The following is a 139,437-nucleotide window of genomic DNA, read 5'->3' on the forward strand; positions in this document are numbered from 1 at the left end:
GGGCGACCTGAGCCCCGCCGGTGGCCAATCTTAGCACCCCGAGCGGAGACGCCGGGTTGGGATGCCTGAGACCCACAGTCCTCGCAGGCATTCTCGGCATCCCGGAGGAAGGAGGAGGGCGCATCACCCCCTGGTGGCGGTCGAGCAGGCATTAGCGGGGCGAGTCGGCGCAGCGCGCCGGGGGGTCTCTTCTTCCTCTAGTGGAGGCGGGCTGCGCTGCTGCGGGGACATGTTGGTCGTGGCGGGGACCAGCTCTGAACCTTCTCTTTGCTTCTCAGAGACAGCTGCTCTGGGGCCATGCCCAGCGCCGCCGTGCCCCGCAGAAAGATTCCTCCGCCCAAAGCCACCTACCCGCCCCTACCCGCGCCTCTTTCCTGCAGGAGGCGGGACTTGAAGGCCGAGGGACGTGCGCGCCGCGCCGGGACCCGCGAGCTTGTCAGGACCCGCCCCGGGAGCTGGGCGACAGCACGGGAAGTTCTTTCCCCGAGACAAGTTCTTGAACTTCAGGGAGCCCAGGTGGCACCTGGGTCGCCGCCCGCGAGATTCAACCTAGGCCAAGGGTGCCAGGGCCGAAACCAGCAGGCGGGCTGGCGGGGGTGAAAGGCGGCGCGCCGCTCGCAGCTCCCGAAACCTGCGCGAAGGCGCTTCCCGCCCGCCGACCCGCTGGTCGCCACTGTCAGACCTCCTCGGGGAGAGGCGTGGCCGCCCCGGCCCCGGGATGGGGGGTCCGCTTTAGAGGCGCAGGAATTATTTGGGGCTGCTCTAGAGCGGCCTTGGCGGAGTACACTTTGGTGGGACTGAACTTTCCAGGCCGGCGACAGGCCAAAGGAGACCGGGCACCCAAACTGGGTTCGCAAATGCAAGAACCTAAACTGCCTCTTTAAAAAGAAGTGGTGGAAAAGCCGGGACCCAAAATTAGAGAACCCACAATCCGGCCATTCATCACGTGACCCTCCTGAGTTTCTTTGCAATAAAGTCGCTGCAAATTAGGCCAGAGGTGGAGGCCATAGTAAGTGTATCTTGTGTCCACAGGTATGCAAAGAAGGGTGGTGGAGTTAATCAAGAGGATACCCATCCACCTACTGGAGCCCATGCTGACTCCAGCAAAATAAGCAGGGGTCAACACTGAGCTTCTTTGAGGTTAGAGGAAATGCAAAAGTATATAGAAAAACACATCAATTAAGAAAAATAACTCAAGGAAAAACAAGAAACCCAAATAACCAGGGAATTGAATTGGAAAATTTAAAAAACCTATCCTCTTCTCCACCAGAGCAGGCTCTTATGGTTTCATGGGGTATTTTCTCAAATGTTCAAAGAACAGAGAAGCCCCACTCCCTTTTTTAAAAAACACGTTGTTTAAGAGAATAGAAAAAGTGGGAAAATTCCCCAACTCATTTCATGATGTAATCAATGTTTATACCCCGACAAGGACAGTACTCAAAAGTTTTAGATTAATACTACTTATGACCATAGATGCAAAAATCCTAAACAAAATTTTATCAAGTCAAATACAGCAGTGTACTTTATTTTTTGTGTGAGGAAGATCAGCTCTGAGCTAACATCCATGCCAATCCTCCTCTTTTTGCTAAGGAAGACTGGCCCTGGGCTAACAAGCATGCCCACGTTCCTCTACTTTATGTGGGACACTGCCACAGCATAGCATGACAAGCAGTGCATCAGTGCGCACCCGGGATCCAAACCCAGGCTGCCAGAAGCGGAGCACGCGCACTTAACCACTATGCCATGGGGCCGGCACCAGCAGTGTACTTTAAAAATGCATGTGAGTCAAGGAGGATTTATCCCAGAAAAACACGAGTGGTTTAACATCAGAAAAAAAAACCTATCAATGTAATTCACCACACCAAAAAAGTAAAGGAGAAAAACTATAAAATTCCCTCAACAGATGCAGAAATGCATTTATGAATTCAGTGATAATTCATGGTAAAACTCTCAGCAAACTAAGAATAAAGCCACAGCAAAAATCATACTTACTGGTGAAATGTGACAAGGAGTGCCACGAAAGCCAGGTGCCAGGCAAAGATGCCCACTATTAGCATCACTGCTCCACACTGTAATGCAGGGTCTGGCCTTGAGCTGTTCACAGGTGGTTTTTCAAATTTAAATTTAATTAAAAATTCAGTTCCTGGGTCTCACTAGCCATATTTCAAGCGCTAAACAGCCATATATGGCTACCACATTGGACAACTCAGCTACAGAACATTTCCATCACTGTAGAAAGTTCTACTGGATAGTGCTAGTCTAGCTAATATGAAAAAACGACAACAACAAGAAAATGGAATGAGGCCCAAGGATTGGAAAGAAAAATGTTTCCCCTATCTGCAGACAATATGATTGTCTACATAGAACATCTAAGAAAATCTGCAGATAAACTATTAGAATTAATGAGTTCAGCAATGTTGCTATACACAAGATCAGTGGAACAATAATAGCTATCACATATTGACTTTTACTACATGTCTGGCACTGTGCCAAGGGCTTTCATATACTCTTACATGTTACAATTTAATTCTTACAGCAACCAATGGGTATTGGTTGGGTATTATTATGCCCACACTGCAGATGTGGAAACTGAGGCAGAGTGATTAAGTAACTTGCTCAGAGATATAAAGCTAGACTAGGAAAAGTCAGGATTCAAACCTCAGGCTCTAGAGCAAACACTATGCTATTTTGCCTCTACTGCATTCCAATGCACCAACAAAACAAATTAGGTAACATAATAGGGGGAAACAGTAACAGACAAAAAGAGATGTCTTTATAAGAGCATCCAAATTTTTTAAAGAAATTAGGTGTAAACCTAACAAAAGATATGCATGACTGAGCTCCTTACTTTGAAGGAAGTCCTGGCTCCCAGCAGACTTGCTGCTTCTGACAAGGGTAGAGAGTGGACTCAGGACTCCAGCAGGTGGATGGGGTGCTGTGTTTGGTACAACTGCAGCTCCAACTCCAGGCAGCAAATCACCTCCTGGATTTCAAACAATGAGCCTGGCCAAATCTTCTAAAATTCACTTTTCAAGTTCCTTCCCTGGGGTCCTTCTTTTCAGGACGACAGCAGACAGCAAGTTACCTTTCTGGATCCTCACTGTGGCTTTCCCTCCTTCCAGAGGGTGAGGTTTGTAGCCTAGTCTCCATCCAGCATAGTCTCCCTGTGTCATTAGTAACTCCAGTGACAGGGCATCAGTTTGGAATCTCCACCTGCCCCAAGTGCCAAAGATCTCTCCAGCGCTTGACCTCTATCACTACACAAAAATATTTTTTAGCACCTTGAGGAAGCTTGTACCCACATTCTGAGTAGCTGCCAAAGGCTTCTGCAAGTTTTGCAAATTTCAGTTTGGCTAGCTGCTTATGGAGATTTGCAATGTGTGAGTTTATTAACTCGTGTTTTGAAAAGCTTACAGAATGGTCCCATAAATACCTCTGATATTATGTCCAGGACTAACTTCATCCTTAATAGGAGCTCTTTAAGCCATCTGCTGTGTCTCATTAGCTGTCTGTAGTCTTCTTACTACCATCATACAACCAAGGGGATCTTTGCTGTCACACTCCCAGAGAGAGAAGAGGCAATAGAATGAAGAGCTGCTCCTGAGATTCACTTCAAGGGACAGAAATATCCTGGGGAGACCTAAGGGGCTATGCCCATAGTGGCTGCCTCTTCGTGTCTTCAGAAGCTAATTAGTGGTCCAGCTCTGCCTGTCCATATTCTGTCCTCTTAGTGGAATAGTAAACTCTTCTCTACCTCTCTTCTCAGATGATTGTCCTAATTCTAAACCTTCTTTTATTTGTAACAAATTTATACTTTTACTCGTATTCCTCTGAGGAAAGGAAAATTGTTATAGGATAATTTTTTTTAATTTATTGATGTTTTAATAGTTTATAATATTGTGAAATTTTGGGTTGTACATTTTTGTTTGTCCATCACCATATATATGACTCCCTTCACCCCCTGTGCCCACCCCCCACCCCCATTGCCCCTGGTAACCACAATGCAGTTTTCTCTGTCCATGTGTTGGTTTATATTCCACATATGAGTGAGTTCATACAGTGTTTGTCTTTCTCTTTCTGGCTTATTTCACTTAACATAATACCCTCCAGGCCCATCCATGTTGTTGCAAATGAGACGATTTTGTCTTTTTTTATGGCTGAGTAGTATTCCATTGTATATATATACCATATCTTCTTGATCCAATCATCAGTCGAGGGACACTTAGGTTGCTTCCACTTCTTGGCTATAGTGAATAATGCTGCAGTGAACATAGGGGTGCATAAGCCTCTCTGGATTGTTGATTTCAGGTTTGTTGGATAGATTCCCAGTAATGGGATAGCTGGATCATAGGGTATTTCTATTTTTAATTCTTTGAGGAATCTCCATACCGTTTTCCATAGAGGTTGCACCAGTTTGCATTCCCACCAGCTGTGTATGAGGGTTCCTGTTTCTCTACATCCTCTCCAACATTTGTTGTTTTTTGTCTTGGTGATGATAGCCATTCTAATGGGCGTGAGGTGATACCTTAGTGTTGCTTTGATTTGCATTTCCCTGATGATTAGTGATGTTGAACATCTTTTCATGTGCCTATTGGCCATTTGCATATCTTCTTTGGAGAAGTGTCTGTTCATTTCCTCTGCCCATTTTTTGATTGGGTTGTTTTTTTGTTGTTCAGTTGTGTGAGTTCTTTATATATTATGGAGATTAACCCCTTGTCAGATATATGTTTTACAAATATTTTCTCCCACCTGGTGGGTTGTCTGTTCATCTTGATTCTGGTTGCGTTTGTCTTGTAGAAGCTCTTTAATCTGATAAAGTCCCACTTGCTTATTTTTTCTTTAGTTTCCCTAGTCTGGGTAGTCATGTCAATAGGATAATTTTTAAAAATAGATTTCAAAACTAGACAAAGCTAACATTTGTGGAGTTATTTACATTTTATAATGTTCAAGTATTATACAGTTGACTGGTTTCTAATTATTTTCCATCTACGTTACAGATCATGCCTTTTCCTTCTATTCCTTAAATGTTTGTTCCTCTATTCTCAGACTCATTAACTCCAGGAAAAATACTTCGATCAAGTTAATTACAACCATGATAGTATCAAAACACACTGTAAAAACAGTGCTCACTTTTCAGTATTGTTGGGGTTGCTTAGGTGTTTTTCATGCACTAGAATTCCTAGATGCCTTCCGTTTCTCAGAGTCTTAGAACTTGAATCTCCAACAGCTTCTGAGAAAGGGAAAGGGAAACTATAGTAACTCTCTGTAGTACTGTTACAGACTGAAAGTTTGCATCCTCCCAAAATTGGTAGGTTGAAGCCCTAACCCCTAGTGTGGCTGTATTTGGCGATGGGGCCTCTAAGGAAGTAATTAAGGTTAAATGAAATGAGGTCATAAGGGTGGGGCCCTGATCCAACAGGATTAGTGTCCTTACAAGCAGAGACACCCTCCCAACACCCACTGAGGAAAGGCCAGGTGAAGACACAGAGAGATGGTGGCCCTCTACAAGCCAGAAAGAGAGTCCTCAACAGATATCAAATTTGCTAGCACCTTAATCATGGACTTCTAGTGTTCAGAATTGTAAGAAAATAAATTTCTGTTGTTTAAGCCACCCAGTCTGTGATATTTTGTTATAGCAGCCTGAGCAAACTAAGTCTAGTCAGTTCTCTGTATCTGCGGGTTTCTAATCCCCAGATATGGAGGGCTGACTCTATTCAGTGCACTACACCGTTTCATAAAAGGGACTTGAGCATCCTCGGATGGCATCCATGGGTGTTCCTGGAACCAATCGCCCTCAGATACCAAGGGATGACTGTACCTTAAATCTTCAGAGTTTTAAGCTGGGGCCCATTGATAGAATTGTTTCAAAAAAACTGTTTTAAATGTAATCCCGTATAGTTTATGCATTTAGAAACATTATTCTGAGAATGGCTGCAAAGCCTTTACCAGACTGCCAATGAGGTCCGCAGCACAAAAAAAAGACTAAGAACCTCTTTACCTCCTTCTGGCAGACATAAAATAAATATATGTGGTGACATGCCTCTCCAATTGTTTTCAATTGTTTTAATTTCAATAAATTTTATTACGATCTAATTCATTCTAGTCAATAACCTTTAACTACATTAAAATCTGTAGATCAATATAGATACAGATGAGGAAGAACATTATACAGAATTTTCTAAAAGATTTAATTCTAGCAGACATACATGTTGAGTGTGAGCCACTCAATACCATAGTATAACCACATATATATGTACCATATGTATAGGTACCACACGTGTGTACCATATGTACCATAGTATACCATATAATAAGTACTACAAATTACAGTGAACATTATAATGGTAAGTTCAACAGGGCAACTAAAAATATTATCCATAATATTTTAAACCTGAACTGTAAGAATCCTTCCAGTAAAGCAGAGCTGCTGATGTCTGAAACGGAAACAATCACATTTGCTGACAGTGCTTAGAGAAGAAGGTTAATGAGTCAATGCTAATGAATGGAGTAAGAAAGTCAGCCAACAAATATTTCTGCTGTACTAGGCACTAGCCAGTGTAAAGAAGGAGTCAGTGGTTTATAAATAGGTCTAAAGAACCTAAATATCTTATCCGGAAGAAAGAATAATAATAATGACATAATCTCCAGACATCTCACAACTCCATCAACGTCAGTCCTAAGGCCCAAAAAACCAGTGCCTCATAAAATACAGATTTGGGAGGAATTAAGCAAGCAGAAGCCAAGCTTTCATGGAAATGTAAGTAAAATAACTATGAAAATAAATTTTTTGGGGTGCTTTCCTTTGTATTGTATTTGTACCCACTTATATTTACAATTTATATAACTATATATTTAAAAGTACAGGCAATATATAAATAATACAATCAACCTTCAACTGTTCATCCTAATGAAATGGAAAAAAAGAAATGGATAATGGAAACTCTTGTTTTATATTGTCTGTTCCCAATATCCTAGTGAGGTGACTTGACTAGCTACTCTCAAACTAGCCTGCAACTGAGGAAGAGAACATTGCTGTAGGATAATCCAAAAAGTAGATTTAAAAAAACTAGATTAAAGTAACATTTGTAGAATTCTTTACATTTTATAAACCACTTTCACACACATTCTCTGAAGCTATTTAATAGTTGTCTGCACGTGGTATACATTGTACAAGTATTGCTATAACTAAAAAGAAGATTTAGAATTAGTTCTTTAACTACCAAATTGCAAATGGTTTTGGTATTCATTTCTATTAAGTACACTGTTTGGTCAGATGTCTGTGTATGTTATATTGTCTAACACGACAGTTTAAAATGGACATTTAACTGAATAACTATACTGAAATTATACTAATAGGTGTACAAAGTGATGAGAGAGAAAGGAATATTTATTTATTTTGTGAGGAAGATCGGCCCTGAGCTAACATCTGCCAATCCTTCTTTTTGCTGAGGAAGATTGGCCCTGGGCTAACATCCGTGCTCATCTTCCTCTACTTTACATGGGACGCCACCACAGCATGGCTTGACAAGCAGTGTGTCGGTGTGCGCCCGGGATCCAAACCTTCGAACCCCGGGCCACCGCAGCGGAGCGCGCGCACTCAACCGCTTGTGCCACGGGGAGGCCCCGAGAACGGAATATTTAAATGAGGTAGATGTATAGTGGTATGGGTGTTGTCAAGCATGAATTCAAAGAGATAAAGAGTCATATTCCCTTAGTGGATAGGTAGTGACAGAGATGGGAAGGAGGGACTGTTCTGGAAGATACACCCAAACCTCTGTGCCCTTTCCTTATCCTGTGAATTGGCCCATTAATAGGTTCTGTGTATGTTTGAATCTGATGGCAAAACATGTAGGTAGCCACCCATAGGTCTCAAAATAGCAGCGGGGAGATTTGTGTAAAGGGACTGAGTGATGGTTTGTTATAGAAGGTCAAGTAACTAGAATGAGGAGTGCATTCTAAGGGGTGATGGGGACAGGCCAGGGTGTGTGAGAGGTGGACAGGTAGGCTGAGTCCAGGTCATAGGAAAATGTGAACGCCAGCTAGGAGAGTCTGGAATGTGCTCAGTCGTCAGTGGGGAACCATGGAAAGCTTAAGTGGATAACTACTTTTAAAAAGGCGAAATTTCTTTAGAGTTTTATGACACAGATAGGAAGACTTTACCTGCCTTGTTCATCTGTGTATCCCCAGCACCCAAAAGTGTGCCAGGCACACAGAAGGAGCTCACTGTATATCTGCTGAATAAATGAAGAAGCTTGAAGGGCCTCTGTGGAAAAATGGCACAAGATTTAAAAGCCATTTAAGATTATTTTAGGTCTTTGGAAGGCAATTTGACAATAGTCACCAAGACTCATAAATATTTCTATCATTATTTAAATTCTATTTGTGGGACTCTATCCTAAAGTAATAATCCTAAATGAGGAAAAGCCCTATGCATAAAATTTATTACAGTATTGCCTTTAATAGAGAAAAAAATCAGTCTAACAACTGGGAAACAAGTTATTGTGTATATTCTATCTATGGGGTACGTAATATGCTGTCGTGAAAATTATGATTATAAAGACAATGTAATACCAGAGGAAAATATTTGTATTATTAAGAAAAAAAAAGAAAGCGGAAACACCAAGATGCACAATTGTAGAGTATGATTATAAGTTATGGGGAGCGTCGGGGTGGGGAGGAAATCTCCCTCAGGTAAAAGAGTTTGTCCGGAGGTGGCAGAACACTTGTTTTTTCTTTTCTCTTTATCCTTCTACGTATCTTCCCTACTTTTCATAATTACTTAATTCACTCAGCAAATATTGAGAGCCCATATGCGCCAGGCACTGCGCTAGGAACTGCGGGAACACAAACCTGGCCTCATGAAACTTGCATTCTAGTTGGAAGAAGCAGAAAATTAACAAGATAAATCAATCAAACGGCCTATTAGAAGATTAGTGCTCGGCGAAAAATAAGGCAAAGAGAATAAACCTGATACTGCATTCCCTTTCTGACCCGGACGGGAAGCTCCTCACCCAGCTCAAACGACACCCGCTGCATTCGGCCCGGCAGGCGACGCTGCAGCCGGGCCGGGCGGGCGCATATAGGTTGCGCGCGGGAGCGCCAGGCGAGGTGGCTCACGTGACTCGAGGGGCGGGAGGAGGAGGACGCAGAAAACGCCGAATTTGGCTCCGCACTTTCTCTTCAGAAAGGCGGGCGGAGCCGAAAACCAAACAAACGCTTTCTGAGCGATTAGGGGCGGGACGAACGCGAGCGGACTGGGCCTCCGGAGCCTAGGCCTTGGCCGGGTTGACTTTTCGGTTGTTGGTCGCTGTGGCCGAGCGGTCTGCGGTCGGGCTGAGACGTGGGAGCAATGGCGACCTTCGTGAGCGAGCTGGAGGCGGCCAAGAAGAACTTGAGCGAGGCCCTGGGGGACAACGTGAAACAGTAAGAGCTGTGCGGGCGCAGCCTCCGGCCTCCGCCCGGGCGCGCCCTGGCCTCGGGCTGCCCATTCACCCACCCACCCCTAGACGGTCCACCGCCGCGAGGCCTGTGCAGCCTCGCGTGGCGGGCGGCGGGACCTCCGGGTTTCTCCGGTCGGGGCCGAGCGGGACACCGGGACTGCCCCTACGGAGGGGCCCGGCGCCCCTGGCTCTCGGGACCCGGGCGGGCGCCTTCGCCCGGGACTCTCTGCCCTGGGGGTAGGGGCGTGCGGGGGCGGGAGAAACCCACCTCACGCCCAAGGGTCTATCGAGCGGGTGCGGCCCCGGCGCGGGACGCGGGAGGCCCGAGTGACCCGGAGCCCGCACAGGGAGGCCGCAGGGCTTCCTGGAGGCGGAGGCTTATTGAGCTTGGGTGAAGTGTAGGCACTATCGGTGAGAGCACTGACAGCAATTTCGGAAGGCATCACACCCTCCGGTAAAATAATAGGCACCGAACACCACTGCAGTTACAGTGGTGATAGCAGTAGCGGGCATGTATTGAACACCTTTTAAGCGCTGTAAATGTACTGTCTCATCTTATTCTCACAACAGAGACGTGAGGTAGGTACAGTTATTATTCCCATTTGATGGATGAGAAGACTGAGATCTAGACAGGTTAAGTGACTGTTCAAAAGTCGTTGCAGGGATGGGACCCTCACTTCTGGTTCCTGGCTCTGATACCTTCCAGGAGGTGGCAAAGGACCGCAGAGGCGCCCAGGCAGGGGCCCCAGCGTGCAGTCGGGTCAGATGCTGAATGGCCGAGTGTAGAATCAATAATTCAGCCGAGGCCGAAGCCAAATAATATCATAGAAGGAACGTCTGAGATACAAGGATGCGTTTGGAAATTTTCAAAACATTAATTGTTATTACAGTTTTATTTTTCAAAAATACAGGAAGCAAATTTTAAACGTTTAGAATTATAATACTTGTGTTGTTGCTGCTAGATGGCTTCTGTGATATTCTGCATATTTGCATTACTCAATAGATGCTCACTTTCGGATGATGTTGCTGGAGGAATAAAATATTTGTTCTTTCTTCTTCCCGTCTTCATAGTCTTTATTTTGACTGAATTGAAGTTACTTAACTTGGATGTCATACGTGATTTTTAGAGTTTTTCCTTCTTGTGAAATTTTGGGGTGGCCGAGTCGACCATCTGTATTTCATCCTAACATGATATGCAGAATTCCTGTGTAAGACTTCTTGAAATACCCATGGCCTGATTGGAATAACTGAAAACAAAATATAATTCTTATAAAGATTATGTTAATATTATGAACGTTATTAAATCAAACTTCTACAAACACTAGAATTAAAATCTAATCTATTATTTTGGTATAATTATTATTTTTTTTTGAGCAAGATTGGCCCTGAGCTAACATCTGTTGCCAATCCTCCTCTTTTTTTTCTTTTTTCTCCTCAAAGCCCGAGTACATAGTTGTATATCCTAGTTATAGGTCCTTTAGTTCTTCTTTGTGGGACCCCACCTCAGCGTGGCTTAATGAGCCGTGTGTCTGCGCTGGGATCCGAACCGGTGAACTCCGGGCCCCCGAAGCTGAACCCCAGAACTTAACTGCTTTGCCACTGGGCAGGCCCCTAATTATTTTTTAATGAACATCTATTGACTTCCAAAGATAAAATGTTCTACCTAAAGTTATTTATTTATTTATTTTGTGAGGAAGATCAGCCCTTAGCTAACATCTGTTGCCAATCCTCCTCTTTTTGCTGAGGAAGACTGGCCCTGGGCTGACATCCATGCCCATCTTCCTCCACTTTATGTGGGACGTGGCCACAGCATGGCCTGACACGAGCCCCACCGCCAGCAGCGGAGCGCGTGCACTTAACCGCTATGCCAGGGGCCAGCGCCTAAAGTCATGTTGTAATATTCATGTTTACTGTCAGTCTATTTCTTTGCTTATTTAATTAATTAAAAATTCTTAATTATTTTAATAGGTAAAATTGACAGCTTTCACCTTCATTAACTATAGCTTGTTCACTTTTGTAATACTGACTGCTAAAATTTATATATTTTTTAAGCACAATAGACTTTTCACTCTGTTACATCTAGGATGCTTACAAATATTTGAAAGTGAATGTTTCCATACTACAATGAATCTGAAGGCCCTGGCTTGTGTGTTTAATTGACTGATGAGATGTGATGGTGACCTCTGATCCCACGCTCATCACACAGGTTCAGGGTTGCCAGAAATGTCGAAGTTGGTATTCTCTATTTGGTCTTTAAAGGCCAATGTTGGCTGTCAGACGTTGGTCAGAGACAGATGCTGAAGCTAAATTTGATGCACCTGTAGCATGAATCTCCACTAACAATGCAGTCAGAATGCACTTGTGCCAGGGACAGTTCATGGTACAGTGGTGGTCGGTGTTTCTCCATTCTCTCGTTGTCTTTTTCCCCTTCTGCTCCTTAAAAAGTGCCTCTTGGTTGAACAGTCTATAATACTGCTATACATTGATTTCTCACATTTCTTTCATGCATACTTTGCTTTGGTTTGTACAACCTGACCATTTAAATGTGGTCCTTGGTGGTAGGTAAAACATATGGTGTATAAGGAACTCGGGTGTGAGTTGTTTTCTGTTTATCCAGTGGTCCGAATGTCCCTTGTGTCAGGTGGTATGCCCACATCAGCTTCTAGAGAGACATGGGCTCTGCTAGCTCACTCACTTTGTATAGTATCCAGTAGAGTGTCATGTTCAAATAGGTGCTTAATTTTTCTGATGGCTTGGTCCCATGTCATTTTTCTCCAGGTATCTCCAGTGCTTCCTAGTCTGACCCACTTATACTTGTCAGCCATCACCTCACCTTCCTAGAGGTCGACTAACTTTGTTTTTGGTATTGTTAAGGAAAGCAGTCGTTTGTCCGTGGGTGTCCAGTGAGTCCACACAGGGACCAGGATTGGGGAGCACGTCTTCCAACTCTGGACAGCCACTGCTGGCTCTCTGGGTTGGAAAGTTTGCCACTGGATGAAATAGATGGTATCACGTTGGCAGAGCCTCCTGGTGGAGCCTTGTCTTCATTCTGGAACAAGTTCACACACTCAAATATGGATTTATTTGCATCTTTCTTATAAAATAGTGATACAGGGATTTTCAATAATGCAGTTTTTCTCGTGTTGTTATCCTCTTTTGTTGGATAGAATGGGATAGAAAAGACTTTTGTTTTTCTGTGGAGTTTTATTTCATTAATAAATGTTCGTAATTTTTCCTGTCCTTAAAAAAAAGAGCATTTAAGTGTCCACTGTTGGGAAGTTATTATTGACTAATGAGTGTGTGAATATCAGTAAAAAGTGTGCTGAGCTCTAGAACTAAATGTGTTTTGCTGTTGAGTGAAATGAGTCATGGGCAACCTGAAGACTCCGTTAAAGCTGTGGGTTTTCTTGTGAAAAAAAAAAAAAAGAAAAGCACATGAAGCCAAACCTTTGCATGCAATTACATACATACATAGCCAGTTACATACAGAGATACACGCTAAGACGACTTGAAGTTAGTCTGTGCAGGAGAAGCCTTGCCGTGGGTATAACCAGGCAGTGAGAGCATTTAACCAGCTCGTTAGGAAATGTTTCCTTTTTTTCTGTCAGGAACTCAAATGAGCATTAGAAAGTAGCTAAGTGTGAATTGAAAGTGATGTAAGCTGTGTACTGAGTAATTTTTCATCCAGTTCTGTGAACAAAGAGCAGCTTCCTTAGCACAAGGGGGTGTGGTTGTGAAAAATCATATATTTTATTCCTATTTCTAATAATGTCGTTAAGGTGTAAAAGATTGATTCTTTTTTTTCCTGCCAGTTAACTAGTAATTTTTATGACAAGTGGTTGGTTTTCACTTTAAAAACCACTAAATTTCTCATATCCACGGGTATGTTCTTTGTGGTGAGGTGTTTTAGAAACCCATTACTTCAGCCAGTTAGATTGAAACTTGAGTTCATTTGAAAGGAAAGAGGTCGTTCAGAATCAGCTTTAATGACCACTACCCAACCCCTAACACATAGACATTTTAAAAATATAAATCTTTTTCTTTGTTGAGATATAACTGACACATAACATTATATTAGTTTCAGGTGTACAACATAATGATTTGATATTTGTATACATTGCAAAATGATCAACACAATAAGTCTAGTTAACATCCCTCACCATACATAGTTAAAACAATATTTCTTGTGGTGAGAACTTTTAAGATCTACTCTCGTAGCAACTTTCAAATATGCTATGCAGTATTATTAACTATAGTTAATAATACTTTTAATAATACTTTTAAAATGTAAACCTTAAATGTAGGATTCTAGGGAGTAGGTCCTTTAGAAAGGCGACAGTGAGGAAGGAAAGGGACAGCTGTGGTTTTTGGCTCAGTGACTCATGACTCCAATTCTGTGACTACCTGTCATTCCCTCTTAGGAAGGACTTTCGTTCCTTTTTCTTCCAGTGTTATTCTGATTCCTAGGTGTGTTAGTTTGCTAGGGCTGCCATAACGAAATACCACAGACAGAGTGGCTTAAACAACAGAAACTTGTTTTCTGACAGTTTAGGGAAGCTGGAAGTCTGAGATTCGGGTGTCGGCAGGGGTGTTTTTTTCTGTGGCCTCTCCCCTGGGCTTGTAGATGGCCATTGTCTGGTGTGTCTCTCCCTCTCTCCGTGTGTCCTAATCTCTTCTTGTAAGGACAGCAGGCACATTGGATTAGGGCCCAACCTAACGACTCCATTTTAACTTCATTACCTTTTTTTCTTTTGTGAGGAAGATCAGCCCTGAGCTAACGTCCATGCCAATCCTCCTCTTTTTGCTGAGGAATACTGGCCCTGAGCTAACAACAGTGCCCATCTTCCTCTACTTTTATGTGGGACGCCGCCACAGCATGGCTTGACAAGCAGTGCGTCGGTGTACGCCCGGGATCCGAACCCAGCCCGCCAGCAGTGGAGCGTTTGCATTTAATTGCTCCACCACGGGGCCAGCTCCTTCATTACCTTTTTAAAGGCCTTGTCTCCAAATATAGTCACATTCTAAAGTACTGGGGTTGGGGCTTCAACGTATGAATTTTGTTGGGGGATACAGTTCAGCCCATAACACCAGGGAATGCAAAATTTCCTTCCCTGGGAGTTGGAGCAGGTAAGGTGAACTTGGGAAAGAAGCAAACCCTGTGGTTCTTACTATTGTTTCTGCCTCTGCAGATACTGGGCTAACTTAAAGTTGTGGTTCAAGCAGAAGATCAGCAAAGAAGAGTTTGACCTTGAAGCTCATAGACTTCTCACGCAGGATAATGGTAAAAAAATTATCTGGGGAGTTATTTTACTGTTCCGAAGTTTTCCCAGATTTGCAATAAATTAAAATCTTTTTCACTTAAAAAATAAAATTTTGGTTTTAGTGATGCGTAAGTTCATTTTAATAATGTGGATATTTAAAATTAAGTATAAAGAATGGCAGAGTAGGGGATATCCAAAATCCTTAAAAGCTAGACTAAAATAGTGGTTTCCGTATGTTGTAAATATTTTGTATTTGACATATGACAATCTTCCCTTTTTCAGTCCATTCTCACAACGATTTCCTCCTGGCTATTCTCACGCGTTGTCAGATTTTGGTGTCTACACCAGGTAAGGGGGTGGAAAGATTCCAGGGATGTCAGTCAGGAAGGCCACGGAGCACTGAGCTTTAGCTTCCTTTCACGGATGGCTTGTTTGCAAATGAACTGTTCTTTGAGCTGCTCAGAAGAAAAATTTTATTATGTAGGTACACATTCTTTTATAGAACCTTGTAAAGCAGGCTATTTCCCTGTCCTTACACTGACTTTTGGTCTTTACTCCCCACTCAGCTGGATGTAGATCATGTGAGCAAAGGGGAAGAAATGGGTGGGTGGTTGGGATGAAGAAGTTGAGAGGAATGAAGAGAGGGCGGTTGGTGCTAGGAGAGGGTTTCGTTAGATAGAGGGAAGACGAGGTACTTGGTGGGGAACCACAGCACATGTTGAGAACCTGGACTTGCACTTGCCTTCTGGAATGAGATGTTAGCCCTGGAAGGTTGGAGCTTCAGCGTGTGTGGGCTGATTGTCAGTGCAGAACTAAAGGGAGTGGAGAGCAGCGTGTTGGGGAGGGGTGGAGCTGAATCTGCCGCTTCGACCTGAATAGGCATGGAGAGAAACACCGACCCTCTGCCCCTAATTCTTTGGAGCTTAAGTGATACGAGTAACCTCTTTCAACCATCTTATTTTAATCAGTTAGTCAAAAACAAATACTTAAATATGTTAAAAATTTGCCTCATGATACAATTTATCCTGGGCTCTTGTTAAAAACTTGGGTTCATTGGTACCTCCTGCTATAGATCAAGTTTAATTTTTTTGTTTTTAAAGGGCCTGTGGTGATTCTCATGATCATTTAAAAGCCCATGTTTATCTAGAAATGGCTAGTATTTTGTACCGTCCCTCACTATTGTGTGATAACGAATTTAGAGAGGATCTCCTGAAGCCTAGTTCCTCCACACTCAGATAAGCTGCCCTTGGTATGAAGAGTAGTGAACAGTGAGCGTTGTTTCTGGAGGTTGGTGTTGGAGCAGCGGCTGCCTCTCCTGGCCCTCCCCAGACCCCTCCCTTCAGTCACACTGTGTCAGAGCTCTGATGTTCTGCTTAATTTAGACAGAAGTGGACTTGAGCCAGTTAGATCATAATCTACTTCACTGTATAAAATTTAATGTGATCGGAAGAGCCAACCTTGTGAGGACTAGATCTTACTTTTTAGGTACTTATATTCTAGAGTGCCACACACCCAGAAGATAAGTGGAATTATCAGAAATAAAAACCCTGGTTGATAGGAGTCAGGAGACTTGGGTTCAGGTTTAAATTTTGCAGCTGGCTTAGATAATGTTTTTGGGTGTTCTTAGCTTTCACATTCATAAAATAGAAGCATTTATATCTACCCTACAGGGTTATAAAAAAGCAGATGAAAGAACATGTGAAAAAGTGCTTTTAAAAATAAAAAATGCCAAACAAAATGAAGTGGTATTAGTAAGTGTAGGTGGCTGATTTTAATTAAATAAACCCTTTGATATTCTTGAATGTGTGTCATTGGTTATTTTAAAGTAAATGAAGAGGGCCGGCCCCGTGGCTTAGCGGTTAAGTGCGCGCGCTCCGCTGCTGGCGGCCAGGGTTCGGATCCTGGGCGCGCACCAACACACTGCTTGTCCGGCCATGCTGAGGCTGCGTCCCACATACAGCAACTAGAAGGATGTGCAGCTATGACATACAACTATCTACTGGGGTTTTGGGGGAAAAATAAATAAATAAATAAAATTATAAAAAAATAAAGTAAATGAAGAAACGTTTGGAATTTGAGAGGTTATTTCTCCATCAAACACCCCAGACATATTTCCTCATAATGAAATTAATATTTGCTGGCAACAAAGAGATGATTTCTATTAAAAGTAAAATATAAAAATATAGTTCTCTGTCCTTATAATAATTGTGGGTGAGTTTTCTATTTTTCTAAGCTAGGCAGGAAAGACGATTATAATAATATTATTTATTGAGCACAGTGCGCTAGACACTTTACGTGCATTATCTTTAATCCTCGACAACTCTTCAGGGTAGCTATTATTAGCTGCTTTTTATAGATGAGGAAATAAACTTCAGAGAAGAGAAGACAAAACAAAAGAAAATAAAAACTAACCAGAGGCCCTATCTAACTAGTAGGTGGAAGTGTTGACTCCAAACCAGAATCTAACTGTTGCTGTAAAGCCCTCCTTATTGTCGGAGTCAGCCCTTACCATGCTTTGCTTCCTCACCCGGAGGATTTGGCCACACAACCCAGTTCCATTTATCAGGCATAGATTTCTTTGGGACATATCTAAGATTGGCTGACCCTATCAAGTGAGATGTGGGTGTGCCAAAGACACTTAAAGTGAAGGAGAAGAGGGACTTGACTTCCCAAACTGTTCTTTTTTAACTGAGGAACTTGGAGTATTTTTTTTCAAAGCTTTAAAAACTCATCCTTCCAAAAACATCAAAATGGAAATAATGTTTTGCTAGGATGATGGGTGATTTCTTTTTCTTTCTTAAGTTTTTTAGGGGTGTTTTTTCCCCAAGCGTGCTATAATAAGCTTATATTACTTTGATTTTTTTCTTTAATACTAAACTATATATGTTCATGGTTAAAAAAAATAGTATAGAAGCTCTTATAATGAAAAGCTTCTTCCTACCGCTAGACCTGTTCTCCAAGACAACTACTTTTGTTCTTTCCTCTTCTGGTGGGACCTCCATAGCTCCTCATAGAATGCTTAAATCTCCTTCTGGATTCACTGATTTTCAACATCTGTCTCGTCTTATTGCTCTGTGTTTCGTGAGTTTATCTTTCAGCCTTTCTGTCCAATGCATTCTTTAAGCAATTTTTATAGCATCTTCTTTTTGTTTTATGGATACGCGTCTTCTCAGACTTCTCTGAGGATGCCAGTTAGAAATTTTTCGAAGTCCTTTGTGTTGCCTGAATTCTTTATCTCTAGGACCTTTACTTTTTGTTTAGCTTGGTCTTTTTAGCTTTGTTTAGCTTGGTCTTTCTTGTCATGTTACAGATTGTCGTCAGATGTCTGGTGATCACATTTAAGAATGAAGCGTAAAACTGCCTGGAGATTTTGCTTCAGAGGGAGCTGAGAGGAGGCCAGCTATTACACTGGCCTTCCTCAAATGCTAGTGTGCAGTGAGCTGTGCTCTAGGGTGCCAGCATCCATACCAGCTACCTCAGTAAATCCCAGAAATTGTGTTGTATTTCACTAAAGAAGAGTCCTCCATTCTCTCTCCACCCTCCCCCCAACCTGTTGTAAATGTTGTGCTATGTATGGGAGTGAGCAGAGCTGGCTTCTTGGGCCAGGAACAGCTCATCAACTTAGGAGGGCCCCCCACTTGGTTTAGAGTTCTGCTGTGGTTGTCTTGAAATTCTTAATTTTTGGACAAGGGACCCTGCATTTTTGTTTTTTACTGAGCCCAGTCCTGGGGGTGAGGGACGGGGTTTGTGTGGATGACTTTTGAATACAGACCTTCCGTTAATCTTGTTTTTAGCTTTACTGATCCCTCCTGGTTTCACTTTCTCCGGATGCAGATTCTTTGTGGATTTCTACTAGGCGGGTTGACTTGCTTCCGCCTCATTCACCAACCTTGCCTAGCCTAGGTTGCAGCTTCCATGTGTCTGCTTTGTAAGTCAGCACCTTTTTTGCCCTTCCTTGAAATGTGTTGAGATCTCATCTTGTCTGCCACTCATTTTCTTCCTTATCTCTGTTGTGGCTGTGTGCCCTTTACTTTCCTCTATTGTCCTTCTTAGTGAGGTCTTAGAAGAGAGAGCAGATGAATGCCTGTGCTCAGTTCATCATCTTGAACTAGAAAATTCTGTCCTACTTTTGTAGTACTGCTGCTACTAATAAACAAAACACACAATAAACATTAATTAAAAATATGAAAAACAAATTTGTCTTCTTAAAAGAATAATTTTGGTTACAGCTAGAAAAAATGTGATTTGAGAGAATTTATAGTTTTGTTTACAGAAGTAGAAAGAGAAGATCTGAATTGAAGCATTTATTGTTTATTTTCATTACTTGAGCATTCCATACTTTTTTAGCCCAAAATGAAAACAAACTTAGCAGTTATCAGTTGTCACTGTTTTCTCGCATGGTTGTTATTTTTCTGTCTCATAGAGGGCGCTGGATCTCTGCCCTGGACAGGGGGGTCTGCAGCCAAACCTGGAAAACCAAAGGGAAAGAGGAAGCTTTCTTCTGTTCGTCAGAAATTTGACGTAGGTTGTTCTTCAGTAGATCTTGGTAACGGCTGATTTAAGTACTGGTGTGGTGGCACTGGCTTTAGTTATTAAATGAATATTAAATTGTTGGTAGTAGAGTTGAAATAAAAGGGGGCGTGATTTGGGGAGACAAGGTGTTACTGTACTTGAAGTTGGTGAGGGTTTCAAAGATTGTGAGTCCCAGGTGTCTGAATTTTTATAATTCTAGTTTGTTATTGCATGCATGTTAATGTTATCATCAGTACCTGATGATTTTTCAATGATTCAAAAACTATGCCTGTGTTCTTTCTCCTCTTAAATATTTTTTTGGATTGAATAATGTTTCTCAGATTGAAAAGACTTCTGTTCCAAGGGCCCAGGAGGCCTGGAGGCCTCTGGCAGGATCCTGGTGATACCCAGCTAGGTCCTGAGCCTTCTGGGGATCAGCAGAGAATTTATGAAGGCATTTGGCTATAAAATTTGTAAACATTTTAGAATAGCTTGCTTTTTCCAGTGTGCATCAAGAGAACAAAGTTTCCCAAAATTATCCTTTTTATAGATTTGACTGGGTATTGATAGCTTTATTGATTACCATCAACAAACATTTATTTATTTCTACCTTTGCTTTATGTTTTATATTAATAATATTCAACCTGGAGGGCATCAGTATCTCCAGAGAGGCACACTTAGTTTAAAAAGGCATGTGTGATATAAAATACAGTTTTATACTTGGAAAATGGAAAAAACAACAAGTGTTGCTTTTATGATACAAACTTCAAACAGGGACAAGCCATATTTGCTACAAAAACTTATATGTTGGGCTTAAGCACAAGCTACTAGTGGCATATCTCCCACTGACGATGGACAATATAAATGGGCTGTCAGATCTCCCAGAGGAAGGCTGAGGTTTTATGAGTGGAAAAAGATCGAGAAAAACTATTTTAAATAATTAGTATGACTGTGTCTTAGATTCTCTGCTGAGAATTGTAAGTGGGAGATAATGGTAACTAAATAGTTATATTATGCAACATTATTGTGGAATATTTGTTGTTAGATCTGTTATATTGGTTATCTAGGCTTTTTAGAACTTAATTAAAGCATTAATTATATATTTATACTTTCAGAACCTGCTTACTTACAAGTATATTTAAAATGCTCTGACTTATTTGAAAATAGTTTTATATCTTCATCTTCTCCCTGTTATTTTTAGCACAGAGCCATATAGTCTGTGATTACCAAGGTATTGATTGAATAGAATAAACTGCTATGCATACTGCCATTACTCCCTTTAATTCATGTCTTCATTATTACCATGTAATGGGTGTGAATCTTTGATGTTTGTACATGACTTGCTTTTTTTTTTTTTAGCCCCTGTGGTAGGGTTTTGATGGCATTAATTTGTAGTATCTCAAGTCTAATACATTGGTTACTTTTTTTGTGTCTTATTACTTGCACTGTGATGAGTAATTTTGAAAAGTTTTCTTACCCATAGCATAGATTCCAGCCTCAAAACCCCCTCTCGGGAGCCCAGCAGTTTGTGGCAAAGGATCCCCAAGATGATGATGACTTGAAACTTTGTTCCCATACAATGATGCTGCCCACCCGGGGTCAGCTGGAAGGGAGAATGATAGTGACGGCTTACGAGCACGGGCTGGACAACGTCACCGAGGAGGCTGTCTCAGCTGTGGTCTATGCCGTGGAGGTTGGTTTACTGGTGGCAGAAACAGTTTTACAGATTGGATGTGATGAGCTTGTGTGTGTTGTTGAAAGTTGGTACTGCAAGAAAAGAACCAAAGTGTCACTCTGATCTCAGAATTGTCATCATTGAAGTTGTTTTCTTCTGAGGGGAGAAACACATCACAATCCAGACAGTTGCCTTCAGCTATCAGACCAAGCTTTTCAGAAAGGTTACTTAGGGCATAACACTTCTGCTCCATCTGAGGTTTAATTTGTCAACAAGGGAATAGTTTTTAAGGGAAAAAAATGAGATTGAGAATCCTAAAGATTAAAATCATGGTTTTTGTTGTGGTACAGCATTTGAAGAGCGTTAGACTTGGCGTCTGAACAGTGGGATTCTTGTCTCAGCGCACACTTTCATCCGTCGTTTTATTCATTTAGTTATTTGACAAAACAAATACATTGAGATCTGTGGTGCACAGGTGCTGTCAGGTGACGGCGGGTGACTGCTTTCCCTTCTCTGGGCCTCCGTTTCCTCACCTGTCCCTCCCAGATTCTAACAGCTGCCTCATGAAGTTATAGACATTAAACAGATTCTGTGTGTGGAAACTATGAATTGTACCATGAAGTCCTAGTGTGAGGTGATGTTAGTGGTATAATTGAAGCACCACCATGCCTGGTCTTGGCTCCCCCTAATACAGTGGGCGGGGACTAGTTCTGTCTCTGTTCTCATGACATTCTCCAGCCCTCTCTTATGTACTTGGCTCTCATAAAGGTCAAGAGATATTAAATACCTATTTTTTTGTTTATTTCCTACATATCTGCTGTTTATGTGACTTTTGAGAGAGCCAGGGTTCTTTCCTTGCAAGGATTTTAGTAGATTGGGCGCTATGACCATTAAATCCCAGACCTTGAAACTTTTTGTCTCATTTTAAACCAAGTTTCAAGGTAGTTTGCCTGTTTTAGAAAAATTATATATTTATTTATTTTTGTACTTTTATTTAAAGCTATATGAAAATCATTTTTGAGAGAGAGGAGCCAATTTAGAGTTATAAAAACCTCTTTAATAAATTTTGTGTAGAGTAAGCCCGTCTTAAATAGAACTAAATAAAAATAGTGCGTCTCCCTCTGTCCTGTACCCCTACTCTGGGGTGGCTCTGTGGCTCTTTAGTGAACATTGATTTGGTTCCAGCACATGCTAGACTGTCCCACATCTCCATCCACTAAATGCCAGTAAACATTTTTTGGTCAGTGGAAGTTTTATGATTTGCTTTTAAAGAGGAGTTCATGCTTTTTTTTCTTTTCTTTCTTGTTTTTACAGAATCACCTTAAAGATATATTGACATCGGTTGTATCAAGAAGGAAAGCCTATCGGTTACGTGATGGTCATTTTAAATATGCCTTTGGTAGCAATGTGACCCCACAGCCGTACCTGAAGAATAGTGTAGTAGCTTACAACAGCTTAATAGAAAGGTACAGGAAGTTTCCTGTGATTTTTCGTCCATCCTTTCTAGTTGTTACACCACTGTTCTGTAGTAGACCACTATTCAATAACTGGGTATTGTGTTCAGTAAGTCTGAGGTACCTTTGAGAACAGTACAGTTTTATTTTCTGAAGTTGCATCCTTCCATGATAACTCATGGGTTATTTTGGTACTCTTTATCAGAAGTGAGGTTGCAGAGTTTGGTTGCTGCATGTGGTTTAATGTGAATGCCCCCTACGTTCTGAGGTGGAATGGAGTACTTCCCTCGGGCGGTGCGTCCTGATGGCTTCAGAGGGGCAGCACCTGCCTGGAGGTGGAGGTGGGCCTCTGATTGTTGGGTCGGGGTTGGGTTTCGTGCTGGGGGCGGGGAGTAGTAGATGTTCCTCCAGGTCCTCACCTGGCTTTTGTAGCTGCAGCTCAAGATAGTGGCCTGTGCTGGGTGTCACCCTGTTGTGCATGTCTGGTCTCAGCTCTGGTCTCCGGGCTCCCAGGATCTCTAATGTCCCGAGTCACCCCTTCATGAGATGACCTGGATACTTTCACCCATGTGTTCTCTGTTTCACCCTCTCACCTCCCTCTCTCCCTCCCCCCAAAAAAAATTTAGTCTGAATTTTAAGCCTTTGGGAGAGAGAAAACAATGTAATTTTCCTTGTGGTAACTGAGTGCTGGACTTTGTGTGTCTGGTTAGTTAGGGAGAAGAGGTGAAGAGATGATAGGGAGATACAAGTTCAGAGGGAGAAATGTGATTGGGAAGGCAATAACAAGAAGGGAGGGCAAGAGGTGTGATGGGAAAGGGTGGAGGGTGGGAACACGAAGAGAGTTGGACAGGGCAAAGTGTTGACGCCACATGGAGGGGCTGTCCCAGTGCCTATTTCATAGCTCCAAAGACCTAGACACAGCTCCCAAGGCCCGTTTTGAAGAGCACTGTCTTAAATTGGGTTCACTATTTAGATTGCTGTATGTGAAGATTTACTTTCTCAATCTCATTCAGGCATATATGTTTGGGATTATTTGTTCTCATTTGTAAGTCATTCTTCTCTAGAGAAAAACAAACCAAAAAAGTGTGGCTCCTTGTAGTGGGTGAATGCTGGGAGCAGTGTCTATGACCCTCCAGGCCTCCTGAGCCACCCATTCCTGCTGGCCAGTCCCTGGGAGGACTCCTGCCTCACTGTGGGCTGCTTGTTTCTCAAACAGAGCTGCCTTTGTCTGAGCCGGAACCCACGCTCCTGCCCCACTGTGCTTTCCTCCAAGCCGCCGCCTCAGTGTTGTTTGAGCTTCTCTTTGTTCTTCAGAATTGTATAGGTTATCTCCCACTGTATGGTGATACAAAAAGTGTGCCTGACTTCCCAGCTGATGTTGTTATCTGGGTCCCATTTTGAGAAATTTGCAGGATCTGGATTAGTTTTCGTCACCCCCCGTTTTTGCCTGTTGCTTCTTTTGTGCTGTATCCTGTCTTGCTTGTTATTTTTGATCCTTTTGTCTCCAATACCATTTATTTTCCTCTTCAAGTCAGTTGTTTTCAGTTTGATTTACCTTTAATTAAAGTCTTTTTTTTTTTCCCCCGACTAGAAGCTCTTTAAGGGCAGGAAACAATTTTCGCTCAGTATCCTGAGCTTAGTAAATATTTTAACATTGTGGAGGGGGGGAGGGTAAATGTGTTACTCTTGTATTTTGTTTCCAGCCTGACAAATGGGTGCCTTTAAAAATTAAAATTACAGACTATTCATGTATATGTTAGCTAAAAAATAACTGGGTTTCTAATTCATGTTAAGATATTTTTAATAAGATGTGTTCTAGCAGCCCATTTCTCTCCTAGTTTTCGCTTTTCTCCTTCTTAGTTACTGGGAATGTTTCTAAAATACTTTGTTTTCAGCCCTCCAGCCTTTTCTGCTCCTTGTGCTGGTCAGAATCCAGCGTCTCACCCGCCCCCGGATGACGCTGAGCAGCAGGCTGCGCTCCTGCTGGCCTGCTCCGGGGACGCGCTGCCTGCCCCTTTGCCTCCAGTGAGCATGTATGACCTTTTTGAAGCTTTGCAGGTAACTCTCGGCTCTTTAAGGTTTACCTAGATTTACGGATAGGTTCAAAGTTTCTTCAAGTCTACAAAGATACTCAGTAGCTTTTCCACTTCCAGGCTTTTCATCAGTTTTTATTGTTTGTTATTAAAGCCATTAGTACTAGCCTCATTTTTCGAATCCTGGGTGAAAGAGTCCTTCCTAATTTACCTCTCCCATCCCCCACCTCCTCAACGAAGGAAAGAAAAGGAAAAAAGTCCCCTTGTTCCATTATTCCTACTTCAGAACCTTGTTATTTCCTTGTTTTCTTGTTATCTAGTTTGGAATTCATTAGATTCTGGCTTAAAATTTATAGGTTTGTGCGTCTTTTGTGTGAGTGTTTTGCTGATCTAAACCTTTTATTTTATATGTTGGAAAAATAAGGATATTGAGGTATAATTGGAGACTTGCTAATTTTGTAATCCCAGGTCCACAGGGAAGTCATTCCTACGCACACTGTGTATGCTCTCAACATTGAGAGGGTCATCATGAAACTCTGGCACCCAAACCATGAAGAGCTACAGCAAGACAAGGTCCACCGCCAGCGCTTGGCAGCCAAGGAGGGGCTTTTGCTCTGCTGAGTTAGGATTTGAGGGTGGGACCCTCAGCAAGTTCAGCGATTATTGAGAATCGAATGTTCTTTGGGTCCACATTTCAAGACTGAAGTGTGTGGTGTAAATGTGACCTTTCCTATGGAAACATGACAGAGTATGTTTTGTGTGGCTACTGTGAAGCCATTCATATCAGTCTGACTTGGATAATGCCGTGTGTGTGTGTGTGTGTGTGTGTGTGTGTTGTGTGTGTGTGTGTGTGTGTGTGTGTGTGTGTGTGTCCCGTCCGTCCGTCCGTCCCAATTATGGGAGTTGGCACTGATGAAATTCTGTGCCTGGAATGGAAATGTTCAGGCATCTGAGCCTTAGTATCCTCTAGTCTACATGGGAGGTAGAGGACATCCTAGAACAAACAGGCTGTTACAACTTAGTCCCCAGGATCAGCAGGACATCTGTGTGTTCACTGACATCATATAGTCTGTATCTGGCAAGTCGAAAATTTCTGCCTTTCTCCTCAAGAACTGTGCTCTTGAATTTTGGTTGAAATAAACCTACACAGTGTTAAAAATTAGATACCTCCTTTAGTGACCAGTTTAATTTTTAACAAATATAGGTAGCTCCCTAAAAATTCATTACAACTCCATAGAAAATATGACTTAGAAATGCTGTGCTATTAGACAAAATAAAGTCCTTTGTATTACAAACCTAAATCAAAACAAACAAAACTCTTGGATTGTAATTAATTAACCTTATGTCTTCTCATAACTCAAGTTTCTTTTATAGAGTTAATATGTCTGAAGACTTTGATTGGCAGGTTCACCTGTTCATTACTCCTACAGAATATGCTTTATGAAGTCCATGTAAACATACTGGATCTATACCTGGTAATTCCCCTATTCCTATGAAATACCGTGTTTCTATCCTTTCAAATGATAAAGTGAAAATAACTTATATTTGACAGTGTTACTAATAACCAAGTTAATTTTTTAAGAAAGATGTTGCTTTTTACTCACGAGATAGTGTTGGTGGATCTATTAGAATGTACAGATGGGTTTGTGTAGGTCTAAATAATATATGTATAGATATGTGTATATGGTCTAATATCTGGATCTGTGTATTTGATTTTGTACTTTAAATGTGACAAATAAACCTTTTGGGAGAAAACTGTTTGTTTATTAAAGTAAACATACAAGGATACCGCCTTCTACAGAAATGTGAAAAGCCCTGCTTTATGAGATCTTAGCAGAGACTTCTCAAAAGAAATGCACTAGATGAGAAAGATTAAAAAGCAGATTCCAATTAAGGTATGTCATTTCTTCCTTTTGTGAGGTGTAGATTAAGACCAAAAAGGAAAAATAAACAGCTTACTTTTCAGTTCTTGGTACAAGTCTGAAAAGCCCTTTAGAGTTTTAGATGAGATAATACTCAGCAATTTTTAGGATTTGGAAGAATTTGAAGCGACATCTTAACTGAATGTAGTGGTTTTGTTTTGGACTATCCATATACCTGGGCCTTCATGCTAAGTATGTGTTAAATTTCATGTGTCCATAGATGGCGAGGCAGCCAGGAGCCTCATGCGTGCCCTGCTGCCCTTTGCAATGGCAGGTTCCCTAGAAGTCCAAACAGAAACTCCTCCTCTCTGGGACCTGGCCTGAATCCCCGCAGTCACCTCCTCTGGTGGGATACAGGACACCAGAGGACTCCCTTTGCCGCATGTTTTGGGCCTACACTCTAAGATCTGCTTTCCATGCTGATTTTCCTCAAGAATCATTTTGTGAAGTTGAAGAGACAGGGTTGAGGGCAGGGCAGGAAGGGACAGTGATACTTAGGCGGATTTTTCAAGAGAGCCCCTGAATTCGAGCACCGTTGCCAACTGTGGGATCCGGAGAAAGGTTACTATCAAGCATCATTTAGAAAAAAAACTATTTCAATGAGGAAAAAAGCTGTTAGAAACCCGATAGTTTCAGACTTAGAATAAAGCTTATTTTTCCTACAGAAATTTCAGTAATGACTTTTAGCTACAGATGTATCACTACAAAACCAGGTCTGCTAAGGCCCACCTTACTTTATACCAGGCACCCTGAACACTGGCTCAGCACATTCTTACCCCCTCTGTCACCCATGGCTGTGATCAACCAAGCACACGTCTCCTCCAACTCTTCTCCCCATTGCCTGCATGTTCCTCAACGGATTTCACAATGATTTTCTAAAGAATTATCTGACTTTTACTATAGGTAAATGCCTGTGGTCCATCACATCTGACTTATACTGGATGTAGAATTAGGGTAAGGAAGCTTGGTTTTAGGGGTCAGACTTAGATACTGTGGCCAACAGATTGGTTCAGCATTTAATTCTGATGGCTTAAAAAAGGAAAAATGTCCAGATTATTTCTGGAGAGTAGACTACTACTTATTTAACTGAATCTATGGACATGGTCAGTTGTCAGGACTAATTTTACCAAAAGCATACCATGAAAGGGCATATAGGTTCATCATGCTTTCATTTTTAAAGAAATTTATGAAAACGAGTACTAAGTGTTCTGTTCATCGACTTGCTAGCATGTTACCACTCATTGAAAATGAATATCCCTTTATGGATTTCCTTCATGAGATTTTGGTAACGTACCATTCCTGAGAGCATCTACACACGACAGAGAAAAAAGCTGTTTATGCCAGGCCTCCCCCACCCTTTCAAAAGCCAGTTTAAAACACACATATAATTTTTCTTCCCTTTGTCTTCAAAGACACCAACATTACTTATACTGCCATCCCATGAACAGACACTTTTGATTCAAGGGTGTAATATATTGGTATGAAACTGAATGGAAAATCAGGCATAAATGATAGTTTAAAATGTGACTCTTCACAATGCAAACAGGTAAATAAAACCACCATAGCCAATTGTCTTTATTATCAAAGTTTATTGTTGGGGTCAGTTCCTACCTACTGGGGAGTACAACTATCTCTCAATATGTGCTATAGTAATTCTAGGGTAATAGCCATTCTGCAAAATAGTTGTACTGGGGCTCTGTTAGGCATAGATCATAATTAAGTCAGTGGAACAATGAGCCCAGAAAAACCCTGACAGTAGAGCCATTACTCTAGGAAAGTTCCAGTGCTATGCAACCTGTAAGGCATCACCTATCAGCTGACGATGAGACTTGAGGTGTTGGTGGAAGGAAACAGGAGTTGAACCCATTTTCTCTGCAAGGTAACTATGGCTCCAATGCAGGAACCCAAAATTAGGTCTTAGAGAATCCTTGCTCCCAAAGTAAAATAGGACATAAAGAGGCCAGGAACTAGGACATTGGAGGGAAAATTAAGTGGAACTGGAGGGAATGGAAACTTCTGGAATGGCAAGTAGCTGGGTATAGATGCCATTTGAGATGACAATACAGTACAGGTAAAAGCAAATGGGAAAACAAGTGAAATACTGAAAGTTATTCAGACACCAGAAATTGAGACTTCCCCTCTTGGAAGCAAACTGGTTTAAAAAAATGACAAAGGTGAGTCACTAATAGGAAAATGAGTACCTGAGTAGAAATAGGTGTTTTCAAGATGCCAAGAACAGTATAACATACAAATGAGTTGAGTCTACAGTAAGGAAAAGTGGTTATGGTAGCCTGTTATCCAGAGTTGACATTGGAATGACATTTCTAGCAATGGCTTGTCTGTGAGGTTCTGGCATATATTTTATAGCACAAGTAGCTTTGAAGGAATGTTTTCATAACACGACTTATGTGGGAATGCAAATTACTATAGTGTAAAAATTCAAAGACTCCCACCTACTCCTGTAGGGTAGAAGGAGATGAGGAGTCTGGAAACAGCTGTGGCTAAAGGGCCTGGTGTGATAAAAAATATTAAAGAAATTAACAAATCCAAGTATCAGATGAGTCAATGAGCCTTGTACCATGTAGACAGCAGATAATTTATGGGGACTTCTGCAGGCAGCCTGAGAAACAGAAGAGCTTGTGTATTAAATGCTGCCCTATCATTAAATATAATAATAATGAAAAATAGGGCCATTAAATGAGACCCTAAAAAAGTCTAGCTGCCAACCAGATTGGGAAGATAAAACAGCATAGTTCATGTTAACTTGTATCTTCCACACTGACCTAGTTTGTCTGTAGAAAAGCCATCTGCTGGCGCCCGGCCAGTGTCTGAATGTTGTTATCATTAGTGTCTCATTTTTCCAGAAGAGGAGATGTGTAAGTAGCAGGTGTACATAAATGACATAAAAGCCTTCTATGCGGTCTTGACCTGTGTGAGGACAGGTTCTACCCTTGGAAGCATTTTTAAAGGCAGAAGAAAACATTTACTTGAGGTTTTCTGCACAGAAAGGACATTAGTGGACTTGGGCCCATATGAGTTGTCTCGTTGCTGTGGAACAAATGCTCTCTTCTCCAGTAAACACCTTTGTTCATTCATATTTACAGGTTTCTTCTGATGGACACATGGAATAATCTCTAAAAGAAGAAGAAGGGCAGAAGCAGTTTCTTTTCTAATCATGTCTGATGAAATTAAGGGTCCTAGACTTTTCTGACACCTCAAGGATGTGGGGTGTGGTTGGGCCGTGTCCCGGGAGGGGAGCACAGGCTGTGACCCAGACCTGGGCTGTCCGAGCCGCACGGCCTCTTCCTGCTGTTCCCTGTGTATCCACACTTCAAGGAATCTTCTTGAGGATTTTGCTCCCCAACTGTTTAAAACACAGTTCCATTTGCTGGAAAAGAGAAAGAACCTAAGTGTGAATTAACCTCGGAATTTAGGTACTGTATAACTTTTAACAAACAATTATATCATTAGTCAGATTTTCAAATAGTTGAGAAGAGGCAGTTTTATGCCCACACCTCCTCCTAAATCTCCTGTACACTGAGAATCCTTATCTACTTCTGTCACCTCCTCAGTCAGAAAACGGCAGCTGCCCAGAGAAGTGTGGCAGCAGATGAGCAAAGCTCACGGCTGATGTCGGGCATAAACGCCTACGCTCAGAGCAGCAGCCTGGCATCGTTTTTTTCCCTTTCCTCTTCTGGCCGTTTTTGATCCAGTTCTTTGAGTAGCAAATAGCTTAGAAAATTAAAAATTAAAAATTTAATTAAAAATTAAAAACTAAAAATTAAAAATAAAAACAAGAATGTTATTTAACAAGGAGAGAGAAAAAAACAAAAGGTAAAATGAGAAAAGGATAAAAACTCAGTATAGTTCAGTCTGATATCCAATGGAGGCAGTACAATGGCTAGCAGAAAAGGGAGGCTCAATTCATGAGGTGAAAACGTAGGGGACACGAGAGGAAAAAAAAGCAATTTTGGGGATTTTGAATGTAAGAGTAGGAACTTCTTCGCTCCACTGCACTTCTGGGGGTCCCAGAGTTACAGCAGGTTTAGCGATATGAGTACAATTTGATGTGGGGGCAGGAAGGAGATGTAAGTCACTCTTCAATGTATGCAGCATGAAGTGGGGTGATAGGATTTCTATTAGCACTTCACCTGGAGAAAACAACAAGTCAGGTGGAAACACCTAATTACACTTTAAACAAGAAAAAAATGTCAAGATGGTTTTAGGTCCTCTGTAAAAAAATGAAACACTGTCTGGAGGAACAAATTAAGTGATGATTAAGGAAATGAGAACAAGAAGGTAAAATGAGTTGTTTGTTCCTTTCCTATGTCCCGGTGTGGGGGGCTGTAGGCTCAGGCCACTAGCGTTGACTGTCCCCCACTCCACACATCCTTGTAAAGCTGTTCCCCTCTATACTCAACTCTGAAAATTCCAGGCCTACTGTCCTCGGCCCTCAGACTTTATTCACTGTAGTCCTAGATATGCACCCTGTTTTCTTTTCTTTTTTTGGTGCAAAGATTCAATTTAAAAATCTCTCTCTTCAGACATCTGAGGACTACAAGAAATTACTGTAACTGCTCACTCCATGTGAAGGTCATTATGAGAATAAGATGATGTTTTAAAACACTTTCGAATTCCTAGGGAAAAGCAAGCATAATCTACTACTTTTATTTCAGAGTGGGCTACTGTAGACCCCAGGATGGAGGTCGGAGGCCCAGAGGACACGGTCTGAAGCCATACTTGGGGCCCTCCCTGTGTCATGGCCCCACAGGCCAGTGAAAGTGAGCACAAGTGCCCCAGGGGGACCAGATGCACACACTGGCCCTACCTGTTCAGACAACTCATGAGGGAAAGAGAAAAGCTGGCTTTTCAGACAAAACTTTTGGTTAACTCAGCAATGTCAGACTATGCTCCTTTAGGCCCAAATAATCTTTCAGCACTACAGCTCTCAGATGAAATGTTCTGGCAGCTCACTCCATGTTCATTTTATGTATCGTACCAGTGCTCCTGGGTCCAGGCTGCATAGCAACATACTCACAAAGTAAGCAAGCAAGAAAAGTCTCACATAAAGGAGAAAGTACTGATGGCCTGTTTTCTACAGTACTGCACTGTTGGCTCGAAGAGTTCTTGGAAATAGAGGAAAATAACAGCAAGAGAAAAGGTATCCGTAGACACAAACATGTCACTCAGTGCAGCAGCGAGTACTCGCTCCTGCCTGGTTACCTCGGCTTTCCCTTCAGTTGCTCTCTGTCACGCTCTCAGTGTCACATTCTTTGGGCGGTTCCCCTCCTCCTGGCAACTCGCTCTCGATTTCCCACAGGACGTCGTCTTCGTCTTCCAAGTTGCTGGAGATGTGGCACTTCCTGAAGCCCTGGACAATGGACTCACTGGAGATGCTATTCCATGCCACCATGACCCACTCCAGGAAGAGGCCGAGGGGCGGCTTCTTGGCATTCCCAGTTGGGCTCAGCGCCAGGTTCCCAGCCAGAAGCCAGTTGGAGTACTGGGCCCGCACACTGTCATTCAGCGGTTTGTAGACCACCACGTCCAACACCTGGAGCTGCGAGGTCAGGCCCCCTGGGATGATCACCATGTCTGTGTTCATGCTTTCCATGGAGCTCTTGACAGAGTCAGTGGCGTGGCCCCGGAAGCCATTCAAGATCAGCATCCCTCGCTGCTTGGGCACCGCGCCAGTCCTCCGTCTCCACACCACTTCCAACCAGTCCTGCATCAAGTCCTCGGTCATCCATCCATACCGGTGGCAGCGAATTTCCATCCCACTGGGGAACTTCCCGGGGGGGATGTACGTGCCCCTCAGAATGATGTATGGAGGTAACTTCCTCCCATCAGCCAGTACACCCAGCATTGCTGTGATTTTCAGTTTCTCCCTGCCTGGCGTCTTGACCAAGATGGGCTTTTCCCCCTGGTTGTCAACAGTCACCCGTGATGGCACCTCTAAACAAATGGGCGTCTCGTCGGCATTTCCCATCTGAGCCACCTCATAGTCATGCGCCCTGCGCAGAGCCAGCACACTCCGCTGGTAGGTGACGAGCTTCTCGGTCAGGTCTTCAGGCAGTTGCTGGGGCACGGGCACTTTGTGCCTCAGAGACAAGTCATACCTTCGCATCATTCTTCGACACCAACCCAAGCTTGCCTTGAACCCTTTCTCTGGAATGTTCATTTCCTGGGCGATTTCGAGAGCTTTCAGCTGCATTGCCTCCCTGGTGATAGGGTCCCCTTTGGCCTGCATGTATCTGACATACTCGGCCACGCGCTGGTCCACCAGAGCAAACCGCCCATTCTTGGGGCCTCGGAATGCCCGCCGCATGGCGTGGGCATTCTGGAGCTGCGGCTTCACTTTGCGCCAGTCTCGAACATTTTTCTCCAGCACTCCAAACTGCTTGGCAGCCTGGCAGTTGTTGGTGCTCTCGGCATATTCTACCACCATCAGCTTGAACCCGGCATCGTAACTGCGGCGCATGCCCCGGCTGAACTGAAACTTCCCAGCAATGTCGTCTGCTGAGAGGTCGTACCCTGGGAAGCCCATGGCCATGTAGAAGGGGTACCCCTCACTCCACTCGGGCAGCTCAGTGATGTCCCGTGGCAGACGGAGGCCAAAGCCATCAAGGTGCTGAGGCTGGGGAAACGGTGAGCTGGTGCTCAGTGGGCCTGCCCAGTCTGGAGGCTTCACATCAGATTCTTCATTGTCTGGGAGACAATTGGGGAGGGGCAAAGATAATGCCAGTAAGTAAAACGATTTCTGGCTTATTCCCTGATTTCTTTGGTTGAAATGCCAAGAATACCTTAATTTGAAGTTCACCAAAACTAGTAACTTTAATAACAGATAACATTTCCTAAGTCCTTACCCACTGCAAATTCCTATGGATTACCGCATCCAATTCTCACAGTTAACTGTGTGTAATTAGTCCTCCTTTGCAGATGAGGCCATAGAAGATAAGTAATGCATCAAGGCAGCTGAGCAAGAAAGTGGCAGAGCTGGGAACTGGACGCAGGTGCCAAGCATGGATTGCAAAATTTTGTGGACCATGTTTGGGTCAAAATAATTTTTATGTGGATGAGAAGCCAAATATAGCCCATACTACCACATAATATTACAGAATCTGGATGCACCATGGGGTGAATTGCATCCCTTAAACCAAGAAAATCTACAGCAAAACCACACTTAGCAAAGTTAAGTTTGTAAGGCAAAAAACTGGTTCTTGCACACCAATGTCAGACTGGGTTTCGCTGTATGTGTATATTTAGAAGTGAGTCACAGAAATGGATTATGACTTGGGGTTACCATATCTCACCAAAACTAAGATGCCATCAGTTGCAAGATGCACCATTATGTGCCACCAAGAAAGAAAAAGATGCCACTAATTAAACAATGACATCCCATCAATTTTAAGAGGCATTCTCAATTTCAAAGATGTTAAAGTGGTGGGGGGAATCCATCTTAGAATCCATGAAATATTGCAGTTTTAAACTCTTACCTAAAGAGAGAAGGCCAAATAAAACCACTCTGGCTGTTCAGAAGCTGTATTTATCCAACTGCTACTCTCCTATGTTTCTTCTTAATGGACCACGTGCTTCTTAGCCATATTTGTTCAAATGCATTCTACAGCTGCTATTGCTTTTTCTACCGAAGATGAAATGGACAAGAAGCCAGGGTAAAATAACTCTGAATGTGTGCTCTGTCACACTGTTTTCCTTTATTTCCAGAGGTGAATGGTGCACTACTGAGGTGGCCTCGTTCAGGATGTGTGCTGGACCAAATGCCATACAAGCTTCAATTTGCTTCATCTACATACAAGGTTGCACATGGAGACTTATTAACCCCAGTTAACAGATGAAGAAATGGAGGCTCAGAGAGGCGACTGAAGTTGCCTAAGGTTACACAGCACTGGAAAGGAGAATTTGAAACTCCACAATCTTTCGGTCTCATAACCCTGCCTTACTCTTAAATACCCCACAGAATGTATATGGAGACTTAATCCAGCTTCAGAATGCTCCCATTGGATGGAGGCTGGATTGGTTTAATCGTAGTACCTGCAAAAGTTCCTCCTTGGAGCTGCCATTCGTCAGAATTCTGAGACTCCTCCTCCCCTTCCAACCGAGTGATCATGTCTGGCTTAGGGAATGGGAATTCTGTTTATAGGAAATAAAACAGGTAACAGCTGTGTGTTACTGTCTCAGAGCACTGCCAAAATAAGTACTTTATAATACTTCAGGAACACTGCCCTCTTCCCAGTCTGAGTCTCAATATGGAGATTTATGAAAGACAGGGGGAAAAGGGCTTGGGGATACTTAAAGAAAAAATATGATGGGAAATAGGTCCGTCCAAGCGAATCTATGGATCTCTGCTAATGAGGGCCGGTATGAGCAACAAGAAAGAAGAACTGCATTTAGCAGGGAAGTGGGTGAATGCAGCCACTGACCTAATGAGCATTCTGGTACCTGTATGAGCAGACTGGGAAATCCCTCCAAATGGTTACACTCCAATAATATGGACATCAATGCCGGGAGGGCGCAAGGGTTCTTTAGGGTATGTCCCCAAGCCTCTGAGGCTGACAGGGTAAGAATGAGGCCTGCCTTCCCTCCTGAGGATCACATGAGGCACAGGCCCAGACCCGTGGTGACACTTCTTAGGTTTTGTCTCATTTTTTCTGTCGCAAATGCCTGGGTCGAATGAGGATGGTTCTGAGAGCTGGCACAAGTTGCTAAGTAGAAGGACACAATATTTATATCCTGCCTGAATCAAAAACAGGAAATTAAATGGTCACAGGCATTGAGGGGACAGAGTTCTGTTCAGGAGAGAGGGATCTTGGACACACCAGCAAAGAGAGACATGGAAACAATTCTCTGGGTTCAGGGCTTCTAGGAGACATAGGAAAACAAAGCTTTACCCAGGGACAGGACAGTTTCATAATTCATCCTCATGACTTCCCGGTAGAGGGCCTTTTGTTGCTCCGTCAAAACTTCCCACTCCTCATCGGAAAAATATATGGCCACCTCATCGAATAGGGCTGGCACCTGGAACAGCGAACAGGCCTTTGTCAACGACTAATAGGCACATGCAGACAGACTCACACGCCCTCATCTCACAGGGCGGGGCCTCGACCTGAGGGAAACATCAGTCCACACTCGCACGCCTACCAGAGGCAAAAGGAAGACACGGGCACGAGCCCCCCATGCCCGCTGAGCACTCACCACCCACAGTTCCCAAAGAAGCAGAGCAGCACCTCGAGGAGAAGACTCCCACCCCAGATCACCACGCGGGAGACACCAGACATGGTACCCTCACGCCCTGCAGGGAGGGAGAGCTGCTCACGGCTCACACAGCCCACTGCAGAGCCCGGAACCAACCTCGCACAGGGAAACACCACCAACACAACACACTTCTCCCTACCCTGCTCTCTCCCTCACTCACAGACCCTCAGCCTGTGGGGCGCCAGTGTCCCTGGGCACTATTCTCCATTTCCAGGGGCACTAGCCCCAGCCTTTGACTCAGAACCCAAAGCTGCCCAGGGAGGAGCCAGGGAGAGAAGGGGCCCGATCTGGCCTCTTCCAGTCCACGCCAGCAAGAGCAGGAGGGGAGAGGGGCTAATTAGAGCTTAAATTTATGTAATGAGATACCAGAGCAAACTAGTCTGCTTTGATGCCTTGACCTGCAGCAGAAAGCCCTAAGGTCAGAGAGGACGGCCCTGCTCCGCACCCTCTCCCCACTTCCCCACCCCCAGTGGGAGTGGGAGGGGGCGCCGGGAAAGGCAGCCAAGCCACCCAAGCCAACCACTTCTTGTTTATTCAACTATTTGCTTTTCCTTTTGCTAGGTTTTTCTTTTGGTCATTAAAATCCTACTCCACAACTCATCATCTTCAGTGGTGAGAAATCACCAGGCCATGTGTTTCGGGCTGGTTACTCTGTATTATAGCTTTCAAAGCTATTCCCCAAGGCTCAATCTAGGGCCTGTGTGATTATGACAATGTTTTTCATCAGCTTAGAAAATTAGTGTCTGCACTGCCTGCAGCCTCTTCAGGTGTCTGGCCATCAATCACTGAGATATACTGACCTCCCCTGCTTATTGCTGAAGTCCACCTAATTCCCTCCCCACCTTCACAGCACCTTACATGTAGGAGGCACTTCCTGAGAAAGGCCCTCTAACTGCTTCATTGATTTCCCCCAACAACCCCATTTAATCAAAGAGGAAACAGGCTCAGAGAGGCCTCGTTTCTAGTCCAAAGCCACACAGCCGATAAATGGCAGGGTTGAGATTTGGACCTAGCACTGTCTGACTTCAAGGCTCCAGCCCTTAGAGAACAAAGTGGCCTCCCTGGTGACTAGCCCTCCACTCTCCCCACCTCCACGCTCAGCTATACTCAACTGCTTGCAGCTCCCTGAGCAAACCATCCTCCAACCCTCCATGTCTCAGCACATGCGTCTCTCACTGCTTTGGAGGCTTCTTGGCCTGGCTAACACCCACCCACCTTCCAAGACTTTCCAAGCCATGCTGCTCCCTGGGAAACCTGCCCCGCCGTCGGCTGTGTGTCCCCCACATGCTCCGTGGTGCCCTGGGCTCAACACTATGCAGGCCTTATCACACGGCAGCATTCTCTTGGTTCACTCGTCTGCTTCTCCCACAAGAACACACGCTCGTTGAGGGCAGAACCTCTGCTTGTTCCATTTCCCTAAGTTTAGGACACTTCCTGCAGATAGTAATCACTTAAAAAGTTATTTTTGAATAAAAGATTTAAGCAAATAATCTCTGTATTTCCCTTCTCTTGTTCCACTTGGAATAATTTCAAATAATCTGAATTTCACGTGTCACAAAACTGAGCCTCCTCTTTGGAGTAAGAATGGACAAAAGGCCCTAAGTGAAATACCAGGAGGGACAAACGGGTGGTACTAGCCTTTCCCGACTTCTTCATCAATCTGGAAAGCCAGCCAGCCAGGAATTTTCTACCCCATCGCTTCCCCCTTCCCAGGTTTTTAAACAGCTCTCCCTTTGGCCTTCTCTCTCCCTAGGAAATGCCAGATCTAGGCCATACCTATGTATAGTCCCTTTTCCTTTGCTGATAAAATGGGACACAGGACTGGCTTTGCCTGTCATTTCAGAGGGGCCATCAATACTCGCAGAAGGTGACACGTCCCAGGCCTAGTAAAAATGTCAGGAGCCTTGAAGTTTCGAGAAGGCAGCTGAAGGCTGGTGCTGGGTTCATCTCCTATTAATGCCTGAGCCACGGAGGATCTTCCAAGCCCACATTATGCTCCAGAGGCGCGCAGGGCAGTGGCTTAGAAACCCTCCTCACAGCCAGCCTCTGTGAGAATTGAGCAAGCCTTCAGCCAGGCCCTGCTGTGCGAGCCTCCCCTCTCCACAGAGGCCTTTTATCTGGCCGAGCACAGCAGAAGGTAAACAGGGCCGGCCCTGGGCAAACCTCAAAAGTCGGGCAGCCGGTGTTCAACCCCCAGACACCCTTTCTTGGCCTCGAAGGTGTGGGCCCTCAATCCCTGTCCTCTTCCCTTCCCTCACAAGATCAAGGACTCATCAGAGAAGTGTTCTTCCCTCAGCTGTGTGCACGGCCTGGCCCTGCGGGACAAGCTGGCCTACCAACGCTTATCTCCCAGGGAACCGTCGTCAAGAACTTCTGCGTTGCACTGCCTCACCGACCAGGCCGCACAACCACCCGGCCAGGATGGCAGGCACCTGAGGGCCCAGATAGCGCACCTGCTGTATGCCAGGCACTGTGTGGGGCACTCGCTCTTACACGTTTAAATATATTATCTTATTGACTCCTTCAAATAATATAGAGATATAGGGAGCACTACCCAGCTCTTATGGGGGAGGAAAGAGAGCTGTTAAGTAACATGACCAAGGCCACAGAGTTAGGAACTCTGACTCCAAAGCCCATGCCTTCTCAGCAGGCCACGCGGGCGTTAGCTGAACCCAGGCTTCCCCTAGAACGAGGAGCCAAGGACTTCTCCCAGAGCTCCTAAAGAAAGCGCTCAACTCCTCAGCACCGCACACCTTGCCCTCCCTCAGGGCTAGCTCTGGCCCCTGCCTGTCCTACTTCTCTCGCCATATCCCCTCTCACTCCCTGGCACGCACTTCGGGCTCCGGCTACAGTGCTCCAGCTACGGGAGCTGCTCCTACTCTGCACACAAGCTTTTCTCTCTGGGGCTTTTGCTCCAGCCTTCTTCGAGCCTGCAGTGCAAGCCCCCTCCCCTCCCTGGGTTGGTTCCACTCATGACGAAGACTCAGTTCAAAGTACATTTTTTCTTTTCTCTACTTGAAATTGTTATTTCTACTCCAATTCTCCCACGGAATATTATCCTAATATAGAGCATGGTTCTCACATTTGAAAGGCTTGTATTGATCATCAGAACATAATTCCCTACAACCCAAATACATATTGACGAACCAGTCTCAATTCTTTTCTTCCCCTAGTTTAACGGTCGAGAGCAGGGCTTCTCAACCTTGGCACCACTGACATTTTGGGCCAGATAATCCTTCGTCGTGGGGGCCGTCCTGTGCATTGTAGATGTTGAGCAGCCTCTCTGGCCTCTACCCAGGAGATGCCAGTAGGATCTCCCACTCTCCAACCCCCACCCAAGTCATGACAACCAAAAATGTCTCCACATAATGCCAAATGTCGTGAAGAGGGGCTGGGGCTAGGGGCAAAACTGCCCACTGCTCAAGACCAGGTACATGCTTGCCTTCTCCAGGAAGCCTCTTGAGTATTCCACCACTGCAGCCGAATACCGTACTATTAATTGTTTACTTCCCTGTCTTCCTCACGAGACTAGCAACTCCATCGAGACTAGGGATCTTATCTTAATGACACCCAGCACTGTGGTCAGTAACTGCGGACGGATGACAGACTGCCCGGAGGCCACAAATGCCAGTCCCCCTCCTCCAGCTCCTCTGGTTACTTCCTTCTTTCCCAGCCAAGCATGGTCTTCACCATGCTCTCTTACTGTCCCAACACACTCAGATGTCCAATTACTGCACCCGTTTTCCAAGGTTCACTCATCTAGAGGTTCTGGGTTGGCCACTTTAGCCTCAAAGCCCAGGGTCTTGGTCCGAAGCCCAAGCCTCCTGCCTTGAGGTCTTGGTCCATGCTAGACTCCACTGACTGCTGCCCTCCAAGGTCACCCCAGATGCAAAAGTCAGAACCAGGGAGGAGCAAAGGATGGGCAAAGAAAACTGAAGAGCCGAAGGCAGTGCAGCCCCCACAGCTAGACGGGGAATCCAGAGCCTCATGTTGTGTTTTTATTTTTTTCTATTGAGGTATAACATACATACAACAAAATGCACTACTTTTAAGGATCCAGCTCAGGAGGCATTTTAAAAAATAAACGTTAGCATACATGCGCATCCCCTCTGCACCCCAGTTCCCTCCTGTGGAGGGGAGCTGGACTGGATCATTGGGAAGTACCATGATTCTATGAATACAGATGTCACTGGAAACAAAGGATATTATATATACTGACAAGGTTCATACACAATGGAAAACTAAGCAGAGAAAAGGCATGTCAATTTGTGGCTTATTTACAATGTTTACCATTCATGCCCAATTATCGTGAAGCCAAGTAAGTGATGTGAATAATTATACATCATTATAACTACAATTATTATTGCATTTACATTTTTATAAGTTTACTCTAATTCTATCACACTATTCTGTTTGGACATGCTCCATATCCCCTGCTGCCTACCATCCCAATTCCTCGGTCCAGGCCAGCTGGGAACGCAGCTCTCCTGTGTGAACTATTGGGAGAGGTGTTCCCTCAGGACCAACCGGCCTCGCCTCAGAAAGCCCTCCTCATGTCAATTCAATGCCCCAGGTCTTATTTAAAATGATTCCCTTCAACTAGCAATAGGTGACAAAGACTTGCCCAAACTATAGTCAGTCTTCTCTGAGCCCTCTTCACTAGGCCTCCATCTTGGCTCCCCTCCTGTCCTCAGCCTGCCCAGCCCAGTTTTGGCAAGAATCTTGCTAAGTCAGTATAGAAAAAGTCCCCCACCCTGATATCTGATCACCCTGGCAGGCCTGCAGGAAGAATCCTGTTAAGTCAGTTTAGGAAGAATCCCCCTACCCTTGATGTCCCCTCTTAGTAATTTTCCATCCACTGACCCCTCCACTCTGCTCCTGGGCTATAAATCCCCACTTGTCTTTACTGTATTCGGTGTTGAACCTCATCTCTCTCCCCTATTGGGACACTCTTGACATCTATCTCAATAGTCCTGAAGAGAGTCTTCTTTACCATCTTAACAAGTGTTAGAATAATTTTTACTTTAACATAGGTCAGCAAACACTTAGTTGGTATCCACGACATGTCTGGCTTTCAGCAGGGCGTAGGGGAACAAGTGGTACAGGAGAGAGATGCGATCTTGGCCTCCTGGACTTCCAAACCTGATGATGATAAGCTACACGGCTGAAGGGACTGTTCTTGTAACCAGCTCCTCCATTCTTCACAGTGCCTTTTAAAGCCACAGGACTGTTTTCTCAGGAATGCAAACACACCAGGCTGGGCTGGGCTATTTTTACTTCCTCTGTCTGCCTGAGGAGGAAACTTAAAACAAGCCTGGCTCCCAGGCCTACTCATCACAGCTGTGTGTGGACCCCACCTCTTCTTACTTACCCATCCGCCCTCTGAGCAGATTCGGACTTTCTGCGTATCTGTGGGGCCATCCTCCAGTTCCCGGCTTTGAATCTCTTCCTCCTCCTCCTCTTCTTTCAGGGTCAAATTGAGAGGGTAGGCTGTGGACTCCATCTCTGCAAGCAAGATGCAGTTCAGAAAAATCAGGCAGTGGTGTGAACCCTCCAAAACCTATGACGGGGGCAGCTCAGCCTACACAAACCCAAGCACTGTTCGCCCAGAATGAAGGAAGGGAACAGAATCAGGCCCAAGGAGGAAGGGCTTCATGGAAAGCACCAGGAAGCTGGAAGGTGACATATTTAATTACGATAAGAGGGGCTGTAGGCAGATAGCATACCTAGCTGCCTTCAACTATTTAAAAAGCTATCTGTGGAAGAGAGACCAGACTGGTTCTGTAGCGACCCAAGGGCAGAACAGGGCGGTGGGTAAACATTCCAGAAGAGGTTTTAAAGAGTGCATTGAAAGGCAGAACCTTCTCACAGCCAGTGCCACCCAATCATGTTATCTGCAGTGGGAGAGAGGTGTTGGCTTCCTATCAATGAAGGTGTTTGAACACAGAGAGGACACTTGCTCAACGGGGTTGTTCCTACAGGCCAGTTAAGCATCAGGAGGTTGGCTGGCCCAGAATACCCATCGCCTGGATTTTCCAGATGCAAAGGTTCTGTCCATGAGCTGGTTCAGAAAACAGAGTCATTCTGCCGCCGTAAGCGACTTTCCAAGCCCGGGAGTCAGTGACACATAGTGAGGGGTAACGCCTGGATACCCAAGAAGGCGCAGAAATCTGCTGGGGCCGGGCCCTGGGGCGCGCCCCCAGTGGGAAATGACTCGTTGCCTCTGGGCTGAAGAAAATTCTCTCTCGTGCCGAGCTCGTGGGCCAGTACGTACAAAGAGCCGCGTTCCTGTCCTCTAGGGGCGCGGACAATTCCTAGGTGTGGAGTGAGTGTGCATCTTGCGGGCCGCATCCTTCCGGGCTTCCAAAGAAACGATCCCTCTCGAGTTCAAAGTCGGCTTCTTCATCTTTCCAACAACGACAGGCGACAGGCGAACGCGGCAAGGATGGGGCTGGGGCGGGCGGAGCAGGCTTCGGATCCCGGGAGCTGGAGCCGGAACTTGGGCACGGCCTCCCCGCCGGCCCCGGGACAGGGGGTTGGGGTTGGGGTCGGGGGCCCCCGCCCGGGGCCCCCGCCCCGCCCGCCGCCGCCGCGCCCCCGGGCGCGCTCCGCTTTCTCCAGCCATCTTGTCCCAGTTCCCTTTCTCCGCGGCCCCGCGTCGGGAGCGCGCCCGCCGCCCCCCGCCCCCGCCCCCGCCCCCGCCGGGCCCGCCTCCCCGCCAGGCCCGCTCCCGGCCCAGCGCACCTGCCGAGCGGCGGGAGCCGGCGCCGCCTGCCTCCCCGCCCGGCCCGCAACAAAGGCGGCGGCGGTGGCAACTGCAGGCTCGGCGCCCCCGCCGCGGCCGAGCCGCCCAGGGCCCCGCGGGAGGGGCCGCGCCGCCCCCGCCCCCGCCCCAGCCCCCGGACCCCGCGCCCCGCCGCCGCGCGCTCACCGCCGGGCCGAGCGGCCGGGCCGCCGTGGAGACGCCGAGGGCTCCGGCCCGGCTGTCACGGCGCCATCCTCGCCGTCTCTCCGGCCGCCCGTGCGCGCGGCCCCTCGGGAGGCAGCGGCGAGGACACGTGGTGGGAGGAGGGAGGGTCCGGCCGGAGCTGAGGGTGTTGGGAGGCGAGGGGAGGAGCGCGGCTGATGTCAGCAGGGCTCGGCGGCGCCCGGGGACGGCGCCCGCGCCCGCCCCTCCTCCCCGCGCCGCTTCCGGCCGGTCCGCGCCGCGCGCTCCTCCCGGCGGAGCTACTGACCCGCCTCCCGGCTCCTCGTCGCTGGCCTGGCACTCGTGCCTTCTGCCCGCTCTGCTCTCCCCCGGGGCAGTCAGCTGCCAACGCACTGTGTGCGACCTTGGCGTGCAAGAGGCAGGAAGAACCCGGATTTATTTTTTGACTGAGTGTAACATGAGCGCACACATCCATGTGCTGTTTTGCATTCACCAGTGGTTTGCACTTGCTTGGATGAGCGCTCAAGGCACTCTCGCCATGCTTCAAGGAATGCCTTATGAAGAGTAGACCAGCAAGGGGAGCGGGGGATCAGGAGGGGTCCCGGAGCTTTGGGAAGCATGCTGGTATTCTGGCAGGCATATGTCCAGAACTTCGTTCGCAGTATACATGGAGAAGGAACTTCCTATTTTTTGTGGTTTTGTTGCCTGTTGAATCCCAAGCGCGGAATCTCGGGGACAAAGTAAGTGTATAGAAGGATCTTATCCAAATGTTCAAAGGAGTTGTTTGCTTGCAGCTCTGTGGACAATACAACAAAGATGAGGGAAGAAGCCCTGAAGCCATTCTCATTCTAGAAGATTCAGGGGTTGGCTTTTCCTTGGGAATTGGTTGAAGAAAAGATTATTCTGACAGCTGTTAAAACGGTTAAGAAGACTTTACTCAGGATTATTAAGATAGGTGTCATGACTATGGCAGTAGGGGAAAGAGATCCCACTCAACTCTGAATACAGCAAAGACAAGTTGGGAAATTACAGCTCAGGCACAGAGTGGAGGGGTCAGTGGATGGAAAATTCCTGAGAGGAGACATCAAGGGGAGGGGAATTCTTGCTAAACCCATTTAACAGGATTCTTACTGGCCAGGCGGGCCAGGATGAGCAGATATCAGTGTGGGGGAATTGTCTCTAATCTGACTTAGCAAGATTCTTCCTAAAACTGAGTGTGGCGGGCTGGGGACAGGAGCCGGTGTGCGTGTGCCCAAGACAGAAGCCCAGTGGAGAAGAGGGCTCAGAGGAGCCTGACTAAAGTTTGGTCAAGGAGAGAGTATGGCAGACTTTTCAGACTGTCCCTGAGACCTGAGTACCTGCTGAAAAAGATCTCTCTCCAAGTTTTTGTGGCCACTTCTATTTATTTATGTGTGAATTTTACTTCTCTCTGCCATGGGAGAGGCTACTGTGGAGCCGTGGAGTTCTTAATACATAAAATATAGTATGACAAACACATCTTTGAAGTGTAATTATGGCAGACAACCCAAGACCAGGGAAGGTCTAATCGAAGGATGGAGAAAATTATTCACATATTGGGAGAGAGGAGGATGTTAGAATTTTTTGGTTCTTTTAATAAACAGTTCTTTTTTGTAAATAAAGTTAGCATTTTTAGAGCAGGAGTGACATTTTAACTCAAATTGATTAACATTCTCAACTTTTCTAAGGAAATGGCTGGTTGAAATGGGAAAGTGAGGAAGATGTCAGGAAGGGGAAGGGTACTAGGGGCATTGTTGGCATCTCACCTTGTTGCAAAAAAAGTGATACAGGTTATGAGATGACCCAAGAGGACTATTATGTTAGGGTTTTAGACTCTGAGAGCCCTCATGTTCTCATGAAGCTTCGATTAGGTTTTCCCTGGGAAGAAGCCAACCAGCAGTGACCCACCTGAATTCTTGACTTTGAACCCTCAGCCCCACACTCTCAGTTATTGTCATGGGACCCACCTTTGGACAAGTCCATAATTGCTAACTAGACTTACTCTAGGAACAGAGTGCTGAGGTAGGCACCATGCACCGCAGACATTCATGTTTAGGTGGCTTTGTAAGTCACATCACTTGTCTCCACCTGGGTTTCCTCATCTTCAGAAAGAGGGAGTTAAACCAGATATTGTCCAAGCTTCCCCTCAGCTCTAGCATTCCATGATTCCATTCTCCATAAGACTTCATCTTGGTCTGAATGAGGAGTGACTGAAGCTAGTCTTTGGGACAGCACATGGTTTTGGTAATTCGGTAGGGTGGATTTCTGTTAGTAAGTGGTTAATAATATGAGCAGAACACCTATGAAATCAATATATAATTCTTTAGTGATGCTATTGGTCTGACTTCATCTTTTCTCCTATTGAATTATTGCAGTGCACAAGTCATATGGGTTCTAAAGAGTCTAAATCCCACAAAATACTCATTTTGAACTGTAGTGTCTCCTGGTAAATACATATTTCTGACCTTCAGTAGAGGCTTCACAGCCCTCAGGTCAACATGCTACTGGCCCCTGTTGCTCCAATCCTTGGGGACTGTGGTAGATTGAATTACTAGTCTTGATTCTTTGCATCCCTGTGATAGTGTTATACAACACACCTCGCTGAGTTCTCACATGTGCAGGATGTACTGCAAAGCCCTTTCTCTTGGCCTGGAGATATGACATGCTTTGGCCAATGGAATGTGGGTGGAAGTGATTGTGCAAGTTGTGAGCATAGGTCATAAAAGGTCTCTTATGTGTCCACCTATAGCTCTGGGAGCATTTGTCTCTGCCATGACAACAACATGCCTAGGTAGTCACTGCTCCTCCAGCCTGGGCTCCAGAATGAGACCTGTGTTACACAGCCATCCTGACCGACACGAAGACCAACGCACATGAGAGGAGATCGCTGTTTTGTTTTAAGCTGTTGAACCCTGAGGTGGCTTGTGATGTAGCATTTTTGTGGCTACAACTTGTTGAGACAGTGATCAGAGGCAACCTTGGACTTAGGGCTCCCAACATTGGGCCCCATGGGGTTGCTCTGAGGCAGAGGAAGGGAGAATTGCCCATTTCATGGTGGAAATCCTCAGATATATGGACAAGGAAATCCTAGATTGGGAGAGGGGGAGGACATGTCACTGCTGACTGTATCTTTTTCTTCCCTGGGATTCTGGCACTTCACAGGAAGATCAAGATATGACCCCAACCTTAGATATTTCTCAGTAAAGCCTCAAGATATTCCTGGGAGATCTTGATAAAATGGTAAGGGAGACCCTGCTCTGGACAGTTCTTGGAAGGGCTTAGAAGGTTCCTGGAGAGGAAGCATGTGGTGGTTAGAGCACCTCACACGTTAAGGAATGCTGAGATGTTTCTCTAGAAGAAGAGGAAAGAGAATTGTAACAGTGTTGTACTAGCTGCTGTAAAAAACAGACCCCCAAATGTATAAAGCTTAAACACAACAGAAATTTATTTTTCATTTATGTAACAGTCCTTTGTGGGTGTTTCTGGTCCACAGGTGACTTTCCTCCATGCTGTGACTTAGGGATCCAGGCTTCTTCCATCTTGTGGCTCTGCCATACCCTTGGGCCTGTGGCTTTCTTCATCCACCAGAGTGAAGGGGAAAGAGGAAATGGAGAAGTCACACCCTTTTCTTGGCCCTGAAGTGACACACATCTCTTCTGCTCACATTCCATGGTTAGGATCATTTACCTGGCCACATTCATGAAGGGGCTGGGAAACATAGAGCATGTCTGGGCAGTCCCTCTCCAGAGACGGCTCCACATGTCGAAAAGGGAGCCTGGATTTCTGTCTCTGCCACAAAAAGAAAAGGGAGGCTTTTCTTTCAACACTAAATATTTCATTCCACTCTCCTCTTGCCTGCAAGGTTTCTGAAGAGAAGCCCAATGGACTTCTTATCATCATTTCTCTCTAGGAAAGGTGTTTTTTTCCTTTGGCTTCTTTCAAAATTTTCTCTTTGTTTTTGATCTTCTATGGTTATAATATGATATTCCTAAGTGTAGATTTTTTGGTATTTTCCTGCTTAGTGTTCTCTGAGCTTCCTTGTCTGTGTTTGCTGTCAGTCATTAATTTTGGGAAATTATCAGCTATTATTATTTCTTCTGTTCCTTTCTCTCTCTTTTCCTTCTGGTGTTTCCATTATGTGTATGTTATACCTTGTGTAATTTTCCCATAGTTCAGGGGTTTTCTTCCTGTTTTTTTTCTCTTTGCTTTTCAATTTGGGACATTTCTGTTGACATATCTTCAAGCTCACTGATTCTTTTCTTGGCTGTGTCCAATCTACTGAGGAGCCCATCAAAAACATTCTTCATTTCCGTTGCAGTGTTTTTCATTTCTAGAATTTCCTTTTGATTATTTCTTAGAGTTTCCATCTCTCTGCTGATTTTACCCATCTATTCTTGCATATTGTGCACTTTTTTATTAGAGCTTCTAGCATATTAATCATAGTTATTTTAAATTCCCTGTTCGATAATTCCCAAATCTCTGCCATATCTGAATCTAGTTCTAATGCTTACTTTGTCTCTTCAAACTGTTTTGTGCCTTTTAGCATGCCTGGTATGTTGAATATACGTATCACGTTGTATGTATGTATGACTCTATGTAGCATGTTGAAAGCCAGACTGAGGTATTGGGTAAAAGGAGCTGAGGTAAATAGGCCTTTAGCATGAGGTTTTATGTTTATTGAGCTAGGGGCTAGGCTGTGTTTACTATTTGCTGTAGCTGTAGGTATCAGAGGCTAAAATTTCCTCCAGTGTCTTTGTTTTTGTCTCGCCTGTTGTCTTTATATTTCCCTAGAGACTCTTTCTTAAATAAAGTCTGAGGCTTACAGTTCTTTTATCTGTAAGCCCCTGTTACTGTGCAGGAGCCCCATTGATATGCTGGTAAACTACTAGGGGAGGAGAAGCATTCTATGATCTATGATTATGTCTCAGGGTTTTCATGAACCTGTGTCCCTGGGCTATGACCTTCACAAGTGCTTCTCACCTTCCTCCTTCTTCCCCCTTAAGTGAGGCAGGAAGAGGGGGCTGGAGTTGGGTGTTTCCCTTCCCCTAGGTCAGTTAGGCTCTGGTAAACCCCAATTTGCTTAGGCTCTGGTAAAACAGTTTCCCTTGAAGGCAGGCCTTTGTTGAGGAGAACAGAGCACTCTGGGCTTATTTTAAAATTGTTAATTTGCCCCTTCCCCCTGCAGGATGTATGAGGCGATTTTTCCCCATATTCACCCTGAGAACCTGGTAGAGCTACTGGAGATAAAACTCAGGAAAGTGTGGGGACCTCCAGGAATGTTTCTCTCTCTAGCTGGTCCAGGCTAAGTCTCCAGTAGTTAGTCACTTGTCCCTATGTGTTCCTACCAGGCTCCAGCTGCAGCTGCTGATTCTCTGTATCTGCCTGTCTCTCTAGTTTCTGGGGTGGCAGTTTGTCCTGTAACCTTGATTCCCTGATGTATCTAAGACTTGTTGACTTTCAGTTTGTTCAGAATTTTTTCTTTTTGTGAGAATGGGAGTAACAACTTCCAAGCTCTTGACATGTCAGACCAGCCAGGGTGCTTTAGACAGGGAAGTTACTTAAGCAGAGCTGGAGATAAGGTGATGGCAACTCTCCCACTTTACCTTTCTCCTTAGGGCTGGCCCAGTTCAAGAGCTCATTTTCTTTTACACCAGTGGGGGTGAGCTCAGTATAGCCCATTTATACTGGTTCTTCTAATCTCTTAGCTTATATGTTACGTCCACAACCCTTTACCACTCTCTTCTAAAATATTCATTTATTGCTCTTTGTCTTAGCCTCTGAGATGATGCAAAATGAATCTAACATAACAGCCTTGTCAGTATTTAAAAATTTCTGTTCTATCCCTTCAAGTCTCCTTTAAATATCCCTGTTTTCTTCACTATTTCCTCATACGGCATGGTTTCAAGTTTCTTGTCCATTGAGATTACTTATGATCTATTGTAGTTCAGGGTTTTCCTGAGATATTAGTAATACCATAATCCTCAAAGTAATTTTCCCACATATATTTTTGTATGTATTTATTCCTCTCTTCTTTCTGCAGACAGAGGAGCTTCTTTACTGGAAAGGAAAAAGCAAACTAGATCTTCAGCAGAAAACAAAGTTTCCTCTAGCAATGAGTGCTGGATGAAATTTCTCATGTGTCCTGTGTAAGGAACACTGAATGATATTATACAGAGGAAGAACATTGTTTGAGAAAATGTAGTCTCAAAATTCAAGTAGCGTAGTAATCAGCTTTTGCTGCACAACAATGGAATGTTAGTGGATGTAATGTGAGCAGAGAATTGAGCAGTGCTTGCACAGTGGGACTTGCCTCTGATGCTCCCGTCACTGGCAATGAGGAGTTTCCCCTGGGTAGCTGCTCCTTGAGCCTGGTCTCCAGACAACAGCATGTGGAGCACACCTTAGCCCAACCCACAGCCTGGAACCAAGCCCAACCAATCTGCTGCCTGAAGCAGAGCTGCCAGTGGAGCCCAGCCTAGTCATTTGATCCGCAGTTGACCTAAAGACCAATGAACATAAAAGTAAATGCTTGTTATTATAAACCACTGGGTTTTGGGGATGAGACCAGGCTGAAGAAGCAGTTACCTGGAAAAACCTCTTCACTGCAGATCATTGAAGCATAAGAGGCAAGCTCCATTGTGCAAGGTCATGTCAATCCTCTGCTCATATTATGTTCACTGACATCCCATTGGTCAAAGCAAGTCACACGACCAAGCCCAAAGCCAAGAGCTGGAGAAATACCCTCGGTCCACCATGAGGCTATGGTAAACGTGTCGTCTCAGTCTGCTCAGGTTGTCTTAACCAACAGACATTTATTTCTCACACTTCTAGAGGCTGTTCCGAGATCAAGATGCTGGGAAGGTAGGTTTCATTCTGAGGCCTCTTCTCTTGGCTTGTAGGTGACCGCCATCTCACTGTGTGCTCACATGGACTTTCCCTAGTGCTGCATGTGGAAAGGGAGAGCAAGATCTCTCTCTCTTTTCCTCTTTTTATAATGCCACCAGCCCTATTGGATTAGGGACGCACCCTTATGACCTCATTTAACCTTAATTACCTCCCAGAGACCCTATGTCCAAATACAGTCACACTGGTGCTTAGGACTTCAACATATGAATTTTGAGGAGATGCAATTCAGTCCATAATAGGTGTCAATGTATCATACTACCACAAGGGAGTAAATAATTTGAACCAACAATTCAATCTACAAAATTATTCATGACCTTCCTTCATGAAAAATATACTCACACCCATTCCAAGATCCCCTCAAGTCTCATCTAATCACAACATCTGCTCAAAGTCCAGATTTTCACGACTTACATCAGGTCTGCTTGATCAGGAGACCTATGAACTAAGAAGGCAAGTTATCTCCTCCCCACGCCTGCACACCCTATATAGAGTCGTGGCACAGGGACAGGATAACCACAATAAACACTTTGATTTGAAAAGGGGGAAAATGGGGGGCTGAGCAGTCATATTCATAGGAATTCTGAAAGCCCACTGGGCAAGTGTTGTCAGGTCCCGTGTCCTAGGGGTAGGGAATGTCCCTTGGTTAGGCCTTGGGTCTGCTCCTGGGAGTGGCTCCAAAGTTCATTGTTCTTCATCACTGTGGCTGCACACTCTGGGAGATCCTTCATTTTCCATCATTCTCCTTAGCCTTTTCTGAAGAGGCCATAGGGGAACATGCCCTTCTTGGTAGGAGAGCAGCCTTCTTAGCCTGCTCCGTGCCTTTAAAAGATGGAAGCTCACAGATCCTTTTACATCTTGAACAGACTCAGGGTTTTTGTTTATAGTCCAGGTTTGTGGGGCACTTTTTGCCAATACAGCTCTCTTAAAAACTTTGTGAGTTTTCTAACTAATTGATTACAATCCACATCATGTGCCCAAAGCCACATCTACTACTCTTTTGGGGATATGGCTCTTTCTCTCTAGACATAGTTAAGGACATTTTGGGCAATTCAGGCTTCTAGGCCAAGGCTTTTAATATTTCTTGCAGGGTTGTGCAGCTCAAAAGATCTACTTTACGATACCTCAGTCCTCTCCAAGGTCTTAAGAGAGAGCCATACCATTGATTTGGTCTTTTTCTTGAGGCTGTGTTTTAATGGCTGCTCCTGTGATTTGATGAGAAGTAGTTTCATTTTTCCAACTCTGCAATTTCTGTGATCTCTATATTCCCTCTAAATTCTGCTTGAAAACTGGACAGTTCATTCCTCAGTTCTCATTGCCCTAGCACTTTATCAAAAGTGACTAGGAGCAACTAGTTCACAGCCAACAGTCTGCCTTAGAACTTCATCCCTCAACCATTTCATTAGGTACATTACCTGTCTTTCAAGTAACTACAGGTGACAATCTTACCACTACCTCACAAAGGGCATCATTTTCCAGCTTCTTGTAACAGTTTCTGGGCCACCTGCTTCCCACTCTCAAACATCCCTTTATGTTTTTGTTACAAGAGCAGCCCATTTCCAGATACAAACTTCTGTATTAGTCAGCTTTTGCTGTATAACAAACTACCCCAAAACTCAGTGTCTTACAAAAGTAAGCATTTATTTTTGTGCTCATTTGCCTGCATGTCAACTGTTATTTAGCTGATCTCAGCTGGGCTTTCCTGGGCAGCTGTGCCTCAGGAGGTGGGTTGGCTGCATGTGGTTTCAGCTTGTGGGCTGGGCTCAGGTGTGCTCGTGTGTGTTTGCTTTCGGTTCCAGATTGAAGGGGCAGCAGCTACTAGAAGGAAAATCTTCTCATGGTGGATAACTGGAACATGAGAGGACAAGACCCTCTGTACAAGCACCTTTCAAGTCTTCACTATTTACTAATAGCCCACTGGCCAAGGCAAGTCATGTGGCCAAGCCCAAAGTCAAGGGGCAGAGAAACATACACCCTGCCTACCATGAGGCCCTGGCAAGGCTGTGGGTGTAAAATACTACCACAAGAGCATAAAGAATTGGGACCAATACCTCATAGGAGTTTATCACAAATAGCTATTTTTTTTATTTGCTTTTCTGCTGATTCCCTGTTATCAGGAGCCCGAATGATGTGGTATTACGATATGTGGGAAGGAGAAGCATTCTATAATCCTGTGATGAGGTCTCCGTCTTTTAAAGAGCCTGTGTTCCTGGGCTGTGACCTACAGAAGTGCTTCTCAGCTCCCTCCTTCTTCCCTCTTAAGTGAGACAGGAAGAGGGGGTTAGAGTTGGGTATTTCCCTTCTCCCAGGTGACTTAGGCTCTGGTAAAACCCACGTTGGTTAGGCTTTGGCAAAATAGTTTCTCTTGGCGGAAAGCCTTTGTTAACAAGATGCTATGGGCTCATTTCAAAATGGCTACTTGTCCCCTCCCCTTGCGAGAAACATGAGGGGAATTTTATCTTCATTCTGAGGACCCGGTGGAGCTCCTAAAAGTAAAACTTATGAATGTGTATCGGCTCCACTAAGACTGGCCCCTGGAATTTTTAACTTGTAGGCTGGTCCACGCTTAGCCTCCAGCAAGTGTTTCTACCCATACTGGCTCCAACGGTGGGTTTCTGCTCCCAGTAGGCTGTGATTGTCTGTATTCATCTCTCTTGCTCATTTTCAGTGTGGTGGCTTGCCTTGTAATCTCGATTTCCTGACAGATCTAAGAAGAGTTGTTGATTTTCAGTATGTTAAGCTTTTTTCTTATGAGGATGGGAATGACCACTTCCAAACTCTTTACATGTCAGACTGGAAACTGCTTTTCTTATTAGGAAAAAACCCACTTTTACTCATGGAAAAGAATAAAAATCACTTGAAATTCTCATCACACACATGTAACTGCTGAATATGGTTGTTTCTTAGGGAAGGTTGAGGGAATAACATCAAAATGTAACTCAATGAAGATGATCCAGTAAGGTGATGAGTGGATGATGTTTACTATTTATCCCTTAGGTGTCCAAATCTTGATCTAAGTAGTGAATTTAAAGGTTTTGGAGGAATAGATGGAAGCTTATTTGTTGGTCAGTCTTCTCTAAATATTGTCGTCCCCAGCCTAGCTTTTGCTAGGAGCTGGAAAGGAGACAATTTGCTATTGAGAGACTGAAATGCCAGTGTCTTATATTGCCCACTGGAAGATTCCATACACTTTGGAATCTGCATCAGCCAGGGGAGAGTTGACATCCAATTACAAAATTACAAAAATTAAGTGATCAGGATAGAAGGGCACCTGTAGGCAAGGCCAGACTTCTTTAAGAAGTGACTTTAGGTCAGTTTCAGCACATGCTTGGTGGAATCCTACGTTCTCAACTTCAAACGTGGTAAAGTAATTTTGGCTGTGAAAAATTTTAAAGCACATGTTAACAGTTGTCCTACAGAGGTTATAGAGAAATAATGTTCCCATGAATCATCTAGTGGGTCATTTCTATCAGCATAAAAGCATGTTGCAATAGCTCTCATTTTTAAAAAACCCTCTTTACCTCTGGCCTCCCTCCACGTACCTTCTCTTCGCTGTCCTTCACCACAACACCCTTTGAGTTGTCTGTTCTCACTATCACCTGTGCTCTCTGCCATCTTCCTCATGAACACTCTCCAATTGTGTTTTCTCCCTTAATACTCTTCTACGACAGAACTGGAAGGTCCTCAGGAAATCTTATGTTGCTAAACTGAATGACCAATTCTCAATTGCATCTTACTTGACTATGGTAGATTGTTACATTGTTGTTCCATAAAGAATCATTCCTCTCAGGATCCACCCCTCTGCAGTCTCCTTCCACATCAGCTAAGGACTTGGCAACAGGACTTGTTTTGACCAATGGGACATCAGCAAGTCTTAAGCATGCAGAAGCTTGATAAGCACTTGTGCATTGATACTTGCTCTCTTAGAGCTCAGTGGCCAAGAAAACAAATCTGTGCTATCCTGCTGGAGAGGTCATATGGAGGAGAATCAAGGTGCAGCAGCCCAGACTGGCCACCAGATCTGTGAATTAGGTCATCGGGAAAGAGGCAGCTCCTAGCCAACCTGCTGTCTGACTGTAGCTGCTTAAGTGACCCCAACACGACTATCAGAAATGCTGCTTAGGAGTGGTGTCAACATTGTGGTGGTGTAAACGACATTTCTCCTTTTTATCTCCCCTTTTTAACAATGAAACAGACAGCCATCCATGAACAAAATCACCTTTATAGGTGTTGTTAGATCTAGTACCATGTGCCAAGGGACCCGGGAGGAGTCTTACCCAGCTGTGCATCCAATAATAGGCAGACCTTGGTATGGGCTATGGAACCAGGGAAGCCAGCAAACCTGCCCAGACCCCTCTCAACACAGTCAGGAAAAAACATGGAAAGTGTTGACCTGGGTAGATACCCACACATGGGAGAGAATTCACAGAAGTCTAGCCTTCCTGAAGGGAGATTCCAGCACCCCATTCTAGAAAAAAAATATGTGAGTTTGGTTGCAGAGTAGATGGTGGTAAGAGAAACTTTCCCAGTGCCATCCCCCACACTTCCCCCCGCCCAACCACCCCGTGCCAAGGATACACTGCACAGGGTCTTATCTGTCCAGCAGCCATGACTTCTCCTGTTGGGGAATAGGATAGCGGTGAGTGAGTGCTTGGCTACCCTAGCTGTGCAGGAAGTGACTGGAAAACCCATTTCTCTCCAGCAGCACCCAGAGTACTGAGGTGGGGCCTCCATGACTTGGGGGAGGGAGGAGCTTGGGAGAAAGGCAGATAAGGGACTCCATTCCTGCTGACTGCACTCAGCAGGAAGTCTACTTATGAGCTTCTGGGCACACCACACCCAGGGATCTCTCTATTGGATCCGGGGGCACCCCCAATGCCCCAAGTGCTAAACCCACACCTTGCCCCGCTCTGCTACTGGCTCCTTGTGTGCACTTCCATGTGAGGCAGCAAGAGAGAGCTCCGGTAGACAGGGAGCATTCAGAAACAGGCCACTGTGGGCAAGGGAGAAACCGCAAACTTGAGCTATAGCACCATCCTCTGGAAAATAAAACAGAGGTTTCCAGTAGGCAGCCTAGTGACTTGTAAAAATGAGAGAAGACATAAAAGTTTAAGAATCCTGCCACAGGAGGGAGCAGGAAGAGTGAAGCAGGTGTAGCAATACAAAGACGGAGAAAACCCCAGAGAACAACACCATCGAACAGAATACCCCATCAGAAAACAACTAGCAAAGATTTAAGGAGGCATCAGCTACTTCAAATGCAAAAGCAGCAACACAAAACTACAAGGAACATGAAAAATCAAGGAAACATGCCATCACAAAAAGAAAATACTTCTCCAATAACTGAGCTCAAAGGCACAGAATTTTGTGATCTAGCTGGTAAAGAATGTAAATAGCTCTTTTGAAGAAACTCAATGAGCTATAAGAAAACTCAGAAAGGCAATTCAACAAATTCTCAAAAAAATATATGATCAAAATGAAATTTTTTTCCAAAGAGATAGAAATAATAAAAAAGAACCAAACAGAGATTCTGGAGCTGAAGAACTCAATGAATGAGATGAAAAATGCAATAGACAGCATCTGCAGTAGAATAAGGGAAATGGAAGACAGAATAAGTGAGTTAGAGGACTGGAATTTTGAAATAACCCAGTTAGAGGTGAACAAAGAACAGAGGAATGAAAAAGATCAAGGAAAGCCTGTGTGATCTATGAGATCCATAAAAAGGACAAATATTAGAATAATTGGGATTCCAGGAGGAGAAGAGAGGGAGAAGGAAGCAGAAAATTTATTTAAAGAAGTAAAACTGAGGGCTGGCCTGGTGGCACAGTGGTTAAGTTCGCACATTCTGTTTTGGCAGCAGGGTTCACAGGTTTGGATTCCAGGCACAGACCTATACACCACTCATCAAGCCATGCTGTGGTGGTGTCACATATACAAAATAGAGCAAGTTGGGCACAGATGTTAGCTCGGGGCCACTCTTCTTCACCAAACAAAACAAAACAAAACAAAACAAAAAACAAGGAATAAAACTGAGTTAATGGCAGGACTGAGTTTATTCGTCTTGAGAGATGGTTGTTTTGTTCTTTTTCTTTTATTAAGAATGGTATGTCACTGCTTTTGCTTGGGGTGACTCAACAAAGCAGATGGTCCACAAGTCCTCCCTGTCTCTGGCCCTGTGTCATCACCTTAGGTGCATTTGTACATGTAAAGCTCTTAAACATTGTCTGGCACAGGGTAAGTACTCGGTAAATGGTGAATATCACCTTCATTACCCCCCTGCATGCCCTTCCCTCTATATCCATGTCAGTGGCCCCGGCTTTAACCCCTCAGAGCACTTTCACTCCCATTATCTTAGTATTCGGTCCTTTCAATAATCCTATGAAATTGGCACGGCAGATATTGCTGTCTTACAGTTGAGACAACTGAGGTTCTGGTAGATTAAGTGCCTTTTCCATGATAACATCAGGTGGTAAGAGGCAGATGTGGAAATAGAGTAGGCACCCTGACAGCGCCCAGCCCCACCGCGTGATACTGTTGCCCCTTTGCAGACACTGGTGTTTCCCCCAGGCTGCCTCCCTGCTCCCCACACCAAGCCCAAGTGACGGTGGTGCTTTTCTCTCTGGAGTGTCCAATTACTCTCTGCTACCTCCTCCTTTCTCTCCATCTCCTTAAATATTTTGTATTTGAGGAAGGTGCTTTGGAAGCTGGAAGGAAGGGTGACACCACAATTTGCAGCCACCTGCCTTGCAGAGTGAGGGAGAACTGCCGGCTGACCACTCCCTCTGCTGTCCATTCCGAGTAGGGCAGGGGCTCCGAACAAAGGCAGGGCGTCCCAGGGAAAGGTTGCAGTCGCTCAATTCCTCCAAGAAATGGATACTGCGGTAATATTACAGTAATAAACTGGGAAGCAAGCTCTGAAAGAATTCGTTTTCCCTACTCATTATTTGTAGCATCACTAGACAAAAAACACTGTGAGGATTTTGGAAATTCAGGTAGGATTATTAGAAGTAATAAGAATCTTATTTGTAAAATATATATTATTCGTATTATGAAGAGTTTGGGCTTTGGAATCAGACACTTCAAGAGTATAATCCCAACGCTGCTAGGGGTCAGTTTTTTGACCTCTGGGAAATTATCCCTCACTTCTCTAGCCTCACTTTCTCCTTCCTTAAAAAGCAAATGAGCCCATGTGCGCCAAGTGCCTCTCACAACAGATGCTCGGGGGCAAAATAAAAAAAAGATTAATGAATCATAAAAAGAATCATTAATGCTTAATGATAGACTGCATTAATGGAAAGCTATATTCAATTTATAACAGTTTTATTTCGTTTACTATTTTATGTATCTATTTTGGAATTTTGCTGCTTTTATCTTTTTAGATGCAAATTAATTATGGAAATTAGTGAACTTGTCCTTAAAAGTAGTTGCCTACTCAATTCCATAGCCACCAAGAGAAAAGGCATCCCTCCTACGAAAGAGGAAATGTCCCCATCCCTGGGATATGAGCCCAAACCAAACCAGACCAAGACCAAGAAACTTTCTTTCACCCTTTAGCACCCGCTTCCCATGAATGGCTTAGGACAGAGCTGGGTGATTAGGGGAGACTTCCCAGAACAGGTGGTGCTTGAAACGGACTTGAGTACTGAGTTGAAATTGGTAAAAACAAGGGAAGGAATTAAAAAATATACCTCAGCCTATCCTTCAAAGACCTGGAGATTTACAAAAGGGATCAAAGACGTGTGGACCCAAAGGGTTAAGGATGTTTCAAGAAAAGCCTAGAGAAAGAGGTCATTTGGCGTGATAGTTACGCTTATAATCATGGAAACCTTAGAACATCTGCAATCTGATGAAAGCTTAAAGACAGTTATCGCTAACTAATAAAAATAGCTAAGCAATGATACCACAAATCTGTGATCCATTATTATATCCATTAGAATGACTGGATTAGTAAAAGAAACAAGTGCAGGTTGGGTAGATTGTACCAGAGCTCAGTCTCTCTCAGTGTAAAGGAGAGAACAAGCTGGTAGATAAGCAATTGCTGTCTACAACGGACGAGTCCAGCAGATTCTTAGGGGCTGCATGACGCTATTGCTGTCTTTGGAGGGGGAAATAAAGATAAGGCCAAAATTATAGAATAGAAACTGTCTTTTGGGGGTTCTCAGCCTTTTGTGACTGTACTTTCTTAGGTCGTGGTGTGCAAGATCTACTGGGGTGAACTCTTAGAGGGGCACCAACTGCTAACACCCAGTGTGTAACCTATGGGATACACACTGTGGGGCTCTACGTCTCCCAGTAGCAACAACAGCAACAAGCATAGCCATGTTAGTAGCCAGCAGCAGCACACAGCCTCCTCCCTCCTTCCTCTCTCTCGACGCTCTTCTGACTCTTTCACAGGACTGCTTTCTTCCATTCAATGACCAGGTATAACCTTAAGAGCATAGAAAATAATAAAAGAAGTAAAATAATTAGGAAGGGATAAGTTTGGAGTATTTATCACTTTGTTTTTAATATACTTTAATTTGTATTTTATATAGTATAATTTTTAGTAATGGCTTTGTTTGACAACTGCTTACCAAAATTCTTGAAAATTTAACAGTTGCCTCCCGTGAGCCCGTATGAGCCGGCTCCAGCAGGCCACTGGGAGACAGCTCAGTTGGGTACTGAATATCCATGAAAAATGGGTGTTGGAGTTGTCCAACGTGGATAGGTTTGCTAGACAAGGAAAAATGTGACTTAGTAGTTCAAAATTAAAGAGATAAGAGTAAATTATACAATTTAATTCCCTTAAAACTGTTAGGTGAGGGCCAGCCTGGTGGCTTAGCGGTTAAGTGCGCGGGCCCCGCTTCTGGCGGCCCGGGTTCGGATTCTGGGTCTGCACCGACACACTGCTTCTCCGGCCATGCTGAGGCGGTGTCCCACATACAGCAACTAGAAGGAGGTGCAACTATGACATACAACTATCTACTGGGGCTTTGGGGGAAAAAAAAAGGAGGAGGATTGGCAATAGATGTTAGCTCAGTGCCAGTCTTCCTCAGCAAAAAGAGGAGGATTAGCATGGATGTTAGCTCAGGGCTGATCTTCCTCACAAAAACAAAAACAAAAACAAAAACTGTTAGGTGAGTGGCATTCTAGAGATATTTTTTAAGATCTGTCATTGTCTTCATAGCTCCTCCACACACCCCCAACAAGCTTTCTGAATAGGTTTTTTGAAAAGCAGCTTTAGTGAGATGTAATATGTATACCATAAAATTCACCCATTTTAAGTGTACAACTAAATGGCTTTTCATAGCTCCTTTATTTTATTTTATTATTATTTCTTTTGTGAGGAAGATCAGCACTGAGCTAACATCTGATGCCAATCCTCCTCTTTTAGCTGAGGAAGACTGGCCCTGGGCTAACATCTGTGCCCATCTTCCTCTACTTTATATGGGACGCCGCCACAGTATGGCTCTACAAGCAGTGCGTCAGTGCGCGCCCGGGATCCGAACTGGCGAACCTCGGGCCAGAGAAGCAGAGCGCAAGCACTTAACCGCTTGCACCACTGGGCCCGCCCCTCATACCTCCTTTAACTGACCATCCTCAGAAGCTTTTCTCATCCTTTTCTTTCCTCAGTGAGAACACCGAGCAGAGTGCCATGTTGATTTCCTGTCTGAAAGGTTATAACTATTTGAAAGCTATTTGATTTCATTACATAATCTTATATACAAGGTTTTTTCGGGACAACTAAAACAAACATTTTCAGTAAAGTGGATTCCTCCCAGATTAGCCTCAAGCTGAAAGGAGAGAGCCCTTGAGGGTGGAATGCCAGACATCAGCAGGCGAGCTGTGTTTGGTCTTAGTCTTCATGGAAGTCACAGCCCTAACACAATAGCTAACATTCATTGGGTTTCAGGCTCTGCCCTCTACCACCAGCCCCTCCCCCACAGCTCACGGTAGGGAGACGTAATAAAACATGAAGGTAGGACGTGGATCTAAAATTCACTAGAAATATATTAATGTCTTTATTGCATTATAATCAATAAAGTGACGATTAAATTCCTTGTTTTGTAGATGAGTCAGTTGAGGCTCGGAGAAAGTGAGTAACTTGTCTGAATTCATACAGCTGGTTAGTGGTAATGTAGATTGCTTAGGTTTGCAGTGATGAAAGGCAGGATCCCTTAGTACGTCAGGTATTGTATAAGCCTGTGAGAGGCACTGTGGGCAGGGAAAGCAAATCCCATGCAGTATAGGTTTCAGTTTGGTAAGGACGAATTGCTGCTCCCTATGTGGTGGAAGAGGTCTGATGTAATCAACTTGCCACCAAGTGGCTGGATAGTCTTCTCCAGGGATGGTGCCATTAAATAGCTCAGTGTTGGTCTCTGCTACTGGCACATTGAGCATTCAACAATTGTGGAGCCTCAGTGAGAAAGAGCGCATGCTGTTGGGCTTCTTCATTGCACCCATCCCTGACAGCATGGCCACCATGGACCCACTGCACAAGCATAGGGGGGCCGAGAAAAGAGCCTGGCCGAGGAGAGAGGACCTCTCCCAGGTTATCGAGGGACTCTTCTCTCCTGGGCATCAGTGTGAGAAGCGTAGCTCTACACGCTCCGTGCACACTCCAATAGGTCCATTCTCATGCCTCCACGTATCTCCAATCTTCCAATCTTGCTTCCTCCAGGACCCCATCCGTCAGTGAATCCATTGTCACTGTACAGGAGTCCATGGATCTCTCATTTCTCCCTCTATTCAAGGTAGATTCAAGTGCACTGCTTGTAGTTCTGCCCACTGGGAGGACTTCACTTTACCACTGCCTTCCAGCTCATTCACTTGAAGCTTTCATCAACAGATCAAGGCAGTCAGGCCTGAGATTTTCTTCCCCCATCAGCTGGTTGTAGGGCCCCCTCCCATGAAGTAAGTTGAAGGAGAGATGTCCATGCATCAGAGGTAGATGACATTAGGGTCTGGACCACCTGTTCATGTAACTTATTTGTGCTCTCTTGACCTGCTTAGGCCAGATTCCAAATGTTTTATTTCCGTTGTACGATGGAAAAACATTGCTTCTGTTCTCTGTTAATCTTATGACTCAGTGGATTTGGTAATTCCCAGCTCGTTAAGGGCAGCTTCTGCGGCGTGTCTAGGACGCACTGTTCTCATGGCAGAGGGCAGGAACGCAAGAGGCCAAAAGAACTCTGCATGTGCATTTAGAATTTCTGGGCAGTCACAGTGTATACACATCCACTCACATTCCATTGTCACCTAGCCAAGGGTGACAATGGGGTGTGGAAATATTCTTCACCTGTGAGGAGGTAGGGCAAGGAGGGGCTGTATAATGCTCTTACAAGAGAGGGAGCAGGCAATCAGGAACAAGAATACAATCGGCCTCACTCTTGAGGCTTTCTCTGACCACTCCTCCCCTCGTTCCCTCTCCTTTAGCCTTTCTATAGTACCTGTTGTCTCTTCCTCACAGTTTTCTCCTAAATTATGTAAAGTATTTGTTATTCTTTGGTTTAGGTATATTTTTCTTTCTGGTAAACTTCAGAATAGGAACCAGGAATTATATTTCCCTGAAATCATTCAGCATAGCGCTAGGAGCATCTTAGTTCCTCAATATAATTAACTAAGGAGCTGATAGCCTCTATATGATAAAATCATCAGCACATCAATTTTTATCTGGTAGCTCTATGATCCTTGAGGATGCACTCAGGAGACATTTGCCTGTTATTTTTCTACACATAATGAGAAGCTCTCTCTCTCTTAAAGCTGGCTCAGAGGAGAGCAAATTCAGAGCAGAAAAGAAAGGCTCCAAAAATATTTGTTACATGCTTATAGAAATACCCCTCCTTCATAAAGCTTACAGTGTAGCAGGTACAAATCCTGGGGTGTTTTCTTTTTTTATATAATCTTTATTTAATTAATTTTTGAGGTTACATTGGTTTATAACATTACATAAATTTCAGGTGTAATCATTATATTTCGACTTCCGTGTAGACTACATCGTGTTCGCTACCCAAAGTCTAATGGCCGTCTGTCACCGTACACGTGTCCTTTTATCCCTTTTACCCTCCCCCCCTTCCACTGTGGCAACCACCAATTTATCCTCTGTGTTTGTGTTTGTTTGTTATTGTTGTATCTTCCACACATTAGTGAAATCATACTGTATTTGGCTTTCTCCATCTGACTTTTTTCTCTTAGCATAATGCCCTCAAGGTCCATCCATGTTGTCTCGAATGGCAAGATTTCATCTTTTTTATAGCTTAGTAGTATTCTATTGTTTATATATATACCACATCTTCTTTAGCCATTCATCTGTTGATGGACACTTAGGTTGTTTCCATGTCTTGGCAATTGTGAATAATGCTGCAATGAACATAGCGGTGCATATATCTTTTCGAATTAGTGTTTTTGTGTTCTTTGGGTAAATACCCAGAAGTGGAATAGCCGGATCATATGGTGGTTCTATTTTTAATTTTTTGAGGAACCTCCATACTGTTTTCCACAGTGGCTGCACCAATTTACATTCCCACCAGCAGTGTATGAGAGTTCTTTTTTCTCCACATCCTCTCCAACACTTGTTATTTCTTGTCTTTTTAATAATAGCCTTTCTGATGGGCATGAGGTGATATCTCATTGTGGCTTTGATTTGCATTTCCATAATAATTAATGATGTTGAATATCTTTTCATGTGCCTGTTGGCCGTCTGTATATCTTCTTTGGAAAAATGTCTATTCAGATCCTTTGCCCAATTTTTAACAGGGTTGTTTTTTTTGTTGTTGTTGAGTTGTATGAGTTCTCTACATATTTTGGATATTAATCCCTTGTCAGATATATGATTTGCAAATATCTTCTCCCAGTTGTTAGGTTGTCTTTTCATTTTGTTGTGGTTTCTTTGCCATGCAGAAGCTTTTTAGTTTGATATAGTCTCATTTGTTTATTTTTTCTCTTTTTTTCCTTGCCTGAAGAGACACAATATTCAAAAAGATACCGCTAAGACCAATGTCAAAGAGCATACTGCCTATGTTTTCTTCTAGGAATTCTATGGTTTCAGGTCTTACATTCAAGTCTTTAATCCATTTTGAGTTAATTTTTCTGTATGGTGTAAGATAATGATCTAATTTCATTTTTTTGCATGTGGCTGTCCAGTTTTCTCAGCACCATTTATTGAAGAGACTGTCCTTTCTCCACTGTATGTTCTTTGCTCCTTTGTAGAAAATTAGCTGTCCATAGATATGTGGGTTTGTTTCTGGGTTCTCAATGCTGTTCCATTGCTCTGTGTGTCTCTTTTTGTGCCAGTACCATGCTGTTTTGATTACTATAGCTTTGTAGTTTATTTTGAAATCAGAGAATGTGATACCTCCGGCTTGGTTCTTTATTCTCGGGAGTGCTTTGGCTGTTTGGGGTCTTTTGTTGTTTCATATAAATTTTAGGATTCTTTGTTCTATTTCCATGAAAAATGTGGTTGGGACTTTGATAGGGACTGCATTGAATCTGTAGATTGCTTTAGAAAGTATGGACATTTTAACTATGTTAATTCTTCCAATCCATGAGCATGGAATATCTTTCCATTTCTTTGACTCAACTCAGCGAGGTTATCATTCAGAATGGAAGGAGAGATAAAGGTTTTTCCAAACCAGCAAAAACTAAAGGAGTTCATCACTACTAAACTGGCCTTACAAGAAATGTTAAAGGAACTTATTTAAGTGGAAAAGAAGAGGCTACGAATAAGAATAAGAAAACTATCAAAGAAAAAATGTCACTAGTAAAGGCAAATATATAATAAAAGTAGTGGATCAACCACCTATGAAGGTAGTATGACCACTGAAAGACAAAAATACTAAAATCATCTGTATCTGTGATGAGAGGTTAAGGGATACACAAAAATAAAAGAGGTAAAATATGATACCAGAAACATAAAATGGGGGGTGGGGTGGGGAGTAAAAGTATAGGGCTCGATCCTTCTTGTCCTCTTTAACCGGCTCAGTTTTGGCTTCCTTTCTCTGTCTGCACTAGACCATGTTGCTGAAGTTTTGGCATGTTTCAAACCTGAGCCTCACAAGTGAAGACTAAACTGAACATTACGTAGAGTAGCAGTTCTCAAAGTCCAGTCCCCAGACCCCTGCGGGGCCCTGAGACCCTTACAGAGAAGCTGTGGGGGGAACTTTTCATAATTATATCGACTTCATTTGCCTTTCTCACTGTGTTGACATTTGCACTGATGGCACAGAAACAATGGTAGGTGAAATGGCTGGTACCTCAGAACAAATCCGAACAGCAGCACCAAACCATACTAGTAGTCACTGCATTCCTCATCACCATGCATTTGCAGTAAAAAAAAAAAAAAAGCAAAAAAAAAAAAGCCGTTTTTTATTTAACAATATCCTTGGTGAATTATGAGTTTTATTAAATATCAACCGTGGAGTGTTTGTAATATTCTGTGTAATAGAATGGGAAGTGTGCATAAAGCACTTGTATTGCATTCTGAAATATGATGGTTATCTCTGGGAAAAAACACTTGTGCAATTATTTAAGTTGTGAGCCGAACTAGCAGCTTTTCTCATGGAACAACAGTTTCTTTTAAAAGAATGACTGACATATAAACTACAGTTATTTTGACTTGGGTATTTTGCAGACATTTTCTAAAAAATGGATGAAGTTAGCCTGTCACTTCAAGAAAAACAGCTGACAGCATTTGTTGTCAATGATAACATTAGAGCATTTGAGCAAAAATGCAAATATTGGAAAACTTGTACTCACTACTATAAACTTGATAGTATCCCAATACTTAAGGCTTTTCTGATGAGAAATGTGATTCTTTGATATTGTATAATGACATAATGTCAACATTTAGAAAAATCTGCACAACTCAGGAAACCAATATTTTCTAAATGACCAATACATGATGCTACAAAATCATGCATAGTTAAAAGATGTGTTCAAAATGCAAGAAGACCAAAGGATTTTAATGTAATAAGACTACAAAAAATTCACTGAGACAGTTTCAGATTTCATACTGCAGGTAACCTGTAAGAAACCACCAGCTATAGAGTTTCGTTTTAATATCAATGAGGAATAGCCACAACTATCTGCAAAGGCTATTCAAATATGCTTCCTTTTTCCAGCCATATCTGAATGGGGCTGTATTTCCTTCATGAACTTCAATGAAAACAACATATAGAAACAGATTGAACACAGAAGCAGATATTAGAATCCAGCTGTCTTTTGTCAAGCCAGACATTGAAGAGATTTGCAAAATGAGAAAACAATGCCACTCTTTTCACTATAATTTCTTTATTCTAAAAAAGATAGTTATTTTTCATAAAATATGTTATTTATGTTAAAAGGCATTGGGTTTATTATTATTAAACAAGTAAATATTTTTAAAATGTCAGTTTTAATTTCTAATATGGTAAATATCAATAGATGTAACTCAGATAAAGAATTCTTTTGGAGTCTTCAATGATCTTAAGGTATAAAGAGGGTTGAGAACCACTGACATTATTTAAAACAAGGGAAGAAATGTTGCCATTTACTAGCTGGCTTTTAGTCAGGTTCAGATTTTTCATGTCATTCCAAATAATTTATGCATTTATATCTTCTTTATGCAATAAATAGCTAAGGGATAATTTGTTTTGTAAAAAGTATTATTCATTAGGGATAGCCTGTGAAGAATATATATATATATATATATTTTTTTGTGTGTGTGTGTGTGTGTGTGAGGAAGATCAGCCCTGAGCTAACATCCGATGCCAATCCTCCTCTTTTTTTGCTGAGGAAGATTGACCCTGAGCTAACACCCGTGCCCATCTTCCTCTACTTTATATGGGCCGCCGCCGCAGCGTGGCTTGACAAGTGGTGTGGCAGTGCGTGCCTGGGATCCGAACCTGAGAACCCTGGACCACTGAAGTGGAGCGCACGCACTTAACCGCTTGCGCCACCAGGCCGGCCCCTATTTATATATTAATAGCAAATAATTACACAACAAAACAAATCAAGGCTAGAAAGGAAATGATATCCTAAATCAAAAAGAAAAACAAGAACAAATAGACACAGAGCACTCATTACCAAATTCCCAAGGGCAGAAACTTCGACTTAAACGATAAAAAAGAAGGAAATTCTAAGATGGAATGTCCTTTATACAAAAATAAGCCTCTATTCTCATCTGATAGAAATCTGGGATCATTAACAAGAACGCTTTCACTGATGGTAATTGTTGCAGTGGCAAAAATTGAGAGGGAATTAAACAATTTCTCATTGTAGATATTCATCCTGTAGGGTAGTGCAATCAGCTTGAATTTGTTGAACAGTTCCCATTTTAAGTGTAAAACTCTGGAGTTCAAGTTGTAGATTTATTAAAGTGAGTAGTGGCTAGAACCGGAGCTCAGAGGTCGCCTTTCCCAGCGGTCCACACACTTGGTCATCGTCCTTGCTGGTCACTGAGTAATAACTCTGGATGTCAGGAAGTTTTCGTTCTTTCTTCAGCACTGTGATGACACGAAATACTGACATGTTTACGATGCAAATTTCAAGTTCCACACTTAAAAGATAAGACATTCTTCTCCATTTTTAGATTTTTGAATGGAGCAAAACAGATTTTGGATGAATTGGTGGACGTAATTGATCTAATTTTTCAGAAAGCTTTTGTAAACTTTCCACACAAAAAGTCACTTTAAAACGGAGGTGTGGGATTGAAGCTGCAGTACGGGAGGAGCGCGTTGTGGATGTGCAGTCAACAGGCACCAGAAATAAAGGGTTGAGGTAAAGAAGCACCTCACTGGACGGTGAGGTGTGTTAAGGTGGGTCCTACCTTAAATATTCTTGAAAATTTACCATTTATAGAGGATAGTATGGTATTCCAGGGAAAGAAATGCTGGAATAAACTGTGGGAATGTCTGTCGTCGTAGGGTGAGGGGACAAAAAAACAGTCAATGAATCTTAAAAGGGATTTCTTTTCCCTCTGCACTTTATTAGGCGTTTACAACAGGCCAGGTACGTAGAGTATTAGGCATTTTGAAATGAATTATGTCAAGTTTGTGAAATACCACTTTTCTGTGTTTACAAATGAAGAAACTGGGGCCTATCATGGTCCAGTAACTTATCCAAGGGATCAGAATCTACAGGTGGTGGAGCTGAGAATTCATTTTGGAACCTTATATTCCAAAATTTCTTTCTACTAATATCTTGACTAGTAGAAATCACTTAAATACTCTGTAAAGGAGAGATTTTGAAGCATGAGCTACAATCCAGGGAAGACACTCAGAAATAAGTACAGATGAATTGTTCTCAATCAGTGGCGCAGGAGATTGTTCCGGTCTGCACATTCGTGTGTGCACCAAGCATTGTCTCTAGGCTGAACAATGCAATCTACAAATGGGAGGACTGTTTTTAAAATAAGTATCTAGATGATGCTGTAATTAGTAAGATAGAAATTTATTTAAATCATTGTTGAATTAATAGTAGTTTTTGGAACCTTACTTTCTCAATCAATAGTTACTGGAGGTGTAATTTGTTTCATCTGAGGGTGTTGAAATTTTTAATTTTAAAATGGCATTTTTATACTTACATGGTTAGGAACCACTATTGTAAATTATTCTCTAGCCTTTTCTGACACCTTGTAGGATTGGGTTGAGTGTCCTTCCTTTGTTGTCTCATGTTAATTCCATTTAACAAGCTTATATTATTTATTTATTTAAATATCTTTATTCTATTAAGGGACTGGGCTAGGTGCTGGTAATACAAAGAAGATTAAGATTCATTCCATCTTGCTTGTAATCATCTGACTAATTGCTGTTTCATGGATGTCACAGGGAGGAGCAGACAAGTATGCCCAGGAGCCTACTCTGAAGAAAGGGTTTACAACCCTGGCCTCATCTCTCTCTTCTTTTTTTTTCTTTTGGTGAGGAAGATTAGCCCTGAGCTAACATCTGTTGCCAATCCTCCTCTTTTTGCTGAGGAAGATTGGCCCTGGGCTAACATCCATGCCCATCTTCCTCTACTTTATATATGGGATGCCTGCCACAGCATGGCTTAATACGCAGTGCATAGGTCCATGCCCAGGATCCAAACCCGTGAACCCTGGGCCGCCGAAGCGGAGTGTGCAAACCCAACCACTATGCCACCAGGCTGGCCCCATCTCTCTTCTTTTTAAATTAAAATTATTGAGGTCTAATTTATTTTAAAAATGAATACATCTATTTTAAATGTACAGTTTGATGAGTTTTGACATACATATATATGTTGCCACTACCCTAATCAAGATTTAAAATATTTCCATCAACCCAAAAAGTTCCTTCATGCCCTTTCCCAGTGAATCTTCCCTCCTCCCCCCACCATCCTTTGAGGCCTAGGCAATCACTGCTATGTTTATAACTAAACGCTAGTTTTCCTGCTCTAGAATGCCATGTGAATGAAACATACAGACTTAATTTAAGACTCAAAGAACACTGAAAGAGTCTGGGGAAATTGGAATCTGACATAGCAAGGGCCCAGCGATATAGGAGATTCACTCAAAACTTCTTTCCAGGATGGGGGAGGGGTAGTGAAAGAATGGTGGCTCTGAAAAAAAATAACTGGATGGAAGATCCTTAACCTACATTGTGTTGGATTGAGGAAAGCTAAGGTCAATAGGGCGTTGCACTCTAGTTGTAAAACTGGAAAAGAAATTGCAGGAAAGAGCTGAACTATCAAATTAAGTGGAGTCTTGGGGGCAGATTGCTCTCCATTGGGTTCAAAGGTCAGGTTACCCTAGTTATGTATTTGTTTAATCTTGTGGCAGACTGTATTTTCCAATGATGACTACAACAATATATCCCATTCTACATGATTTTCTAAAATCTTGTTACTCCTCCATCAAGAGGTAGAGTCTAATTCCCTTCTTTCTGAATCTGGATGGGTTTGTACTTGCCTGTTGCTTGTAACCATTAAAATGTAGCAGAAGTGACACTATATGACTTCCAAGACTAGGTCAGAAAAAGCAGTGCAACTTTCATCTTGCTTGCTAGAAACCCTCACCCTGGAGCCTTAAGCTGCTATGTAAACAGTCTGACTGCCATGAGGCTGCCATGTTCTAAGGAAGCCCAAGTTAGCTCATAGGAAGAGACCATGTGGAAAGAGCTTAAAGCTACATGAAGAGAGAAATGCCCAGCCACACCCTGGCCTACTCTAGCTTCAGCCATCATCTGACTGCAACATCACAAGAGACTTAAGCCAGAACCTCCTAACTGAGCCCTTCCTGGGTTCCTGACTCACAGAAATCAAGAGAGATAATACAATTATGGTTGCTGTTTTGTCACTAAGTTTTGGGATGATTTATTATGCAGTAACAGGTAAATAAAACAAGACATTTTTAATCTTGAATTATTTGTTGTGTCTTCTTCATTGGATTAAAAAGCCTTAGAGACCATAATTTCTGGCTTTGATCTTCTCCTTCTCCTCCTTTTCCTCCTTTTATTTTTTCACAGTGCCTGAAGAGGGAGCTCTATACGTAGGGGAAACCTGTGGATGCCCAAATATAGGTTGTTGCTCATGGACTTGCCATTGACATATACAATACTGACTGATGATTAGCTTCCACTCCTGATTTAAAGCTGACATGGTAATTCTCTGATGTTCTAAGAACAGGATCTAAGGTTGTGAGTTCTTAGGCTTAATCCCTACACACAGCTATGAGTCAGCCTGGTTCCTGAGGCCAGCAACTCAACGTATTAGTTTCACTGTTTTTAAGATGATGAAGAGATATTAAAATTTCCTGACATCTGAGGGCTATTATACAGGACAATTACTTGGCATTCATAATTGTTTTATGTATATGAAAATTGAACTTTGGAATAAATTCATTGGCAGAGATAGAAAAACCACAAACCCAAACTAAATCTAATTAAAGGATTGGTTCCTTTAGGCAAAATTAAATCCAGGTAGGACCTTTTTTTGAGATCTCAATATCAGGGTGGAGGAATTTGGTAGTCACTATTGTGCATATCAAAAGGGCAATAAATTCTGAGTGGTTAGCTCACAGAGCGATGGGTAGCAACCTTTTAATGAAATAATCATGGTGAAAGAATCTTATTCTTAGAACTTCCAGATGGAAACCAATGGCTTCCCCCCTCTTAGCTTCTACAAAGAAGAGTCCATGTCTTGAGATTCTTCTCTAGGAAATTTAGGTTGGTCTCAGAACGCACAGCCAGTGTGCAGGCGCCTCTGACTATCCTGTGACTAAAAGGGATTCTAAACTGGCATCCTTGCTGCAGTAAGATTCTGCTCCACATGTCTCTGTTATATTCCTAAAGAAGTCAAAATAGAACCCAAGTATACTAATTCTTGTTTGGAATTACTAAGATTTTGCCTTTCAACTTTTTTGATTCAGCTTATTTAAACATTCAAGTTGTGTTTTTTTCTCTTTAATTTTTTAGATCTTGCATCTAGAGAATTGTTTCAGTTGAAGATTTTTGACCCCCACCCCCACTAACTGACCAAAGGAGTTTGGGATGGGAGGCCTGCCCCCAGAAAAGGCCATTACCATAGACATCTCTGGTTACCTGCGTGGGTCCGTGCTAAGCCCATTCTTAGTTCTAGTTACCCTTTATTAGAGACATTTACATTTGTAAAGAAAATCTCCATTTGTAAAGGTATCTTCTTCCCTGTACCAGGAAGAAGAGGGAGATGGCCTTACCTAGAAACTTATCAGAATGGAAGGCGAAGACTTAAATCTGTATGATAAACTTACTCATTGTTAACTGTGCTGTTTGGGCAATATGCTATCTGACTCCTGCTAGGTTCCTATAGATGACATCTCCCTGGAGCCTGGGTTACCATGGTAATGGGTGTTTGAGCTATTTTTTTCAGGAACTGAACCCCTTGTCCACTTCAGGCCGGATTGAGACCACCAACCCATCAACCGGGCTGTGTCGACGGCAAGAGGTTGGAACTCTACCCTCAGGGCATGCTAATGCCGCCATTCTGTGAACATGTGTCCTACGAAGAGACATGAAGCCTGACTACGCTTTGCAGATCATCAATTACCTCATCTCTCTTCACCTCCAATCATTTCAGACCACTTTGCCCCCTTCTCCATAAATACCCCTGAGTCCCTATTTTTGGGGACGTGGATTTGAGACTTGTTGTCCTGTTTTCCTCACTTGGCTGCCTTGTGATTAAATCTTCTCTCTCTGCAATCTCGTTGTCTCAGAGATTGGCTTTCTGGGCAGCGGGCAAAAATGGACCTGGTGCGGTAACAGAATGCTGTTGTGCATGCCCAACTTTATGGCTTGGTGAGTCAAATAACATCCAGTTCATGATGGGCAGCTCAGATCCCATAGTAACTTGGTGGCCCATGGTTAAGTGTTTGTCTCTACTAAGGCCCAGTAGCAGTCCAAGAGCTGTTTCTCAAAAGGAGAGTAGTTATCTTTGGAGGATGGCAGGGCCTTGCTCCAAAATCCTAAGGGCCTGTGCTGAGATTCACCTATAGGGACCTGCCAAATTTTCCAAATAGCATCCCTATCTGCCACTGACATTTCAAGCACCATTGGCTCTGCTGGATCAGATGGCCCAAGAGGCAGAGCAGCTTGCACAGCAGCCTGGACCTGTTGCAGAGCCTTCTCTTGTTCTGGGCTCCACTCAAAACTAGCAGCTTTTTGGGTCACTTGGGAAGTGTGCTAGAGAAACACACCTAAATGAGGGATATGTGCTTTCAAAATCCAAAGAAGCCCACTAGGTGTTGTGCTTCTTTTTGTTTGTAGGAAGGGCCAGTGGCAACAACTTATCCTTCACCTTAGAAGGCATATCTCTACAAGCCCCACACCACTGGACCCCTAGAAATTTCACTGAGCTAGAAGAACCCTGAATTTTGGTAGGATTCATTTCCTACTCTTTGACAGGCAAATGTCTTACCAATAAGTCCAGAACAGTTCCTACTTCTCGCTCACTAGGTTTAACCAGCATAATCTCATCAACATAATCGACCAGTGTGATAGACTGTGGAAAGGAAAGACAATCGAGATCTCTACAAACTAAATTATGACATAGCACTGGAGTTGATATACCCCTGAGGTAGGACAGTAAAGGTGTATGGCTGGCCCTGCCAGCTGAAAGCAAACTGCTTCTGCTGCGTCTAATTGATAGAGACGGAGAAAAAGGCATTTGGTACATCAATAGATGAATACCAGGTACAAGGCAATGTTTTAGTTTGCTCTAGTAATGAAACCACATCTGGTACAGCAGCTGCAATTGGAGTTACCACCTAGTTAAGCTTACGATAATCCACTGTCATTCTCCAAGATCCATCTGTCTTCTGTACAGGCCAAATAGGTAAATTAATTGCGGATGTGGTGGGAATCACTACTCCTGCATTCTTTAAATCTTTGATGGTGGAACTGATTTTTGCCATCCCTCCAGGAATGTGACAGTGCTTTTCATTTTCTATTTTTGTAGGTAGAGGGAGTTCTAGTGGCATCCGTTTGGCCTTTCCCACTATAATAATAGCCCACACTTAACAGATCAGGATATCAATGTGGGGATTCTGCTAGCTGCTGGTTATATGTATTCCAATTATGCATTCTGAAAATGGAGGAAAAAACATAGGATGGGTTCAAGGACCCACTGGGCCCACTGTGAGATGGACTTGAGCTAAAACTCCATTGATCACCTGACCTCCATAGGTCCCTGATTGGTAGATCACAGTGACATTTTGGGTTTCCTGGAGTTAGTGTCAATTCTGAGCCAGTGCGCAGTAGTTCCTCAAGGTCTGATTATTTTCTTTTCTCCAATGCAGTTACCTTGGTAAAAAGGTCCCTTTGGGGAAGATTGGGAGAAAGATTAATCACACACACTTTTGGTAGTGTACTGGCATTCTTCCTCAAGGGGACCTGGTGTCCTCTTCATTCAAGGGGTTCTGGGTCTGTCCACTGGCTCAGGCCTGGGAATTAAATGAGAGGCCATGACTTGCTGTTTTTATAGTTCAGGTTAGACTTGTTCACTTGACCTAGAACTTTTCTGCTTATATAGATCAAAGATTTTAGTAGGCTTCCTATCTCACTTCTAGGAGCACCTTGATCAACTAGCCAGTGCCATAGGTCTGTGCAAGACTGTTCTGATTCCTGCTTTGACTCTACTGTCTATTATGGTGTGGGAGCTCAGAACTGGCCACCCCAAAATGTGTCTCTTTGGCATGAGGATTATTTTAGGCTGGTTACTTTTAAGAAACTGCAGAAGGGAAAGAAACTCTGAAAAGTAGAAGTAACCCTTTGTAAGAGGCATTTACTTTTTTTTTTTTTTTTTGTGGGGAAGATCAGTGCTGAGCTAACATCCATGCCAATCCTCCTCTTTTTGCTGAGGAAGACCGGCCCTGAGCTAACATCTATTGCCAATCTTCCTCCTTTTTTCCCCTTCGTCTCCCCAAAGCCCCAGTAGATAGTTGCATGTCTTAGTTGCACATCCTTCTAGTTGCTGTATGTAGGACGCAGCCTCAGCATGGCCGGAGAAGCGGTGAGTCGGTGCGCGCCCGGGATCTGAACCCGGGCTGCCAGTAGCGGAGCATGCGCACCCAACTGCTAAGCCATGGGACCGGTCCCGAGACATTTACTTTTGTAAGGGAAATCTCCATTTGTAAAGGTATCTCCTTCTCTGTACCAGGAAGAAGGGGGGATGACCGTATCTCTAGAAACTCTTATCAGTGAAGGCAAGACTTAAATCTGCATACTCTTGTTTACTGCGCTTTCTAGTAATCTCTCATAGCTGACTCCCCACCCCCAACATCCTCCTTTGACTTTAGCTGAAGGTAGCATTTAAGGTGAGAACCTCCGCCATCTTGTCGAGATACTCAGTTCCTCAGTGGGTCTCTCCCATGTATACATGTTATAAAGTTTTGTTTGATTTTCTCCTGCTATTTGGTCTCATGTCAACTTAATTTGTAGCCCAGCCAGAAAGGACCCAGAATGCAGAGGATAAGTCTTCCTCCCCTTCAATAGTAACTATGCTCACTTTGCTTTTGGTGATTGAGTGCTGCCACTTGGCCCCTGCCACAGTGGGATCCAGTTACTACTATTGCCTCTAGGTTTCCCCTTTCCAGTGACTGCAGTTCCCACTGTAAAGTCTGGCCTACAGAGAAGAGTGATCACTGAACTCTTCATGGATGCCAGAGCTCCCCTCACATACTTATTTCTCATAGTACTGGTGAAAGGTATGTCTTTGGACTCTCCCTGGGTGGGTGAGTAGGTCTTAAATGACAAATCCACTCTAACATTCCAATCTCACCAAGCCTTTGAATCCCTTCCTCTACATTAAACCAAGGTGGCCCAACATTTCTAACTCACTCACTGTGGGCCACCTTTTGGTCTGTGGGTTAGCCAACCAAACAAACAAACTGTTAGAGCCCTTCCTAACTCCCCAAGCTGCAACATTAAATGTAGAATCTCTGCCTATAAGCTCATATCAATAAATTTGGCCTGATCCAACTTTATGTTCCTTCCGCCATTATCCTGCACCCTCAATATCCATTCACACACATGTTATCCAGATTTCTGTCTGTATCCATTAGAAAACTCAAGTAGTTCTTTTGGAGTGAAGCACACCTCCTAGGGGGTCACCTCACCTTTAGAAACCTGCTGGAACATGAGTGTAGTTATAAGTCTAGAAGCAAACAGGGGTGGTGGGGATGAATCCTGAGGAGAAACAGCATTTTCTTGCATCGCAACTGCTTCAGAGGAGGGCATTATAGTTTCTTCAGGCAATGCAGGGCTAATCCCCTCAGACAGACAGGTGACTACAACTTGAGGTAGGGATGCCACTGCCATGGGGGTAGGGGGGGTTGGGGAGGGAATGAGGGGGTTGGGGAGACATTTCTTCTGTGGTGGGGGATGCCTCTTCCACTGGCAAAGAAGACTTATGAGGATTTAGGGGCTTAAGGTCTCCAGCTTCATTAGGATCTTCCTACGCATCCCTATTCCAATTTAGAGTATCCTGTTCCTTTCCAAGCAATGCCCCACTTTCACAGTTGTCATCCCGTGTGGCTGAGTTCAATTTGTGTTGTAATTCAGTTGTAATGCCAGTTGAAGATGAGATCTGTGTTTAATTTTCAGCAATCTCAGCCCTGCAGCTATAGGAGATAAGGGTCTTCTTCAGGGCACACATAGAAGCTTTCAGGTCATTTATGCAGTGCATGAGCTGGGAATTCAAATCCCTGAGCTTATCCTTTTCTTTCACTACTTTGTCCAGTGATATTAGGAACAACCAGTCAACTTCATATATTCATTAGTTTTCTAAAAATGTTCCAAAGTATCATATACACAGTCACCCAGCTCCTTGCTTCTTATAAGTATTTGATTAGAAGTATCTAATGGAGATATTTTGTGTATCTCTATTTGCAGATCATGCCATGGACTATCAGTGCTCTCTTTACTACTGGAAATAGAGTCATTAGTGTCTTTAAATCTAATCAGATTGGAGAGCTAATTCCAGAAACCCTAGAACCAATTGAGTAAACTCATCCTTAAAGTTCTTTTCCTCTAGAACCACTCTTAGTACCAAATTCTGTATCAGTTCTCTGATTCTCCAGAAATAGTTCTCTATCTCCGGATACAGAAATTATCTGTATCTCCAGAGAAACAAAACTAATAGGATATAAATATTTCTATCTATCTATATCTGTATCCATCTGTAGAGAGATATTATAAGGAATTATGAAGGCTGAGAAATCCCACAATCTGCAGTCAGCAAGCAGGAGACCCAGGAGAAGCAATGGTATAAGTTCCAGTCTGCGTCCAAGTCTGAAGGCAGGAGAAGACTGATGTTCCAGCTTGAAGACAATCAGACAGAGAGAGAGAGCAATTTCTCCCTTACTCTGACTTTTTGTTCTATTCAGGCCTCCAAGAGATTGGATGAAGCCCACCCACATTGGAGAGGGCAATCTGCTTTACTCAGTCTACCAATTCAAATGTTAGTCTCATCCAGAAACACCCTCACAGATACACCAGAAATAATGTTTAACCAAATATCTGGACATCTCATGGCCCAGTCAAGTTGACACATAAAATTAACCATCACACCATGTATTTGTGCCTCCAAATTTACTAAATGGAAAAAAGCCTTCATGTTAATATTTGACAGAGTTATAAGTCAAGAAGAGGATAATTAAAAATCTTCTTGATATTATAAAACTTTTCTTACATTTATGTTATTTTCAAAATATCATTTAAAAAATAAATGACTTGTAAACTTCAGTACTTTATAAAGAATGGGAGTTAGGTATTAATGAATAATTTTGCTTCATTTATTCAGAAAGAATCTACACTAAAGTGGGATAAATGCATAATGTTAAATAATACATGTATTTACCAGTCTTGAACTTTTAGAGAAGCCACATAATTTTTAGTTTATAACTCAAAATATTAAAATTTCATGGCAATAGTTATGACTTGAGTTACTGGCACACTTGATTTTGATGTTGTGTTTTACTTGGTTTGCATTGACATTAATGTTTCAATCTAAAGAAATAATAATAAAGGATAGACTCTACCTATATCTATGGAAATGTGGTTGTGTTAAATCATATAGAAACATCTGGCCCTTTTGTTATCATTTCCGTTTCTCACCCTTCTCCTGTTCCGTCCTGCATCACAGGTGGCCAAACTCTGCACCTATGTTTCCGGGGTTCCCACCTCAGCTGGCTTCTGGCTGGGTTCACCCAGTGGGAGGCAGTGGAAGGAGATATGAAGGTAGAAGGAAGGGAAAAGTCGGAACATTTCTCCCTTGCTCTATCTTGGATGGCATTTCTAGCAGCAGCTCCCACAGCTGCTCTCCCTCTCACTGGACGGTCCTGCCATGACTCAGCTTTCACTGGGTGCCGCCCGGCCCAGGGCTCCAGTAGCACCACTTCCTCTCTTTGTGCCTCCAGCCTAATGCTAGTAGAGACTTCTTATTACTGTTGCTAATCTCTGGGGTGCCTCACTGTCTCCTGTTTGGCTTCTCACTATTCTGTCACCTTTGTAACCAATTCCCTAGACTAAATTATCTTTATTACAAACTTTTCAAGTGCTGTCTGGTTTCCTGGGTGGACCTTGACTGATAAATTTATCGGCACGAGAAGGGATGCAGGAAATAGTCCCTCAAGATAGGGTTCTCTTTGAGTATAAATGCAGTGATAAACTATTTTATGGGGAAGGGGGGATGTAATTTGAGTACTTCATGGCTTCAATACCAAATAGTTCTCCATCATATCATCTGGGATCTTGTTAGAAATGCAGAAATCAAGCCTCATCATAGACATACTGAAACAACATTTTCATTATGGTAATATACTCAGAGGATTGGTATGCACCGTAAAGTCTGAGGACCACTGACCTATGGCATGCAGAGGCATTGCGATTACTTAAATTATCATGTGTGGTTGTTTAGAATGAAGTGCTATTTGAAGGCAAGGCTTTGGGAAATCAAGTAAGTAGTGGCTGTTTTTGACCAGTGTAGTAATAATGATGACTCTTATGGTGCTGGACAGTTACAGAAAGAAAACAATAAGCTTCAGGGCTTTGAACTTGAAGTTCAAAGATATGGATAGAGAACCAGACATCTTCTAAGGCAGCCTTGAAAGAATCTCTTATTTCTTATAGCTGTAGGGCAGACACAGCCATGGATCAGGCCCCTAAATCCAATTACTTGGGTTGCAGAATTACCATACAGGTTGAACATACAACTTTGCCAAGGTTAGGGAATAGTTAGGAAGTAAAGGAAAAAGTGGGATCCTCGAAGTTGGGATAAAGACATTTTGGGTCAAGCCAGATGAAGCTGAGAACTTTGAATCTGTAATTCTCCCTGATCTTCCTTTGCAAGCAGAAGTTGCCATTTCTTGCCACTCAGAAGAAACTGGTCTTTCCTTTCTCAGAGTCTCTGAAATAACTTCATCTGAGGCAGTTGTCTGGCAAAGGGATGTGAATCTTCTTCAGGACCAGTGGGCCTTGAACTTTAGGATGCATCAAAATCACCTGGACAATTGGGCCCCACTCCCAGAATTTCTGATTCACTAAATCTGGATGAGGCCCAAGAAATTGCATTTAAACAACTTCCAAGGTAATTCTGATGCATCTGATCTGTGACCACACTTTATGACCACAATTCATAACCTTGATTATTCTTCATTGCCTCCAAACTCATAATGGAGTCATATCCCAGCATGCTGAGCTTCCACACACACACACACACACACACACACACACACACACACACACACGCACAAATGGTCTTGCTAATTTGTACAGGCAGGAGGAAGCTGCGAACATATGTGAGAAAGGATTCTAAAAATATTAGATCAAGGAGAGCATTTTGTTGGATTGGGCTGAATTTATCAATATGGGTACACCTTGGATTTAATATATTAGTTCTTGCAGCTAGAAATGGCTCTAACAGTTTGCTTGGTTGGTTACTGAAGTTTGTCTTCAGTAACCTACATTGTCTACATTCCCTGACATAATGTGGAAGAAGTGATCTAAGGACTTAGGGAGATGGGAATGTTGAGATAGATTTATTATATGTGCACCTGCTCATCTTCCCCTTGACTACGTTTTCTGGGAGAGCCCAGGGAACATTCTCTTCATTAAGACATTGACAAATGCACCAGTGAGAAGAGCATGAATGTCCTTGAAGGGCTGTATGTTAGTTATCCTCTCTAGGCTGGGGATGACAATGCGAGAGGGCACCATTGAAATAAGTTCCCTGATTTGACTAGGATGATGGCATCCCAGAATAGTAGAGGCCAGACGTTAGGAATAAATCATCAGAGACAAAGTGGGTGCAATTATAGTAATGGACAGCAAGGGAAGAGTGAAAATTGTAGTGTTTTGGTCAATAGGATCTATGATGGTGGTTAATTGATCATCATGTTTTTAGAAATAAAATTAATGGGAAGTTTATTAAAGTATTACTAGATTTAGCCAAATGGAAAAACTCTTCATCTAGTAAGAAGAAATCTGGCTTCAATTTCCACAGTGGAAATTCATGATCTCATATATATCACATTTATATGTCACTTTATGGACCAAAGTTGAAGTCCTTTGACTGAAAGGGAGACCATATCCCCTGGAGGAAGGACCCCACAACACTGCCACAAATATGTACTACGAGTCTTCCTCTAAGTCTTTTCCAAAGGGACCTGTGACCATTTACTAGGATGAATGAATTAATTCTAACCCCTAAGGCCCTGAAATGTCACCATGGTCTTCTGGTCAGAGTAGGGGGTTCTGGAAGTCAGGTGATAAATAGAATTTTGGCCTAATTCTCTCTCATCATGGATCTGATACCGAATCTCTTAATCTCAATTTTGTGTGCCCAATGCCCAGCAAGCCAAACACTGAGACATCGGTGCTTGGAGATGAGAAAGATTTATTTGAATTGGCCAAAACGAGTAGGTGGGAGCCTGGGTTTGCTCAAATCCACCTCCCCTAGAACAGAAAGCAGAGGGGTTTTATAAACTAAGGGACTTTGCGGGAGTGGCTTCAGGGAAACAAAGGGATCACTCTTGATAAGCCTGTGGGCAACCTGACTTCTGGGCTTCAACAGCTGCTGCGGGCCGGCCATCTGGTGATTGCAACCTCCCTGAAGGCATTCTCTTTCTCCTGCAAAGGAAGCTCACAAATCCTTGAGACCTCTGAGTCACCAGAAAAACAGCAAATTGGTTTAATATCTACAGTACTCCTCAGATACCCGGCTTCAGATCCAGTGGTCAGAAGACTGAATCTGTGACTATTTTTCTCCAGTGAATACTTAGTTGAAATAGAGGTACCTGGGAATGGGCAGAATCTCCACATTGACTCCTTGACACATGGCGTAGGATTATTATGGCAGGAAAAGCCAGTGGAAGCTCCAGGAACTGCCAGTCCCTACTCGAATTATAAACCAAAGCAGTATTGCCTTCCCAGAGATGAGTGCCATACCAAAGACTTGAAATATATAGAAGTGGTGATTACTAACACATCACCATTTCATGTGCCTGTTTGTCTAGTGCAAAAACTGGATGGATCTTGGAGAATGACTGTGAATTATTGTAAACCTTATCAAGTAGTGACTCCAACTGTAGCTGCTTTGTTAGCTGTGGGTCTGGTAGCCGGATTCCCCAGGTCTATTCCTTGAGTCACCAGAAACAGCTCCTGGCCTCTTTTACACTGTTACTGATCTTACAAATGTCTTTCCCCTTAGCAATCAACAAAGACAATCAAAAGTCATTTGCTTCTGTCTTTTTGGGACAGGAGGACTTCCTCACAGTTTTACTTCAGGGTTCTATCTCTCACCTGTTCTCTGTCATAATATAGTCTGCAAAGAATTTTTACTGTCTGGACATTCCTCATAGTACAATGCTAGCTCATTCCATTGATTGAACATGGTGAATAGGAAGTAGCAATTACCATAGATGCTTTAGCAAGACTCATGTGTGTCAGAAGGTGGGGGATAAACCAATGAAATATTGACGAGGGTTTTGAGAACCAAGGATCCAGGGCATGTCTGGATAAACCTTGGGGAACAAGGCAACTGCCTAATTCCAAGACCTAATCTAACCAAGACGCATATTCCCCCTGAGGGCAAGACTGGAGGAAACTCAACAGTCTTACCAGGGCAAGGCAGAGCAGGCTAGCCTGGTATCCAGTAATAAGAGATATCAGGGAGTCCTGGTTGCTGGAGAAACCCCTGGTCCCATGAAGCAGCGAGTCCAAAGGTGGACCATGTATTCCCAATTTGTAGTGGTTGCTTTGAGTGATTTTTGAAGGGTGGGCTCCCTCAACCCTGGAGACTATGCAGGTGCTTTGGGCCAGGCCCTAGCTCCACAGGCCCAGAGGGCCCTGGCTGACTAAGGCCTGCTGAAGGGGTGTGTACTGCACATGCACACCGCTGCAGTTCGAGGTTGCCAGGAATCTGAAAGAGGGCAAGGGTCTGGAGAGGCCTTGTCGCAGGAATGGGCTTATGCCTAATTGCAAGCGCTAGACTACACAAGTGTGCACATTACCCCTGAAAGCACAGCTGGAGAATACTGGACTGCCTTGCCAGGGTGAGGCAGGGCAGCTGGCAATGATTCCTCCAATAAGAGACACCTGGGAATCCTGGTTCTGGAGAAGCCCAGGACCTGATCAGGCAGCAAGTCCAAATGGGGACTGACTCACCATTTTGCAGCTGCCGCCTCAGAACGATTTTTGGGGTGTGGGCTCCCTTCACCCTGGAGGCTGTGCGGGTGGTTGGGGTATGGCCCTTGCTCCCCAGCCTGGAGGGCCCCGGCTGTCCCAGGTCAGCTGAGGGATGTGTAGTGCATGTGGGAGATCAAAATTGACCACCCCAAAATATGTCTCTTTACCTTGATTATTTTCTCTGAAGGACAATTGACCTCCCCCAAACTCCCTAAAGAATTTCACATAGAAGGTCGGTTTCAGGAAGGAGCCACTACCATATGATGGCTGTAGCATAATGTAAAATAGGTGCTGCAATAAAAAAGGCACCAAGACCCTCTTATCAAAAGTTCTGTCTCTCCCTGGCCACATTCTCTAGGTGGCCCGGCAAAGAGTAGCCAAACAAACATTTACATTTCTAAGGGAAATCTCCATTTGTAAAAGTATCTCCCTCTCTGTACTTGGAAGAGAGGGGATGACCTCATCTCTAGAAACTTATCAATGTGGAAGGTGAGGCCTTAAATCTTCATAATAATCTTACTCTTATTTACTGTGCTTTTCTGGTAATCTCCCATAACTGACTCCCCCCACCTCCAACATCCTCCTTTGTCTTGAGCTGAAGATAGTATTTAAGATGAGAATCTCTGTCATTTTGTTGAGAAACTCAGTTTCCCTGGTTTCTCCCATGTATACATGTTACTAAACTTGGTATTATTTTCTCCTGCTAACCTGTCTTTTAATTATTTGGCCAGTCATAAGAACCTGAAGGGAAAGGGCAGGGTGGATTCTCCGTCTTCCCCAACATGCGCAAGTGCAGCAGCACAGTTCAGGGTTGCCAGGTGTTGGGTACTGACTTGTTATGATTTCAAATCCATGTGTTGAAAGCTTGTTTTGGACAAAGTTGTTTTGATCTAAGAGTGACGTTGTGTACATTGAGGAAGCTTTATCAGGTTATCGTCATTAACATCTGTTGTCGACAATACTCCCTCAGTAGCTCAGCTGTTGATGGGCACTGATGGGGGCTTACTGATAAGAACATATGGAGGAGCAACTATGGCTTGGGGACCTTTAGACTTTAAACACGAAGAGAGTGTGAGGACTTACGAAAAGTGTTCGTCTGGGCAAGGCGACTCTTTGCCAGCCGTGGTGAAACCGTGCAGTGGCCCCAAGGAGAGCGTCTTGCCTGCCAACACCAGGGCCTTTGTTCTCTAGCAACATCCTCCAGCAGCATGGGACTTGCACTTTGTGCTGGCTGCTGGACCTTAGCTCTTGGTTGGCTAAGCCGACTCTTCCGAGAACCAGTTCATAGATTGGTACACTTCAACTAAATTTGGACTTAATTTCTTTCATCTCTGCTTTGTCTGGATCAATAGTGTAATTAATCTATCATTGGTTTGGAGTATGCTATTTCTTTATTGGCTTAGTAAGAGACGTTATTCGGAATGCGATTGGCATCTGAAATATTATTATAAACTATATTCCCACAGTGAACCTGTGTTAAGCAAATTATTAGCAAAGACAATCTCAGTCTCTGAACATAATTTTACCCCAAACAAAACACCAGGTACTGGAATAGGGCAAGGGTCTGGAAAGCCTCAGTTGCAAGAACGGGTTCTTGGGGAACAAGGTTTATGCCTAATCTCAAGATCTAGTTTACACAAATACGCATACTCCCCCAAAGGCAAGATGCAGGATCTTGGACTGCCTTGCCAGGTTGGGCTGCGGGGCTGACTGGGGATTGCTCCCAAAAGAGATACCTGGGAGCCTTGGTTTTGGAGACGCCTGGGCCTGATCAGTCAGCAAGGCCAAATGGGGATTGACTGTCACCAGTTTGTAGCTGCAGCCTCAGAGTGACTTTCTAGGGGTGGGCTCCCTCCACCCTGGAGGTTATACAGGTGTTTGTGGTCGGGCACTACCTCCCCAGGCCTGGAGGGCCCCAGCTGCCCAAAGCAGGCTGAAGGGGTGCGTACTGCGCATGTGCAGCAGCGCAGTCAGGGTTTCCAGATTTCGGGAACAGGGGAAGGGTTGGAGAGGACGTGTGCTAGGAAGGGGCGCCTGGGGGACAAGGCTTATGCCTTATCTCCAGACCTAGACTACACCAATGCGCATATTCTCCCTGAAAGCACAGCTGGAGGATACTGGACTATCTTGCCAGGACAGAGCCTGGGCTGCTGATTGGTGATTCCTCTAGTAAGGGAAACCTAGGAGCCCTGGTTCTGAAGAAGCGCAGGACCCGATCAGGCAGCAAATGCAAATGGGGACTGAATGTCGCCAGTTTAAAGCTGCTGCCTCAAAACGATTTTCGGAGGGTGGACTCCCTCCACCCTGGAGGCTACTGGATGGTTGGGGACAGCCAGGGCTCCGCAGGCCTGAAGGACCCTGCCTTCTCAAGTCGGGCTTTCAGGGTGCGTACTACGCACGCGCGGGCCTCTCAGGTCAGAGTAGCCAGGGACCAGGGACAAGGCATCTATTGGGAGAGGCTGGGTCACAGGAGTGGGCTCTGGGGGTACAAGGCATCTGACTAATTCCAAGCTGTAACCTACTCAAATGCACATATGTCCCCTGAAGGCAGATCTGGAACAATCTGGACGGCCTTTCTAGGGCGGGGCCTTGCGGGCTTGTTGTGGTATCCTCCAATATGAGACGCCTGGATCCAGAGAAAGTTGAATCACCTGTAGAGCCATCTTCACATCCTGTGGGCTTGGGAGACACTGCATGATGTGTCTGCCTGCGCACACTGGCTCACAGACTTCAGGGGCCTCCTAAAAGTGATTTAAAGAAAAGGGGGAGGTGCATTCTGGGAGGCATTACCGGCAAAAGTGAGATTGATCAGCGGACTGATAGATGAACAGGATGTGGGGAAAGATTTGGCATCCTAGCCAATGTTCACATTCGGGCCAAGCCCAGATCTGTTCTTGAGCATCAACCAAGATGCAGAAAAGACGCAGAGCTGCAAAGGAGACCCAGAGTACCTCTTCAAGGACAGCTGAGTGATAATTCTAATGACCAATCAGAAATGGAGAAGTCACACAGCATTTACTATAAAAAATGCAGAGCTAGAGGTCAGGACATCTGGGGTCTGAGGGGTCCTCAAGTCTAGAGGTCTTGGTTGCAGGCATATTGCAGGAAAACTTGCCTTTCCCAGCTCATCAGAGTGCCTCAAAGTTGAAAATGCTGATTTCAGTAAATTACTTATGCATCCTGACAAAAGTCAGATCTCCCTTTTGCTAGCTGGAACAATGCTTTGGAGGAGGCTCCATTTTTAGGGTTCAATAGCACAGAAACATTCTTGAATTGTGACATTTACGCACTCACACTTGGGCACCTCTGGGTACCAGGTTCTGTTCTCTGAGCAGACGATACTTTGGAAACTGACCGAATCATAGCCAGGGTCACACAAGATGGTGACATTTTCAGATGTAACATACTCATCCTTATCCTCAGACAGTTTTCCATTTTTTATCTCCGGTTTCACACACGTAGCTGTAATGGAAGCATTTTTGAACATTCTGTGTTTCTCAGTAAATGGTATCATAATAGCATTAGATAATGAGAATGATAAATTCTCTTCATAAATTATAATCAGGCCCTACAAATTGTTCTATATTATCTTTCATTTTCATAATACAATAATATTATAGTAGTAATAATATGTATTACAATAGTAATAATTAACATTTATTGAGCAAGTACTACGTGTCAGTCTATGTGCTAAGTTTTTTACATACCTTATCTCATTTAATCCTCACTACAACTCTGAATTAGGTACTCTTTTTTTTTGTGTGTGAGGAATATTAGCCCTGAGCTAACATCCGATGCCAATCCTCCTCTTTTTGCCAAGGAAGATTGGCCCTGGGCTAACATCTGTGCCCATCTTCCTCTACTTTATATGGGATGCTGCCACAGCGTGGCTTGATAAGCAGTGAGTCGGATGTGCGCCCGGGATCCGAACCTGTGAACCCCGGGCTGCTGAAGCCGAGCGCACGCACTTAACCACTGTGCCACCAGGCCAGCCCCTAGATACTCTTATTATCTTCATTTTACCAACAAAGAAACTGTAAAAGTTACATAATTTCCTCAGTGTCACATAGCTTTTAAGTAGCAGAATCTTTGCTCTCAATTGCTACACCCCACAGCCTTAATCTGCATATGGTTCTAGATATGTACTTTTCATTGTTCTTGCCTCATAATCTTCCTGGGTAAAATGGAGCCGTTAGCAAAATGATGAAAATACCATGTACATTGAAGAGACAAACCCATTCTTGACTCATCGTCTTGCTATAGCAGGTTGACCAACCAGGAGCACCATCAGGTCATCGAAAACAAAAATGAAAAGGTCATAGAAAATGGGTGCCCATCGTGAGGCTTTTGTGGAGATTTCTAACACTTCATGATTTAGGAATTAACACATGAGATTCCTCTTTCTTGGATAGTTGGAATTAATTCATGAAATACTCATGAAAACTTTCCTAGAGCCACAAAGATACACTCAGGTAAAAGACATTGTCTTTAGATACCTGGAAAGATACCTAAGAACCTGATAGTAGTAAGTGCCTCTGGAAAAAAAAAGAGCTGCGCTTTTGGAGGACAGGAGTGGGAAGTAACGTTCATTTTCAATGTACCTGTCAATGACCGGTTAAAGTTTACCATGCGTGATTTAAATATTCAAACTAACTAACTAAATAAAAAACAGAATTTATGTGCTACCTTTGAACCACAGGGAATACTGCTCTCAATATTTTCTAATTCTGTCTTCTCAGCAATGGACTGAAGATAGAGCTGGAGCTACCTCTACATGGAGGAGGAGAAGGCAACCAGCATAAAAACTTGCAGAAGATTTTAGCTTCTCCGGCCAGATCATGTCCTTCATGTCATTCATATGCAGCTTCGGAATAAGAGGGTGTTAAAATATCTTCCTTGTTCTGGTGAGTGATGTCGATAATGGGGAAGGCTATGCATGTGTAGAGGCAGGGAGTATATGAGCAGTTTCTGTATCTTTCTCTCAATATTGTTGTAAACCTAAAACTGCTCTAAAACAACAAAGTCTTGTTTTTGTTGAAAAAATTACATATTACAAAAAACCCTAAATGGAATGCTTGATCTTGCAACAAATCAAGGACATTAGTGGAACAAAATGAAAAATTTGAATAAGATCTATAGATTAGATAATAGTATATTAATGTTAATTTCCTTATTTTGATAATTGTATTGTGGTTATGTTAGATGTTAATATTTGGAGAATCTGAATGAAGAGCATATGGAAATACTTTGTACTGTTTTTGCAAGTCTGAAATTATTTTGAAATGAAAAATTAAAAATATAATAAAAGATGTGAGAGATCAGTGAGCATTATAGGACTCACTGCAATTGTCTTGGAAAATGAACCTTAAAGCTGGGTTTTGGAGGATGGATGAGAATTAAATGGATAGAAAGGAGGTTTAATTGGACATAGAAAGAAAACATGTAGAGCAATGCAAAATCCTTGGCTTTTAAGTCTAATAAAAAAATAAAATGTATGTTTATAAATATAAAAAATATCTTTCCTTTTAGTGTCCATGGGCAATTCTGGAGGTGAATTGCAAACACAAATGGTGAGAGAGGGAAGAGCTTGAGCTCATAGTTTCAGATTAACAAGACACTCCCAAATCCAGGTGATTTGTAGGAGATTCTAATCTTCCCATTCAAATCCTTTTCCCATAGGGTAACTTGGCACAACTCAAACACTTTTACCACTTTCAGGCTGAGAAGCTGGAGAAAAGTTTGTGTGAATGAAAGCCACTTGGGTTAAGGGAATTCTCCCGTTTTATAGGACTTTTTTAATTTTTTACATGATTACTAAAATGTTTCACTGCTTGGGAATATTATAGGAGTTTTGATATGAAAGCATGAATTTAGCCACAGAGAGCCATGTCGAACTAGAATTATTCTCAATAGACATCAGGCTGAATAAAGGAAATATTCATCTGTGGAAAATTATAAAGACTCTGAATAAATGCAGGATCTCTAAACAATCCCCGACTTTGCCACAACTCCAATACCATAAGAATATAATTCCTGTATTTTTCAATTTATACAGTGACTTCAATGCTGAAACAAGTAACATGACATGTTGGGGTGGTTACCTGGAAGGGAACTGTCTCAAGTTTCACAAACTCTTCTATGAAAAATTGCAATAAATTTAGGCATGTCAGAGGAAGTCTTATGTTGAAGGGTGATTGCTTCTTAAGGTTAAAACTAAGTGAAAGGGATTTTTTGTTGTTGTTGTTGTTGAGGAAGATTGGCCCTGAGCTAACATCTGTTGCCACCTTTCTTCTTTTTGCTTGAGGAAGATTGTCCCTGAGCTAAGATCTGTGCCAGTCTTCCTCTATTTTGTATGTGGGATGCCGCCACAGCATGGGCTGATGAGCGGTGTGTAGGTCTGGCCCAGGACCCAAACCTGGGAACCTGGGGACCCGAACCTGGGAACCCCAGACCACCGAAGTGGAGCACACAAACTCAACCACTACACCACCAGTCAAGCCCCCAAAGGGATTTTGAAATACCATATGTTCTAAAAATAAAAAAATTAGCACATTTAACAACCCATGGACATTTGGAAAAAATCTCTCTTGGCCTTTTTCGTAGATCCTGTTTATTCATCTAGCTCTATTCTCTAATCAAACTAGTTGGCTCATTTCTACCCAAACTTGCCATGTGCATTTCCATTTCTATGTATTTCCTGGTGGGATCCTTCCTTATTGGAATGCTCTTACCTTCTCTATTTGTTATCTGAAGTCCCACTTTTCCTGTGAAGCCTTTGACTACTCTAATACACAATGACAGTTCTTTCCCCTTTAGAGCACTTGTTAGCAATAGATCACTTGGAATTATATATTGAGTTCTCATGTGCCAAATACTATGCTAAGCACTTCTGTGCATGATTCCATTTAATCCTCACAACAACCCCAGAGGTAAGTACTCTCATCTTCCCCATTTTGTGGATAATGGAACAGAGACTGAGAGGGGTTAAATACCTTGCACGGGTAACACAGCTATTAAGTGTCAAGGGCAGGATTAGATTCAGACCTGTCTCCATCCAAGGTCCTTGTGCTGTCTACGACTGCACTCTACTTTCTGTAGCAGTTCCATATACTATCTAACACCCACCTTTCTCTCCACTCTGATATTAGGGATCAGCAGACCCCATGGTCATGTTCCCATTGTCACATCTTCCCTTTTAACAACATTTTGGCGCCTTAAGTCTTTGTTCATTCTGTTACCCCAATATAAAATGTTATCCCACATCTCATCTACCCAGCCAACCTTTCTATCTAGCTTTCCAAACTTATTTCCATCCTCCCTTAGGAAATATTTCTAACATTAGGGTTACGGTTAGGGTTAGAGTTCGGGTTACGATTAACATTTTACATTTTAACATTTTACATTTTACATCCCTAGAAACCACTTTCTTGCTCTGAACGCTGATGGTGAGGATGACATTTTCATCTTTATATGTCTAGAGCGTTTTGTAAACTTCATTTCAAATACTCCATTAGAAACGAATTTTGATTTAATTTTTATTAATACAAAAATGCATATATATCTTGAGCAATGAACTAGGTTTTAGAGAAAAATGAAATATAGCTATGTAAATGGTTGAACCATAATATCAGACAGTTTATGATAAGGTGCCAAGAGACTAGTGCAGAAAGTAAATTCTGTAGGCAAGAGAGAGAATGAATTGTTAGCTAGAGTAGTAAAGAAATATTTCCTAAGGGAGGATGGAAATAAGTTTGGAAAGCTGGATAGAAAGGTTGGCTGGGTAGATGAGATGTGGGATAACATTTCATATTGGGGTAACAGAATGAACAGACTGAAGGCTCCAAAAGGTTGTTAAAAGGGAAGATGTGACAACGGGAACATGACCATGGGATCTGCTGTTCCTAACGTATAATGCCTTACCTGAAAGGAGACAGCTTAACAGATCATGGGAATGTATTAAAGATTCAGCTAAGGCATCAACTGAGGAATGACACTCTGCCAGATCAGTACATTGTCTTCCAGGATGTGATATACACATTGAACCATTGGCCAGTACCTGTGTACAGCGGTGTACTCAACAGCTAGAACACATGGAACTAGAAACCAAAGAGTAGAAGTGAGATTGATGTTCCTCACAATTAATCCCAGTGACCTACAGGTATAATGTACTTTTCCTACTTGCAACTTTAGACTCTTCCAGACTAGAGAACCTGCTTCCCACGGAATGGAACAAAACAATTCCGCTAGGGGACACTGAAGCTTGCACTGAAACTGAAGCTATAATTGTTGTCTAGTTTCATTGATCTCCTTACGCTGTTGGGACAGCTTGAGGGAAATATTGGTTATACTGGTTGATTAATTAATTGTGGTTATCATGAAGAGATAGGATGGCTGGTATATAATGGGGGCAGAAAAGAATATATCTGGAAGCCAGGAGATTCACTAGAGCATCTTTTGGTTAATAGTGAACAGGCAATTACAAGACACCAAGAAGTCTCATTCCTTGCGTATCAAAGTCTGCCTTATCCCATCTGACAAGCAACCTAGGCCAACTCAAGTGCTGACTAAAGGTGAGGGAAATCGAGAATGGGTGGTAGCAAAGGAAGATTATTAATATCAATTAAAGCCTCAAGATCAGAGGTAACATTCTGCTAACCCTCCTTTAGAGTGATGTTTAAGGGAATAGAGCCAGCCATTACTTTAAAGAGTCAGTGATAGAGTACAACTAACATGGGGCATAAACAGATCTGAGTGGTGTAAACGGTATACTGTAGCAAATGCTTTTGTACCCATATCACATCTCTGATTACAGTCTCAGATGGAGTATATGATTTACACAAGCTCAGATTTATACTGATGGTGTTCTACAGAAAATATTCACTGTGAATCTTTCAGTTTTTCTGCCTTTGGGCCTTCTCTGAAGCTGGAGAAGCAAAGTTGGAATTGAGGAGCAGTTACTGCCCTTCAGGGCAACCCTAAACCAATGGAGGACAAAAAACAGTGGATAAATGTCTCAGTCTCCTGTCCTTCAGACAGACAATTCTGAAAGGCACGTCTTATACTTCTCAGTGGTCCCAAAGAATTGAGCCCCTGCTGTTTACAATACTTGCTTTTTCTTTTTTTCCTCTCTCTCATCCCTCACTTCTACTTCCTAAAATCACATCCAAAATAAACTATTAGCACCCAAGTCATTTTCTCAAGCTTTGCTTTTAGAGTAACCCAAACTATGATACCCACTAATCTACATCATGTTGATGTGAAGAGTCTTTCATAATGAAGATATCTGCACAATGGTGATATTTTCAGTGTCTTACCCTGATTAGAGACAGATCTTTATAGCCCTAGGTACTTATTTCTTCTCCCTTTTGGTATTTTAACGAGGGGTGGTTCAGCAAGTCTGAGTTAGAGCAGGGAAAAATTACTAGGCTCCAAAGGCTCCCACTTTCTAACGAAGTCACTTCTTCAACCAGAAAGCTTCCATTGTTACAGAATTATATAAATGATTCTTGCCCCCTTGACTTATAAATACAGAGGTTTGTAGGGCAGTGTCCCTCTTTAGTGGAACATTGACCATAGTGCCTGGAAACCATAAATGCAGGAAAAATGACAAAATGGGACTTTGGGGGATTTTATCAATGCTACTCTTTTCTCTTGCAAGAAAACTTTTCTTGTAAGTTTTTTTTTTTTAAACCAATATACCTCAGCCTTATACCAGTATAGCTGCCTTGCATGGTGCTAGTGGTATGTATCTGTGATCACCTTTGCACAATACTTCTCAGAAAAACAACCCCCAAATCACCTGGTTTTAAGTAGTTTGATCATTTGTGGAACTAAATGGGGTAATTTAATGAATCTGGGGAATAATTATGAAAAGTTCTCTCAATATTCTTACCTAGCTTACATGCTGGTGTTTCAGGCTTCCACTTGCCGTCTGCTTGGCATGAACTCTTTCCATGAAGAGAAGCAGGATAATAGCCTTTATCACACACATATGAAATATAGTCTTTATAGCCGTAGACACACCTATCAGAGGTGTATATTTTATTTGTGATTCTGATATTCATCAGCTCTGGTTCTGGGCAGCATACCCCTGACAGATAAAAAGTGATGTTCATGTTTAGTGAAATTACCAGGAGGACATGCCCATGCTTAAGACCCAACTCTACCTTATAGAAGATTTTAATAGTCAAACTCATAGAAGCAGAGAGTAGAATGGTGGTTTCCAGGGGCTGGGGGGAAGAGGAAATGGGAAGTTATTCCACAGGTATTAAGTTTCAGTTACACAAGATGAGTAAGTTCTAGAGATCTGCTGTTCAACATAGTGCTTATAGTTAATAACACTGTATTGTACACTTAAAAATTTGTCAAGAGAGTATATCTCATGTTACGTGTTCTTACCACAATATAAAAAAGAAAGGAAATTGAAGGAAGATTTATAACAAGAATCTTCTCCAAATTCTGTCACTGTTTTGTTGAGTTACTGTCCCTTAATTTCCCTCTGACCATCTTTCTTCATTAGAAGTCTTTAAAAAGAGGTGCTGATTTTGATGATAATGGGCTAGGCAATTCAGACTCACCTTTCCTTTGACAAAAGTTAGAAAAATTTGAGGTGGGGAGGAAGCCATGAAGAATTAAGGTGCCAAGATGAGACTTTAATTATCTTAATTACCCTTTTTGTAAGGAGGAAGGAAGAAAACCACTGAGATGTGCCTGGAATTTAGAGCTGCTTTCTTTGTAGAAGTATGTTAATTCTCTTCTTAAAAAATATGGCAGAATGGCTAAGAAGCTGGTGAGAAGTCAATGTGTGTGTGGTGGAGGGGGTTGCTTGCTGATAAGCCCCAGTTCTTGAGGTATCTTCAGAACTACACCCCAAAGTAAGGATAATCCAAAAATAGACCAAATGTTTAGGTACTGAAGCCTAGGTTGTATCATTACAACCTGTGATTGGATTCAGGTCATTCATTTAGAACTCCTAGTGTCCCTTGCCACCTGCCACAAGCAAATTTTCAACAGGAGACAAGATTATTAAAAGCCAAGAAAAGCAAAAGACAATCGTAACAGACCTAAGGGGACCCAAAAAATGAAATATTAAACGTAGATTTAAAAATAACTTTGCCTTATTATATAGAAGAAAATAAAAGACATTGAGAATTTAGGTAGAGAAATCAATACTACAAATTCACTACAAGTGAGAATTCTGAAACTGAAAAATATAATAATTAAAGTTAAGAAGTCAATTAATAATTAATATCAGATTATACATAGATGAAAAGAGAATTAGTGGACTTCATATTCATAATAAAGCACTGAGAAACAAAAAGTTGAAAAACATAGATAAGAGCATAGGAAATTCAGAAGACCCTGTATAAAGGCCTAACATAAATGTAACTGAAATACAAGAAGGAGAGAAGAGAGAAAATAGGGCAGAAATAGTATTTGAAGACAAAATTTATTTGAAGTTGACATTTTCTAAAATCAAAGATTTTAGATTCTAGATCTCAGATTCTAGAAGCACTATGAATCTCAAGCAGGATAAAAACAACAACAACAACAACAACAAAAACAAAGAAACCAACCCCAGCATATCTGAGAAAAACTGCTGGAAAACAAAGACAAGGAGAATATCTTAAAAGCAGTCAGATGGAAAAAACAGATGATCTTGGAAGGATCAATGTATGATCAAGAGCAAAATTCTTAACAGAAACAATTGAAGGCAGAAGATGATGGAATGAAATCTTTCACGTGGCCAAAGAAAATAACTGCCAATCTAAAATTTTATACCCATCAATATACCTTCAAATGTTAAGGTGAAATACAGGCATGTTGAGACAAATGAAAAAGAAACAATTTATCATCAACAGACCCTCAATAAAGGAAACTAAAGAATGTTCACCAAGCAAAGGAAATGATGGTAGATATAAGAATTAGGAGAGAAGAAAAAGCAAAAAAAAAATTGTCATTATGTGGATAAATATAAACAAATCTAATTTATTAAAACAATAATAACAATAACAACAGTAATAATAATATATTATGGAGTTTCAGACGCATATAGAATTGAAATACACAAAAACAAAGCATATAAATTAGGTGGGAGTAAATCATGTTGCAAAAGTAGTAAGTTATGTTAGATTAAAGTAAGTAGCAAAAGTAGTAAGTTATGTTAGATTAAAAAGTAGGAATGTAAGGCCGGCCCCGTGGCTTAGTGGTTAAGTGAGCGCGCTCCACTGCTGGCGACCCGGGTTCGGATCCCGGGCTCGCACCGGCGCGCTGCTTCTCTGGCCATGCTGAGGCCACGTCCCACATACAGCAACTAGAAGGATGTGCAGCTATGACACACAACTATCTACTGGGGCTTTGGGGGGAAAAATAAATAAATAAAATCTTAAAAAAAAAAGTAGGAATGTATATTGTAATTTTTAGTGTAAACTCCAAAAAAAAAAGTAAAAAGTATATAAATACCAAGTAGATGTCAGGTAAAAAAATGGAAAAATAAAACAATAATCAATTTAAAGAAGTCAAGAAAAGAGAAGAAAATATAGAAAACAGGCAGGAAACATAGGAACTAGTAAGATGGTAGATATAAATCCAAATATATCAATAACTACATCAACTGTACACAGACTAAGTGCTCTAATCAAGTCATGAAGACTGTCAAGCAGGATTAAAATATCTAACTAGAAGAGGGGAGAGAAGTCAAGATAGCAGCGTAAGCAGACTCTGAACTCACCTCCTCCCGTGGACACAGCCAATTTACAACTACTCGTGGAAAAATTACCCTTGAGACAGAACTGAAAACTGGATAAGAGGAACTCCTGCAACAAAGGACAATCCTAATTGAAGTGGAAGAGGCAGAAACTCCCTTCTGGAGAGGAAAAACGCCACCTTCACAAGCCGCCAGCTTCACGGCCACCCAGGAGCAGCCCAGAGGTACGGAGCCCTCCCTGGAGGAGCGGGGCCCTGAGCCAGGGAGCACCCCCGCTGTGGGCATTTTGTGGACCCACCACAATCGAGATGAGTGGCAGAATATCTGATTTTTCCTGCTACTAAAATATTGGGGAGTACCCCCAGAAAAGCTGGTTCACAAAGAAATTAAAACCGGCTCTTAAAGGGCCCACATGCAAACTCACTTGTTTCAGAAAGCAACCTAAAAACACCAGAAAGAAAGGTGCACAGTGCTTTGGTGAAAAGAGACTCACTTGATAGGCCCTGAGTGCATCTCGGTGAGAGGTGAGACCTCTCCAGGGACTGGGACATTGGTGGCGACCATTGTTGTGGCCCAGTGTGGGTGTGCTGACACAGACGCACCCCCTTGGAGTTCTCCCTGGGGCCTGCTAGCCCAGGTCTGCCCCACCCACTAGAGCACCGATTTAATCCAGCTCAGCCAGGGCAGGCAGCCCACCCTAGAGACTGGTCCCACCCAACAACAAGCCCTCAGGTAACTTGTGGGCCTGCATAGATTGGTGACTGGATTCTCTGCAGCCTGGCAACTGAACCCACTTCAGTGGGGCAGGGCGTGCACAAGGAGTCGGTGGAGAGTGTGGGGTGGTGGTGGAGTGTCTGAGGCTCCCATCGAGGAGAGACTGGGTCCACTTCAGGAGGTCGGGGCGTGCACACGGGGCAGGACTGTGTTGACTGTGTGTGTGGACCTGTGGGCGGCAGGGCTTGTCAGCTACAGAAGACTTGTGCTTCTCAAAGACCCACATAGAGGGTTTGCCCCACCTTCGAAAGCCTGAAACAATTGGGTGCTCCCGTGCCTGAGGCCAGCCCCACCCAGCTGCAATCCTCAGAGAGCTGACAAGAGACCTAAAGGCTGGAGGCTTATAGCAATTGTAAGCCCCTGAGCCTAACAACCTGCCATGCTGGGGGCCTACTCACTTAAAAGAAATACTGCAACACAAGTGTGGTATTAGAATTTGCAGCCAACAGTGCTGGGGCTCCCCACATCTGATAAAGAGACTGAAGGGCCCACAACAACTACAAACAGCTGAGCATTACAACAGCTGACCAGGAGCATAACTCAGCTTCCCTGGGTGCATACAGGGAGAGCAAACAGGCCACAACAGAAGGACACACGTAGCCCACATGGGGGTCACCCCTGGAACATTGAGAACTGAGGGAAGCACACTGAAGGCCTCCTAAGGCATCACTTATATAAGGTCACCTATCCAAGAGCAGGAGACATAGCTGACCTACCTAATACGTAGACACAAGCACAGGGAAAGAGGCAAAATGAGGAGGCAAAAGAATACATTCCAAGTAAGAGAACAGGACAAAACCCCAGAAAAGGAAATAAGTGAAACAGAAATGAGCAACCTACCCGAGAGAGAGTTCAAACAAAGAGTGTTAAGGATGCTCACTGATCTGGGGAGAAGAATAGATGAACTCAGTGAGAATGTCAACAAAGAAATGGAAGATATAAAAAAGAACCAATCAGAAATGAAGACTACAATACTGGAAATGAGAAATTCACTAGAGGGACTCAAAAGCAGAGTAGAGGATGCAAAAGAACGGATCTGCGAGCTGGACAAAAGACTAGAAGAAATTACCCAAGCTGAACAGGTAAAGGAGAAAAGAATTAAGAAGAGTGAGGACAGTCTAAGGGACCTCTGGGACAACATCAAGTGCACTAACATCCGTGTTATAGGTGTCCCGGAAGGAGAAGAGCGAGACAAACGGGCAGAGAATCTATTTCAAGAAATAATAGATGAAAACTTCCCTAACCCAAGGAAGGAAACAGACATCCAGGTACAGGAAGCACAGAGAGCCCCAAACAAGATAAACCCAAAGAGGCCCACACCAAGACACATCATAATCAAAATGCCCAGAATTAAAGATAAAGAGAGAATCCTAAAAGCCGCAAGAGAAAGACAAGTTACATACAAAGGAAGCTCCATAAGGCTATCAGCTGACTTCTCAGCAGAAACCTTACAGGCTAGAAGAGAATGGCACGATAAATTTAAAGTGCTAAAAGGAAAAAACTTACAGCCAAGAATACTCTACCCAGCAAGGTTATCATTCAAAATGGAAGGAGAGATAAAAAATTTCCCAGACAAGCAAAAATTAAAGGAGTTTGTCACCAAGAAACCAGTGCTACAAGAAGTGTTAAAGGGACTGATTAAAGGGGAAAAGAGAAGACCACAAATAGGAAAAAATATCTATTTCCACGATAAGAGGGTAATGGATACAAATGCACAAAAAAGAGGTTAAATATGATATCAAAAACATAAAATGAGGGAGGAGGGGAGTTAAAGAGTAGAGCTTTCAGACAGAGGTCAAACTAAAGAGACCATCAATTCTGTATAGAAGGAGAAAGGAACAGAGAAGGACTACTAAAACACTGAGAAAAAAAAAAATTAAAAAATGGCAGTAAGTACATAATTATCAATAGCTACTTTAAACGTCAGTGGACTAAATGCTCCAATTAAAAGGCATAGGGTGGCTGTTTGGACAAAACAACAAGACCCATATATATGCTGCATACAAGAGATACACTTCAGACCTAAAGACACTCACAAACTGAAAGTGAAGGGATGGAAAAAGATACTCCACGCAAATGACAATGAAAAGAAAGCTGGGGTAGCAGTACTCATATCAGACAAAATAGACTTTAAAACAAAAACTGTAAAAAGAGACAAAGAAGGGCATTACATAATGATCAAGGGAACAATCCAACAAGAGACTATAACACTTGTAAATATCTACACACCCGATGTAGGTGCACCTAAATATATAAAGCAATTATTAACAGACATTAAAAGAGAAATAGACAGTAACACAATAATAGTAGGGGACTTGAACACTCCACTTACACCAACGGACAGATCATCCAAACAGAAGATCAATAAGGAAACACTGGCCTTAAATGACACACTAGAACAGATGGACCTAGTAGATATATACAGAGCATTCCATCCAAAAACCGAAAAATACACGTTCTTTTCAAGTGCACATGGAACATTCTCCAGGATTGATCACATATTAGGCCACAAAATAAGTCTCCATAAATTTAAGAAGATTGAAATAATACCAAGCATCTTTTCTGACCACAACAGTATGAAACTGGAAATCAACTATAGGAAGAAAATCAGAAAAGCCACAAATACGTGGAGATTAAACAAAATGCTACTGAACAACGACTGGGTCAACGAAGAAACCAAAAGAGAAATAAAAAAATACCTGGACACAAATGAAAATGAAAATACGACATGCCAGAATTTATGGGATACAGCAAAAGCAGTTCTAAGAGGGAAGTTTATAGCAATACAGGCCTATCTCAACAAACAAGAAAAATCTCAAATAAACAATCTAACAATGCACCTAAAGGAACTGGAAAAAGAAGAACAAACAAAGCCCAAAATCAGTAGAAGAAGGGAAATAATAAAAATCAGAGCAGAAATAAATGAAATAGAGACTAAAAAAACAATAGAAAAAATTAATAAAACCAAGAGCTGGTTCTTTGAAAAGATAAACAATATTGACAAACCTTTAGCTAGACTCACCAAGAAAAAAAGACAGAAGGCACTAATAAGTAAAATCGGAAATGAAAGAGGAGAAATTACAACAGACACCTCAGAAATACAAAAGATTATAAGAGAATACTATGAAAAGCTGTATGTCAACCAATTTGACAATCTGGAAGAAATGGATAAATTCTTAGAATCATACAACCTTCCAAAACTGGATCAAGAAGAAGTAGAGAATTTGAATAGACCAATCACCAGTAAGGAGATCGAAACAGTAATCAAAACCTCCCCAAAAATAAAAGTCCAGGACCAGACGGCTTCCCTGGTGAATTCTACCAAACATTCAAAGAAGACTTAATACCTATCCTTCTCAAACTCTGCCAAAAAATTGAGGAGGGGGGGAAGCTCCCTAACTCCTTCTGTGAAGCCGACATTACCCTGATACCAAAACCAGACAAGGACAACACAGAAAAAGAACATTACAGGCCAATATCACTGATGAACATCGATGCAAAAATCCTCAACAAAATACTAGCAAATCGCATACAACAATACGTTAAAAAGATTATACACCATGATCAAGTGGGATTTATTCCAGGTATGCAGGGATGGTTCAACATTCGCAAATCAATCAACGTAATACACCACATTAATAAAATGAAGAATAAAAATCACATGATCATCTCAATAGATGGAGAGAAAGCATTTGACAAGACACAGCATCCATTTATGATGAAAACTCTGAATAAAATGGGTATAGAAGGAAAGTACCTCAACATAATAAAGGCCATATATGAGAAACCCACAGCTAATATCATCTTCAATGGTGAAAAACTGAAACCTATCCCTGTAAGAACAGGAACCAGACAAGGATGCCCACTGTCACCACTCCTATTTAACATAGTACTGGAAGTCCTAGCCAGAGCAATCAGGCAAGAGAAAGAAATAAAAGGGATCCAAATTGGAAAGGAAGAAGTGAAACTGTCACTATTTGCAGATGACATGATTTTATATATAGAAAACCCTAAAGAATCCACCAGAAAACTTTTAGAAGTAATAAATGAATATGGTAAAGGTGCAGGATACAAAATCAACATACAAAAATCAGTTGCATTTCTATACACTAACAACGAAGTAGCAGAAAGAGAAATTAAGAATACAACCCCATTTACAATTGCAACAAAAAGAATAAAATACCTAGGAATAAACTTAACCAAAGAGGTGAAAGATCTGTACACCGAAAACTATAAAACATTGCTGAAAGAAATTGAAGAAGACACAAAGAAGTGGAAAGATATTCCATGCTCTTGGATTGGAAGAATTAACATAGTTAAGACGTCCATACTTCCTAAAGCCATCTATAGATTCAATGCAATCCCTATCAAAGTTCCAACAACATTTTTCACACAAATAGAACAAAGAATCCTAAAATTTATATGGAACAACAAAAGACCCCGAATAGCTAAAGGAATCCTGAGAAAAAAGAACAAAGCTGGAGGTACCACACTCCCTGATTTCAAAATATACTACAAAGCTATAGTAACCAAAACAGCATGGTACTGGCACAAAAACAGACACACAGATCAATGGAATAGAATTGCAAGCCCAGAAATAAACCCATACATCTATCGACAGCTAATCTTTGACAAAGGAGCCAAGAACATAAAATGGAGAAAAGAAAGTCTCTTCAACAAATGGTGTTGGGAAAACTGGATAGCCACATGCAAAAAAATGAAAGTAGATCCTATCTTAACATGAGTACAGCCATGTTTGGCTGCTCCATTGACCTATAGCCACCAGCACACAAAGAAATATAAAGTTGCTTTCTGTGTGGTGGGAACTGGCCTTTTCCCGGGAACTGGCCGTTCTCCCATGGAGAGAGTTGCAAGTTGTAACATTTCGAGGCTCTTGGAGCGTCATAGCACGGGATGGACTGGCCATCTGTGCCGGGCTAGGACGATAACCAAAGAGAACAATGCACGTACACAATTACTGGGCTGGGACTTTAGCCAAGGGGCTCAGTGCACGTACACCACTGATAACCATTTGTGCATGAGAACACTAGATGCTTGCTCTGTAAACTCTGTAACTGCTTATATAAACTGCTGGAGACTGAGACCCGGTGAGAGTCCCACCTGTGGAAGGGACGCCTTGCCCAGGACGTGTGATCCTTGCCCAGCCGTGTAGATTGACAGGACTCTCCCGGCAGTGGGGTGTGGATGTTGTGAGTAATTGATTTATTGTGAAGTAATTGATCTGATGTGTTCTCTTTTCAGTCAACCTGGTGTTTCTCTTTCCAGTTGATTTGTGTCATTTCCCTTCAGTCGATCTGGTGTTTCCCTTTCCGATTGATCTGATGTTTTTCCCTCTTATTATATGACCTATTCGAATCTGCTGCTATCTCAGCTGATGTGGCTGTTTTCCCTTTCCAGTTGAGCTGGTGTTTTTTCCCTCTTATTATTTGACCTATTCGGATATGTTTGCGGACTATCACCTTTACTATCCTCTATATAATAAAATATACCTTCAGTCCATTTATTTGGAGTGGAAAGTTTCTTTTACGTCTCCGATCAAATCCCCGAACCTCTCATATCAGACCCTTACCTTTCACCATACACAAAAATTAACTCAAAATGGATTAAAGACTTGAATTAAGACCTGAAACTATGAAACTTCTAGAAGAAAACATAGGCAGTATGCTCTTCGACATTGGTCTTAGCAACATATTTTCAAGCACCATGTCTGACTGGGCAAGAGAAACAATAGAAAAATAAACAAATGGCACTACATCAAACTAAAATCTTCTGCACAGCAAAGGAAACCATCAACAAAACAAAAAGACAACCTAACAATTGGGAGAAGATATTTGCAAACCATACATCTGATAAGGGGTTAATCTCCAAAATATATAAAGAACTCATGCATCTCAACAGCAAAAAAAACTAACAACCCAATTAAAAAATGGGCAAAAGACCTGAACAGACTCTTCTCCAAAGAAGATTTACAGATGGCCAACAGACACATGAAAAGATGTTCAAAATCATTAACTATCAGGGAAATGCAAATCAAAACTACAATGAGATATCACCTCACGCCCGTCAGAATGGCTATAATTAACAAGACAGGAAACAACATGTGTTGGAGAGGATGTGGAGAGAAGGGAACTCTCATACACTGCTGGTGGGAGTGCAAACTGGTGCAGCCACTATGGAAAACAGTATGGAGATTCCTCAAAAAATCAAGAATAGAACTACCATATGATCCAGCTATTCCACTGTTGGGTATTTATCCAAAGAACTTGAAAACACCAATGCGTAAAGATACATGCACCCCTGTGTTCATTGCAGCATTATTCACAATAGCTAAGCCTTGGCAGCAACCTAAGTGCCCATCAAGGGACGAATGGATAGAGAAGCTGTGGTATATATACACAATGGAATACTACTCCTCCATAAGAAACGATGAAATCCAGCCATTTGTGACAACATGGATGGACATTGAGGGTATTATGCAAAGTGAAATAAGTCAGAGGGAGAAGGTCAAATACCATATGATTTCCTTCATTAAGTAGTAGATAATAACAACAAGAAACAAACACATAGAGACAGAGATTGGATTGGTGGTTACCAGAGGGGCAGGGGGGAGGGAGGAGGGCGAAAGGGATAATTTGGCACATGTGAGTGGTGATGGGTTGTAATTAGTATTTGAGTGGTGAACATGATGTAATCTATGTAGAAATAGAAGTATAATGATGTATGCCTGAAATTTATACAATGTTATAAACCAATGTTACTGCAATAAACAAAAAATTAAAAGACAAAAAAAATAAATAAATAAAAATAAGAAACAGACAAACATAAAGCATTACATGTTTATGTGGAATTCTATGTAAAAACACTAGGAACTAATGTTCACCGTTGAGAAATTCCCACTCGAACGTGTTCTGGTATGTACGGTGTTTGTGACAGGCACTTCCTGCCAAGTTTTCATTTATTCCTTTTTAAAAAAAGATCCTGAAACTTTTCATAGACTAGAGCTCCCGAATTTCTAGGTCCTGGGACTATAGCAAAAAAATAAAATAAAATAAAATAAAAAAATAAAATATCTAACTATATCCTGCTTCCAAGATACACTTAGAACATAAAATTACAGAAACTTTAAAGGTAAAAGACTAAAAGAAGATAAACTATGCAAACATTAACTCAAAGCTGTTAGAGCTATATTAATATAAAAGTAGAATTTAGAGTCAGCCCTTGTGGTCTAGTGGTTAATATTCAGTGCTCTCACTGCTGCAGCCTGGGTTCATTTCCCAGTTGTGGAACCACACCACCCATTTGTCAGTTGTCATACTGTGGCGGTGGCTCACATAGAGAACTAAACTAACAACTAGGATACACGACTATGCACTGAAGCTTTAAAAATATACATATATTTTATATATATATATATATTTATATATATATAAAAAGAGAATTTAAAGATAAAACAATTACAATGATAAAAGGTTAAATTCCCCAGGAAAATATACCACTCTAAATTTGCATGTGTCTAGTAACATAGCCTCAAAATATGTAAGGCAAAAAATGGTTTTTAGAGAAACTAAAAAGGTAACAGACAAATCCAGAAACAAACTTTTCTTTCTTTCTCAGTAACTGATAGAACAAACAAGAAATTAGTATAGAAATGGATATAGATTTGAACAACACCATTAACAAGTTGTCTATATAGAATCTAATTATCATATATAGGATACAGCACCCCCAAATTGCAAAATACACATCTTTTCAATTGCACACTGAACAATTTACAAAAAAATAACTGTATGCTTTCAATGAAGCAAGTCTCAACAAATTTTAAGGATTGAAATCATATGGAGTACTATTTTGAAAAACTTAGCATTGTCTACTAATTTTGCACATATTTATATTCCCATGTCATAGCAATTTTACTCTTGGATATATGTTCAGCACACATACATTTCATGTGCACTCAGAAATGTATATGAGAATGCTCACAGTGACATTATTCTTAATAACTCTAAACTGGAAACAATCCAAATGCCCATCAAGAACAGAATGAATAACTAAGTTGTATGTTTTTACAAGAGAATACTAAATAGAAATAAAAATAAACATACTACAGCTCCAATCCATAATATTGATAAATCTGAGAAAGATCATGTTGATCAAAAGAAGCAAAATACAAAAGGCCAAATCATTCTCTTTATATAAAGTTCAAAAATAGGTGTTAGAATTCAGCAAAATATTTACCTGTGGACAGGAAAGTGGGACTGGTGATTGGCTAGAGACATGGGGGATATCTGGGGTAGTAATAATGTTCTATTTTTACCACCATTGTGGTTACATGGGTGTGTTTACTACATACTTTTATGTGTGAGTTAGTCTTCAAAAAAATGTTGTAAAATTTAGGTGCTAAAGTAAGTCTGTATAAAACCTTAATTTCCAAAAATTTTTCATGGGTAACAATACATAAATTCTCAGTTCATCTCTTTGTGGTCTTCCTGGAATTATGTCATTCTGGAGCTTCCTATTAATTTACACCTCCTGGCAAGGCTTTATTGACCCATGCATACCTCTCCCACTCTATCCTCAAGGGTGAAGAAATAAATATTTTCATAGTTTTATATCAGCTTTTGAGGTAATACATAGGATGAAATCTAGCTATTGCTTAAGGTCAGGATTTTTCTCTTTTGATGCAAAATCGAAGAGAGAGAACTATTTTAGAACCTTCATTTGGACTTCTGCTTCTGGTCAAGATGGAGTAACAGGGACAGGATTCACCCTCCAGCCTGAAACTATTTAAAAGGACAAAAGGAAAAAAGGACAAAATAAATGAAATAGTGCTTTTAGACATTAAGTATCAAGCAACACAAGACAGTGATCCCTAATAGTGGGGAAACAAATGAGGAAAGCTCTTTGATGGCCACAAAGATGCAGAGTTTTCAGGCTTCAGCACAGAGGGGAAAACCAAGGCAGAGGCTTCTGTTCTCTCTAAACATTGTTAAGGAGTTAAGGAAACAGAGATGGGAGTCCAGGGAGGCCAAAGAAGTCAGTGTTCACAGGACAGAGTAATGAAGAGGAAACAGCTGATCAGAGAGAGAGCACTGGAGATCTTTAGTGGGTCCCCTTCCAGTTTTCAGCTGAGTACTGTCAGGTACATGCATGTAAGGAAATAAGCAGGCTAGGTGAAGAGCCACACAAAAGGAGCAGAGATAATACTACTGGAGCACACACGGGTCTGAGCATAGTTCATGTTCCCACCAGATAGAGTGGAAAGCCTCATATTTCATGGGGTATTGATAGAATAATCAGAAGAGTATTGCCTTAGTAGGGGGCTTCTCTGGTCCCTCCAGACAAAGCTAAAAAGCAAGCCTCAAAATGATCAAATAGTTTCTAAGTAACTTAACTGCATCCCAATGCAAAACTCAAGGAGATTTTAAATGAATACAAAAATATCCAACTCCAAAAGATCAAATTCAAAATGTCTGACGTCCAACTTAAAAACCACTACATATACAAAGAGGCAGGGAAAATATAACACATAATGAAGAGAAAACTCAATCAAGAGAAAAGGACCCCAAAATGACACAGGTGATAGAATTAGCAAATAAAGACACTGAAATGATTATTATAACTATATTCCATATATTTAAGAATATAGAAGAAAGATTGAGCACATTGAGTAGAGACGTTAAAGATATAAAAATAGACCCAAGTCAAACACCTAGAAATGAAAACTTGTGGTTGAGACGTCTCACCTACAGATGAATGTCTGAGATAAAAAATTGACTCAGTCAGATTTATATTAGATTAGACATTCAGAAGAAAAGATTAAGAAACTTTAACACATAAAAATAATAAAAAATGAAACATCAAGAGAAAAAAAGCCTGAGAAAAAAAGCAGAACTATAATAACATGTGAAACGACTTCAAGTGACTTAATATATGTGTAAGCAAAATTCCTAAAAGAGAATGGAGGTGAAAAAATATTAAAAAAAATAATGGCCATAATTTTATCAAATTTGATGAAAATTATAAACCCGCAGATTAGAGAAGCTCAACAAACCCCAAGCACAAGAAACAAGAAGAAAACTAGATGAAGGTACAACATATCATAATCAAATTGCTTAAAACCAGTGATAAAGAGAAAAATCTTAAAAGCCTCCAAAGGAAAAAGACACCCCACATACAGAGAGATGAAAATAAAGACTGACAACAGACACGTTGTTGGAAACAATGCAAATCAGAAGACAGTGGAAGCAACATTTTTAAAGTAGTCAAAGAAAAAACTGTCAACCTAGAATTCTCTATTCAGCAAAAATATCTTTCAAAAACAAAGGCAAAATGAAAGTTTTTCAAACATGTGAAGCTGAAAGAATTCATCACCAGCATATCTAAACTACAGGAAATGTTGAAGGAAGTAATTCAAGCAAAAGGAAGATGATGCCAGATGGAAATCTGTATCCTCACAAAATAATGAAGAGCACCAGAAATGGTAAATATGTGAGTAAATAAAAAGACTTTTCCCTTGATGCGTCCTTCAATGGGGGAATGCTTAAATAAATGTGGGGTTTCCATACCATGGACTACTATTCAGCAAGAAAAAGGAATGAATTATTGATGTACATAACCACACATATCAATTTTTAAATAATTTTTCTAAGTGAAAGAAGCCAGACAAAAAAGTGCATAGTGTATTATTCCATTTATATAAAATTCTAGAAAATGTGAACCAATCTATAAAAGCAGACGAGTGATTTTCTGGGGCTGATCGGGGAAGAAGGACAGGAAAGGGCTGGAGGAAGGAATTACAAAGAAGCATGAAAAAACTTTTTGAGAGCTGGATATATTCATTATCTTGATTGTAGTGGTAATTTCACTTGTGTACATATATCAACTTGATAAAATTGCACACTCTAAATATATGCATTTTATTGCATGTCAATAAATAAAACTCAATAAAGCTGTAAAAAAATACTTCATTTGAAATGTTTTAAAAAGCTGACATAAGGGAAATGTAAATAAATATATTTTTTAAATGTTATAGAAATTTTCTCTCAGATAACACTTTTTACACTATATTTCTTTTTAAATAATGTAGAGTAAAATACTCTATCTCCCTAATTGCAAATACAGCTAGCACTACTCCTGTATCTGTCAATGCTCATTAATTTGTGAAAATTATAGCCTTAAATTGTCATAGTAATACCTGTCATTTATATTATGGTTTATAGTTTACAAATCACTTTTATATACCTCATTATTAATTATATATATTATATACATATAATTAATATTAGTTATAATATATAATATATTAATTTATCAATATATTGATATACTAAATTTGTGATAACTTGGATACAGAACTTCTCACTTTATGATATAGAAGGTAAGATTTTTTTATAAAACATATCAGTCAGTGAAACTTTAAACCTAATTTAGAAAACAAGTAGATTTTTAAGCATCTGTGAGCATCCATTTTTATATGAGAAATTGATATATTAACTATATGTTATTCTTTTCTGTTGATTAGGGTATATTCCTCCAAAAGATGTATTTATTCACTCATTATTCTTTAATCATGCTTTTAGTTTTGTCCTCTCATTAATAAAATATTTTCTATTATTTCCCAATAATATCATAATCATATTGATTATAAATATGATTAATTGCACTTATATCTTGTTAATTCCTGATTTTAAATACTGATCTCTCAATAGTTTGATCTAAACCACCACCACTTATTATTTGTCTTTTATACATATATTAAAATCTAAGTATACAGAATAATAAGCCCTGTAGTCTAGGCCTCAGTGATGTCACCTATAAATGACAGAATTCTAGTAGTCTGAATATAAAGTCATTTTCCCCATTTCCTGTCAATCCTACCTAAAACCAGAATAGCCTCTACCACTCCCTCAGCCCCTCACTCACTTTTCCCAAAGGAGGAGGATGAGGAAGAGAATGATAATGAGGAAGAGGAAGTGATGGAGGGTCTTATCTGGTGAAAAAGCGTCTATATTCCTGGCAAGACTGGCCTCCTGAGAATGTGTTCTCTGGAGCAGGTGATGAGGCCTGGCTCTCTCTACCCTCAGTAGTGTCTCAACAAGTGTAAGACAGCTGGTTGTGTTAGTGCCTGGCTCACAGACTTTCCCTCAACCAGGCAATCCCAAAATCTGGAATGGAGAAGCAAGGGCCATGCAGGCAATCTCATTTGGGCCATATTCAGTAGTGTTCTCTACTCCAGTTTTACTAGTTATGAAGCTGATACTGTTATTTGCATGTTTGATACCCAATCATATTTCAATCAATATTGAACTTGAAGGGACAGAGCAGTATGATGGGCATTCTTTTTCAGCTCTCTCAATCTTCACGATGACTTTAAAATAGCTTCTGTACTAATATGCAAAGATTCCAGTAAATTAATTCTAAAAGTATTTTAAAGTGTACTTTTTTGAGAGATCAATTATATTCAATAAGGTACAGAATCCTAGCATATGTTCAACACTTTCAATAGAAAAGAAGATACACACATGTGTATATACAAAACAAATTTCGCTTACGTTCACATCCTTTGGATAGTGTCCATGTCAATTTTTCCTGACAAGTCACAGTCAGAGGCTCATCTAGAATACATCTATAGCCAGGCTTGCACTGATATTTCAACTCAGTCCCCAATTTCAAATACTTTCTACTTTCTTAGGCTGTAGTGTCTTCTCTTCCAGGAAGCATGGGGAATGTCTGATAAGTCAATACAACTATATGATCATGAAACAAGCACAAGGATGAAAGAAAACTGTTATTGGGATTGGTAGAGTGATCTATGAGCCTGTCACCTAAAAAGGATATCACATATTCATTCAGCAAGAAACTGGATGGTAAAGGCTAAATGGGAATTCCAGGAACAAACTTGTAAGTACCAACTCCAATAAACTAGTGCCAAGCACTAAATGCAAGTGGAACTGGAGAGGCTGTGATTGAGGGGCACACCGTGGTGCAGAAAGGGGCAATATCTAGGTCTTGGGCCAACTGCAGAGGAGCTTAGCTCTCCTTCCACTTCATTGTACCTCAGAGTGGTTCATCTTCAGGGGAAGCGTTAGGATCACTGAGAATACACGCCAAAATTTGTTCCTAGATGAACTGAAATTTCAACTGTCTCTTTGCCTAATGGGGAATTACAATAGGAGGCATTTCCCTACACATTATGACACTGTCACCAGGAACTTCATTATTTGGCCTTAAACCAAGCCCCATACAACTTTTGTAGCTGAGCCTTCAGTCTTGTATTTTTTCTACTCAATCTGATGTCAAAGGTCCACGTGGACTGAAAAGAGGATACACGTCTGTCAAATTGTATACCTATTGAATTCACCACTACATATTTAAAATGGTACCTAAATTCTCACGATGATAGAAGGGAACAGTAAACCACAATGTAGCGATGGCTTCCACCCCTGACTAACTATGTGCACTTATGCTAGTTACTTAATCTCTCTCAGTTTTCTCATCATTAAAATGGGATAAAAAATAGTAGCTACCACACAGGATTGTAGTAAATAGTAAATGAATTAATTGATGCTGTGCACTTGGAACAGTGCTTGATATATGGGAAGTGCTTAATAAATGTTAGCAATAAGAATCACTAATGTTATGACTGATCAGTATGTATTTACAATTTCAAGGTCTCCAGGCCAACATTAGTCCATAGAGCATCTCTGCAAATTTTAAAAAAGAGATGTCTTGAAGGAATTTTACTCCCATCTTTCAAAAAATTCTCACAATATGCCGATTTTATTAGGATTGTTACCGCACCAGGTCGATTTTCCCCGCCACCCAGAAAGTCAAACACCGAGACAACAAGATTGCAGCAGAGAGAGGGTTTAATCACAAGGCAGCCAAGTGTGGAAACAGGAGAATGAATCTCAAATCTGCTTCCCTGAAAATAGGGACTCAGGAATATTTATGCAGAAGGGGGCAAGGTGGTCTGAAATGATTGGAGGTGAGGAGAGATGAGGTAATTGATGATCTGTGCAAGCGTAGTCAGGCTTCATGCCTCTTCATAGGAGGCATGTTCACAGAATGGTGGCATTAGCATGCCCTGAAGGTGGAGTTCCAACTTCTTGCCGTCAAAAGATCGCTTATCGGACACATGTCTGTGTGGGCCCAGCTGATGGGTTGGTGGTCTCAGTCCAGCCTGATGTGGACAAGGGGTTCAGTTCCTGAAAAAAATAGCTCAAACACCCATTACCATGGTGATCTTGGCTCCAGGGGGATGTTACCTATAGGAACCTAGTGGGAGTCAGATAGCATATTGCCCAAACAGCACAGTCAACAATGGGTAGGTTTATCATGCAGATTTAATTTCTTGCCTTCCATTCTGATCAGTTACTAGGTAAGGCCATCCCCTCCTTCTTCCTGATAGAGGGAAGAAGGTGTCTTTACAAATGGAGCTTTTCTTTACAAATGTCAATGTCTCTTATAAAGGGCAACCAGAACTAAGAATGGGCTTAGCACAGACCCACCCATGTACCCAGAGATGTCTATGGTAATGGCCTTTTCTGGGGGAAGGCCTCCCATTCCAAACTCCTTTGGTCAGTTAGTGAGGGTAGGGGTCAAAATGTCACTCAGGCAGAGACATATTTTGAGGTGGCCAATTCCAATCCCCCATAGTTACTCGCTGCTTAATCATTAATGGCTAACTGTTTGCCAGTTTCAGGATGAGATGCTTTACTACTGTCTACTGGAAAATTTTTGTAAGAAATAAATAAACCTGTAATATCTATAATGTCCCTGATCCCAAAACTATATGATATATATATAAGAAATCCTTTAAATAACACTGAGAGATTACTAACAAGAAAATCTTCCTTCTAACAAAACTAGAGAAACATATTAATTTAATTTAAAATGATTATTGGGATTAAAGTGGGCTTGTGCCTATGAGCATGCTACGCCCATACTTCTGGGTAATTTTAGATGCCAAACATTGAAATTCCTTCATGGTCCATACTCACTGAGCTCACAAATGGGAGGAGGAGGATCCCAGTTGTTATCAGCTTCACAGTGGATTAAACTGCTGCCTTTGAGGATATAGCCTTTCTTGCAGTCAAACACAATAGCGTCTTTGTAAGAATAGAGGGGTCCAAATCCAGAGACAAAGATTCCATTTGGAACCTGTGGCTGACGACAGACAATGTCTAAAGAAGCATAAGAAAAGACATCTCAGTTACAAAAGAGAAATGGCAATAAGGATGTGACTGCTATTGTTGGTATGGTTCCAAGGAAGACCTACTACAAGTACATACATATCAAAGAGATACAAAGAAAACACTTTAGAGCTTAATATATATCCTTTCAGTTCCTAGGAACCTCAGCAAATTGAGATCCCATCATGCTAGTTGTTGTGGATAAAGTCCTACAACTTTCCTGTCAAAAAAACCCTAGCAACATAGATGCAGAGAACAGATTGGTGGTTGCCAGAGGCGGGGGTTGGGGGGTGAGTGAAATGGGTGAAGGTGGTCAGAAGGTACAAACTTCTAGTTATGAAACAAATAAGTCACGGGGATGTAAAGTACTGTGTGGTCACTATGGTTAATAATACTGTATTGTCTATTTGAAAGTTGCTAAGAGAGCAGATCTTAAAAGTTCTTATCACAAGAAAAAAAATTTTGTAACTATGTATGGTGATGGATGTTAACTAGACTTATTGTGGTGCTCATTTTGCAATATATACAAATATTGAATCATTATGTTGTACACCTGAAACTAATATAATGTTATATATCAATTATATCTCAATTAAAAAAAAAACCCTAGCAATATCTAACCCTCAAAGTGATATGTGTTACTTCCAGATCGAATAATTTATGAGCCAGGGATTGCTTCTCCTTGCTCTCTTCCCCTGTTGGACTGATGGGGGAAGTTTTGACACGGAATTTTCAGAAGACTGAAACGATCTAGATTACCACATAAACGACAGCTGTCCTAGAAGGTTTCCCAGGCTAGCAGTGTGCTAAGAAGGAGTCAAAAAAAAAGTCTTTTACTATAAAAAAGCCTTGAGATTTTGGTATTGATTATTACTGCAGCATAGCATAAGCTATCCTAATACAGCATGTCATAAGATTAGTTGAATGAATGAATGACCTCATCATTGCCTTGATTTGTTTGTCTTTGAATCATTCCATTTCCCCCAATAAAGATACCTTCCTTGTTCCTTTAAACAAAAGAGAAAAATTCAAAGCAGAATTCAATAATTCAATTGTGACTTTTACAAGTGGGAGGGCTTGGCCTCCAGACGCCTATTGTTTTATTCTCCACTGTGCAGGAAATGGAGGCTTTGCCTATCATTGAGAAGTCAGGGTCACAGCTGTAGGTGACAGAAGAGCCATATATATAGCTGTCTTCATCATCGCCACTGTGCTTCCCATTGCTGATGGCTGGAGGCGGCTCACACGTGGCAACTGGGACGAGTGAGTGAAGAGGAAAAAATAGTCAGGGAAGGCATCCTTACAAATCTAACGTTCACGATGCAAATTCTAATGGAGGGTACAAGAAGCAGCAAAGATGCGCAGGAGTTTTACAACCTAACACAGTTTAGGTTTATAGTCAAGTCAGAAAAGAATCTTTACTTACTTACACATACTGGGAGAGGATCACTCCAGTCAACTTCTTTATCTTGGATGTCACAATGACTACTGGTTGAGCCAATTAAGATATATCTGAATAAGATAGGTCAGAGATGATTGGATAAAGAAGATGTGGTATATATATACCATGGAATACTACTCAGCCATAAAAAAGACAAAATCGTCCCGTTTGCAACAACATAGATGGACCTGGAGGATATTATGTTAAGTGAAATAAGCCAGACAGAGAAAGACAGACACTGTATGACCTCTCTCATGTGTGGAATATAAACTAACACAGGGACAGAGAGAACAGTTTGGTGGTTACTAGGGGGAAGGGAGTTGGGGGGTGGGCACCAGGGGTGAAGGGGGCACATTTATACGGTGACTGACAAATAATAAAGTACAACTGGAATCTCACAATGTTATAAACGATTATGACATCAATAAAAAAAAAAGGTCAGGGCGCAATTAAGTGCGCGCACTCCGCTGCTGGCGGCCTGGATTTGGATCCCGGGCGCGCACCGACGCACTGCTTCTCCGGCCATGCTGAGGCCGCGTCCCACATACAGCAACTAGAAGGATGTGCAACTATGACATACAGCTATCTACTGGGGCTTTGGGGGGAAAAAAAAGGAGGAAGATTGGCAATAGATGTTAGCTCAGAGCCGGTCTTCCTCAGCAAAAAAGCGGAGGATTAGCATGGATGTTAGCTCAGGGCTGATCTTCCTCACACACACAAAAATTAAATAAATAAATAAAAAGGTCAGAGATTTTAGTGCAGTTTGTCTTACTCTAAACATAAATTGCCAACGAGGTTTGGACAAACGGAATTTTTATTCAATATTTAAAAATGAAAAAATAGTGCTCTCTTGATTACTAATTACCTTTTGGGTTAACTTGGAGTTGAATTTCATCATATCAAGGAGAAAGGCTTATTTGTTCATTTTTTCTTTTATTCACTCATTCGTTTAAACCACAATATTGAGCTTTTTCTAAGTATTAGATGGCACACATCCAGAGCCAATAAAAACAAGTAACTGACAAGTTTTGCACCCAAAATCTTAGGACTCCACTTAAACCTTATACTTTTTGCCTAACGAACTGCAAATCAAGCAATACAAAATAGGTAAAAGTACACTTGAATTTGTTATGCAGTTTCCTTTGAATAAATGATCCAGACAAATTACTGATAAAAAAATTACTTTGATCTCTAGTTTGGATCTTCCTTCTGGCACTAGGGTTTGGCTTACTCTCGTAAACCATTGACTTCCTGATTATCATCTCATTATTCTTGCTCTTGACAAATCTTTCTTCCAGGACTTTTTGCATTAAGAAAAAAAATTACATAACAATTTACCCTGAATATCAGTGAAAAGTTCTGAATAAAAATCAAACACAATCCAGAAACACTTTAACAGAAAAATATGCCATGACCAAACAGGTTTATTCCAAGAATGAAAGGAACTTTTAAAATTAGGAAATATATTAGTATATAATATATTGTTAAACTGAATATATGTGTCCTCCCCAAATTCATATGTTGAAGCCCTAACTCCCAGTGTGGCTGTATTTGGAGTAAGGAAGTAATTAAGGTTAAATGAGGTCATAACTGTGGGGCCCTGATTCAATGGGATTAGAGTCCTTATAAAGGAGACACCAGAGAGCTCTCTCGCTCCCTCTATGTCTCTCTCATTCTCTCTCTCTCTCCATGTGCAGGCACAGAGGAAAGGCCACGTGAGGAAATAATGAGAAGGCGGCCATCTGCAAGCCAGGAAGAGGATTCAGAAACTGAATCCTGCCAGACCTTAATCTGGGACTGCCAGCCTTCAGCACTGTGAGAAATAAATTTCTATCATTTAAGCCACCCAGCCTGTGTTATTTTGTTATGGCAGCTTGAGCAGACTGATATATACATGACATTAATAAATCCAGGGAGAAAAACGTGCCATCATCTTGATAGAAACCAAAATGGCATCTGAAAAAAAAAAATCAACAATTTTTCTTGACAAAACTATTCAATATAACGGGAATCAGTGGAGATAGATCTCCACCAGACTTAAGGGGAAAATACTAGAGTCATTTCTGCTAAGGTCAAGAACAAGAAAACAATGGCCAGTATTAGTATTTTATTTGAAATAAAACTGCTAGCATAATTATATAAGAAAAAGGAATTAGAAATATAAAAATTGAAAAGGAAAAAGGAATAATATCATTATTTTCAGATTATATAATTCCATACCAGGAAATCCCAAGAGAATCCAACTGAAATGGTATCATAAATAACGAGAAAATTCAGGATATTAGCTGAGATATGAAATTAATATATAGAAATCAAGAGTTTCCATACACACAGATAAAAACTGTTAGATGGTATAATGGAAGAAAAGACACCATTTGAAATATCAAAAATAAAATAAGATACCAAAGAATCAACATAATGAAAACTAGAAAATCTAAATAAGGAAAACTTTAAAACAATCCTGAAACACACCCCCCCCAGACCCCGTGCACACACACAAGACCAGGACAAGTGGAAAGGCATAACAAATTCTGGGCTTGGAAGACTCAATGTTATACAATGTCCATTCTCCTAAAGTCAGTTTAAAAAATTAATGTAATGGATTAAAAATAAAAAATCAACTAATTTTAAAGTTCATATAGAAATAAAAACAAGCAAGCATAGCTAGGAAAATCCTGGAAAAGCAGAAGAGTAAGGAGGATATTCCTAAGCAATGTTACACACTACGGAAACTCAGTGAGGCAGAGGAAGTGGTTGTGTGAATATACAGACAAACTAAAAGTATTAAGTCCAAAAGTAGACCTATATACCTATGGGAACTAAGTATAGTTTTAAAAAAATGTTATCTCAAAGTAGTAGATTAATCGTGGACTTTTTTTGTGTGTGTGAGGAAGATTAGCCCTGAGCTAACATCTATGCCAATCCTTCTCTTTTTGCTGAGGAAGATTGGTCCTGGGCTAACATCCATGCCCATCTTCCTCTCCTTTATATATGGGACTCCTGCCACCGCATGGCTTGATTAGTGGTGCGTAGGTCCGCGCCTGGGATCCGAACCTGTGAACCCTGGGCCGCCAAAGCAGAGCACTGGAACTTAACCACTACGCCACTGGGCCAGCCCCTTGTGGACCTTTTAATAAATGATGCCAAGACAACATGAAAGCCATCTAGAGAAAGATGAAAATGGTTGGTGCATCAAAGCTCTATGTATGAAATAACATTAAACCATAAAAGCAGTTGAATAATTGTAGGTAATTACTTTATTACCTTCAAGCAGGGAAGGCCTTTTAACTGTAACTCAAAATCCGAAAGCCATAAAAAAATTTGATAAATTTAACCATATAAAGCATAGTTTTTGCTTGTCAAGAAAAAAAATGTTATAGGCCAAGTCAAAAGAAAGATGACACACTGAGAAGAAAATTTGTAATTTGTATTGGACATTTAAAAAAAATAACAAAGGACTTGAAGTTAGTTTACACATAAGGAAATATAAATGTCTTCTAGATACATGAAATAAGTTCATTGTCACTCATGAATAAAAAAATGGACATTAAAACTACAGAGAGGCCATCCAACAATAGCAGCATATGCATTTTTTCCAAGCACCCATTGGACATTCACCAAGATAAATTATATCCTGGGCCATAAAACAAACCTCAACAAACTTATGAAAATTGAAATCATACAGTGTATATTTTCTGACCATACTGGAATTAAACTAGAAACCAATGACAGAAAGACAAGAGGAAAATCTCCAAACACTTGGAAATTAAACAACTCATTTCTAAACAATCCATGGTCAAAAGGGAAGTCTCAAAGGAAATTTAAAATACATAGAATGGAATGAAAATGAAAATATAACAGATCAGAATGTGTAGTGCACAGCTAAAGCAGTGCTGAAAGGGAAATTTATAGCACTAAATGCTCACATTAGGAAATAGGAAAGGTCTCAAATCAGTAATCAAAGTTCCTACTTAAAGAAACTCGAAAAAGAAGAAGAAACAAACTCAAAGCAAGGAGAAAAAAGGAAATAGAAATAAAAGCAGAAATAAATAAATTTAAAACAGGGAAATAATAAAGAAAATAATGAAACAAAAAGCCAATTCTTAAAAAAAACCAATAAAATTGATAAATCTCTCCTAAAACTGATAAAGATAAGAGAGAAGACGTTAAGTCACCAGTATCAGGAATGAAACAGGGAATATCACTGTAGATCCTGTAGCCAGTGAAAGGAGAATAAGGGAATGAACACTTTTATGGTCATAAATTCAATAACTTAAAAGAAAAAGAACAATCCCTTGAAAAGCACAAAATTCATAAGAAGATAAAATAAACAATCTCAGTATTGAAGAAATTGACTTCATAATTAAAAGACTAAGGAAAAAGAAATATCCAGGCTCAGATGGTTTTATTGGAGAATTCTACCAAACATTTAAAGAAACTAATTTTCCCCAATCTCTTCCAGAAAATTGAAGAGGAGGGAACACTTCCCAACTCATTTTATAAAGCTAGTATCACCCTTATCAAAATCAAAGACAGTACAAAAGAAGAAAACTATAGACCAATATCTCTCATAAACTTATCCACAAAAGTCCTCAATGAAATATTAGAAAATCAACCCAACAATATGTAAAAAGAATTATGCACCATGTCCAAGTGAAATTTATTTGACGTAAACTGGTTTAACATATGAAAATTAATCAATATAGTCCATCACACCAACAGGTTAAAAAACAAAAATTATGTGATCATATGCACAGTGATACACAAAAAGCGCTTGAAGGGGTGGCCCAGTGGCGTAGTGGTTAAAATTCACGTGCTGCGCTTCAGTGGCCCAGGTTTTTGGGTTCGGATCCCGGGCTCAGACCTACACACCGCTCATCAAGCCATGCTGTGGTGGTGTCCCACATACAAAATAGAGGAAGATTGGCGTGGATGTTAGCTCAGGGACAACCTTCCTCAAGCAAAAAGAGGAAGATTGGCAAGAGATGTTAGCTCAGGGACAATCTTCCTCACCAAAAAAAAAAAAAAAAAAGCACTTGAAAAAATCCAAAACTCTTCATGATAAAACCTCTCAGTAAACTAGGAGTAGAAGAACGCTTCCTCAACTGGATAAAGAGCATCTACAAAAAACCTACAGCTAACATACTTAAAGGTGAAAGACTGAAGCCTTTCCTCAGAGACTGGGCACAAGACAAGGAGGTCCACTCTCACTTCTGCTATTCAACATGGCATTAGAAGTTCTAGCTAACACAATAAGGAAAGAAAAAGAAATAAAAGGCATGCATATGGGACAGGAAGAAAAAAAAACTGTCTGTATTTGCAAGTGACATTAATGTTTAAGTAGAAAATCACAAGGGACCTACAAAAACAAAACAAACCAAAAATCTCTTAGAACTAGTTAAGTGGGTTCAGTAAGATAGCAGGACAAAGATCAACACACAGGATCCATCATGTTTCTATATACTAACAACAGATGTGAATATCAAAATTTAAAACACAATACCATTTATAATTTCTCCAAAGAAAATGAAATATTTAGATATAACAAAATATGTACAGGATATGTACGCTAAAAACTATAAAATTTTGATGAAAGAAATCAAAGAAAACCTAAGTAAATGGAAAAGCATGTTGTATTCATGAATTGGAAGACTCAACATTGCAAAGATGTCAAATTCTATTGAAAATGCAAACCCTATCAAATGCAAATCTTAGAATCCCAGCAAAGTTTATTGGGACATAGACAAGTTTATTCTAAAATTTATATGGACAGACACAGGACCTAGAATACCTAAAATAATTTTGAAGAACAAAAAGAGAGCGGGAGGAATCACTTTACCTGATCCTGACTTACTACACAGCAGGAGTAACAAGACCGTGTAGTATTGGCAGAAAGACAGACACAATGGGACAGCATGAGAACCCAGAAATAGACCCGCACAAATACACCCAAATGATTTTTGAGAAAAGTGTAAAAGCAATTCAATGGATAAAGGATAGCTTTTCAGTAAATGGTGCTGGAGTAATTGGGCATCTGCAAGAAAAACTGTAAAGTAAAATATGCTCAACCGAAAACTCCACCTTATACAAAAATTAACTCAAAATGAATCACAAACTTAAATGTAAAACTATAAAACTTTTAGAAAAAAATAGAGAAAATCTTCAGGACCTAAGACTAGATGACAAGTACTTAGACTTGACATCAATAGCATAATTCATAAAAGAAAAATTGTACCTCATCAAAATTAAAACCTTAGCTCTGTGAAAGACTCTGTGAAGAGGATGAAAAAACAAGCTACAGACTGGGGAAAATATTTGCAAACCACACTTCCAACAAAAGACTATATCTAGACTATGTAAAGAACTCTCAAAACTCAACAGAAAAAAACAAAGTAATACAATTAGAAAATGGGCAAAAGATATGAACAGATATTTTACTGAAGAGGATACAAATGGCAAATAAGCACGTAAAAAGATGTTCAACATCATTAGCTATTACAGAAATACAAATTAAAATCACAATGAGATATTACTACACACCTATCAGAATGGCTAAAATGAAAATTCGTGGCAATACCAAATGCTGATATGGATGGTATGGATCACTCATGCATTCCTGGTGGAAATGTAAAATGATACGGCATCTCTGGAAAACAGTTAGGCAGTTTTTTTTTTTTTTTAAAGATTTCATTCATTTATTTTTCCCCCCAAAGCCCCAGTAGACAGCTGCATGTCACAGCTGCACATCCTCCCAGTTGCTGCATGTGGGACGCGGCCCCAGCATGGCCAGAGAAGCGGTGCGTCAGTGCGCGCCCGGGATCCAAACCCGGGCCGCCAGCAGCGGAGTGAGTGCACTTAACCGCTAAGCCACGGGCCGGCCCTAGGCAGTTTCTTAAAAAACGAAACATCATAACTATTATATGACCCACTTGGGCATTTATTCTAGAGAAATGAAGACATAAGTTCACGCAAAAAACCTGTATGGGAACGTTGATAGCAGCTTTACTCAAGACAGCCCAAAATGAAATAACCCAAGGGTCCATCAACGAGTAAATGGTTCAACAAATTCCGTGCCATGGAATATTGTCTCAGCAATAAAATGGAACAAAGTATCCAAGTATAACAACTTACATGAATTTCAAGAGAATTATGCTAAGTGACAAGAGTCAATCTCACCAAGGTGACGTGCTGTGTGATTCCATTTATATAGCATTTTTGAAATGACAAAATTACAGAAATGGAGAATGGATTAGTGGTTGTCAGACGTTAGGAAGAAGGGAGGGAGGGAGTTGGCTATAAAAGGATAACACAAGGGGTCCTGGTGATGGAACTGTTCTGTATCTCGACTGTGGTGATGGTTACACAGATCTACACACATGACAAAACTGCATAGAATTAAATACACACAGGCAAATGAGTGCTTGTAAAACCAGTGAAATCTGCATAAGTCCAATGGATTATATCAATGCCGATTTCCTGGTTGTGATACTGTACACAGTATCACAGTACATGTGACTGTGGCCATGTAACATGTTGTTGGTGTCGCTGAGTTAACTGATACAGGCCCAGTCAAAAGTTAGCATAAGGAGGGCCGGCCCGGTGGTGCAAGTGGTTAAGTGTGCGCGTTCCGCTGCGGCCGCATAGGGTTCACCAGTTTGGATCCTGGGCATGCACCGACGCACTGCTTGTCAGGCCATGCTGTGTCGGTGTCCCATATAAAGTAGAGGAAGACGGGCACGGATGTTAGCCCAGGGCCAGTCTTCCTCAGAAAAAAGAGGAGGATTGGCATCAGATGTTAGCTCAGGGCTGATCTTCCTCACAAAAAAAAAAAAAAAGTTAGCATAAGGGAAGCCATCTTATAGACAGAAGTCATATTAGAACTGTGTGTGACTCTGAGTCACCAGCCCCTTTGGGAAAAAAATGCTTTAGTTTGCATGTAGCCTAGATATCAAGTACCTGTCTCCGGGGGATGTGCATGCTCTGTTAGTTTTATAGCCCTAGCTTATGCATAGACCTCCTTGCTGAGATAAGGCGATAACTTTGCTCTTTAAGTTTCCTCAGGAATGCAATGACCTCCAGGAAGAAAGCTCTATGCTGATATCCATCACCGGTGGCAGAAAAAAGAAATGATATGGTGTCTCAAGGTCTGCCACATCACATGGTCGACATTCCAAGACCCCCCTTTTTAGCCCATTTGTCCTATGTAACTGCCTCAAGATTTTGTAGTTGCAAGATGGTTCTTTTGGACATTAGTTCTCCATCTTCCCCCTTGCTAGCAAGCTGCAATAAAACCCTTTCTCTCCTACCACCTTGCCTCTCCACTGCTGGTTTGTCTTGCGGTGAGTAGAAAATCCCCTTTGGCATCACAATGTTACCATTGGCGGAAACTGGAAAAAATGGTATATAGAATCTCTCTGCATTATTTTTTATAATTGCATGTCAATCTACACTTATCTCAATGAGTTAAAAAAAACTACAGGGAAGTTTTATTTTCACCTCTATATAGGCAAAAATTCAAAAGTTTGATAAAATACTTGATCATAGAGGTGGTAGAGAAATAGACATTTGTTTACAAAATTTTACAAAGTCTATGAAGAGAAATTTTGTAATATTTAAAAGTATCTTCTCTCTGATCCAGCAATCCTACTTCTAGGAGTTTATTATCTGGCATAGCTGCATACATATAAAATAACATATATAGAAAATTATGCATCAGGGCATTGTGTGTAACAGCACAAGACTGGAAACTCACAAAGGTCTATCAGTAGGGATCCTAAATAAACTATGATAAGCTATGATACATGCCTGGGAAAACCATACAGCTGTAACCACACATACACAGAATGAGGAAATAATGCATGAATATCAGAGATCTCCAGTACGTATTTATTTTCTTAGTTCGGGCTGCTATACGCCATAGACCAGGTGGCTTAAACAACAGACATTTATTTCTCACAGTTCTGGAGGCTGGCAAGTTGGAGATTGGGCTGCCAGCATGATTGGGTTCTGGTGAGAACCTTCTTTCTGGTTTGCAGATGGCAGTTTTTCTTACTGTGTCCTCGAATGGCAGAGGAAGAGAGAAAGGAAGCTAGCTCTCTCGTGTCTCTTCTTATAATGGCACTAATCCCATCATTAGGGCTCCATCTTTATGACCTAATTACTTCCCAAAGGCCCTATCTCCAAATATCATCCCACTGGGGATTCAGGTTCAACATATGAATTTGGGGAGGATATAAACATTCAGTCCATAGCATTATTGTTAAGTGAAAAAGATAAAAGCAAGGTTCAAACCAACATATGCCCTCAGCTATCTTCTATGTAATAAAGGAGACAAAATATTAATAAAAATATGTATACTCACTTGTCTTTACATAAGTGAACACTAGAGGGATAAATCAGAAACTAAAGTCGCTTCCTGTCAGAGGGCAGAGTGGAATGAGATGGAGTGGAAGTGAGAATTCTCAATGTATACCTTTCTATATCATTTTTATTTTTGAAACATATGAATGCGTACATTTTATACGTAGATAATCTACGTATAAAAATTAATAGAAAAGTATTGCTTCTGGGTTGCCTTATACTTATCCCTCTGAACAGCTGAATTCTGTAGTTGAACCAAAGAGAAAATCTGTCTTAACTTCCACTTTCCCATTGGTTAAGTCTCCTGGGCTTCTGCATCGTTTCTCTAGGAGGAAAATTAAAGTGATGACCAGTGATTCTTATTACTTACAAAATACATCATTAGAAAAAACGTCTGATTGATTGGTTCTAACTTCTGCTTCCAGATAAACCCAGAGATGTTTTTCAATGCTTTTTTCTGATTCTGATTTATTGAATTTTTATTTTGAAGAAAAATAAATGCAAACATTTATCCCATTTTTCTGATACATTTTAAGAAGAGGAAAAAAATGTGCTGAGATTCGTTTCCTCAATTAGATCACTGTGATAATAAAGGACGGGATATACGGACCAATTATCCACAGAAATGTATGTTCTCAAAAATGTATGCCCTTCGTCTCAGGGAAACAGAAGAAAAGGGTAATAGATTCTATATCCTTATTGTTAGAAAAATATCTCGGTGTGTATTCCCAATGGACTTCTTCCAAATAGTATAGATGATGTTAATTTTGAATACTACTTTAGTCAAAGATTTTCATTTGAATTAAAGAATTCATTAAGTTCCTAAGAGAATTTTCCCAAATAAAACAAAAGTATGGGTGAGAAAAATGAACGTTGATGCTTACTGGTACAAAAAGACCAGATAGCCCCATGAGCCTCTAGCATTACAAGCAATCTGACTTGAACTGATTCTTCTAAAGCCAGGACGGCAGGTGTATTTCAGAACAGTTCCAGTTTTGAAGCCTGTCTTAATCAACTTGTTTGTTGGGGAAGCAAATTGTAAATCAGGTGAAGGAACACAATGCCCTGGACACCAAAATGACAAGGAGCATCAAGTTGTAGGTTGGGACATAGCATCTCAATGTTTCAGTAGTAAGATTTTTAGAACAGAGACCATGCTTTCCTCTTTCATCATACCTCCCACTACCCCACTGTTCAATGAACACGGTGAGTCATCAGTAATACATGTTTGTTGATTGATGACAATGACAACAGCAATGAGAAAAGGCAGAAAAATTTTATCTGTCCTTTCCTGTATATGTGATAATTTGTCAGAAAATGGATGAACAGACCTGAATTTCATCATTATACCAAATTCTCCACATCTGCCTACGCAGAATACTGGCAACTATACTGTGCCATATAATTCCACCTTCTTGCCTGAGCAGAAACATATATTTTATTAATAGTAGCATTATGGCAGATTAGTTGTGTCAGAGTCAGGGATGAAAAGGAGGCATTTCATTTATGTCCTTTTAGATTTTGAATAGACTGCCTATTTGAAAATAAAATGTTTTTCAAAAAGCATCACAAGGTGGAGATGCATTAAACCCTTGAAAAATAAAATCTTAATTCTACTTCTCTGGGAAGAATTAAATAAAGGACTAAGTTAGATTCCGGGAGCCCTAGCAGAATTATGCCCATCCCCTCTGCGTTCTGAATAACCACACAGGCAGTGAGAGCTCTTCATGTTCAGACTGGCAGATAATATGCATTTATTCCAAGTCATGATTTGCTTTGAGGTTAGATTGCTTGGAGAGGAAATTCTAAAAGGGAATATCAAGAGTGTTTATAAATCAGGCCTTTTTTTTGGTGTGGGTTTATGCAAATTTCCCTAAATTCAATGGGGTCAAATACCCCACAATGTTCAAGATGGATATCTGCTAGATATCTCTTGAAATAGGGTGTGTTGATGAATTCAGTTGTATGGTGACAATCTGACCTTGTCTCCCCATTACTCACCAAGAACAGTAGTGAACAGGGCAGCAACCAAGGTCATTTGGAACAGAGTTGGATCAGAGAATCTCCACAGCCCAGAGAAGGGCCTAGCTGCCATTTTCCCCTTTCTATCGAGGGCACCATATAGAACTCTTTGAGGAGGCATGATCTGATGTTTCTTCAACATCTCTCTGGCGAAAGAACTCAACTTAGTGGACAGTTATTGAATTCCGACTTGTTGTAAAGTCTTAGGGAAAATCACACAGGAGTCATGCCTTCAAGAGATTGCAATGGAGTGTAGAAGGAAAGACATTAAGCCCAAATATTTACAGTAAAAGACAGCTTATATTGTCTGCTTCAGGAGCATATTCAGGAGGCCAGTTAACTCTAGGTGGAGAGGTGGGAGTGGGCTTTGCAGAGGTGACTGCATATAGTAGATGTTGCTGTGAAATTTGGAGTGTTGAATGCAGGACATTTTATGCCAAAAGTGAAAACTGGGAAAGACACAGCAGTGAGAAGGTAAAGGTTATGCTGGGCAACAGTACTTAGTACTTCAATTTGTTTGTAAGGTAAGGAGTGTGTGATAGGGAGAAGATAGTGAAAAATAGAGGGGCAGATTAGAACTGGGTGTGATGAGCTTTCAGTGCTAAGACTAGGAGTTTGGACCTAGGAAATGGAGAGCCACTGATTTTTTAATTTTTTAAAATTTTTGACTGACATGATTACTGTGCTTTTGGACGATCACTATGGCTGATGTGGACAAGATAGACTGAAAGAGGCAGAGAGAAGAGACAGGGAGATTGATTAAGAAGATTATTGCAATTGGCCAGATGAGCCACAGAGATGATCTGAACAAGGAATGGCAGAGGAGTTAGGGAACATGGAGCAAATGAAAGAAAAGCAAGAAAATGATGAGACAGAAGAGAGGCGTTATCCCTTTCTATCTGTCTGTCTATCTATCTATCTATCTATCTATCATCTATCATCTATCTATCAAGTTCCTTATGGAAACTGTCCCTATGTCAACAAGAGCAATGATCCATTGGGTCAGTTCAGAATTTTCAAAGCATCACTCTTGCCACCAAAAGAGAAAAAAAGAAAAGGGAAACATTACTGTTGTGTTTCTTGGTTTCTTGGTTCTGGTCATTCATTAATCAGAGACTTCTTTACAGCAAAATCCCTATAAGGCCACTTTTACTCCCTAACTGGGAAAAACCCTCACATATCCTGAGTTTAGTTAAGAATTAGTCCTTATTTCTAAAATGATACATGAAATTAACTTTCAGTGAAATGTAGGATTTCACTGTTTACTCTAAAACCTGACAGAGATTGAGACGGTCTTATATTACCATTCACCCTTAATTATCCTAATTGCCAGCAGATGCCCACTTAAGTCAAGACAATCTTCTCACTATTCCTCTCAAAGCTGTCACTGCCCACCTTGGAAGGGGAAGCTTATGCAGCAGCTTAACTCTTTCGTTGAGTAAAGATTCTTAACCTTCTAAAACTTCTGATCATGCCACTCCTCCAGCCCCCTCTCCTGCTCCGTGCAGACACACATACCCCTGGTCCCAAATGCCCTGTTCATTACATCAATTCTGCCAAAAAACTCAGTTGACATAATAGCCAATTTATTTATAACAATTTATGCTGAATTTATATTGAATGAGTCAGCCTGGTCTAAAAGTGTGAAGACACAGAAATCGAAGGCTCTGAGGCGTTCCCCCTGCCCCAACTTCTCCATCACAGGCTGACCACCTGTACCAGTTTGCTCCAGATTGAGTGGTTTCTCAGGATGCAGGACTTGTACTACCAAAACTGGGATGGATAGTCCCAGGAAAACTGGGATGGTTGGCCCCCTAGGGCAGGTTCCCCTTTCTGTGCTCCCTAGCACCCCCTCTTCCTACCACCTACCTCTAAGCCAGAGGGAGCTGTGGCAAAGACAAGTTTCACATTATGAAAACCAGACAACTCAAGGCTCACAGAAATTTTCAAAAGTACTAAAATCTTCCCAAGAAAAAAAATTATAAGTTGCCAGTAAGTCAGTAATTTGGTAGCTGTAGTGAACTGGTCATTTAGTGAAATTGGCAAGAATCTGAAAACGCTAAAATATTGGTAAAATGTAAATGGCTTTAAAAATTAAAAAGATGACACTTTAAAGTGAAAACGTCCCCTAAAAATCTCTATATCTGTGCTTAAATTCATAAGAAAAATACATGCCTTGAGTTTATTGGGAAGAAAGCATTTATAAATACATTCATTAAAAACAATATAGTCATAAGAACTAACACTAAACCCCACGTGTTCAACACATTGAACATTCTTACAATGGTGCTAAAAAGTACATATTCATGACTATGTTCAAGAAAAATATATTTGTGTACTTGAATATATTCTGAAATGTCCAAACACTTTCTTACCTCCTTACTCTGCCCACATCATCTGCCCTCTTGAACTTTCCTCCACCAAATCCTACTCATTTTCCAGACATATCTCTAACACTGCTCCTATCCTTCAGTCCAGCCTCCATATTCCAATTACAATTTAGCATTTATAATTCTGTTCTAATTCTGACTTGAACTATAGCTAAAGTCTAAACTCTGTCTTTCCCCTAAACCACAAACTCCTTGAAGTGAGAGGGTGGATTTTTATTTATCTCTGCCTTGCACAGAGAGGTGCTCAATAAAGGATTCCTGAATTTAAATTCAAAAGTATCCAGTGAAAATATGTTTTAAAGAAAAAAAAGTTTCATGTGCATCTCTCTCTTTGTACTGTTGTAAGTGTGTGTGTGTGTCTATGTGTGAAGGTCAAATTTTACTTGTTATAAAGAAAGGTGCATCTTTAATAAGAAACTGACGTGATTTTGCTGTAGGCACCAAGATCCCCCTTCCCCACCTTTAACCTGAGTCATTACATCATCAACAAGTCAGTGGAGGGTAGTGGAACAAGACCAGTAAAAGGAGGGTGGGAGAGAGAGTAAAACATGTTCTCTCTTGACAGGTCGCAGCTGGGTAATGAGGGCGATGAAAGTCAGCCACACCCGCTCTGTGGTGAGGAAATTGTCACTCCTTTTCCTCAACCTCACAGGCCACAGCCAGAGGGCCATCCACAGAGGAGGACAGTATGTGGCCAGGACCTGGGCATGGGCTCTGGAGTCAGAGCCAGGCTGTGTGGGTTTGAATCCTGGTTCCACTACATGGCCTGTGTGCCCCTGGGCCAGATACTCAGCTCCTCTAAGCCCCCATTTCCTCTTTTATAAGATAAGAATGATAACTGCACTTGTCTCTAAGAATCATTGAGAGAATTAAATAAGAATAGTCTCTGTACAGGGCTTGGCATGGTGCCTGAAACATGGTAAACATTAAAAAAAAAAAATGTTGGCAATTGTTAACTCCAGGGAAGAGAGAATTAGAATTGAAATTAGCATGGGATTCTGCTAGAAGCAGAACACCTAGAGTCAAAACATCGTCATAATAATGACATCAAATAATAATGACTGCATCACCAAGGGACTTGAGTGAAGCCCCGGCGCAGAGGAAAGCCCACTGGACTTGGTCCAGAAGCCCTTGGTCGGGTCTTCCCCGTAGCCCTTGGCGCTAGTGAGACCCAGTGCCCACCCTGAGCAGAGACTCTGTTGTCCACGGGGCTATCCTGGGGCTTCTTCCTCCCTCACCCTTCGCTGTCTTCCTGGGAAGAACTCATCGACTCCCATGACTTTGACCATCATCCATGACTCACAGACCTCCGGGCCGAATTATCTCCTGTAGGTGCAAAACTTACATGCTCCATAAACTCAGTTGTTAATAAAAATCTTATTCTGCCCTATTCCCTCCCACTTGTATTTTATAAAAGCTTTATTGAGATATAATTCACATACCATAAATTTTATCTACTTAAAGTGCACAATTCAGTGGTTTTTAGTATATTCACAGAGTTGTGTATCCATCACCACTGTCTAATTTTAGAATATTTTTATCACCCCCAAAAGAAACCCTGTACTCATTAGCAGTCATTCCCCATTTCCACCTCCCCCAGGTTCTGGCAAATACTAATTTACTTTCTGTCTCTGCGGATTTGCCTATTGTAGACATTTCATATAAGTAGAATCATACAGCATGTAGTCTTTTGTGACTAGCTTCTTTCACTTAGCATAGCGTTTTCAAGGTTCACCAATATCGTAGTACTTCATTCCTTTTTATGACTGAATAATATTCTATTGTATGTATATCCCACATTTTGTTTAACTGTTTTTCAGCTGATGGACCAAATGGGTTGTTTCCACTTGTGAGCTATCATGAATCATGCTGCTCTGCACATTCATGTACATTTTTTTGTGTGGATACATATTTTTGTTTTTTCTTGGGTATATACTTAGGAGTGGAATTGCTGGATCATACGGTAACTATGTTTAACATTTTGAGGAGCAGCTACACTGTTTTCTGAAGTGACTGCATCATTTTACATTCCCACCAGCAATGTATGAGGGTTCCAATTTCTCTACATTCTCCCTCAACACCTGTAATTGTCTGCCTTTTTAAATTTAGGCATCCTATTGAGTATGCCATACTTCATCTTTTGATTTACATTTCTTTAATAACTAACGAAGTTGAGCATCTTTTTATGTGCTTATTAGCCATATGTATATCTTCTTTAGAAAAATGTCTATTCAAATCATTTACTTATTTATAATTGGGTTAATTGTCTTTTTTTTTGTGAGGAAGATCGGCCCTGAGCTAACATCTGCCAATCCTCCTCTTTTTGCTGAGGAAGACTGGCCTTGGGCTAACATCCGTGCCCATCTTCCTCTACTTTATATGGGATGTGGCCGCAGCATGGCTTGACAAGTGGTGCATCGGTGCCTGCCCGGGATCCGAAGCGGCAAACCCCGGACCGCCGCAACGGAGCGCGCGCACTTAACCGCTTGCGCCACCGGACTGGCCCCAGGTTAATTGTCTTTTTATTGTTGAGTTGTAGGTAGTCTTTATATATTCTGGATACAAGTCACTTGTCGTTCTGTGGGCTGTCTATTCATTCTTGATAGAGTCCTTTGAAGCCCAGAAGTTTTCTCTTTGTTTTTTTTCCTGAGGAAGATTCACCCTGAGCTAACATCTGCTGCCAGTCTTCCTCTTTTTGTATGTGAACCGCTGCTACAGCATGGCCACTGACAGACAAGTGGTGTAGGTCCATCCCCGGGAACTGAACCGACGTCGCCGAAGTGAAACATGCTGAACTTAACCAGGAGGCCGCTGGGGCTGGCCCCCACAAGTTTTTAATTTTAATGAAATCCAATTTACCTATTTTTTATTTTGTTGCTTACCTATCTAGGAAATCATTGCCTAACCTAATGTCATGAACATTTACTCTTATGTTTTCTTCTAAGTGTTTTATACTTTTAGCTCTTACATTTAGGTATAAGATTTATTTTGAATTAATTTTTTATGCTTTTGCTTATTCTAACTACTTTACTTTTCACTCTCCTTTTACTACCAGCTTAGGTCAGAACGAGGGTCAGCCAAAGAAAGAAGTAGTTGAACGAATGAATTGACAACCAAAATAGTGTTATGTCGTGCTCAACCAGGGGAGAATAGAATTTCAAGAAAGAAGAGAATAATGCTAAATTTGGAAAGCAGGAGAGAAAAGAGGTGAAGAGGATTGTAGCTTCTTGCTTGAAAGACTGAATGGAGGGTGCCCAGTATCCCGTTATTAATCAATAAAGATTCATGGCAGGTGGATGAAGTCTCCAAGGAGAAATTTAACAATTTTGCTGAATTTAGACTGAAAACCAGGTCTCCTGTATCCCACTTTCTCACTGAACCATCCCCTTCTGGGAAACCTGGCTTACTTCCTTCTTCTACTCCCACATGTGAGAAGTGGGCAGAAAAACTAACCAACACACTTATATTCCAGACTCAGTAAAAACAACAACACCTTACGCTTCCAATCTACTTTTCACAATTTATTTCATTGGTAGGCATTATTATACCCTCATCTATAGCTAAACAATTAAGTCTTCAAAAAGACTTCAAGTCACACAACCCCTTTTCTTTCTACCACAAAATATAGTAATCCTAAAAGTGTTTCTGATGAACAGACACTTGAGCTTATCTGTCGGCCTTATCCTTTGAATCCTGCACTCCTGGAAGCAACACAATACCAGCCTTTGCCCAAGGTAATCAGAGTGTTTAGTAAACCACTGACCTGCAGGTGTCTGAGGAAGCAGTAGAAGACTCTGTAGTGTTGCCTTGAGTTGTTTCCTCCAGGATGAAGTGCCTTTGATATCAGATATCCCTAGCCCCTCTCTACAACAGAATATACCATAACATCCTTACCTTAGAAGCAAACGCTCAACTGAAAACCCTTTGAGTTCCAGCAATGTGGTTAGTGGTCGGCTGGTCAGGTGAGGATGGGCGGGAATGGATAAGAAGTAGCAGTTAACTGTCCCTGCAAATACTTAACTTCAGAAGAGCTGCAGAATATATTTAATTTCCTCCTCCCTCTTGGCTGGTCCTCAAATTTGATAGCATATCCTAATAGTTTTTTTCTCTTTTGCCTACTGATAAATAAATGGCAAGCAATAGGATATATCAGAGCATATGAGGAAGCCATTTGTTGTAAAACTAATTCGGCCTGACCTTGTTTTTCCAAAAAGGACCTGTAGCCTCCAAATATTCATTGTAGGTCTGCTTTAAGCAATTAACATGTCCCAAAGAGAGCAAATGCCCTTAAGATAAGGATACAACTTCCCCCACACTGGCATTTCCTTAAGGATAAACATTTCTCCCTAGGCTAGGATTTGAATGCTGTGCTCATCCAGCCCCGCCCATAAGACAGCAGACCTGATACCTGCTGTGTCCATCAATAGCTATGCTGACAGGGCAATCTGGCAGGGCAATCTTGTGACTATTGTCATTGTGACATTGCAATCATATGTGATACATGTTCTTTGGCGGTATATAACCACTCTGTACACCCCACTTCTTTGGTGCCCTTCCTTCCTTAGGGAAGGAAGGCCCCAGACTATATGGTCCTCAAAAGTTAGCTCATAATAAACTCACCCCAATTTTGATTTATAGATTGGTTATGGATTATTCACATCAACACTACCCTTATGTGTGAGGGACAACTGGAAGGATGGTTCTACTGCCCTATCCAAAAAGGAACACAGTGTTCCTTCCACAAAAGTGTAGAACTGGAGGCTGGGAAAGCTGGGTCTGTGAGATCTTCATGTCCTGGAGCCTTGACCTTTTTTGCTGAAAAATGAAAGCGTAAAAACTTGCTACTCGTAACACATCAGAATCTGCGAGAGTTGAAAGAGCTAGCTCTTATAATTGAGTTTAAACAATGAGTAAATGATCTCCACATTTAATATAATCTCACCAGCAGTGAACAGTGAATTTTAGGTGGGCCACAATTTTAGAGAGTAATAAGAAAGAAATTTCTTAAATTTATGCCACTTACTCACTTGTGCTTGGGTATCTCCGGGCACAGGTTTTGTTTAGTGAGTAATACGCTGAGATCCAAACACTCAATTGCAGTGAATGATGGCAGTTTCCAGGCCAACACTCTGGTTTCAGGCACAGAGATATGTTAGAAATCTATTTTTGAGCATCTTATGACATGCAGGAAAAGATATCAAAAGAGGGAGAGAAATACTAAATACAAATTTTACGTGGGTACTACAGATTATTCTCTCCATCCATTCTTTTTATAACAATAATATTAATAATGATAATAACAGTTTCTGAGCATGTCTATATGGTAACCTGTATGTACAACTTTGATTTGCTGACTCTCTGAGGTAGGTACTATCATTCTTTCCATTCCAAACGAAATCAGACACAATGTAATACATATTGCATGATCCTATTTATGAAAAGAAATAACAAGTCAGGGCCGGCGCCATGGCTTAGCGGTTAGGTGCGGCGCTCCGCTGCTGGCGGCCCGGGTTCGGACCCCGGGCGCGCACCGACGCACCGCTTCTCCGGCCATGCTGAGGCCGCAGCCCACATACAGCAACTAGAAGGATGTGCAGCTATGACGTACAACTATCTACTGGGGCTTTGGGGGGAAAATAAATAAATAAAATTATAAAAAAAAAAAAAGAAATAACAAGTCAGCACTAAGCTGGTAATTAGGGCTGCATGCTTATTTTGTAAAACTATAAATAACAGAAAGGAAGTGATCACTACACACCAGGAGAGTGGTGATATTTGAAAAAAAGTAACAGTGCAGTGAGGGTGTAAGGCATGAGGGAACAGCTTCTGTAACAGGAAGTTGTGACAGACTGGGGACTGGAATCTTTCCAGAGTAAATTAGAGATATACGTTGGAGGCGGATAGAAACTGAATAGCTGGATAAGATAAGATATGCTATAGTATTGAACCATAGTTTCCCACACTCTGAGTCATAACATATCTGTTATAGTTCCAAACACTCTTGAAAGACTTGGGTTCAGAAGTGAGACTTGATTAACACCAAGCACGTAGGTATATCAATTGTCCTCTAAAACCAAAGGCGTTGCTGGCAATTAAAGCCTGATACAAATTTTATCATTAAATCTGTTTCCCCAGATACTAACCACAACAAAAGTGTTCTGACCGTAAGTGGCCTCTCGCTGGAGTCAGATTCTCTCAGGGGTTTGCAATTCAAAAGCGAGGGTAGTTATGCATTTGCTGATGAGATTTCCAGTATCTTCTTTCTAACAGGACTTCAGAAGTAGGGGTAAGCACCCCGCATCTGCTCACTGACCCTCACTTTGTCCTTGTGTCATTCCTTTGCTATCTACCCTCTGGCACTTCCTCCTCCATTGATCTCATTCTAGGCAATCCTCGAGGATTTGCTTTTACCTACTGGTCTTGTTTTTCAATAAGTCCCTTGGGAGACTCTTAATATCCATGAAGAGTCATATACTTTGGGAGTATAATGCTTTTAAGCTTGTAAAAGCTTTTAAAGCTTTTAAGCATTACATCAAAGGTGGAAACACAAAAAGGGAAAAAATCTTTAATGTGAATATATATATATATATATATATATATTTTTTTTTTTTTTTTTTTCTGAGGAAGATTCACCCTGAGCTAACATCTGTGCCAATCTTCCTCTATTTTGTATGTGGGTCGCTGCCACAGCATGGCCGCCAACAAGTGGTGTAGGTCCACACCCGGGAACCGAACCCAGGCCGCTGAAGCAGAGTGCGTGGAACTTAACCACTAGGTCATGGGGCCGGCCCCTGAATATAATTTTTTACATTGCTCATATATCAAACACTATTAAGTAAATAGAAAGAATAATAAAAAGCTATTAAAAATAGTTAAAACATATATAACAATTAAGATTTAATGTCCAAAATAAAAGACTTCTTTACAAATCATTCAATAAATAGAACTATCAAATAAAAACATAAGCAAAGAACAAGAACAAGTAAATCAACAAACAAGAAATACAAATGCTCAGTGAACACTTCACAGATTAAGTTCCCTGTGAAACAGACTCTGCGGTGGAGGTTAGCCTGCAGGTGGTTCACTGAGGAGTCCTTTCAGGAACGACGCCCATAAAGGAATGAGGGCCGGAGGATTGGGCAGAGGGAAGAGCTCAACTGGGAAGCAGTTGCATCAGAAGCTGCAGCAGATCCACAGGGCACGCTAAAGCTGGGATGGCCCTTCACAGATGTCCAGGATTGAGTCCAGGGAGCGGGGCCTTGGAGCAACTGTATCAACCTATCAACAGACTTGGGCTGCCCCCAGGGAGAGATCGCAATCTTGGGTGAGGCGGTTCCCGGAAAATGCCTTGTGTTTGTTAAAAATGCAGATTCCAAGGCCCCATGCCCTAATCAAATACATCTGGTAAGGCTGCAAGGATCTGGATTATTTTTTAAAAGCCCCAGGTGATTCTCACCTGCAACAAATTGGGGCGCCACTAGTCTAACAGAGATGCTATTTGTTTATTTCTCTATCTATTCCATGGTCTACCTTTTTTCAGAATAGAGCTTTAGTAGCTAGGTGTCTGGACATCAGTAGTTTAACTCCTTGCAAAAGCATCAGTCTCAACTTATGTTTTAGCAGATTAGCTCAGTTCTTAGGAAAGGCTGATGCATTTGGCTAGTGGAAGAACAGCTCTGCAGTTGGTGATGGCGTTATTCACTCTTGCTTATGAAATAAACCAGGAGATAAATTTTAATCTTCTACTTTAACATTACCTATTTTAATAAGAGTAAATAAGGTCCTCTTTCAAAACTATGTTTTGTTTTATCAACTAATAGGAAATGTATAATCATTGTATTTCCCATTTTTTTCCTTGACTGAAAATAAACTCAAATTACTATATAAATCTAAAGTTTTAGTGAATTTTCTGCTACTCTTCCAGCCTTTCCTCCTCCATAGATCAAACTCCAAGCAACCCTCGAGTGGTTTTGACTTTGATTTTTATTTTAGCAACTTTAAGTTATACACGCTGTGCCAGTTATCACTGTATTGCCTTTTGGCTCCAAATTCACCATTCATTACAGCACAGTGATGATGGACAGAATTCCTGCAGACATTTCTGCTTTGCAGTCAGCATGATGGTAAGCTTTCTCAACAGAGGGTGCTGGAGGATCATTGTGGGAAGGAAGAACTCTCCTGCTCTTTCCTGCTGCTTCAGGGAGGGTTAGCAGTGTGACTATGAGGATAGCCAGTGGCACTCCGCCTCAGCCGTTTGCCCAGAATGCACAGTCCCATGGCCACCTTGCAGCTCTGAACTGGCCTGGCCGTCACCTTCCTGTGGTTCTCCTGACAGGGGAGCTATTCCAGGCCTCTTGCCAGAGGAGCATTCTGTCTACAAGCCCTTACACCTGGCCACCAGCTTGCCTGCCTCCCCTCTCTGCCTTGCAGGCTTGCCGGCGGATTCCCTATCACTGTGCACACCTGCGCACCTGGCCCCCGTCCACAGTTCCTCTCGCAGACACGGAATGCGCCACTGCCCCTGTGCCAGCTGCAGGCCCACCTGCGTACTTGCCAGCTGCAGCCCACTTATGCTTTGCCTGCATTCTGGAGGGCTGGTTTTGGCAGACCAGCTCTGGTCCAGGCAACTAGGGAACTTCTCTGGGGTCTTTGTTGTAGTTCCATTGAATCAATTCCAACTCCTAGTGACCCTGTGTACAGCAGAGCAGGACCCTGCCTGGTCTTTTTGCACCATCCTCTCACCTTCTGGCACTATATCAGACCAGTGCTCTGCTGCTGTTCACAGGGTATATATATATTTTTAATAGGTTTCCTCTTTTTTTTTTTTTTGTGAGGAAGATCAACCCTGAGCTAACATCCATGCCAATCCTCCTCTTTTTGCTGAGGAAGACCAGCCCAGAGCTAAGATCCATGCCCATCTTCCTCCACTTTATGTGGGACGCCGCCACAACATGGCCTGACAAGTGGTGCATGGGTGCGTGCCCAGGATCTGAACCCGGGACGCCAGCAGCAGAGCATGCGCATTTAACCACTGCGCCACGGGCCGGCCCCTGTTCACAGAGTTTTCATGGCCATTTTTTTTAGAAGTGGGTGGCCAGGTCCTTCTTCCTAGTCTGTCTTATTCTGGAAGTTCCACTGAAATTTGTCCATCATGGGTGAATCTGCTGGTATTTGAAATACCGTTGACAGAGCTTTCAGCAACATAGTGATAGGTAGCCACCACAGTATGACAGATGGTAGTGTGGTTCCCTGACCAGGAAATGAACCCAAGCCACGGTGGTGAGAGCACAGGATCTTAACCACTAGAGCACCAGGGCTGGCTCTCTGGCATCAAGAGGGTTGCAAATACACCTTTTCCAGTGAGGTCTAAACCCCAGGCTTGGGAAGGGACCCCCTTTGAAGTTTGTCCTTCATTGAGTGACTTCCCTCAGCCTTAGGGTACCATGTAGAGTTTCTGTATATTCTATAGTTACTCTTTTAACACGGTTTAATAATTCTTTATATTAAACTTCCCCTATTTAAATTATTATGTAGTTTCTACTTCCTAACTGGGCCCAGAATGGTACATGCACGTTTTGGTGTACCTTAAAGATAGAGATAATCTAAAACTTGTAATACTCAAGCTTCTGCTTGGTATTGAGCTAGATGACATCACAGATGTCTAAGAAAAAATTGTTTCTTAAAACAAAGTTTTTTAAATTACGTAAATTCATTCAGAGTATTTAAATATATATATATATATATTTTGTGTGTGTGAGGAAGATCAGCCCCGAGCTAACATCTGTTGCCAATCTTCCTCTTTTTGCTGAGGAAGATTAGCCCTGGGCTAACATCTGTGCCCATCTTCCTCTGCTTTATACAGGACACCACCACAGCACGGCTTGACAAGCAGCGTGTTGGTGCGTGCCCGGGATCCAAGACTGCGAACACCGGGCCAATGAAGCAGAGTGTGCGAACTTAAATGCTACGCCACCGGGCCAGCCCCTAAATATATTTTTAATAAAGGAGAATTCTTCATATCTTTAAATCTGCAAATAGGCTTATTATCAGTATGAGAAAGTCGATTATTTGCCTTTAAATTGGTGAAAACATAGGACTAGGAACAGTAACTCCTGGATTCAGAGAAACTTTAGAAAATAACATGTCCCTTTTTAGCTGCCGTAAATACAAAGTGGCAATTTGATCAATACAGTCTCCTCAGTTAAATTTTTTGTGTGTGTGTGAGGAAGATCAGCCCTGAGCTAACATCCGTGCTAATCCTCCTCTTTTTGCTGAGGAAGAATGGCTCTAAGCTAACATCCACTGCCAATCCTCCTCCTTTTTTCCCCCAAAGCCCCAGTAGATAGTTGTATGTCATAGTCGCACATCCTTCTAGTTGCTGTATGTGGGACACGGCCTCAGCATGGCCCGAGAAGCGGTGCGTCGGGGCGCTCCCGGGATCCGAATCCGGGCCGCCAGTAGCGAAGCGCGCGCACTTAACCGCTAAGCCACAGGGAGGCCCCAGTTAAAATTTTTAATGGCAGAGCATCTAGTTTACCAATTTCTTTCTCTCCATGGTTGTTAAACCTAGAATAGAAACAGTTTACTTAGTTGTAATTTATTTTCCTGTAGTCAGAGAATATTTGACAGCAGAGGGTTTGTAGTTGACTTCTCTTAGGCTGAACTAAACTTTAGAACCAAATTGACGTTTCATATAACTTTATATGTTTTTTACTCATGGTATAATTATTTAGCAGTGCTGTGGGCAAACCTCTGAGGGAAATTAGTCATAGTGGAAGGTAAAACATTTCACTTAAAACAAGGAGGTGAATGCAAATGCTCTGCCTTCCAGGCATGGGAGCAATTATTTCCGGAAAGAATAAAAATTCTCTCAATGTCAACAGAGCAAAAGTAATGTGGTGGTGGAAATAGGCTAAGGAGTGAAGGGAAAAAACGGAAATCAAAGAGAATATAGAAGCAGTAACCTCCTCATTATGCATGGTAGAAATTCAGGTCGTAAACAAGCAGGCAAAAGACCGGAGGATCTTTCTCTAGAGAAACTGGACAGCAAAGGAGAAGACAATAATAAGCATGAGTGTTTGGAGAGTCCCCCCCCGCCTTATGTGTCAGGAGATAGGACAGCCAAAAACTCGGCGACTCAAATCAGGTAGAACTTTATTTTTCTTTTATGAAAGAAGAGGCATGGGGCATTTAGGGTGGTCAGCAGTTCTGCCCAACATGGCCAACCAGCGACCAGGTTCCTTCCTCCTCGTTGCTTCAACCTCCTGTGGGGTGCTGTCTCCCTCAGCGTGGCAGAAGTTGGCCCACCAGCACCCTGGCAGCATTTCAGCCCTCAGCACGGGTGAAGAGGAGGGGGAGAGCAGCAGCTGCTTTATCAATAAGGTGACTAGAAGTCACACCCATTGGGAGCTTGCTCCAAGGGAGGCTCTGGGTGAAGAGCTGTGTGTCCTGCTGATGTTTAAAGTGATGGAAGTGGCTCTGTTCCTTAAAATGAAAAAGGAGGTTAATATAGGAAAACAATTAGCAGTCTCTGTTATACCACAATTTAAGTAAAAATGCCTCACTGTCCCATCAGACTGCAAGTACGCCCACTGTCAGCAAAGCTCGTTCAGGTACACAGAACGTTAAATGAGATTCTTCAGGCCTCACTCTTAATAAAGAACAACTGACCAATGATCATTAACAAAGATTTGCAGGGAGCAAAATAACACTTCTCTATTACAAATAGCTCCATGGAGACAAGAATGAATCCAGGTGGAAAGAACACAATACTATTTAAAACAAAAACAAAAACAAAAAAAGAAAGAAAGAAAAAGAAAAGAATAAAAATCTTTTGGAAAATGTTATAAAATGTTCTTAAAAAATTGAAAAATTCAACAAATTTTGGAATATAAAGCCAAAAAAGTGTGTGGAGATTTGGGGGTAAGAATGAATACAGAAAACCTAACAGAAGTAGATAGTCAACAAGGAGATCTAATATCAGACTAGTAGGATCTCCATGAAGATAAAACAGTGAAGAAACATTACCAAAGAAATTATATAAGAAAATTTCTCAGAACAGAAGAACATGAGTTTATAGATGGAAAGGGCTCATCAAGAACTGGCATAATTGGGGCCGGCCCGGTGGCGTAGTGGTTAAGTGCGCGCGCTCCGCTGCTGGTGGCCTGGGTTTGGATCCTGGGCCCGCACTGACACACCCCTTGTCAGGCCATGCTGTGGCGGCGTCCCACATAAAGTGGAGGAAGATTGGCACGGATGTTAGCTCAGGGCCAGTCTTCCTCAGCAAAAAGAGGAGGATTGGCATGGATGTTAGCTCAGGGCTGATCTTCCACACACACACAGAAAAAAAAGAACAGGCATAATGACTGAAAAGATAAAATAGAGCAATGTACATCAACATGATATTTTAGAACATCATGGGTAATGACTGTATCCTAAAAGTTTCCAGAATGGAGGGAAAAATCGAGTCAGAAGTTGGGATGTCCTCTGATTTCTCAATAGCTATACTGGAAGTAATAAGACAATGAGAAATTCCTTTAAAATGAAAGAGAAAATTATTTTTAACCCAGTCTTCTAAACCCGGCCAAACTGTCAATCAGGTGTGAAAATGAAGACAGTTTCAAATATGCTAGAACCCAAAATTTTGCTCTCTATACATCATTTCTCAGGCAGTTCCTCAAGGATGGGCTCTAGTAAAATGAGAAATCAAGAAAAAGGAAAGCATAGATTCAAGAACCAGAGAAAGTCACAAAGCGAGTGTGCAGATGTGAGAGCATCTGGTGCATTTAAAGTGTAGCAGACACTGTCCAGTGTCCTGTCATGTCACTAGGGCCCTACCACTTCAGCACAGTCTGGACAACTTCCAACTGCCAGTTCTGCTTCCTTTTGCCCAGACTTTCTCCAGAACCATTTAAAGCTACTCCAATATTCACTTAGTAGGACAAATGGGAGGTAATTAACACCTCCAGAAGCAGATCTCAATTAACAGTTGTGTTAATACCCCAGCTCCCTCGCCTTAGGTGATCACTGTGAGTGATCTTTACCAGTTTCCACTGGAATTAGGCTCTGGTCATCCTAACTGGCTAGATAATATATCCCTTACTGGCTGCCTTCCCTTCCCTGTCTCACTGCCCTACTCAATCCCGGTGTCTCCTGCATCTCCCGAACAAACTACTGACACTTTAATTCTTGTTTCAAGGTCTGCTTCTGGTGGAACCCCAACTAAAACCAAGTGGGAAGGTAGAGGGCTTTGGCAGAAAGGCCCACGAGGACAAGAGCGGAGTTAATAAGTATTTGATGTCTCTGAACGTTGGAACGATTTGAGTAGATTGAAAAATCTCTTGGAGTATTTAAGAGGAATTGGAAACAGAAACATAGAAAACTAAGCAAGCGAGCGGACAGCAGCACTAAAAAGGGCACTACCAACACCAAAATAGAATGAAAGCAAGCTGTAAGGAAAGGCAACACGCTCACAGAACACTACTGGGTTTACTGGTCATAACATGTAAAAGTTATCACTGTTTTAATAATAACTATTGTTTGTGCAATAACTACTTTGGAAGAAAGAGGGAGGAAAAGCAGATGAGTAAATTAGACGATGATTGAATCTTTCTTTGTACTCAATAGATAAATGGATAATTCATGGAAAAAGAAGAAAAAAATATGTTGTCTAAAAATATGGAGATAAATACCAGGAAAAAAGTGCTACAAGAGATGACAGTGGTTCTCTGGGACTAAAGAAAAGGAACTTTGCAGATCCAAATAGTACACTAGTTTGTTAAATGTACATATAATTTAAATTAATTTTAAATAAAGTTAATAGGTCAAGAAATAGTTGCACTTGTAATATGGTTTATAGTTTATAGAGCTATGTACAAAAATTAAAATTTCAAATGTGAAATTTAAATTTAAAGTGTTAAGAGAGAGAGTAGTGGAGTCGAGCTATTTATAACCACCTTTATTGTTTCCATATTTGTTTGCATATACATGAATTTATTTTAGATAATTTTTGAAAGGCATTTAAATAAGAGAATAAATTAAAGAATGAAGGAATAATTCATATCAGTGTGAAAATAAGTCTCTGCGCTGCTACTTAATACTCACAGAGGATGGTAAGGAAGGAAACAGGAAGGACTGACATTTAAAAGCCTCAGCCATTCCTTCTGTATAGCTAAAGAATGCAGCTTGAGGTAGATAATTCTTTATCTGAGCACATTAATAATATGAAAATATAGGGCCGGCCCCGTGGCTTAGCGGTTAGGGGCGCGTGCTCTGCTGCTGGCAGCCGGGGTTCGGATCCCGAGCGCACACTGAGGCACTGCTTCTCCCGCCATGCTGAGGCCACGTCCCACATACAGCAACTAGAAGGATGTGCAGCTATGGCATACAGCTATCTACTGGGGCTTTGGGGGGGAAAAAAATAAATAAAATCTTTAAAAAAAAAAATGAAAATATAAGCTATTCAATTCTAATCCACTAGTAAAATGCTGTGGAAGGTGACTTTTCAGATAGTGGGAATCTTAATTTCATTTCTGAAAATGGGAAAAATTATTCTTTCCCAGCGCATCCCAATATCCAAACCAATTTCTCAGTATTCATAAAACATTCTTAAACACAGCTACAAAAATCTACCAAGGATGTCTATGTATGTAATGCATTTAAAAATCTACTATTTAATTATCTAATAATTAGTGAACTCCTTACTGAGTATAATTGCATACACTATACAATGATACTATACAGTATCAAATTCAAATTGGTTTTTATTCTATTCTAAAGAAAACATGTACTATAGTAAAAAAACAATAAAATATCATGATATAAATAATAAAATAGAAAATTAATTCAACTAGCATGTAACAAAATAAAATAAACAAGCAAAGTCATGTTTTAAAATTATTACGCAACGAATGAAGACTTTTCTGAGTGAGGTTTGGTGGCAAGGGAGGGAGATGGGGGTGCGTAGTCACTCTTGCTGGTGGGA

The 139,437-nt window shown here is 41.7% G+C and overlaps 3 protein-coding genes and 1 long non-coding RNA gene across 6 annotated transcripts; 2 read left to right on the forward strand and 2 right to left on the reverse strand.

The window, feature by feature from the left end:
* Window positions 1–9,188: 9,188 nt before the first annotated feature.
* TADA1 (transcriptional adaptor 1) lies at window positions 9,189–25,204 on the forward strand. Its single transcript, XM_058540167.1, has 8 exons — window positions 9,189–9,423; window positions 14,630–14,721; window positions 14,984–15,049; window positions 19,125–19,222; window positions 20,697–20,906; window positions 22,203–22,354; window positions 24,238–24,400; window positions 24,844–25,204. Exons 1-8 carry the CDS (start codon window positions 9,350–9,352, stop codon window positions 24,994–24,996), a joined length of 1,008 nt encoding a protein of 335 aa, XP_058396150.1. The 5' UTR covers window positions 9,189–9,349; the 3' UTR covers window positions 24,997–25,204.
* A 2,662-nt stretch (window positions 25,205–27,866) lies between these two features.
* On the reverse strand, window positions 27,867–42,078 carry POGK (pogo transposable element derived with KRAB domain). Of its 3 annotated transcripts, XM_058540158.1 has the most exons (6): window positions 41,845–41,907; window positions 40,942–41,075; window positions 35,207–35,333; window positions 34,350–34,448; window positions 31,521–33,005; window positions 27,867–29,685 (listed from the first exon to the last, which is right to left on the reverse strand). In XM_058540158.1, the coding sequence occupies exons 2-5, from the start codon at window positions 41,071–41,073 to the stop codon at window positions 31,534–31,536; spliced, it is 1,830 nt and encodes a 609-aa protein (XP_058396141.1). In that variant the 5' UTR covers window positions 41,074–41,075; window positions 41,845–41,907; the 3' UTR covers window positions 27,867–29,685; window positions 31,521–31,533. The 3 variants fall into 3 exon arrangements, with proteins under 3 accessions (XP_058396141.1, XP_058396142.1, XP_058396143.1); XM_058540159.1 differs by lacking the exon at window positions 35,207–35,333 and having other exon boundaries at window positions 41,845–42,078; XM_058540160.1 differs by lacking the exons at window positions 35,207–35,333; window positions 40,942–41,075; window positions 41,845–41,907 and adding an exon at window positions 34,758–35,198.
* A 743-nt stretch (window positions 42,079–42,821) lies between these two features.
* Window positions 42,822–52,511, forward strand: LOC131404946 (uncharacterized). Its single transcript, XR_009219880.1, has 3 exons — window positions 42,822–43,244; window positions 50,972–51,051; window positions 51,219–52,511. It is a non-coding gene; the product is annotated as an uncharacterized LOC131404946 (long non-coding RNA).
* A 55,395-nt stretch (window positions 52,512–107,906) lies between these two features.
* Window positions 107,907–122,137, reverse strand: LOC131401961 (zona pellucida sperm-binding protein 3 receptor-like). Its single transcript, XM_058537003.1, has 6 exons — window positions 122,044–122,137; window positions 120,269–120,367; window positions 110,668–110,754; window positions 110,301–110,495; window positions 109,050–109,232; window positions 107,907–108,254 (listed from the first exon to the last, which is right to left on the reverse strand). Exons 1-6 carry the CDS (start codon window positions 122,135–122,137, stop codon window positions 108,220–108,222), a joined length of 693 nt encoding a protein of 230 aa, XP_058392986.1. The 3' UTR covers window positions 107,907–108,219.
* Between the last annotated feature and the right edge of the window lie 17,300 nt (window positions 122,138–139,437).

The sequence above is a fragment of the Diceros bicornis genome, chromosome 4, assembly GCF_020826845.1.
Source record: "Diceros bicornis minor isolate mBicDic1 chromosome 4, mDicBic1.mat.cur, whole genome shotgun sequence".
Lineage (NCBI taxonomy): Eukaryota > Metazoa > Chordata > Mammalia > Perissodactyla > Rhinocerotidae > Diceros > Diceros bicornis.

Bases quoted from the DNA above. Each gene is read 5' to 3' on its own strand.
- LOC131401961 (XM_058537003.1), bottom strand. From the start codon at position 122,137: ATGGCAGCTAGGCCCTTCTCTGGGCTGTGGAGATTCTCTGATCCAACT. The intron at 110,755-120,268 runs GATAAGTATAAG...CTATCTTATTCA, and splicing joins AGAATTCAGCTGTTCAGAGG to GATATATCTTAATTGGCTCA. The intron at 109,233-110,300 runs GTCACAATTGAA...ATGCTTCTTTAG, and splicing joins AAGCCCTCCCACTTGTAAAA to ACATTGTCTGTCGTCAGCCA.
- POGK (XM_058540158.1), bottom strand. From the start codon at position 41,073: ATGGAGTCCACAGCCTACCCTCTCAATTTGACCCTGAAAGAAGAGGAG. The intron at 35,334-40,941 runs GTAAGTAAGAAG...TCGCTGTTCCAG, and splicing joins TCTGCTCAGAGGGCGGATGG to GTGCCAGCCCTATTCGATGA. The intron at 33,006-34,349 runs GTACTACGATTA...ATTGTCTCCCAG, and splicing joins CCAAGGAGGAACTTTTGCAG to ACAATGAAGAATCTGATGTG.
- TADA1 (XM_058540167.1), top strand. From the start codon at position 9,350: ATGGCGACCTTCGTGAGCGAGCTGGAGGCGGCCAAGAAGAACTTGAGC. The intron at 15,050-19,124 runs GTAAGGGGGTGG...TCTGTCTCATAG, and splicing joins GATTTTGGTGTCTACACCAG to AGGGCGCTGGATCTCTGCCC. The intron at 20,907-22,202 runs GTTGGTTTACTG...TTGTTTTTACAG, and splicing joins CTGTGGTCTATGCCGTGGAG to AATCACCTTAAAGATATATT.